The sequence below is a fragment of the Saccopteryx bilineata genome, chromosome 2 (assembly GCF_036850765.1).
Source record: "Saccopteryx bilineata isolate mSacBil1 chromosome 2, mSacBil1_pri_phased_curated, whole genome shotgun sequence".
Lineage (NCBI taxonomy): Eukaryota > Metazoa > Chordata > Mammalia > Chiroptera > Emballonuridae > Saccopteryx > Saccopteryx bilineata.
In genome coordinates this window covers 220,676,115-220,796,187 of record NC_089491.1, presented here as the reverse complement: position 1 = coordinate 220,796,187, position 120,073 = coordinate 220,676,115, and the positions used below count along the sequence as shown (strand labels likewise).

The window sequence follows — 120,073 nt, the reverse complement described above, 5'->3', positions numbered from 1 at the left end:
AGAGTGCCATGGGGGGTACCCACCAGATTGGAGTGTGATCTGAGGAGCCCCTGGCCTCAGAACCCCAGGGCTGTGGGGGCTCCTGGTGGCTTCCAGGAAGTACTGCAGAGGTGACAGGTGGGCGCTGTCTTGGGTTTACCCTACACCTGTGTTCCACGGGCACTCTAGCCAGTTGGGCCACTGCTCAGCTAAGGCGTGTGCCCACTGAGAGGACCGCCCTGGGGAGGACTCACAGTGCCTTGATTGAGCTCCTGTTCCCAAAGTGCTGCTTCATAAGTTTGTCCCCCCTGCAGCGGGAGCCCCAGTGCCATGTGGGTCCCCTTTCAGTCTAGCTGGGTGGGACAGGAAGAAGGAAGCATGGCAGCAAAGTCTCCTGAAGTTCACAGTTCCCTTTTTCCAAGCAACTCCCAGTCTGTCAGCTACAGTTCCTTTGGTCATAAAGTAAGGGAGGGAACACCACACCCGTGCTAATAGAAATTCCTGGGGATAGGAGCAGTCCTATTCAATGTAGCTCCTAAATCGGAGCCCTTCCCACTGCATCAGCACCACAGTGTGTCACCGTCCCCCTCAGAGTCTGAACTAGAACCATGTTTTGTCCCTGCCATGGTGACAGCCTCACAGCACCGGCGGCTGCTGGCCCTCCCGTCAGGACAGGTTCTTGCGGGGCACAGTGGGAAACCTGAGAAATGGAGCCTGGCCACCACCAGCGTTCCCCAGGAAAGCCTGTGTGCAGGAGTTGGCACTGGTTTATTTCCTGTGAATTCTTTTAAAAATGCTTTATTGAGAAATGGTTCATATACCATATAGTTCACCCATTTAAAGTGGACAGGTCAGTGCTTTTTAGTGTGTTCAGAGTTGTGTGAGTATCACCACAGTCAATTTTAGAACATTTTCACCCCCAAAATTTTCTTTAGCTATCACCTTAGCAGTCCTTGGCGACCACTAGTCTTTCTGTCTCTGCAGATTCCCTGACTTGGACTTTAACGTAATTGGGGTCATGCAGTGTGAGGTCTGTGTCTGCCTCTTCCAGTGTGCAGGTTTTCAGCGTTCATCTGCCTTGCTGCACATGTCAGAACCATGCTCCTTTTATGGCTGGATGACATTCCATTGTGGCAGTGGACCATGTGTTTATTCATTTGTCCTCAGGGACTGTCCCTCAGCCTTTCCCCACCCTAGTTACTGGGAGTAATGCTGCCACGAACGTTCACACACAGGTTTCTGCATGGACTTGCTTTGTGTCCGGCCACATCTCTAGGAGTGGAGCTGCTGGTTCAGGAGGTGGGAGGTAACCATTTGAAGAACTGCCACATTGTCACAGTGGCCACACCACTTTACGTTCCTACTGTAGGGAATGGGGGCCCCTTTATGGGGTGAACTGCTCATGGGCACAGTTTCAGGAGCGTTTGATGATGCCTCTTAACCTGTAAGTCTGTGGCGTGGCTACCACAATGGTACAGCTGACCAGAGGACTTGGTGGCCCAGCAGAGCCCTCTGCTTACCTACAGGGATTCCGCCTGGCCCTGCACAGAAGTGCACACTGGGAGGCCTGCTCCTGGCTTATCCCATCAGTGCCTCGCCTGGTCCCTCTCGGCCCCAGGAGATGATTCTTCTCAGAATACTTGGCTTGACCAAATGTGTAATCTTGGGCCAGCAACAACCACACTAAGCCTTCACTTACCCATTAGTAAAATGGGAACAATGGGTTTTTGATGAGGGTTGTGCTGTTTTTCCAAAACAATCTCAAACTTCCAGAAAAGTTGCAAGGACAGTTTCCCTCAAACTGAGAGTGTGTTGCCTTGACGCCCATTGTTTTATCTATATTATGTCTTGTGGTTTCTTTTTCATTTCTTTTTCTTTTTTACTTATTAAATTTTAGAGAGAGAGAAACATTGACTTGTCCTCTCATATGCATTCATTGGTTGACGCTTGTATGAGTTCTGACCGGGGATCAAACTTGCAACCTCAGCATGTCGAGACAATGCTCCAACCGAGCTACCTAACCGGGGCCTGTGCTTTTTCTTATTTTATCTAGTAGGTTATGATATATTACTGTCGCTTGGAGTGGGGCTCAGCTGTCAGGTGGCCCATTTCCATGTGGCTGGCTTGGAGGACTTGGCTTCTCACCGCCAGCCTGGCTGGTCCACAGGTGAGGCCCACATGAAGGGCTTTCCTTCTGAGGGTTCTCCCTTCCTGAGAGTTCTCAGAGTCTCAAGGTCCCCCTCCCCAGCTGTTCAGGCCCAGGAGATTGCCTCTGGCCCCTCTCTCCAGGGGTCACCAAGGGAGTATGGACCAGATTCAGGTAGCTTGTTCCTCCCTCCAACTCCCTCACTTCCCATCGCTTGGAAGATGAGACCCCAGCAGGACACTACACTCTTGTTCTCAGGCCAGGTCGGCCCAGGTCCAGCCGTCTGGGGCGCTCAGCCACTACCCCACCCGTGGCTCCATGCTGTTCAGGGCACCCCCTCCGTTGCAGTGCTAGGGTCTCACGCAGACAAGCCTTGTCCCCATGTTGGCTTGACCCACACAGAGTGCCGCGATCCCCATTGGCACACCTTTCATATGTCCCAGGACTCTGAGCTGCAGAACTTCAAATGTTGACCGTTGTTTGTGGAGTCTGACTAACCCCCAGGCCTTTGGGTGCCCCATGCCCCAGGCAGCCCAGCTCTTTGCCTCTTTGCCTCTTTGCCTCTTTGCCCCTCCCTGCAGTCACCCCTCTCCCTCTTTTTTTTTTTTTTTTTTTTTGTATTTTTCTGAAGCTGGAAACGGGGAGAGACAGTCAGACAGACTGCCGCATGCACCTGACCGGGATCCACCCGGCACGCCCACCAGGGGCGACGCTCTGCCCACCAGGGGGCAATGCTCTGCCCCTCCGGGGTGTCGCTCTGCTGCGACCAGAACCACTCTAGCGCCTGGGGCAGAGGCGAAGGAGCCATCCCCAGCGCCCGGGCCATCTTTGCTCCAATGGAGCCTTAGCTGCGGGAGGGGAAGAGAGACAGAGAGGAAGGAGGGGGTGGGGGTGGAGAAGCAAATGGGCGCTTCTCCTGTGTGCCCTGGCCGGGAATCGAACCTGGGTCCCCCGCATGCCAGGCCGACGCTCTACCGCTGAGCCAACCGGCCAGGGCCACCCCTCTCCCTCTTGTTCCTTCCCCATCTCTCCTTTCCATCATAAGTATTTATTCTCTCTGTGCTGCATAACCAATGGTTGAATGCTTATGGTCAGGTGTCAAAGTGTTGGGGTTCAACCCAGAAGGCCTGCGCTCGGGGTCTCTCACAGGCTGAAATCCAGGTGTTGACCCAGCTGCTGTCACATGTGAGTTCGGGTCCCTCTTACACCTCATCAGTTATTTGCAGAATTTTATTCTTTGCAGCTATAGGTCTAAAGTTCCCATTTTCTTGCTGGCTGTCACCCAGGGTCACTCTGTGCTCCCCTGGCCGCCCACAGTTCCCAGCCTTGGAGAAGTCTGTGAGCTCCAGCTCATCTGCAGCTCGCCTGGTTAGAGCCGGCCCACCCAATGGGGGATCACCTGGGTTGCATTGGGATGGGCATCCTGGGGCCCCTGAGAGTTCTGCTCCCACAGTCCCTACATCCTGGTCCTCTCTCTCCTGAGTGTTATTCCTCAGTGCTTGACCCAGAGCAGAAGAGGCAGGGGCCCTTTCCTCCTCTTCCCCTGGATACCTCACTGGCATGGAAGGTTTGCCAGAGTAAAAGGAGTGGAAAACACTGGAATGCTTGGGGGTAGGGGTTGGCATTAGGGTCAGCGAAATCGGAGAGTGGCCCCAAGCTCCCTGGATGCCCACACTGGTCCGCCTTGCCCAGCCCAGCCATGCTGCCAGCTTCCTTGGCCAGGGGCCAGGGAGCGGGGGCCAGGGCAGCAAGGTGGGGGTAGGGAGGGATATTAAGGTCACCCCACCTTAACCCACAGCCTTGAAGCCACCATCTCAGAGTCAGCACTTTTGCGCTTACCAGCACCCTAAAACCCCCCAGGTATGCCCTGTCTGTCCTATCTGCTATCCCCCGAGCTCGGGGGGCAGGCCGAACAAGCATTGGGCATCCAGACCTGGCTGGCCTGGCAGGGAGCAGGCGGAGCTCATGAGTGTAGGACAAATGGTGCTGGCACCTGTTTGCCACCTGACTGGGTTGTGGCCGTGCAGCCCTGACTCCTGGGTGTGAGTACCCGTCACCAGGATGAAAGCATGTGACCGAGCTGCTCAAGGCTGGCCCTGTCCTTTCCCTAGAGAGTGCTAGGTGGGCTCCCACTCTGGCCATTTCCATCACTAACCTTGACCTGAGTGTCCTGGGGTGGATCCTGCCTCCAGGCTGGAGGGCCAGGCCACTCACAGGAGCTGGGTTTATGTTCCCCGCCTCTGTGCCAGCACCATCAGTCCTCACCTGCCCCTCCCCCATGGCCCCGGGACCCTAGCCTATTGGTGGTCCCCAGTACCCACTGTACCCCATTGCTTTGATGCACTGAGCTGCCTGGGTCTTGTACTCATGCGTTTCTCTCCCTGGGTGGGAGGGTGGGTGGACTTCCAGGTAAGTGTCCATCTTGGCAGCCCTTGCACTCTGAAAATAATGTCCCTCTGTCTGCTAAGGCTTGCACACCCCACGGCTGTCTCATGGTGTTTGTGGATAGCAGGGCATCCCATGCACTGGCCAAGCTCCCTTCCCCTCTACTCTCAGCTTTGTGGTTTCCAAGCTGAGAACTTTCTCACAGCCTCTTCCCTGTGTGCCAGTCAGATGCTGCTTCATGCCCTGGCCAGTGGTACAGTGGATAGAGTGTCACCCTGGAGTGCTGAGGTCACTGGTTCAAGCCTGGGGTTACTGGCTCTACCTTGAGGGCCCTTCCTTGACCCCCCAAGTCACCTGTTCAAGCCCGATCAGGGCTTGACCCCGAGGACGCCAGCACAATCACGAGGGTGCTGGCTCGACCCCTGTGATTGCTAGTTCAAGCCTCTTTTAGCCACAGTCAAATGTACCGGACGCTTGAAAATTCTAACAAAATGAAAGGCATTTTGTGAAATTCACGTGTCCCCAAACCACAACATGCCTTGTGTAATCCATAATGTATTTTAACCTTTGCCAAGTTCATTGTTTTATTTTAAAACACCGACAAGTATTTGTGTGCCTGGAGCTGAAGGAAGTTGAGTCTCCCCACATTCCAGAGGCCCCCACAGCCCTGCACCCCAGAGCAAAGAGCATGATGTGGAATGGCCCATATATTAGTTCATGTCTAAGCCAGGACAGGAAGGACAAGACAGGGACAGGCATGCCACCACCACTCAGCCTGCTCTGCACCTGCCCACCCCATGCTCTGTTCCCACCGTTTTTGTCACACTGCGCCTGTCACAATGGTAGTGTGGGGGTCATGTTCACTATGGGAACTCTTACCTCAAATGTAGTGTTAGCGTCCATCACTCCTCACTGCGTGGGCTGTGATTGGCACTTAGTAGGAGTGAATAGGGAAGCACCACAATGACACGAGTGATGTATTCATCTGTGTGTCTCATGACGACACTGGAGATGCCCACCATTCCGGCCTAGGTCATTCTAAACCAAGGACAAGGTCACCCATTGACCTACCTCCTTTGCTGTCCGGATGTCCTCAGACTTTCCCTGCTAGAGGGTAGCCAAGAGTTGATGAGTTTCTCTTTACAGAAAACAAATGGAGGGTGGGAGCCAAGTGACACCTTTGTGTCACCCCTACCTAATGAATGAGGAGGTCTTGAGGATGAAACAGGTGCTGGCATCACATAAGGAGAAACCAGCGGATAGAGTGCCCCCTGGTGGAGGAGCCTGCACTGCCTCTGAGGACGCTGGGGGCAGGGAGAGGAAGCTGAGGGCGCCTGTGTTGGGTTACACCGGTAGTGTTAATGCCAGCCTACAGAAATGCAGGGGTCAGAGGAACATGTTAAATGACACAGAGGGTCTGCAGACCGTGTCCTTCAGTCCAGGGGAGATTCCACAGGACAAACAGCCTGGTTCTGCAACAGAAACTTGTAAGAACCGAGAAACCAGGGGGTCTCAGTCCATGAAGGTGTTTGTTATTCAAGTGAAGAAAACGGAAAAAATGAAAGTGTTGTCTCGGGTGTGATGATATTGAGGAGTTACTGCTGACTTGGGGGTATGAGGAGGCTGTTGTTTATAAAAGGGAAACCAGAGACCCAATTCTGAGCTGGACAGGTTGCTCTCAAGGACATCACTGGCCCTGAGAGTGAAATCTAGATGGTCACAGCACATCAGTGCCCCCTGCCTAAATGAGAGGCTGGTGTGGAGAGTTAAGACTCCTTGTTTGAAGGATACACATGAAGTATTCAAGGGCGGGGACCTTTTAGGTTGGCAATGGTGGTTGGGGTTTATTATATGGTTCTTTCTCCTTTAATTTATGTTTGAGATAAAACATACTTTCCTATAAAAAGTAAAAGAAAAATGTTTGGGAAATATTCACAATTTTCATTTTATTGTCACCTTATAAGGGGCTTTAGAAATCAGATGATTTAAAAGCCAAGTATTTATATGAGAACAAAATTAAATTATGGTGTAAAATTTAAACAGTTTTGCTCTAAACTATCTTGTTCTGGTTTATACAAACAGGAAGTCTAAATCTAGATGCAGCCTACATGTCTTCTATCAGCCGTCCTCTACTTTACTTATGAATGTACCATCCACACACCTGGGGCTCCTCCAGAGAGAGGAGGCTGAGGGGGTGCCTCTGGGGACAAGGGACCTTTGAGAAGGGGCCTGTGGGCTTGTACCCTGACAGGCAGCCTACTCCTTCCAGACCTGACCCGGAGATAAATAGAAACATTTTTAGTGTTTAATATTTTCAACTCCCTCTTTCTGCCTCCTCCTCTGTCACTGCCGGCATCTCCACTCTCTGGATCAGCACCAGTCATGGCCTCGAGGGCCACCATTCACCCCGACCCTTTTGGTGCATGCCCTTACTCTGAGTGACATCCCATGTGGGTAGCCAGGGCACCCGGGTGCTGAGGAACTCGCCAGGCTCTGGGCATACAGACCAGCATTTCTTCCCCCTCTCTTCCCCTGCCTGGGTGCCTCCCGTGTCCCTCAGCTCTGCATCCACCAGGCTAGGGTCTAGGCAGGACCCCCAAGCTAACTCGCTAGCCATTTGCTGATGGCTTCTATTCTTGGGTTAGCCTCCCCACCCCTCAGAGGCCCCAGTGGGCATCTGAGATTTTACCATGTTTTTCACTTCACTCATGCTGAGGCTTTGAGAGGACATCAGGAGGTGGACAAGGTATCAGAGACACTGGAGCCAAGTGGGGAAGTCCAGGATGCTGTCTAAACCTGTGTGTGAAGAGGCGGCCTTTCCTTCTCAGGTGACAGATGACTAGGACAGGAGTGACACACCTGCCTTTAGGGAAATGCAATTAGCAGTTTATTTCAAGGAAATATTTTTGGAAAGGGTCTCTTGCAACATAAAAGTACACTCATTGCTTAAGAAAAAAATAGGCAGTTTTACTGCTCCACCCGCCAGAGACTGAAGCCCCTTAGCCCATGTCTCAGGCCTGTCTTTGTTAGTGCTTTCTCGAAATTTAAAGGTTGTGCTGCAGTCATAATTTGTCTCTTAACCAGTCAACTATAAATAGGACAGGCAGAGTTAGAAGCAGCAAGGAAGGCAGAAAGGTGCTTGGAACAGCAGTTAACCCATAGAGTGACTGAGTTAGAGGTGACCGACCGACTGCGCTGCAGGAAAAGAAAGAGCAAGGCCACCTTGGTCCCTGCCACTCCAGCCCTTGCAAGAATCAGGCAGTACTGGCCTGGTGGCTGCGGTGGCCTACCCACTGTGGACAGTTCCATAGAGCTGCCTTTGCTCTCTAGATTGTCCCTGCCCTAGGGCCGGTGGGGGCACAATTGTGGGCCACCTGCCCTGCCCATGGCCCTGAAGAGCCAGGTGACCAAGCCCTGTACCAGACCACAGCCCACCCACCCAACAGCAGAGGGCTTTACAGGGACAGAGAACCCAGCAAAGGGACACCCCGGCTTGAACAAGGTGAGTGGCAAGAGCATCCTGGTGCACCCGGGGCCTCTTCAGCAGGGATACTGAGACAGAGGCTGACCACAGAGAGCCCTAACCCACCTGGGGAGCCCTGGACCTTCTTTCCTCCCCTGCTTTGAGAGTCAAACTGCCCACAGGCACGGCAGAGGTCAGGGGGAGGTGAGTGAGGGGAGTCAGCAAGGTTAGGGCCAGATTTCGTGTTTATTTAAATTTTTGATACTTAGTTTATTGTTGATTTTTTGGCATCAATTTTGATTTGCAAGGAAAAGTAAGCACCGATTCTTTTTTTTTTTTAATTTTTTCTGAAGCTGGAACGGGGAGGCAGTCAGACAGACTCCTGCATGCACCTGACCAGGATCCACCCAGCATGCCCACCAGGGGGGGTGATGCCCTGCCGCAGTCAGAGCCATTCTAGCGCCTGAGGCAGAGGCCATGGAGCCATCCTCAGCACCTGGGCCAACTTTGCTCCAATGGAGCCTTGGCTGCAGGAGGGGAAGAGAGAGACAGAGGAAGGAGAGGGGGAGGGGTGGAGAAGCAGATGGGTGCTTCTTCTGTGTGCCCCGGCCGGAAATCGAACCCGGGATTCCTGCACGCCAGGCCGACGCTTTACCACTGAGCCAACCGGCCAGGGCCAAGCACTGATTCTTTTTTTTTTTTTTTTTTTTTTTTTGCATTTTTCTGAAGCTGGAAACAGGGAGAGACAGTCAGACAGACTCCCGCATGCGCCCGACCGGGATCCACCCGGCACGCCCACCATGGGGGGCTGCTCTGTCCACCAGGGGACGATGCTCTGCCCATCCTGGGCATCGCCATGTTGCGACCAGAGCCACTCTAGCGCCTGAGGCAGAGGCCACAGAGCCATCCCCAGCGCCCGGGCCATCTTTGCTCCAATGGAGCCTTGGCTGCAGGAGGGGAAGAGAGAGACAGAGAGGAAAGCGCGGCGGAGGGGTGGAGAAGCAAATGGGCGCTTCTCCTGTGTGCCCTGGCCGGGAATCGAACCCGGGTCCTCCGCACGCTAGGCCGACGCTCTACCGCTGAGCCAACCGGCCAGGGCCCAAGCACTGATTCTTAATAGGAGCGACACAAGTGGTGTGGGAAGGAAAAGTACGTCCTGTTGCTGACTTTGGCTATGGACCTGTGTTCTGCTGCCCTCTTGTTGGGGAGGGGCTTCCCGGGGGCCTCTTTCTGTGGGACTCTGCCTACATCCTCTCTGCAAGAATGTGGCATCCACCAATGCAGACCATCAAGGTGACCGTGTGTCTTCTGATTTGCATGTCACTGTATGGACACAATGTCCCAAGCAAGACATCACAGTGCAGGTGAGATTCCAGAGTGTGGTGCCTCTGCACCTTGGGTTTAGCTGACGTGAGAGAGGGACAGAGCCAGAGACTCACTGGGGACCGCACAGCAGATGCAAGGCACAGAGAATTTCAGCCCCTGGGCTGGCCGACAAACAAACAAAAACACTGCAAAGCAAATTACACCCTCTGTTGTTTCCTGGTGGTTTACAGCTTAATCTGCTCATTTCTCCCCATTAATTTTTTCCTGTTTAGAAGTTGCTGGCACTGTGTAATTTTATCTGGTTGCAGTCACAAAGAAGAATTGAAGATTTGATTTTAGAACCATCAGTAGAACAAGAATTGCTGTCCTCTGGTGTGTCAGCTTCCTCTGCTTGAGGCTGAGCGCACATGGGCAAGAACCTTCCCTGCATTCACAGAGCCTGCCTTCCATTCCTCAAGAAGTCCTCTTAACACAATAAGGCTTCCCTTGCTTTCCATCTCAGGGGTGTGTGTGTGTGTGTGTGTGTGTGTGTGTGTGTGTGTGTGATGACAGGGAAGAGATTGGAAGGATGAGAACTATAGGTTTTAGTCCATTGCTTAGCTTTAGTATTTACCTGCTATTTAAACTTCAGCTTCCTAAACACTGTTTGGGAAGGCCACTTCACATCACAAAATGGGCTCTGGAACTCCAGCCATTATAACCACATCCCAGGCAGGAAAGAAAGAATAGGGGGAAGAGTGCATTTCTCAGGTCACGCAGTCCTCTTTAAGGGACTTTTTTGCACTCTCAGGTCATCATGTATGTGTCATTGGCAAATCCCATTATAAGGTGGGCTGTGCTCATGGCTGCATCACCAGCACTGAGATTGTTAGCAGGGAGGAGGGGAGAATGGATGTTGGACAGATAGCCCACCAAAGAAGGCTTCCCAGGTCAGTGTGATTCTCTTAGCCCCTATTTGTTTTGTTCATGGCACTAACCACAATTTGTAACTATGGCTTTTGTTTGTCTCTCCATAAGAATGCACACTCCATGAGGGTGGGGCTGGCTGATCATCCCCCCACTCACCCCACTCACCCACCCCCTGCCTATCCCAGCTGCAGCCCCTGTTGGCCCACAGAGGAATGCAGTGCATTTGCTGGGTGGTGGGCCTGCCATGTGAGGCCAGGGAGACCTGCAGCAGCAACTCAGGGTCCTCCCTCCCTAGTGTGGTCCTCGTTTCCAACTGGAGTCATATCTCTGTGGCCATTGTATCAGGGGGAAGGAGCACAGGACTCAACGGAACCCTCTGACCAAATACTTTGGCTACAATTTGTATTTAGCCCAAGTTGTCAGAGCTGTTAAGGAGGAGGATGCTGGAATAAAGTGGGAATTCATCAGCCCTGATCAGTTTAGGCCAGACCAGTGTTTCCCAACCTTTTTTGTGCCATGCCCCACCTTAACCTTTCTAAAATTTTTATGTCCCCCCCTATGTAACATACATAACTTTTAACATTAAAAAATTGATTTGTTCACTTAATAAACATAAATGATAGGTTCTAGGAAGAAATCACTATGAAATTGTTAACAAAACACAGTAAGTAAAATTTCAAAACATATAATGAAAAACAAATTTAAATTCCAAATAATTTTCATACAGATTTTTCTATATTAATTTATTATTTTAATTTAGTGTGATCCTTGCGCTTGATGCTTGCTGCACAGAGATTTTATATTAGGTTCCAATTTGGTTAGCTTTAGTCTCAAGTCTCCACGTTGTGTTATATCCAGCCGATTTCTCTTTTTTACCAGTAAATCATTTACAGCACTAAATCCACATTCAGCTAAAAATGAAGATGGAAACGGTAGCAATAGTTTTCTTGCACATTTGGTTGAATTTGGGTATTTGATTTCTGTTTCCTCACAAAGCCATGCTATCGCTCCTTTGATATTAAATAAAGCTTTAACTGACTCATCATTTTGCAATTCTGCAAGTTCTTCTTGATACTGCATATTTGATATATCAGACAAATCCACTAACATTGGCTGCATCATCCATGTTGGGAAATCAATTTGTTTTAAATCAGAAAATCTTTCTTTTAAATCAGCTGATAGAATATTCAAATGATTGACAATAACAAGTAAAGTGGTATCAGTTACTTCACATTTTTGGAGCCAATGAAACTGTTTAAAGTTTTTGTTGTTAATATGTTTCTGACATAACTCAATATTGGCAATGAAACCAAATATCTTTGCTTTTGCATCGACAAGAGTTTTTATTTGTTCCTTGAAGTTGCTTATTTAATATATTTAGTTTTTCAAAGATATCGGCTAAATAACTCACAAATGCTTTACCATCTATTGTTAACAGATACTTCATTTCAGGTTTGTCGCTTAAAAAATCACTAAGAGTATCAAATAGTTCCATAAATCTTTTCAAACAGTTTCCTTTAGATAGCCATCTTACTTCAGTATGAAGTAAAAGTCTCACATGGTCTTCATTTTGTTCTTCACAAAATAGCTTGAAAAGACGCTCACGTTTGGCACTAGCTTTAATAGCATTAACACACTTTATTACTGTATGTAATACTTCATTCAGAACAGGCGAGATGTTTTTAGCTACCAAGTTTTCCCTATGAATAACAATGCACAAGAATCATTTCTGGATTCGCATCTTTCATCAATTTTAAGCAGCCATTTTTCTTGCCCATCATATTGGGAGCACCATCTGCAGCACAAGATGTTATATTTTTCATTGGTATATCATTGACATCTAAGTAGTTTTTTAGCTTATTATATATATATTTGGAGGTAGTGGTGCTTTCTAATCTTTTACAGAACAACATTTCTTTTTTTTTTTTTTTTTTTTTTTCATTTTTCTGAAGCTGGAAACAGGGAGAGACAGTCAGACAGACTCCCGCATGCGCCTGACCGGGATCCACCCGGCACGCCCACCAGGGGGCGACGCTCTGCCCACCAGGGGGCGATGCTCTGCCCATCCTGGGCGTCGCCATGTTGCGACCCTCCTGGGTGTCGCCATATTGCGACCAGAGCCACTCTAGCGCCTGGGGCAGAGGCCACAGAGCCAGCGCCCAGGCCATCTTTGCTCCAATGGAGCCTTGGCTGCGGGAGGGGAAGAGAGAGACAGAGAGGAAGGCGCGGCGGAGGGGTGGAGAAGCAAATGGGCGCTTCTTCTATGTGCCCTGGCCGGGAATCGAACCCGGGTCCTCCGCACGCTAGGCCGACGCTCTACCGCTGAGCCAACCGGCCAGGGCCTACAGAACAACATTTCTTCAGCAAAATGTCCTTTATCAATATATCTTATGTAAGTTATCAATACTGCCTCACTGTCTCTCAAAGTTGATTCATCCATTTGCAAGGAGAATTTTCTTGTTTTCAGCTTTTCAATAAGTTGTTTTTCAATATCCTCACTCATTTCATCTATTCTTCTGCTAACAGTATTGTCACTGAGTGGCATAGCTTTTACATCTTTGTCATCTTTTTCAAGAACCATTTTAAGAAATGCTGATATTGATGGTTTTATTAAATTCTCTCCTATAGTGTGATTTTCTCCAGTTTTAGCGATGAATAAAGAAATTTGATAACTAGCCTCAAGAACACGATTATTAGTTGAAGTATGAGCAGTAAATAGAGACTTTAATGTTCTTTTTTCAAAATTTTTCTTTAAAGTTTTAAAGTAACTCAAATCTGAATTAATATGAGCACTATGTTTCGCCTTCAAATGCACCTCAAGATGACCTCGTTTCATTGATTCGTTGGTCAAGCATTGCTGGCATAAAAGACAAAAAGGAATCCGCTCATCGTGAACAGCGGGCATGAACCCAAATTTTAAATATTCCTCCGAATATTGACGAGTTTTTTTCTTGCTTGCACCACTCATTTTACTATGGGCTATAAGAAATAAAAATAAGATCAATTAAAAACTAATATTAAAATATGTGTTAAAATATATTCAATGTGACAGAGTAAACGTATACTAAAAATTCATATTTATTTAAATGTATATAACACATTTACTACACTACCACTGCAAATCAAAAGGTATCTATAGCCCTGGCCGGTTGGCTCAGCGGTAGAGCGTCGGCCTAGCGTGCGGAGGACCCGGGTTCGATTCCCGGCCAGGGCACACAGGAGAAGCGCCCATTTGCTTCTCCACCCCTCCGCCACGCTTTCCTCTCTGTCTCTCTCTTCCCCTCCCACAGCCAAGGCTCCATTGGAGCAAAGATGGCCCGGGCGCTGGGGATGGCTCTGTGGCCTCTGCCTCAGGCGCTAGAGTGGCTCTGGTCGCAACATGGCGACGCCCAGGATGGGCAGAGCATCGCCCCCTGGTGGGCAGAGCGTCGCCCCTGGTGGGCGTGCCGGGTGGATCCCGGTCGAGCGCACGCGGGAATCTGTCTGACTGTCTCTCCCTGTTTCCAGCTTCAGAAAAATGAAAGAAAAAAAAAAAAAAAAAGTATCTATATTTTTTCCACTTTACAAAATTTTCTGGAAAGTTATGCTTCTAAAATTAAAATTGTCGTGCATGCACTATTATAGCCCCAATAATATTTATAAAATATTAGTGCTTTCTAGCCCTGATGCAATAAGTACTTAATAGTTTAATATTGATAAAAATAAAATCAAATACCAATTATATCTATACTATATATATATGTATATTTATTAAATCGACGAGCTTTTACAACAGTTTTGACTGACACTTATTTCAAATTATCACCAACTGAATGATGTGAAACACTACAGAAGTTGCGATGGGCCAATTAGGTGAGAATAACTGTGTTGTTTAGCGAGTTTTTAAAACGTTCGGGGTTTAGCCCTGGCCGGTTGGCTCAGCGGTAGAGCGTCGGCCTGGCGTGCGGGGGAACCGGGTTCGATTCCTGGCCAGGGCACATAGGAGAAGCGCCCATTTGCTTCTCTGTCCCCCACCCCCCTCCTTCCTCTCTGTCTCTCTCTTCCCCTCCCGCAGCCAAGGCTCCATTGGAGCAAAGATGGCCGGGGCGCTGGGGATGGCTCCTTGGCCTCTGCCCCAGGCGCTAGAGTGGCTCTAGTCACGGCAGAGCGACGCCCCGGAGGGGCAGAGCATCGCCCCCTGGTGGGCAGAGCGTCGCCCCTGGTAGGTGTGCCGGGTGGATCCCGGTCGGGCGCATGCGGGAGTCTGTCTGACTGTCTCTCCCCGTTTCCAGCTTCAGAAAAATACAAAAAAAAACAAAAAAAAAAACGTTCGGGGTTCCCCGTGGCAGACGGCACGCTCCGTGGTGAACCCAGGATGAAGTTTACTTGACGCCAATCACCCAGTTGATATTTTGGTCTCGTCAAACAAAATTATACTTAATAATTATTTATCGCAATTATTTAAGAATTGCATTTTTTATTAAATTTGGCACCGATATCTAGCATTGCATTTAAATGGCCCGGGCGAAAGAGTTAAAGTCGTGTCGAGTCCATTTTCAAACTGCCCCCCTTAACTATCGAATTGCCCCCCTGTGGGGCGTGGGCCCCACGTTGAGAAACACCGGGCCAGACCCTTCTGGGGTGCTGGGGGAGGGGTGCCTGGCCCCGGCATGAGCAGTCTGGAAATAAGCCATTTGTGGCTATGGCTTTGATTTGTTCTTAGTCCAGAAATTTTATTTCAAATAATATCAATGGAAGGCATGAGCATTTTTCATTTTTAGTTTCTATTATTAAATTAACCCATGTTTATTGGAAAAAAAAACAAACACCTATTCTGAAGAGTAACCATTGCTTTTTTTTTTTTTTTTTTAAACAGAGACAGAGTCAGAGAGAGAGACAGACAGACAGACAGACAGGAATGGATAGAGATGAGAAGCATCAATCATCAGTCTTTCGTTGTGGCACCTTAGTTGTTCATTGATTGCTTTCTCATATGTGCCTTGACCAGGGGGCTACAGCAGACCAAGTAACCCCTTGCTCAAGCCAGTGACCTTGGGTCCAAGCTGGTGAGCTTTGCTCAAACCAGATGAACCCGTGCTCAAGCTGATGACCTTAAGATCTCGAACCTGGGTCCTATGCATCCCAGTCTGACACTCTATCCACTGCGCCACCGCCTGGTCAGGCACCACTGCTTTTTTTTTTTTTTTTAAAGGTGACCAACTTTTATTTATTTATTTATTTTTATTCATTTTAGAGAGGAGAGAGAAAGGGAGAGAGAGAGACAGAGAGGGAGAGAGAGAGGAGAGACAGAGAGAGAAGGTGGGGAGGAGCTGGAAGTATCAATTCCCATATGTGCCTTGACCAGGTAAGCCCAGGGTTTTGAACCGGTGACCTCAGCATTTCCAGGTCGACGCTTTATCCACTGCGCCACCACAGGTCAGGCAACCACTGCTTTTTTAAATAGGCTTTTATGTTTTTGCTTTAATCACCCATTTTCCCACTGTTGTCTGAGCGTTGAGCTGGCTTGGTGCTGGCTGCGGGGAATGTAGACCCATCTGACAGGGCCAGTGGCTGCTGGAGGGGGTGCTGTGGGACAAGAGGAGAATGGGGGAGGGGCTCAGGGAACACCCAGCTGGACAGGGCAGGCAAAGCCTGCAGGGTGACAGGAATTAGGGGAACCTGGCATCCTCAGCAGACAATACAGGAGTGTCCCCATTTTCCCAGCATGGGCTCCTGGTAATAGCAAGGGCCCCAGTGGATGGGGACCCCAGTTCCACCTGTGCTGAGTTGCTGTGGCCCCAGGCTTCTGGCCATTAGAAAACCCCTAGTCCCCACTGGGCAGGCATCTTTGAGGAGTTCTAGGGATGAGAACTCTGCAGTCAGATACAAGGAAAACACCATCATTGGCAGAAGGGTAGTTTCCATCACGAGAAGACAGGCTTCTAGAACCTCACATTTATATTCTCGGAAGAGAAGTGAAGACAGATTTCATGGATGCAGAAGTCCATGCCTAACTCATGGCCCCCAGTCTGCCTTCAATACTCAGGGGCTTACTGGCTTCAGATTAGATGGATAGGAGGTTGCCCACTGAGCAGTAGCATCACCATGCTGTTGTGCATGGGCCTAAGAACAGGTTTTCCAGAAACAGTCTCCCCACTTTCAGGCTCTACCTACTGGCACCCCCATTCCTTGGCAAGTCTGGCTTTAGGTTAGTTTGGGTGGAACAAGCTTTTTTTTAAAAAAAATAAAAAAATTATTTGATTTTAGGGAGAGAGGAAGGGAAAGAGGCAGACAGAAACATCATCTGCTCCTGTATGTGCTCTGACCGAGGATTGAACCCACAACCTTTGTGCATCTGGATGAAGTTCTAACTGACCAAGCTATCTGTCCAGGGAAGAACAAGCTCTTTTGTTATCTGGAAAGCAGGCACCAAGAAAAGACTTGCTCTTCTATTAAAAGGAGGTTAACCAATGTTAGGTATCAGGCACACATATCATTTAAATACTTGCTTTTTTTTTATTTTTATTTTTTTTTATTATTTATTTATTCATTTTAGAGAGGAGAAGGAGAGACAGAGAGAGAGAGAGAAGAGACAGAGAGAGAGAAGGGGGGGAGGAGCTGGAAGCATCAACTCCCATAAGTGCCTTGACCAGGCAAGCCCAGGGTTTCGAACCGGCGACCTCAGCATTTCCAGGTCGACACTTTATCCACTGCGCCACCACAGGTCAGGCAATACTTGCTTTTTTGTATTAACTCCATGCCTTGGAAATCTTTTGAAATGTCAAATAACAAATAATGTTTGAAGTGATGCCAACAGACTTAATCCAGAGTCAGCCCCCCCTGCTGACCCCACCTCTGTCAACACATCTGATGGTCTCTGGGGAGTGATGTATCTGGCTGGCGTTTCTGTTTTGCCAGTAGCCCTGTGTACATTCCTTGGCGTTTTGTTCTCTGAGGAGCAGAATTGTGTCTGAATCCCATAGCTCTCCTTGAATCTAAAAGAAATGTTTAGTCAAAACAAACTGCAGAAACAAGGTGATACAGGTAAATTCATGGTGGATCTCAAAGGGTCTCTCTGGCTCCTAAGGAATGCCCATCCCCATCCAGCCTTGTGCTGTTCCTGCGTGGAATCCTGTGTCACAGGGCGAGGCTGGCTGGTGGTCTCTGCTCTCATGGTAATAGCAAGGGCCCCAGTGGATGGGGCCCCTTTGTCTGAGGATGACTCAGAACGCCCAAACTCAGGGGATTTGAAGCCACTCCGGGGTTGTGGGGCATCAGCACACACAGTGTCCAGAGAGTTGACACTCAGGCAGGGACCTGGAGGCTGGAGGCAGAGACTTGAGAGGGGTGGATGGCCTCCGAGAATGTTGGTCACAGGTGACGGAGATGTCCAGTCCCAGGGCCATGGGACGGGGACAGGAAGATCTCTCACCCCAGTAGGGATGGTGCCAGCACTTGGTACTGGTAGCAGGAGAGGGCAGCTGGGACAGAGAAGAGGGTGGAGCCAGATGTGGAACCCTCGTTTTCAGGGAAGCTCAGTAAAAAGGATCTGTACTGAGTCCACTGGCCTGCATGAGTTCTCACTCAGTGTGTGCTGGTAGGCTGGACTCACCAGCCCCTCCCCCACTGAGCATTGCTTCAGCCCCTTGGCCAAGAATCTAGACCAGAGGAGCTGATGAGTAACCCTGGCTGTCAGGCTCATAGCCCTGGGATTCTGTGTCCCTTGTGTGTTTGTGGACGCCTACGAGCAGAGGTTGCACCTGGATAACAAAGCTCAGATCATGCCATGCCCACAATTTGTCAGGTATTGAGTTATGTCCCCAAAAGTGAAGTCCTAACCTTAGAACCTGTCGCTGTGACCTTATGTGGAAGGAGGGTCGTGGCAGTTGTAATTAGCTAAGGTGAGGTCAGGCCAGAAGCAGTGTGAGGCGTGATCCAATGACTGCTGTCCTTGTGTGGAAGCTGAGTGATTACAGACCCAGGGAGAAGCCACGTGACGACGGAGGCAAGATGGGATGATACAGCCACAGCCAGGAATGTCTGGAGCCACCAGAAGCTTGCAGAGGCAGGAAGGCACCACCCCAGGGAGCATGGTGCTGCTACACTCCTATCCCAGTTTCTATTCTCAGGAAACTGCTCTCAGACTCTGGCCTCAGATCTGTGAGGAGACAGAGTTCGGTTGTTCTCAGCTGCCCCAGGACACTCACTCCTTTGTAATTTATCTCACAGAATTGACTTCCCTGGCATACCCCAACCTCGTCCCCATCCCCTAAATATTCCTGCAAAGGGAGAAGCACAGAATAAGCTTATCCCGTATACCTGTCCTTTTACCTCCAGGCCACCAGAATCCAAACAGAGCAAACTAGAAGCAGCTAAGAAAATAGGAAGCCAGTGGTGTAGATGCAAACACGTTTCCCAAAGACCCTGCCCTTTGGATGCCTGCCGGCTTGATTTGGCAACAGGGTTTCTGGGAGACCTCCAGGTTGGTGACTCCACTGGGCCTCAGGGGCAGCACTGGACTGCATAGACTCTGCTCTGCGCCTGTCCCCGCATCTCCTCGAAGCCCCGAGCTCCCACTTCTCTACTCTAGTGGAAGAGGGAGATTGGCTCTCTCCTTGTCTGAGGCTTCACCCCATTCTACACCAGTGGCCATCTTTCCTTCTGGGTCTCTTGGCACCGCCTTCTAAGCCAAGCCACTGACCCTGTACCCTGGGGCTTCTCAGGCTGGGTCCTGGCCCCCTAAGCACAAAAATGGGGCCTTGCTGGGTCACATGTGTCCTGTCAGGAATTGTCCTCAGCCTTGAGGTTGACATGCTGCTGGGCCCAAGTTACCGCAAGGATGGCTGGGGGCTGCAGAGATGGGGCAGGGCCCTCAAGGTCTCCCAAGTTGGTACCCAGACCCCAGTTCTCAGGGTGAGCCTGGAGGGGGTTCTGGGGGGAAAAGAAGCCTGCCAGGCAAGGGGGAGAGACGAAAGAGTTTACTTGGAGCAGAGATGAGGGGTCCCTACCGGGAACAGGGCCCTAGCTGAGGGCAGCACCCTTGATGGGAGGATCTTGAGTTAGCCCCTTTCCCCTGTGAGCCTGTGGATGTCAGCCTCTTCCTTCCTGATAAAGACCCCCAGGCAGAACACACAGCTCAACCCCCCAGGGGCCTGAGGTGGGACCAGAGGCCCCAACTCTAGCATGGCCCCAGGACATCTGAGCAGCTCTGACCTCCAAAGGGTGTCAGGAACAGCCACCTGGAGAACATGACCTTACTCATCTTCAGAAACCAGGCCTTCCAACTCTTTATGTCCATAGGTGCCATGAATACACATGCACTGGGGCAAGGGCCTCGGCACTTTATGAAAAGTTTAACGTGGAACCTGGATGCAGAACAACCATAGAAATACACACAAGTTACTTCCATGCCAGTTCCTTCTCAGACTTTAAAATGGCTCTGGTTACTTTAAAAGTAACGATGTTCATGAGAGCAAATATTAAACAGGCATGACCTGTGGTGGCGCAGTGGATTAAGTGTCGACCTGGAAATGCTGAGGTCGCCAGTTCGAAACCCTGGGCTTTCCTGGTCAAGGCACATATGGGAGTTGATGCTTCCAGCCCCTCCCCCCTGTCTCTGTCTCCTCTCTCTCTCTGTCTCTCTCTCTCTCTCCTCTCTAAAATGAATAATAATAAAAAAAAAGCTTCACAGATATCAGTCATCTTATTTAGCTAAAGGCAGTTTGTATTTTGTGTAGCAAGTTCTGTAAAATGAATGCTGTTTCTTATTGAGTTCCACAATAAAATGAGATGTGCTCTCTCACAGAGACACATACTCATAGTGGGTTACGTGAAGCTTTGGAGCAAGAACCCAGTGCAGGTAACTGCGGAGTCAGGCAACAGCCCTGAGAGTTAGGTGGGTGTGCTGTTACCTGCTCCCAGGATAGCCAGGTGGTGATGAAGGACAGGTCACTCCCAGGCCATGTGCCTGTGCAGAGCCGAGGGCTTCATGTTCACCCAGGTCCTGGCCCAGGAGACGGGGTCCTTTCTCAGCAGGCAGTGTGCTCCTCCTGCTCGGCTAGTGGTCAGAAAACCTAAAAAACACCTGTGTCCACAACTGTAGATCAGAAATCCCGGACAGCTCACCCATAAAGTAAGGGGTCCATGTGCTGTCTCTGTCTAGACCAGGGGTAGTCAACCTTTTTATACCTACCGCCCACTTTTGTGTCTCTGTTAGTAGTAAAATTTTCTAACCACCTACCGGTTCCACAGTAATGGTGATTTATAAAGTAGGGAAGTAACTTTACTTTATAAAATTTATAAAGCAGAGTTACAGCAAGTTAAAGCATATAATAATAATTGTTTACCAAGTACTTTATGTTGGATTTTTGCTAAGTTTGGCAGAATAAATCTTTATAAAACAACTTACTATAATAAAATCTATCTTTTTATTTATACTTTGGTTGCTCCGCTACTGCCCACCATGAAAGCTGGAACACCCACTAGTGGGTGGTAGGGACCAGGTACCCCTGGTCTAGACATTAGTCTAAAAGATGGGTTTTACTGGGTATTTTGGACTGAATTGTGTCCTCTGGCAATTCATACACTAAAGTAGGGGTCCCCAAACTACGGCCGCGGGCCGCATGCGGCCCCCTGAGGCCATTTATCCAGCCCCGCCGCACTTCCGGAAGGCGTTGCTCACGTACAGTACTACTTGTGGTGACACGGGACGCACACGTCATGGTTCTGAAAGCGCATCATATGATGCACATCTGGTCTGCAGCTGTGGCACCCCACATCACCGGAAGCAGTGTGAAATAACAGAAGTAGGAAGAAAGGCAAAGCACTATAACCATCACTACACAGTACAATGGCCCCCTTACTCCCCCAAATGTACAACAACATAATGGCCCCTATAACCTCCCTTTGCCCAAAAGTCTCCTCCCACATTACTACACATCATGTTTCCTCTATTATAAGGCCCTGTCTTATATTAATTTTACCCCCAAAAGACGGGGGCTGTCTTATTTTTAGGAGGTATCTTATAATAGGGGAAACATGCAGCAGTGGGCTTCCCACAGAAGAGGCCCACCACTGCTGCTGCAGATGTCCAGGACGCTGTATACACAGTGTCACAGGCTGGTCACCGCCATCCCTGAGTACAGCACTGGAGGCGGTGCTGGGCAAGGTGGCATGTTTTCAAGTTGCCAAGCGAATAGCGTGCACTGGCAGACCATTAGTGGAGGGAGAATCTGTTAAAGAGTGCCTTCTTTCTGTTGCCAAAGAGATGTGTCCAGAAAAGGCAGACTTATTTAGTACAGTTAGTCTTTCAGGATCTACAATTACACGAAGGATTGAAGAAATAGGAGACAATTTGCATCAGCATTTGCAAAACTCCACAAGAAAACTCCTATTTTTCCTTGGCACTCAATGAGAGCAATGATGTTCGTGATTCTGCACAACTTCTAATTTTTATTCGTGGGACGAATGACAATTTCGAAGTCACAGAAGAGCTTGCTGCACTGCAACGCATCAAAGGAACAACTACAGGTTTCCCAAACTGTGAAGGATTTGGAGCTGGACTGGGCTAAACTATCCAGTGTGACAACTGATGGTGCTCCTAGCATGGTGGGGTCTAAGAAAGGAGTAATTGCTCGCATTAACCAAGAGATGGACAAACGTAACCATTCTCATCCAATGGCTATACACTGCGTCATCCACCAACAAGCACTATGTAGTAAATCACTGAAGTGGGACTCTGTTATGAACATTGTGGTATCTTGTGTTAACTTCATTAGAGCTAATGCACTAAACAGACAATTTCAGGAATTTCTGTCTGAGCTAAATGTTGCCTATGAAGATGTTCTGTACTACACCGAAGTCCGTTGGCTGAGTCGAGGGAGAGTTTTGAGACATTTCTATGATTTACTTCCACAGACTACAGCTTTTATGCTTTCAAAAAAACAAAAAAGTACCAGAGCTCAATGATGCAGAATGGAAATGGCACCTCGCCTTTCTGACAGAAGTAACAGAGCTACTCAACAGTTTCAATGAGCAACTTCAAGGAAAAGGGAAGCTCATCTGTGATATGCAATCACACATGAAAGCATTTGAAGTGAAGGAGGAAAATTTCTGCCATCTCCCCTTAACTCAAAATCTGTTAGCAGAAAAACCCTTGATTGCATTCCCAAAAGAAACACGTGTGGATTTACTGGAAAGGTTGCAAAAGGAGTTCCAATTCAGATTTAAAGAGCTTCATCTCCATTAACAGGACATACAACTTTTCCGTAACCCATTTTCTATTGACATTGAAAATGTGGATACAATTTACCAAATGGAACTGGCTGAACTGCAGAATTCTGACTCTCTGAAAGATGCATTCAAGTCAAGCAGCTTGCCTAATTTCTATGCATCTCTCCCCTCTGAGACATATCCTACTCACAGGAACCATGCACTTAAAATGGCAACCATCTTTGGCAGCACTTATGTCTGTGAACAGACTTTTTCCAGAATGAAACATCTGAAATCTCCAACCAGATCTAGACTAACTGATGTGCACTTGTATCACTTGTTACGGCTAGCAGTGACAAATATGGAACCGAACATTGACCATCTCATTAGCCAAAAGCAGGCCCATAGTTCCCATTGAAATACTGGTCAGTTTGTTGATTTAAATTTACTTGTTCTTTATTTTAAATATTGTATTTGTTCCCGTTTTGTTTTTTTTTTACTTTAAAGTAAGATATGTGCAGTGTGCATAGGGATGTGTTCATAGTTTTTTTATAGCCTGGCCCTCCAGCGGTCTGAGTAACAGTGAACTGGCCCCTGTGTAAAAAGTTTGGGGACCTATGCACTAAAGCCTAGCATCCCAGCACCATATAATGTGACCTTATTTGGAAGTAGGGTGGTTACAGATATAATTAGTTAACAAGTGGTCTTATTTGGAGTAGGGTGGCCCCTAATCCAATATGACTGCGTCCTTTGGCCTGACCAGGCGGTGGCGCAGTGGATAGAGCGTCGAACTGGGATGAGGAGGACCCAGGTTCAAGACCCTGAGGTCGCCAGCTTGAGCATGGGCTCATCTGGTTTGAGCAAAGCTCACTAGCTTGGACCCAAGGTCACTGGCTTGAGCAAGGGGTTACTCAGTCTGCTGTAGCCCCATGGTCAAGGCACGTATGAGAAAGCAATGAACAACCAAGGTGTCGCAACGAAAAACTGATGATTGATGCTTCTCATCTCTCTGTTCCTGTCTGTCTGTCCCTGTCTACCCCTCTCTCTGACTCTCTCTGTCTCTTAAAAAAAAAAATCAGTCTTAAAAAATAAAATAAAAAGGGGACCTTTGGACACACAGATACAGATAAGGACATATGGGGATGGAGGCAGAGATTGGGGTGATGCTTCTACAAACTAAGAAACCCCCAGAATTGCTGGCAACCTCCACAAGGTGGGAGAGAGGCCCAGAATAGATCCTTCCCTAGCACCTCCTGGGGAAACTGGACCTACGCCTGATCTCAGACTTCTATCTTCCAGAACTGGGACAGAATGAATGAAATGTTGCTGTCTCTGCCTCCCAGCCTATAGCACTTGCTATGGCAGCCACAGGACACACCCCAGGGTGTGGCTGGAAGCTCAGGGTCAAAACAGGGTATAAAGAGGCCCTGGCTGGTTGGCTCAGTGGTAGAGCGTCGGCCTGGCGTGCAGAAGTCCCAGATTCGATTCCCGGCCAGGGCACACAGGAGAGGCGCCCATCTGCTTCTCCACCCCCTCCCCCTCTCCTTCTTATCTGTCTCTTTCTTCCCCTCCCGCAGCCAGGGCTCCATTGGAGCAGAGTTGGCCCAGGTGCTAAGGATGGCTCTGTGGCCTCTGCCTCAGGAGCTAGAATAGCTCTGGTTGCAACAGAGCGATGCCCCAAGATGGGCAGAGCATCGCCCCCTGGTGGGCATGCTGGGTGGATCCCGGTCAGGCGCATGCGGGAGTCTGTCTGACTGCCTCCCCGTTTCTAAATTCAGAAAAATATAAATAAATAAATAAATAAATAAAACGATTTAAAGAAACCATCGTGTTTGGTATAGGAAGAGAAAAGGATAGAAATTTCTGTTTCCTTTCCTTTAATAACCCTGCAACCACAATTGCTGAATTTACAATCTTTTTTTTTTATAATGAATTTATTTTTATTTTTTTAAGATAAAGCCTGGAATTCAAGCGCAGGTCAGAACCCTCTGGAGGGAGGAGTTATCAGAACAGACCGCTGGGTTTCCTGGAGTTTTTGATTCCACAGGTTTGGGAGAGGTCAGACTTTGCTTCCCTTTTTTTTTTTTTTAAGATTTTATTTATTGATTTTTAGAGAGTGGAGAGAGAGAGTGAAAGAGAGAGAGAAGGGAGGGGGAGCAGGAAGCATCAACTCATAGTAGTTGCTTCTTGTATGTGACTTGACCAGGCAAGCCTGGGGTTTCAAACTGGCGACCTCAGCATTCCCTGTTGATGCTTTATCCACTGCGCCACCACAGGTCAGGCAGAACTTTGTTTCCTAATGCCCAGGTCTTGCTGTTGAGTTGGTCTGGGGTCCAATCTTTTAGAATGACTGCTTTATAAAGTTGAACAGGTAAATCCATAAGCAATTAAAATAATAAACATTACCCCTGACATTCCATAATGAATGGGGGGAAGAAGAGCTGCTAGTGAGGGGCACTGACCCCACCCCATGCATTGGCCACACAACTTACTTTATCTCTTTTGGTCCTCACAACACCCCTAAGTGGTAGGTAATTTTATTATTCCCATTTGAAATGAGAAAACCTAAGCACAGAGAGTTTAAGAAACCTGCCTAAAGTCACAGCTGTAAAAGTTCCAAAGCCAGGATTCAAACCTGAGAGACCGGCGCAGACAGGGTGGAATCAGGTGGTCAAAGTTCTCAGGAGCATAGTTAAGGGGGGCACACATTAATTCTTGCTGAAGCCAGGAGAGAGGAGAGGACTGAGGGCTCCTGCTGCTGGGAGGAGCCCAGAGGAGCCCTGTGTGAGTTCATGAAACCTGCAGTCAGTCAGGAGACCAAAGCCAGCTCACCACCCGGCCAATGTCTGCAGTCTTCTTGTTCCAGACTCCAACACAAGCTCAGACCAGTATAATAGTGTTGATTATCTTAGTAGATAGAGCATAATTATTTATAATTAGCATTTCAATTTCTGTGAGGAGATTGCTTCTAAATTGCTTGAAAATAATCCTTGAGTATTTTGAACATCCTCTTGGCAATTTTATTTGCTCTGTGATTTGCAGTAAGCTGTAGCACCATACCAAATAGTGTACCGAGGTAGCTCAGCCCCATGCCTGGATGAATGAGGACGGAGTCCCAAAGCCCCCTGCCCTCATTATCAGTATTGGCTGGGATGTTGAACAGAGGAGAAGGGAGTTTTCATCAGGAAGAGCATTTTGGGGCACTGGCTGGTTGGCTCAGTGGTAGAACATTTGAAAAACAATTTGTGCAAAGAAAAAAGTTAAAGTTTTTCTTGCTCACGCACATGCATGTGTGAGGTATGGGTGGGTGTGGGAAGGAGGGAGACTTTCTTTTGAGAGGCTACACTGACTGCCAGTGTCCCGCCCTCCTGTGGACAAGGGTCTGCCTGGGGCAGCCATGCCCACCTTTACAAGGAGCCTTGAGCACTTGAGTCATTCAGAGACCCAAGGCCTTCAGGTCAGAGAAACATGTGGGTGCAGCCCTGGGAGGGCCTGATCAAAAGCATTTCTAAATAAAAGGGCGGGTAAGGCCTCTTTTGCAGTCCCCTGTGTCCCTGTGTTCGGTGGGGGCCTCCAGGGAGTCCATACTGAGTGGAGTTAGGGTACAAGTGGCTTCGGGTGACACTGTAACACATGTAAAGGATAAAGGGGACAGGGCTGGGTAGGTGAAGCTTCAGACCTCAATGCAGCTGGTAGAGGTTCAGAGCAAAGGTGGCCTGTTAGGGGTGTCTAGCCCCAGTACCTCACCTGCTCAGACTTTGTGGGGTTGCCTGGGGAGGGGCCTTTGGTCTGCACCCCACAGCCCTCTTCTGGCCTCCCTATCCCTGCCCCTCAGTCTACCCTCTGGCCCAGCTGCCCTTGCTCTCTGGTATCCCTAACTCTTCAGTGGGACTCACTTAACAGGATGCTGATGTTGGTACACAGCTAACAGCTCAGTGGCTATTTTTGACCTATGCTCAGGTCACAGGTCCTCAGTCCCCACAATATGACAACTGCATATGGCAGTTACTATTTGCAGAGTGGGGCACAGGAGCTGAATAATGCACCTGCCTTCACAGTCAGTGCAAGGGGAGCAGGGTTCAAACCAGGGTTCTACCCCTGCATATGTGGCTTTCCCATGTACTGGATATCTGCCCTACATCTGTACTCTGTGGAACACTGGCTTCTCTTGCTCTTGTGACCTTGACTTTGACCTCCAGCTGATCAGTCAGGTTTCTCTCCAGTCCATCTTCCGCATGACATTCTTGTATTCTCCAGCTTATGAGGTTTCTCAACAACCACCTTGAGGGTGGTTCCCAGTGCATCCTGGGGCCTCCAGTCTCCACTGCAAAAATCCCTTGTATGATTTTTGCCCTTGCAGAAAGAAGCCCATGTTTAAAATAATTTGTCTTCTGAAAAAATTGAAAACATTGCATTTACCATTATTTTCATATTATGTGTTAACCAAAAGCATATAACACCTATCCATTTGAAATTAATGTTAATGTGCTAGGTTTCTAAATCTCCAACAAGCTATTATCTTTAGTTGTGGTATACTTTTACACCTTGGGTATATGTAAAGTTTGTATTAGACTGTTAGAAATGCCTGAAGTATCCCCAGGGGTGTGCTCTCTTGGGGATCAGGGAAGTCCTGAGTGGGAAACTCCTTGTTTTATAGAAAAGGAAACCAATACTCAAAGGGGTAATGACCTTGTCCAAGGTCACAAGCTGGCTCATGGCTGGCTTTGAGTTCCCAGGGTAGTGGCAATGGCCTGATATGTGTCCAGCTACTCTGGGCAACCTTCCCTGGGGTAGTCTACCAGCCAGTTGTCCTCCCCAGGACCCACCTGACTCCATACCTTTGTCCATGTACCTGAATGTACCTTGATGAGAAAGTTCTCCAATGAGAATCTCAGAACTGGAAGAGCCACTGTGGACTTGGAGATGAGCAGCTGCCTGCCATTTGACCTTGGGATTACCTCTGGGGCTCTGGTTTACTTATCTGTGAAATGGGATCCCAGCAAGTTCATTCTAAGAATTAGAAGTCATGAACCAGGCATCCCTCCCCAGGGTCCAGCTCATACTCACATTAAATGCCATTTGTCTTCTCATTCACAGCAGAAATTCCCTCATTCTATATTTTATATTTATATTTATATTTATATTTAATTATTCAGTGAGACGAGGGGAGGCAAAGAGAGTGGGGAGGCAAAGAGACAGATTCCCACATGTGCCTGGACCAGTATCCACCAGGCAAGCCCACTAGGGGGCGATGCTCTGCCTGTCTGGCACCGGAGGGGGAAGCTATGGAGCCATCCTCAGCACCTGGGCCCAACTTGCTCTAATCAAGCCATGCTGCAGGAGGGAAGAGAGAGAGAGAGAGAGAGAGAGAGAGAGAGAGAGAGAGAAGCAAGAAGGAGAAGGGTAGAGAAGCAGATGGGTGCTTCACTTGTGTGCCCTGACCAGGAATCAAACCCAGGACTTCCACATGCGGGGCTGATGCTCTACCACTGAGCCCACTGGCCAGTACTCCCTTACTCTATAAATCTGTGCCACACAACACTCTAGGCAAGAACTTCTTTTCCCCGTTTTAACTCAGACAGCTGGGTTTCTCTCCTAACAAGGAAACATCAATCACAACTGGGGTCAGGCCTGTGGCTGAGTCAGGGGGCTTTGCTGCCAGCTGTATTCTGGTGGGAAAGATATGCAGCTTTGCCATGCCTCAGTTTCCACAAACGTAAAATGGATGCCTATGGTCTCTACCCACGGCCTTGTTTTCGTTAAGTAGGTGCAATACATGTATATAGTAGGCTCTGAACAGACCTGAATGATGACCACATTCCTCATCAATCTGAGCACCACAGGGCCCAGCCAGCAGCTAAGGGTTAGCTGGCAAACTTCCAAGTTCCATTTAAGTGTTCACTCTGTTCCTGTGTTCAGACAAGTTTTTCCAGAGGCGAATTCCTGCTCAGCCCAGGTATGAGTGATTGTAGATTCTAACTGAATGGAGATTAGCTTGTACCGATGACACTGTGCTGTTGAGACCTATGCAGTGTTTTTTGCTGATATCAAAGCTCAAAGTAACTGGTAAGAGGCCATCAAATATTTAAACAATGAGGTACATTTTAATTAGTTTCTAACAAGGAATTATAAAAATGTGTGCAGTTGGTAAAGTTGAACATCAACACCTAGCACACAATAAAGGTTTCCTTACCCCTGCCGGGGCAGTGACACAATGTGGTACAGACAGGGTTTATCCTTCCAGAAGTTTCTGGACATGTAAATGCATATATTGCTTTTTCATACAGAAGAGGGATAATTGTGCACCCGCTGCTCTGCAACCTCGCTTTATTTTTTTTATTTTTCCGAAGTTAGAAGCTGGAAGGCAGTCAGACTCTCGAATGCCCGGGACCGGGATCCACCCCTCATGCTCACCAGGGGGCGATGCTCTGCCCATCTGGGGCATTGCTCCTTTGCAGCCAGAGCCATTCTCGTGCCTGAGGCAGAGGCCATGGAGCTGTCCTTAGGCCCCCAAGCCAACTTTGCTCCAATGAAGCCTTGGCTGCAAGAGGGGAAGAGAGAGAAAGAGAGAAAGGAGAGGGGGAAGGGTAGAGAAGCAGATGGGCACTTTGCCTGTGTGCCCTGACTGGAAATTGAACCCTGGACTTCCACACGTTGGGCTGACGCTCTACCGCTGAGCCAACCAGCCAGGGCTTCCTCTCTTTATTTTTAACTAAAATCTTGGAGATTATGTAATATCAGCTTAGATAGGATTAGCACATTACATTTTTCTTGTGTTTTAAATTAAAAATATTATTAAATGGATATTCTGGAGTGTGCTTAACCAGGTGCCTGTTGGTTGTTTATAGGTTGTATATAATTCTACACTGTAAGTCAGAACTTTCATATATAGATATCTGCAGATACTGGTGGCATTTATCTGCAGGATGGATGACTGGAAGTAGCTGTGCAGGGTCCAAGGTTTTACAAACATTTAATTTCCACAAACATCACCAAACCATAACTTTTTTTTTTTTCAGGGAAAAGGGAATTGTGAGTACAGCAGGTGCATGTGTGTTTATTTCAGTCTAGATGTTTTCTGAAATGATTGGAGGAGGCTTAGAATCAGGCACAGCCAGCAATAACAACACCTGGTATTTAAACAGCATTTAAATGAAACTTGTTCAGGCTCTGGAGGAACAGGTGGACCTGTGGACCCGAGGACCTGAGCAGGTGTCAGGTCACACCCAGGCATCAAGTAGAGAAAGCAGAGTGGAGGTAACTCTGCAATCGCCATCCGTTTACAAGGCAGCTCCAAGACAATCCTGCTAGCGGCTCCCTCGGCCGGCTGGGCCACAGGGCAGGTGCCCTGCTGGCCATGCAGGGGGCCCTGACCTCCCTTTGCCAAGAGAGAGGACAGGGGTCAGTGGCCACAGGCAAGGGGCGGGGCTAGCGAGGCCACTTCAGGGCGATTGCCGCCCCCTTTCCTTCCCCCGTGGGGAAACTTCCTCCAGAGTCAAAAACCAATACGTTTCAAGCCAGTACCAATTACCAGAAAGAGCACAGCACATGGGTCTGAAACGCGATCCTCTAGCGGAGCCGGGGCTCCCAGGACGCTCCCCACCGTGAAGCCACCTCCGCAGTGAATCTCGGACTACGACCTGGATTTGGGAGGCGGGTAGCTCATGCCTGGAAACACCCCCAGTGCCCTCAGCGGGTTCTCCCGGGGAGATGGGGGTACTAGGGCCCATGGCGCTGTCTCCCTGGCTGCGTTTGGCCAAACCCCTTACACCAGGTTGTGTCCCTGGCCCTCAGTCCACGCTGTGCCCCTGCTCGCTCGCTTTCCTGTACCCCTAATCCGGCCCCTCCACGGACCTCGCTGGTCTCACACCCCACGTGCCCCTCCTGCCGGGTCCCGCAGGTCCTCCTGCCAGCGCGTCCGTTATAGGACCCGGCCTGGTCTCTTCCCTGCCGGCGCCAGCCACCACCCCTTCACCCCGTCTCCCCTCCGTCCATGTTTCTCCCGTCCCTCCTGCGTGCTCCACAGCACTCCACGACTCCCTGTCCCCCTCGGGCTCTCCTATCCGTCCCGCATGTTCCCCTGTACCCCTCGTGTCCCCCTGCTTCCCAGCGTGTTCTCCTGTCACCCCCGCGTGTCTCCAGCACCGCCCCCCCCCCCCCCACGACGCCGCGTGTCCCCCGCCCCGCGCGCCGGCGGAACTGTGGGATCTGCGCGCACAGGAAGTGGCGGGGCGGCGCGGCCGAGGGCGGAGGGCGGAGGGCGGCGGGCCGGGCGGGGGGATGGGGGCCGGGGGCGGCGGACGCCGCACTCGCTGAGGCCCGACGCAGGGCCGGGCGCCCAGGGCCGGAGCGCAGGCCGGAGCGGCCCGGAGGCAACGCCGGGGCCACGCGCGCAACGAGCAGGTGAGCGGCGCGGCCACCGCGGAGATCGGGGCCCCCATTCACCGGCCCGAGGTCGGCCTCTAGCCCCGCCGCTTGTGGTCTCCCCTCCCGCCCCGGGCTGCGCCCGGCGGGGTTGGGGCTTGCGGGAAGACGGGGCTGGGCGGTCCGGGGCCCGGGTTACCCCCCTCTTCCCTGCTCCGGCCTCTCCGGGGCCTTGTCCACCCGAGGGCCCAGGCGATTTCCCCACTTGCCGCCGCCGTCCGCTGCAGCCGGTGCGCTGGGGCCAAGGAGGGGACACTTCAGGAGGGCCTGGCGGCTGGTCGGAGGGCGCTCCACACACCCCCTCCCTCATCCCACACTTTGCGGGGGACCCCTACGCTCCATTGCGGACGCGACGCGCCCACATTCAGTGTCCCGGGCGCTGGTGACCCGGCACCCGTCCCCCACCCCCACCCCCCCTTTAGCCAGCACGCGGCCCGGGTTTGGTTTCACTCTTTGCGGAATGGACCCGGGCTAGGGCTGCAGGTGGACTGCAAGGGAAGGGTGCGCTGAGTTTTCAGTTTTGACTGGCGTTTGGACCAAAGGCTGACTGTGAATTTCCACGATTCCAGTCAGGTGATGGGTCTATAATCCAAGAGCTCTGGAAAGGAAGCCACCTCTACCCCAGGGCCACCTAGAGGACCTGGGAGCCTTTGATCGCCAGATCCTCAGGACAGAAGGATTATTAGCAGTTGAAGCTACCTTGAAAGATTGTGCAGTTTTTCTTTTTAACTTTGAGAGAAGTTCGGTGAAACAGGAAAAATACTGTTATAAATGGCTTCCCAGACCTTTTCTCTTTAAGCTAATGTTAAGTCTTGTCTAAGAAAATATTTAAGCAGCTGGGTTCCTTTTCATAGGAAATATGATCTTATGAGAAGGAAAAATGAGGGCTGCTGACCTTGAGACAGGTGGGAATGAGAAGTGACTACTTATATTAAAAGTGAAAATCATCCCGGAGAGCCCAGACCCGTGACTGGTGTGCAGGGCCTTTGTTACATCTAACCCAGAGGTCCCCTACATGTTAAATTATAGCTCTACAGGCTGATTTTATGCCTTTAGGGGTTGCTAATCAACGTGTTCTCCATTTAAAAGCTTCATAAGTGATCTCAGTCAGATTCCCAACATTTTCTTTTTTGTATTTTTTGAAGTTGGAAACGGGGAGGCAGACTCCCGCATCCGCCCGACTGGGATCCACCCGGCATGCCCACCAGGGGGCGATGCTCTGCCCATCTGGGGCGTTGCTCTGTTGCAACCAGAGCCATTCTAGCGCCTGAGGCAGAGGCCATGGAGCCATCCTCAGTGCTCTGGCCAACTTCGCTCCGATGGAGCGCTGGCTGCAGGAAGAGAAGAGAGAGACAGAGAGGAAGGAGAGGGGGAGGGGTGGAGAAGCAGATGGGCGCCTCTCCTGTGGGCCCGGCTGGGAAACGAACCCGGGACTCCTGCATGCCAGGCTGATGCTGCACCACTGAGCCAACTGGCTAGAGCCCCCAACATTTTCTAATTTGATCACTTCCTTTCTGTTTTGCCCCTCCTTTTTCCCCTCTTAAAGTTTCATAGTTAGCCTGCTACAATTCACTTCTGTGTCCATTTCTTGGTGACTCTTGAAAGTCGTCTGGATTACATTATTTAAAAGAGAAGCTACATATGATTGATATTCAGCATGCACAGGGCCTCTTCTTGGCCTTGGAAGGTGTAGGTGCTCTAATGTTTTGAACTGAACTTCATGTGCGTGGCCTGAACCTCTGTTCATTCCACCTGCAGGGGCCCTTCCTGGGCATCTCTTCCAAGTAATCTGCTTCTTAGCAGTAGCCTGAAGAGTTTGTGAGAACAGGGCTAAAGTCAGCATTGTGAATAGTGAAGGAAGACTCAGGAGGGGTCCTTGGATTGCAAGGTCCAGATTCTAGAAGCCACATAGTGGTGGGGGCGGGTGCCACTGCCCACTGGCTGTCCTCTTCTGCAGGGACAACCTTGGGTCTGTACACATATTAGTGTTCCAAGGCAGTGGAGGTAAATTGGAAGATGTTTTATTTTGGAAGTTAGAAGAAGAGCATCTACCAAAGTCACCATTTTCACTCCTACTTCCCCCATTAACTAGCGGTAGGTCCTGATATACTGGGTTAGCCCTTGACATGTGCTATCTCCAATCAGACTTTCACCTTGTAATGAGTGGTCTGTAAAAACAATGAGGTTCACTTACCTGCTGAAGGTCCGGTCATAGATCAGCATGGCCAGAATTTAAACTAAGCTTCATGGACTCTCATCTTCTCAGACCCATAAGTCTGCTAAAAGTCTGTAAACTTTTATCTCTGGTTAAATCAGAGGTAGGAGAGAAATGTTGAAATCCTTACAGAGATGATGTAAAACTGATACTGTATTTGAGAAGAGCCAAATTTACTGAGGATTTGGAGGAGGGCAGGTCTGGTTAACTTGTCCAGTTACATTTGACCCTGAAATGCACACCTTCCATTGACTTTCAGCTTAACACAGGAGACCTGAGAGGAGACTGACCCCTCACTGTTTCAGCAGGTAGCTCCCTTGTCACGGTCAGAATGCACCTGTGGCAAAAGTGATGGCTTCCACTCCAATCCTTGTCTTTGCTCTCTGGCCTTGTCAAAAACTCTGATAGTTTACTGTTAAAAGTTGTTGCTGATTGATGGTGAGAGATCAAAGCACTGAGTGGATCAGTTACATTTATCTGTTTCTTTTTGAATGATTTTTTAAACTGAGATCTTTATTACTTAGCCTTCTCATTAAGAACATTTACATTACAGTGAGGTTGACTGAATTTTGTAAAACAGTAGCTAAGATATTTATGGGTTTTACTTTGGTAAACCATTCTTTGGCCAACCAAAGAATGCTTGAAGTTTTAAATGAGTTGTTTCCAATTGTAAGGGGAGTTGACTATGACTCAATCTGTTGTTCCTAAAACCACTTCATGATAATTTAAAAATTAATCCTAAATTACTGATTTTAAAATGTTGCAGTTTAAGCAAACACATTAGTGGTTCATCCTCTGACAGTCTTTGTCTAGTTATTTAGAGAATTTGCCATGTTTGGTTATCTTTATCAAGCAATGTTCTAGAGACCAAAACACTGATAACCTTGGGGACCATCTGTGTATGTTTGGAGGTGGGAGCAGAGTGGAGGGGAAAGTTGGCAAAGTTCTCACCGAAGGGCTGAAGTCTCTGACTTTCTCTGGGTGCTGTGGTCACACTGGCCATGTCTTTTATCCAGTAGCCAGAAAGATTGCAGCTACACATTAGATGCTAGTGTCACCAAATTGAAAGAAACACGTGTCCTTGAACATGTGTGAGGCAGCATTCTTCCTGGCCCAATATTTTGTATTACACAGGACTAAAGCTGAAGCTGGGTGCTAGAGGCCTGTCCCCAGGTGACTCAAAAGGCCATGCATCATTCATGTGAGCACCTGCATTCCTTTCTCAAAGTGGTGGGGAATGAAATCAGTCAGAAAGAGCAGTAGTGATGGGTTCTACAATCCCACAAGCAGTAGTAAAAGCTGCTGCCAGGGAAGACCTTGCCCAGGTCTGTTCCTCACAATGACCTGCTCCCTAATGGTTATAAACCAGGCAGGGGCTGGGTTCTGGAGCGCCATGGTGGCGGTTTTCTCTCTTTATCACGTTATTTGCTGACCTGAAAACTTTATAAGTACTGTATATGCTGATGTTAAATGTGTCCTTTTTTGCATAATTGAGGCTTTGTGCATTGTTTTCATAACAACAGCTACAATTCTTGCGCCTCTGTCAGGAGGTTTATGTGCTTATTTTGTTGCTTAACTCTCAAAACAACCCTGTAAGGATGGTGGTGTTGCTCCATCACACAGATGGAGAAACTGAGGTGGGCAAGCTTGGCCAGGGTTGCTCAGTAAGCAGGTGGTGAATCTAGATTGCAAACAAAGGTCTGATTAACTCCATATCACCTTGATGCTCAGGAAACCTACACTTGAAAAACCTACACTTTAGAGACAGAGACTGAGTGATTGGCTTCACAGAAGTACTCATTTACAAACTGCTCACTTGTAGAAGGCTGCGCATGGAGACAAGGGTCAGAAATCCCCATCTGAGGTGATAGAAACAGACATGTGCCAGCTAGGATGTTGCATCAGGAAGAACAGAAATTCAGTTTATGCAAATTCACTGTGCTCAGCTTTTCACTAGCCACAAAGTAGGACTAAAATGAAGAGCTGTCCATTGACCCTCCACTGAAAGAATGTGCTGATGATTGTGTGAAACTCCATAGTTTGATTTCCACCCTACACTGTTGTCCTAGTCTCATTGGAGTGATTGATTGAATGAATGAAGGAATGTACCTTTTATTAGGAAAATACACATAATCCTTATGTTTAGAGGAAGGTCACTCAATCGGTAGACATCGCAAAATATGGTTCAGTAGCACGCATTTTTGCCAAATAAGACAGAAGTCAAATTGTTAAGTGAAGGCTGCCTCAGTTTGGGTTATTTGGGAGGCTGATGCCAAGGTGAGAAGGGCTAGGAGGTTTATTGGGGGACTGCTGTGGAGGCTGAAGGGAGGGGGCAGGACGAGGCAGGAGAGCCCTTGGACCACCATGCTGCTGTGCTGCCAGTGAGAGGGAACCAGTAAGGGTGGAGGACTGAGGAAGCCCCTCCACCCAGGTCTTTAGGCCAGGACACCGCCCACTGCAGGAGCCCTGCATCCTGCAGGCCCAGCCCTTCATGAGTGACTCTGCTGAGCTGCTGCCCCACTGGAGTGTGGTCTCTCAGTGTCCCCCGTGGAGAGGGCTCTCCTCCCACTGGGTGGCTGGTCCTCTCACTGGGGTCTGAGTGACAAAGCTCCATGGCTTCCTCAGAGACAAGGTTTAGTGACTTGGCAATCCACAAAAATGGAAGGGCACAGTAGAAATAATTCCAGCTTTTGACAATCGCATGGCACGGGCAGAATTTGGATTAGTTTTAGAAAAAGCCTGTGGTTATGGCAGGTCGCCTTAAGCTGTCACTCAGGCCTCTCTGCTGTAATGTCCGCAAGGTCCAGTGTGCCACTGAAAGAAGCAGGTGCTTCCAGATGGCTGACAGAGATCAGCACATGCGTGTCAGCATGTAAAGGTTACCCTCAGTTTTCTAAACCAAGGTGCATGCTCCTGTAAGCGAAGTTCTAGAACATTTGTCAGCAAATGTGCTGGTAGCCTGCAGGGCAGTTCGAGTTCCAGCCTAACAGCATCTTCCTGGTGTCCTACCTGCTTTGTGCCTTCACCTCTTTCCTTTACATTGTAGAGAGTTATTGGGTAGAAACGTTTCCTTTTCTGTGAACAAAGAAAGTTGTAATATGTGAAAGCTGTAAACACCGATTCTGATGGGCTGGCAGTGATGGCTGTGAGGACATAAGTGATGATGGAGTGCCTTTCTTGGGCATACTCACCTGACCCCAGCACTGACCCTACCCAATATGGTCAGGTTGGCACAGGGACCAGAATTAATTGTTAGTTTGTTGCGACAAGCCAGAAATCTGGATTTTTATATGCAATTATTTTTATTATATGTTAATTATCTTTCACAGCCCATGCAAGCAAATCAGAAATGTTCCTGCCTGCCTGAATTTGTCCTGTAGGCCTCTATTTTTACAACCTCTGGTTCTAAAATATTTGTTTAATTTTTGAAATACAGTAACTGAACTAATTAACTGAGGACAAAATGGGCACTTCCCAAATGCATGTAAAAGGAGCAGGAAATGAATAACAGAAACCTAAGCCTTTATCTATGGATGAAAACCAAAGAATTGTCTACCCCTCACACCCCCACACACGGCTTCTGGAAACAGGACAGGGTTCTTAGATGGTGGTGGAGGAAGGAGAATATGCCAAGAGAATGTCAGTGGAAAACAAGGGGCTGCCATGTATCCGGGAGCACACAGGAGGTGCTCCTGAGATCCGTGTACAGATGTTTACAAAATGTGTCTGCTCATTCACCAGAAGGCACTCCTGCTAGTGATCTGTTTTGGTCCACGTCTCCTGGTGCACATGTAGTGTCATGTGTGGAGTCATCTTACCGGCTCTGAGTAGAACACCAGGAGGTAGGCACGAACACGCCAGGATTTACATGGTGGTACTGGGCTGTTTCCCAGACTGCATGGTCTGTAAGATGGACCCACATTAAAAAATTATCTAACTTCTTGTTGGCGTTGTACAGAAAGGCAGCTGATTCTCATGATCAGTTTTATAGCCAGTCACGTTACCAATCTCTATTTCTTATCCATTTGTAGATTTTGGAGGATTTTCATTGTAGGCATCCATGTTGTCTGGGAATGGTGGTGGTTTTGTTTCATACTCATGCTCTTAATATCTTGACTTTCCATTTTACTGCCTGGTCCTTCAGGATGGCATTGAATGGAGGGATGATATGGCGTTCTTGACTTGTTCCCAATTTTAAGGAAACGATGCTTGCTGTGCTGGTACAAACACAGGCTGTTCGGTTCTGAATCATTCCATTGCTCCTCCTGGGATTAGAGGCAAACAGATGGAAAGAAAAATGAAGAGATTGAAGACTTACCTCCATTGGTCGCCAGGGTTATACAAAAATATAGCCACAGGGAGATGCTGACCTGCCCACCAGGGTGGCTAAAATGTTAGATGGCCTTCTAAAATGTTAGAAGTACAGGACTGTACTTCAGAGGCTGTGTGGCTAGGTCTGCAGAGGGGGCCACTTCTGGTGCAGGCATGACCCAGGTGAGCCACAGCAGCTCTTTATAGTGGGTCAATCCTGATAAAGAAAAATGTGGCATATGCCAGCAATGGAATATTATTTCAAATAAAATTCACATGATGGGAAAGAGATGAAGTAGCCACAACCACAGGCAGAAATGTGTGGGTCTTATAGGTGTGCTGAGCAAAGGGTGTGAGGCATAGAGGCGCGTGGTGCCTGATCCAGGGATACAAAGCCCGAAAGCGGGCAGAACCAGGTCGGCTGCCCGGAGTCAGGGGGTGGTCATGGGGGACACTGGGGATGGGATGGAAGCACACAGGCCCTTCTGGGGCATTGGGAATGCTTTCTGTCTTGATCCAGAAGTTGGTTACTTGGGTGTATTTGGTTTGTGAAAGTTTAAGCCATGCACTTAGGAAGTGTGCACTTTTCCGTGTGTATATTATACTTAAAAGTTTTGAAAAAAAGAGTTAAAGAGACAGTGATTGACACAGCAGACTGGCAGGAATCCAACATTTGTGTCATCAGTGAACCAAATATGCACAATTAGGAAACCCGAACAGTGTGGCCGACCATGACTCAGTCCAAAGCTTCGGGAAGCTCTCCTCAGGTGGAAGAGCTGACTGGCTGCTGACGGACCCAAAGCCACCTGAACATTGACCCAGGTAGAGAGACCCCGCCTAGCCAATGTGGCGCCCCAGAGGTGGTTACCTATCAGGGAAAGAAAAGCAGCTGGCCTGTGACTTTTCCATAGCATGTAGGATACCTGTCACACCCTAAAGGGTCTCAGAAAAGAAAGTAGGGGCCCATCAGAGTTCAGGGAATGTTTGTAAGAGTCCTTCTAGGGACCGTCGAAGGCATGTGTGCCAGCTGACTGCTAGACAACAGTGAGCCCAGCAATGTGCTGGCAGTGACTGGAAGCAGGGCCTCGCTGCTGAGCACAGGTGCCAGGAAGGTGGCAAATGGCCATGAAGGTGGCAAGTGCTGTCCAAAGTATACAACTGACATGAGAGTGGAGGGGACAGGAGGTGGGGAGTAGAAGGGACCTGGCTGTGTGGCTGGGAATGGAGGCAGACAGGCCACATGGTGGCAGTTAGGTGTCAGGGCTTACCAGTGAACTAACTCTTAACAGACAGTTGGCCACATTAGGGGTACAAGGGGATGGGACCTGCCATTTCTCAAAACAAGCGGTCTGACATCCCTGAGTGGGACACGCTCTGCTCAGAAGGCTCTGAAGGGAGTGAAGGGTGCAGCTATCGAGTGGGGTGGGGACTCGTGGTAACGGAGGGACCAAGATGTCTGTCCTTTAACCCGGCAGCCATACTCCTGGGAGTCACGCCACAGGTGTGAGACAGACAGTCCAGACTGGGTGATGAATTTTAACACTAGCGACAAAGCCAGGTTCTGTCTCTGAGGGGTGGCTGGATAAACCAGGAGATACCCACAGACCTGGACGCGATGCCCCTGAAGAACGGGGCATTCCTCCTTTTTCCTGCAGAAGCTGCCCAGGAGCAGAGTTAGCAGGACTTAGAGCAACGTTTATGGAGTGGGGGATGGGAGGGGCAGGAACACCTTCTCAAATTCCTTGTATTGGAATGATGGATGATGTACTGGGATGAGGCCTAAGAAATAAGAGGCTATTTCTCGTAAGGTGTGAATGGTTCAGCTGGGAGGGATTAAAATGTATTAATATAGCCACTTGGATTTATTTTTTAATTTTTTAATTTTTTAATTTACAGAGACAGAGTCAGAGAGAGGGATAGATAGGGACAGACAGACAGGAATGGAGAGAGATGAAAAGCATCAATCATTAGTGTTTTTTTGTTGTTGTTGCGATACCTTAGTTCATTGATTGCTTTCTCATAAGTGCCTTGACCGTGGGGCTACAGCAGACCAAGTAACCCCTTGCTCAAGCCAGCGACCTTGGGTCCAAGCTGGTGAGCTTTGCTCAAACCAGATGAACCCGCGCTTAAGCTGGCGACCTCGGGGTCTCAAACCTAGGTCCTCCACATCCCAGTTCGACGCTCTATCCACCGCACCACTGCCTGGTCAGGCGCCACTTGGATTTTATTTTGTTACCCACTTATAACAATGAAATTACAAAAAAAAGAGAGAGAAAATGCTTGTTTTTCTGTAGATGCCCCTTTCAGGTTAAGAAACTTCTCTTGTTTATAAGAATATTTTACTGAAAATGTTGTTTTATCAAAGACTTTTTCTGCATATGTTGATCTGATCACATAGGATTTTCTCCTTTTATCTTTTAACTTGGTACAGTCAGTACCCGAGTAGATTTCCTTGGTTTTCTGGAAACATCCCATCTTGGGCATGATATATTACTTTTTATTACGTTGCTGTATTCAGTTTGTTGATATTTTGTTTAGAATTTTTTTGTTGTTGTTTAGAATTTTTTGCAGCTAGGTTCAGAAGTGAGTTTGGCTTGTAATTGTCCTTTGTTATATTGTCCTCATCAGGGGTTGGGATCTGGATTATGCTGGTCTCATAATCTGAGTTGGGTTGTGTTGCCTCTTTTCTGTTGTGTAAAAGAGTGTATGTGAGACTGAGGTTATATGTTTTCTATGTAGTTTCTTAGCCTGAGCCCAGCTTTCATGTAGATCGGTTTTTAAGTCCTTGCTCAGTTCCTTCACTGGTTGCAGATCCGTTCAGGTTTTCCAATTCTTTTTGAATACGATTTGGCAAGTTATTTTTCTAGGGAGGGATCTGTATTAGTTCCCTGTTGCTGTGTAACAAATGATACCAACATTTACTGGCTTTAAAAACAAAACCATCAAAAACAAACAAAAAACAAAACAAAACCATCATCTCACCATTTCTGTGGTCTAGAAATCTGGGCACAGTTTAGCTGGGTTCTCAGGCTTGAGGCTTCTCACAGGCTACCATGGAAGTGTTGCCAGGCTGTGGTCTTAACTGAAGGCTCCATGGGGAAGGGTCCTTTTCCAGGTTTACACATGGGCTGTTGTAAGAATTCTGAGGGCCTCCCCAGTGTGTCAACTTGCTCATCAGAGCGTGCAAGCATGGAAGGAGACAGAGAGAGGGAGGGAGTGAGAGAGGGAGAGAGGGAGGGAGAGAAGGAAAAGAGGGGAGAGAGAGACAGAGACAGAGAGTCTGAGTTGCTGTCTTTGAAAACCTCATTTCAGAGGTGACCTATATTACCCATGCTGTCACTAGGTCTGGCCCACCTTCAAGGGGAGGGGATTGCATGAGGTGTGAACCATGGTGGCCATCTCAGAGCTGCCTGCCACATTATCCATTTCATTCAACTTGTTGGTTCCTTTTGGCAAAGGTCATTTTATTTTCTTAATTTTTAAATCTCTACCATGTCTAACGTTAAGTTCCCCTTTTCATTCCTAAAATTGCTTTTGACTCTCTTTTTTTTCTTGTCATCTCAGCAGAGATTTATCCATTTTCTTACTGTTTGCAGAGCCAACTTCTAGTTTTGTGGATGGTCTTTATCCTCTGTTTCCTGTATCATTAATTTCTGCTTTCACTGCCGTTCCTGCTTTCCATGCTCCTTGAGTTTATCTTGCTGTTCTCTTTATAGCTTATTGAATTGAAAGCTTAACTTTTAAAAAAGTGTTTTCTAAGCACAGTTTCTTAATTTTCAGGCTTTATCCCTATCATAAGCATTTAAGGCTGTAACTGTCGACCTTGGTTCTACAGTACAGTAGGTAGCCTGTATATATTGGTATATAGCATTTTCATTGCTCGGTTCTCAGCATTTAAAATTTTCTGATATTCTTCTGTGACTCATGAGTGATAATAGAAGATATTTTTTTCTTCTAAATGTATGAGGATTTTAGGCCCTGGCCAGTTGGCTCAGTGGTAGAGTGTCGGCCTGGCGTGTAGAAGTCCCGGGTTCGATTCCCGGCCAGGGCACACAGGAGAAGTGCCCATCTGCTTCTCCACCCCTCCCCCTCTCTTTCCTCTCTCTCTCTTCCCCTCCCGCAGCCGAGGCTCCATTGGAGCAAAGATGGCCCGGGCGCTGGGGATGGCTCCTTGGCCTCTGCCCCAGGCGCTAGAGTAGCTCTGGTTGCAACAGAGCGAAGCCCCAGATGGGCAGAGCATCGCCCCCTGGTGGGCATGCCGGGTGGATCCCGGTCGGGCGCATGCGGGAGTCTGTCTGACTGTCTCTCCCCGTTTCCAGCTTCAGAAAAATACAAATAAAAAAAAAAAGCTTTAAATGTATGGGGATTTTAGGTTAATTTTTTTAACTTCAGCAGCCTTGTGGGCATAGGACATGATCTGTATGTCACTGATGTTTTTGAGACTTGAATTATGTCACACCACTGTCTCCTAGTTTCTGTGGCTGTCAGCCCTTCCTGTGTCAGTAGTATATTTTCTCTCTGGCTGCTTTTCTAGACTCTTTTACCCCGGTGTTCTTTAGTTTTACAGTGCCATCTCTAGAGTGGATTTCTTTTGTTTATCTTCTTTGAATCCCATGTGCTTCCTGAAGATAAAGTTTTGTGTCTTTTAGCAATTCTGGAAAACTTTCAGCCCCTATTTTGTTGGCTTTTACTGCTACCTTATGTTTGTCTCACACCACCCTCCAAGCTTCTTTTTGTTTTTTTGTATTTTTCCAAAGCTTGAAGCAGGGAGGCAGTCAGACAGACTCCCGCATGCACCCGACCAGGATCCACCCGGCACGCCCACCAGGGGGCGATGCTCTGCCCATCTGGGTCTTTGCTTCCTTAGGTTCGGAGCTGTACTAGTGCCTGAGGTGGAGGCCATGGAGCTGTCCTCAGCACCCGGGGCCAACTTGGCTCCAATGGAGCGTTGGCTGTGGGAGGGGAAGAGAGAGACAGAGAGGAAGGAGAGGGGGAGGGGTGGAGAAGCAGATGGGCGCTTTTCCTGTGTGCTCTGGCCTGGAATTGAACCCTGGACTTCTGCACACCAGGCTGATGCTCTACTGCTGAGCCAACCGGCCAGGGCCTCTCCAAACCTCTTAAACTCTTGTTCATGCCAGTTAGTCACTTTTTGCTGCATTCTCAGTAATTTCTTTGGCTTTCTATTCCAGTTTTCCAGCCTTATCTTCGTCTCTATCTAATCTGTTATTTAACTTATTCAACTTTTCATTTCAGTGGTTATGTTTTTTATTCTTAGCAGTCCTCTTTGGTTCTTTCCAAATCTACCTCTTCTTTTGCTTCGTGTTCTTTGCATATCTTTGCACTTTCTTTTATTTCTAAATATACTTATTTTATATACTGCAATTAATGAGACCAAAATAATAATACCAAATGTAATACCAAAGTCTGAATTTTTTGAGGGTTGAATTTCACTGCTTATTCTGTTGCCTGTCACTCCCTAAAGCTAGTTTCTCATGTACTTTGTAATTTTGGATCATGGACTTATATTCAAGTAAGTTTTTTTGTGTATATTTCCACAAGGCTCACAGAGGAAAGTCTCCGTGGAGAGACTGTGTTCTGCATAGATCCCAGGGTGGGATTGAGCTGGGACTATTTTAGGTTAATTTTATGGACTCACAAAGGGGACTTCTACAGATGCAATGGACAGAGAAGGGAAATGACCCCAAAATAAAATTCCAAGACTGAAACAATTGCTAATGGTTGGGTGAATTTATACAAATCCTGATGAATAAAGCAATAATGAAAGTTGAAGGAATGTCGTAGATTTAGGGCTAAATGACTAAGTGACTGAGCTAACTTGGGGGAAATATCCTGGCCTAAAACTGCCTTGTGGAAGACACAAATGTGATACCTGAGGTTTCCAAGTGAGGAAGACCCTTGCACCCCCAGCACGTGAGTACCAGCTGCTTTAATCACTTTGGGACATGATTGCAAGGTGTGTCTCAGATTTTGTCTTCAGTGAACTTAGCTTTCTGTTGACTTGTCTCTCGTCCATACAACAGATGATTTCTGCTATCCTAGAATAGGCAGACTAAGTCTCTATTTAAACACTTTTCTTCACATAACTTTTTTTTTGTAGCTGAAAAACTACCTTATGTATGCAGTATGTGGTATATAGCGGTAATAAAGAGCATGGTTTTTAAAAGATGATTAATAGTACTAAGTTGAAGACCATGATTTTTGAGGGAAAATGATTATTACATCTTAGTATGTCAAATTTTAAAATTAGAAAGTAAATGTGAAAGAAATGATGACTAGGCACCTTGGGGCTCTGTGCATCTGAGGTTTTCTTGCTGGTGGCCTCCTGCAAGGAGTGACACCAACCCTCCATTTCTTCTTGGTTCTGATTTCTAAACCCTGGGCCCACATTCCACTGTGTCATCTCATATCAGGCACCCCAGTCTCAGCAGGCTCTTTCCTGCCCTTAACACTGGTGTCCATAAGCTTCCTCTCATGTTCCTGTCTCTTGCAGTGAAGTTGCCATCCATTGGCATCTAAGCGAGAACCCTGGGACCCACCTGGGACCCCCTTTCTCTGTGTCCCCCATACCCATCCCCCACCAGCCACTGGTGAACCTCACCAATCTTATCTCCCTTGTCATGTACTCATAGTTCCCCCCTACCTCTGCCCCCAGACAGTTCACACTTGGTGACTCCAGTGCCCCCTGAAGGCCTCTGTGCCCATTTCACTCCCATCAAATTTATCCCCTATGGTGAATCTGAAGTTGTATTTCAACAGCCCTAATTTGGTTCCCGCTTGCCCTGCTCTAATCCCCTGTGGTGATGCCCTTCTCTTCCTCACGCTCCGTGCTCCCCACCATAGCTGGCCTTAGGGCTCTTCCTGAGCCATACCTGCCTTGGACCTTTGCATGCCTTTCTCCAGAACACTCTTCCCCCTTTGCCGGGTGAATCCCCACTCATCCTCTAACTAGGCTGTCACTTTGCTGGAATTTTCCTATCCACACATGCATACATGCTTTTAACACAGAGATGGACTCCTTTTATTTAAATTTTTTACTTTTTATTCATTTTGGAAAGAGGGGAGGAGAGAGAAGGAGAGGAGCAGGAAGCATCAACTCCCATATGTGCCTTGACTGGGCAAGCCCAGGGCTTTGAACCAGTGACCTCAGCTTTCCACATTGAAGCTTTTATCCACTGTGCCACCACAGGTCAGGCTGGACTCACTTCTTGCATCTTTCTTCATTTCATGTTGCATGGTTGACCTCTGCCCCTGTCCTTGTCCCCGGGTGAAGACCATGAGGGTTGCACTTGACTATGTGTGACGGTAGGTGTATGCAGCTAGCCCTGATGATGGATGCTGACGCTTTCTCTATCTCTGTTATCATATGATGGCCGTCCTTGTGTGCTGAAGCTCTGGTTAACCTCTTGAGGACAATTCTGTGGGTGGATTGCTGAGTGCATGGTCTGCATGTTTGGAAGACTAGAGCCACATTGCCAATTTACCTCTGAAAGGATTGGGCTGTTTCTGCTCACCCCAGTAACCTTGGAAAGAATGACACTCTTCTAGGTGCTTAATAGTGTTTCCATTTATTTTTACATTTTGAAATCCAATATGTCATGTTGCTATGTCTGTGAAATATGACAGTGGCATAATTAATTCTGTTAAGGTCAGCAGTGAAAATAGATGGCAGGTGACAGCCTCCATGCTTTGTTCCACTTTGACATGCAATAATGTCCAGCCCTACAGAGACTGAGCCACACGTCGAGTCTCTGATTGCTGTTCACCAGAGGCGTGCTGGGAAGGACAGGAACAATTATACACTTTCCCAGACTGAGTCCCTAATCCTCCTGAATACAGAACTGCCTGCCTTTACAAAGAACCAGAAAGACCCCAGTGTCCTTGACTGCATGATGAAAAACTTGTACCTCAACTGTGATGGGCAGCTAGATTTATAAGAATTTCCTTTTTCTTTTCTCTCTTTCTCTCTCTCTCTCTCTCTCTCTCTCTCTCTTTTTAGCAAGAGAGAGGCAGGAAGGGGGGGCGAGGAGAGGGAGTGAGAAGCATCCACTCATAGTTGCTTCACTTTAGTTGTTCACTGATTGCTTTTTGTATGAGCCCTGATGAGGATTGGGGGGATTCAAGTGAAGCCAATAACCCTTTGCTCAAGCCAGCTACCTTTGGGTTCAAGGCAGCAACCTTGAGATCATATCAGTGATCTAGTGCTCAAGCTGGCAATCCTGCTCTCAAGTTGGTGAGCCCGCATTCAAGTCAGCGATCTCGGGGTTTCAAACTGGAAACCTCAGAGTTCCAGGTCAATGCTGTATCCACTGTGCCACCACTGGTCAGGCAACAATTTCTTAATGTTATTGGTAGCATGGTGTTAGCTTGCCATGAGTCCTTTAGCCATTTTCAGAATTGTATCTAAGGAGCCCTGGGGATTGGCCTCTAGACCCACCCCCTTTCCTTCTAGCTTCCCAGTCATCATTATCTCCTCACCAACCACATATGCCCTGAGCCCAGAGTACCCATCTCTCCAAGCAGGCCCAACCTGCTGGTAGGAATAAAACATATTTTTAAAACACACACAGAAAAATAAAGAAAATAGATATCAGGTGACTGGTCTTTCCTATGCAGAGGTGTTGGGGTGTACCGTAGGCTCAAGACTGAGAGCTGGGTGACAGCAGCTCCGGTAGATAACTTCCCTTTGGTCATAGCCTGTGCCCCTCTTCTCAACTTCCCCCAGAGCCTGTGAGAACTGGAAAAGTCACATATGAAGGCACTTTGTAAAGAGGTATCCACACATGATGCACCTGATGAGTGCTGGAGAAGTGACTTCCTGTATGTATAGTGAGTCCTGGCTGGTCTGCCCTGGGGACAATAGCACTTAGAAAAAAGTGGCTCAGCTGACAAAGTGCCACAGTGAAAAGGGAGCAAGAACAGAAACAAGGGCGAGTTCTGCACAAGTTCCTCTTGAAACTGGCCACGAACCCTTGGATACCTGAGAAGGGTCCCACATGCCTCTCATGCTGGTGCTGGCTCTCCTGCCCTCCCCTTGGGTGCAGATGAAGAAGACTGTGGTTTCTGTCCATCTCTGTTACTATTTTTCCTGGAAGAAGCTTGGTAGCATTACAGTGAAGCATCTTGCTGTGTCCAGTGAGGTTCTGGAACACAGAAGAGGCTGGTGTATTGGCATTAGCTGTGCCACCTGCCCAAACCTGAGTGAATGTCTGCTTGTCATCACCATACAGCGCTGCGTTTCTGTGCCAACTTTGGATTTTCCTTGTTGCTGAATCATTTCATGGCTCAGCAAATCTGAGAGTAGCATCTCTTCCTTCCCTTAGAGCTGCCAGAGTAGTGGCAGCTACTGGCTGCTAACTTTACTTTGTGGTCCTTGGGTGGCTGATTGGAGGGAACAGGTATGGCTCCTTGTCCTTCTGGTCTCATGTCCTTGGGCTACTCTGGGTGTGAAGTCTGTGTCCGGGAATCCCTGAAAGAAAGCTAGCTACCTTAAGGACTGTAGGTGACTGCTGGTTCAGGCTTCTGATGAGGTGGGCCTGTCTTGCTTTATTGTCTGGGAGGCTAATGGGCTCAAGGGGATAATCTCCCTTCTCAGACATTTTGTTTATTGCCATCTGTGTCTTTGTGGGAGGGGGTCACATGTATGTCTGTGGCCTTTTAAAAATAAGTTTTAAAATTTGTCGATTATATTTTGGGCAGGACAATCTTATTTTATAACAATGATTTTGCCAATTACTCTTTTTATTCCCATTCACATACATCCAACAAATACTGATACAAACACACAGGGGGAGAGAGGCACTCAGTGCTCCCCCCCCAGCACAACATGAAGTCAGTGGCCACAGTCCTCTGAGCATTTCAGATGAACTTTGTTTAACATGGTGTTTAATTTACACACATGACAAGTAGTATATTAACTGTGTACAGCAAGAAAGATTTGTTACCAAGCCAGTGGTTTGATGACAGAGGTGATCCTTCCTAATATTGTTACTCTGTGGTGGGGGAGAAGTGCCTGGTGGTGGGAGGAAAGAGACAGGGAGAGAGAGAAACACACAGAGAGACAGAAAGCAGGACTGATAGACTATAAATAAGAGAGAGGCTTCTTATAAATAACTTTTTTTGGGAAAAAAATTGAAAAGGAAGTGATGGTAATTATTAATTGTTTATACTTGGTCACTTACAGGTTCATTTGTACTTATTTCCGGAAAGGGTTCAGTGTCTTCTTCTCCTTTCAAAGTTTACTGAAGAAATAGAAAATTGGAAGTATTTAAAGATTTTGTCACTTTATTGTTTTGTGATTATGTTTCCAGGAATGGGTTAGCTTCTTTTTTTTAAAATGAAGAAATCTGAAAACAGATTTCTTAAATTCTGAACCCCTGTACCTACCATCCAAAAGCAGAATTAATCTAAAGTTCTTATTCCAACTCAGATACATCTGACAAACACTGATACAAGCACATCGGTGGAGAGGCACCCAGCCCGCCCTCGAGCACAGGACGAAGGAGACAGGAGGAAAAGAACCCTCTGAAAGGCATGTTGTGTCTGAGCTTCACTGTCCCATCCACACCTATGAGCTGTGGCGGCTGCTTTGGGTTAAGAGCTGCTGTCATTGTGACATGCACACAATGCCAAAGAGTGTGAAGACGAGTGTGAGACATTTTTCTTAGCGTGCTTTTATACTAGTCACATGTTGACATGATAGTATTTTGGATATATTGGGTTAAATAAAATGTCCTACTAAATTATGTTTGCCTATTCCTTTTTCACGTGGCTGCCAGAAAATTTTTTTTTTTTTAAAGGTTTTTTTTTTTTTTTTTTTTTTTTACAGAGACAGAGAGTCAGAGAGAGGGATAGACAGGGACAGAGAGAGATAAGAAGCATCAATCATCAGTTTTTTGTTGTGCGTTGCGACACCTTAGTTGTTCATTGATTGCTTTCTCATATGTGCCTTGACCGTTGGCCTTCAGCAGACCAAGTAACCCCTTGCTGGAGCCAGCGAGCTTGGGTCCAAGCTGGTGAGCTTTTGCTCAAACCAGATGAGCCCGTGCTCAAGCTGGTGACCTTGGGGTCTCGAACCTGGGTCCTTCCACATCCCAGTCCGACACTCTATCCACTGTGCCACCGCCTGGTCAGGTGCTGCCAGAAAATTTAAAGTCACAGATATGCTTGCATTTGTAGCCCATGTCCTGCTCCCCGCCCCTAAGCAACCCTAAGCAGCCTCGTCAGGGAGGTGCTCTGTGACGTTGGGCATGTCCCCTCCTTCTTACCACTTTTATCCAACATTATACTAGAAAAGTAAGATGAGAAAAATAAAACATGCACAATGGAAGAGAAGTGAAATTGTCTTTATTCACAGATGTGAAAAATCCCAAGAAATCTACAATAAGCTGTTAGAACTAGTAGGTGAGTTTAGTGAGTTTACAGGATGCAGGTCAATATAACACAATCAATCTTATTTCTATATACTAGCACCAGACAATTAAAAGTTGTAATGAAACACCATTTACAGTAGCATAGAAAATATGAAATTCTGGCCCTAGCCAGTTGGTTCAGTGGTAGAGCATCAGCCCAGCTTGTGGATGTCCTGGGTTCGATTCCTGGTCAAGGTACACAGGAGAAGCGACCATCTCCTCCTTCCCCCTTCTCTTTCTCTCTCTTCCTCTCCCACAGCCATGGCTTGATTGGTTTGAGTGCATTGGCCTTGGGTGCTGACAATGGCTCTGTAGAGCCTCCACCTCAGGTACTAAAAATAGCTCAGTTGTCAGCATCAGCCCAAGATGGGCAGAGCATTGGCCCCAGATAGGGGTTACCAGGTGGATTCCAGTCAGGGTGCATGCGGGAGTCTGTTTATGTCCCCTCCTCTCACTTGGAAAAAGAAGAAAAATAAATAAATAAAAAGAAAATATAAAATTGTTAGGGAAAAATATAACAAAAAATGTGCCAAGAGAAATAAAAGAAGACCGATATAAATGGGGAGCTATGCTATCTATGTTAATGAACCATAAGACCCAATGTTACTAATGTATTGTAATATGCCAATTCTACCAAAACTGACATGTAGATTCAGTGCAATCACAATCATCATTCTGGCAAGGTTTTCGCTTTGTTTTTTAGAAATTTATAGGCTACTTCTTTTTTTTATTCAGTGAGAGGAGAGGAAGCAGAGACAGACCCCTGCATGTGCCCCTACTGATCTGGCAAGCCCACTATGGGGTGATACTTTGCCACTCTGGGGTGTTGCTCTGTTGCTAAGCAACCAAGCTCTTATTAGTGCCTGAGGCAGAGGCCATGGAGCCATCCACAGCACTGGGGTCAACTCACTCCAATTGAGCCATGGCTGTAGGAGGAGAAAAAAAGGAGAGAGAGAGAAAGAGGGAAAGAGAGAGAAATAGATAAGCAGGAGTGAAGTGGTAGGAGTGGAGAAGCAGATGGTTGCTTCTCCTGTGTGCTCTGACGGGGAATCGAATCTGGGATGTCCACATGCCGGCCAATGTTCTACCACTGAGCCAACCAGCCAGAGCCAACAGGCTTATTCTATAATTTATTTGGAAATCCAAAGACCTAGACTAGCCAAAATTATTTTGAAGACACAAAACCTGGGTTTAAAACTCTCTCTATTGCTTCAGTAATCTAGACATTGTGGAAAGGTATGCATGAAGATCAATGGGATGGAGTGATTCCAGAAACAAACTCACACACATTTATAGTCAGTTTCCAACAAAAGTGCCAACGTAATTCAATGAGGAAGTAATAGTGTTGTAAAGTACCGTACCCCAGATGCTGAAAAGTACCCATACCTCACTTCTGTGGGTTTACATAGAGACACCAAGTCCAGATGAATTTTGAAGGGTTTTATTAAAGGAGGAAATTTATTAAATATGCCGGCCACATATGGCTGACACGGGACGTTTGCAGACCCAAATCAAGTGTGCCAAATACATCTCGGGGGCTGGTTATATACCCTTGATCACACGTGGGCTGGAGAGAGCATGACATCATGGCACAAGCTTACAACATTTTTTTAGGGGATACACAAAAACATTAACACTTTCAAGGTAACACAATCAAAGATATTTACAATCTTTCAGGGTTCATCTTCTCTCCTTTCCCTAGAGCAGGGGTCCCCAAACTACGGCCCCGCGCGGGCCACATGCGGCCCCCTGAGGCCATTTATCCGGCCCCTGCCGCACTTCCGGAAGGGGCACCTCTTTCATTGGTGGTCAGTGAGAGGAGCACTTTGACCATCTCATTAGCCAAAAGCAGGCCCATAGTTCCCATTGAAATACTGGTCAGTTTATTGACTTAAATTTACTTGTTCTTTATTTTAAATATTGTATTTGTTCCCGTTTTGTTTTTTTACTTTAAAATAAGATATGTGCAGTGTGCATAGGGATTTGTTCATAGTTGTTGTTTTTTATAGTCCGGCCCTCCAACGATCTGAGGGACAGTGAACTGGCCCCCTGTGTAAAAAGTTTGGGGACCCCTGCCCTAGAGGTATGTAACTCTCAGGATTCCAGGAAGGGGGAGGAACCACAATCAATGTAGTGTGGTATGTAAATTCTGTCTCCCATTGAAAGAGAAAAAATTTCTCAGTTAACCTTTATTTTAGATTTAAAACTAAATGACCTATTGTCCTTGCAAGCCAGAAACTTCTTCATTCTTCCCCTCCCCTCCCCAAAGGAAGGGCGGAGCAGGAAAGCCTGATCTTTCCTCCTAGAATATCAATATTAATTTTGCAACTTTTTGGTACCTTACTACAAATAGCATTTTCAACAGGTGATGCCAGGATCGTTGGACACCCATATGCAAAAAAACAACAAACTTTTGTCCTACTTCTTCCCATTGTAAAAAAAAATTAACTCAGAATGGGTCAGAAACCTAAATTTGAAAGCTAAAACTATAAGACCTATAAAAGAAAAATGTGGCCTGTGCGTACAGTGGAATATTATCCAGCCTTAAAAACAAATATGCTCACAGCATGGATTGACTTGGAGGACATGAGCCAGTCACAAAAGGTCAGATACTGTGTGATTGCACTTATATGAGGTGCTCAGAGGAGTCACATTCAGAGACAGAAAGTAGATGGTGGTGCCAGGGAGGGGGAGGGGCAGGGGAAGGAGGAGTCTCTGTTTAATGGGGACAGGGTTTCAGTTGGGGAAGGTGAGAGGTTTTGAGATGAATAGTGGTGGTGGCTACACAACAATGTAAATGTTGATGCCACTGAGCTGTGCACTTGAAAATGGTTAAAATGGTGAATTTTATGTATATTTTACCATAATTTAAAACAAACAAAAACAAAGACTAAAATTGGCCAGTGGAGGGGGAGTGGTGGTTAGCTTTCTTGATCACAGCCTAAGGCTGTGTTGGAGGGAGGGCTGGCTTTCCTGGAGGGGAGCCCAGTGTGCAGCGTTTCCTGGGGTTTGGAAGGGAGCTGAGAGTGCAAATGAGGCCTGGCAGAGCTGCTGTGCTGGGAAGGGCAGAGCATCTCATCCAGAGGGCCAGAGGCCTGAGGGCTGTTTTTGCTCCACATGGTGCACCACAGGAAGAGTCTACCTTCTGCTGCTCCTTAGAGCCTGCAGGGAGGTTGAAGTTGCTTTGCGGTCCATCCTGGGGTGTGTTCATTTGTAAGCCATCTGTGGGGCCTCCTTATCAGGCAGTGGGAAGTAACAGCTCAGAAGGCCCCCACCCCAATAGGCCACGTCCCTGGCGTTTGCTGCAGGTAGTGGAATATTCAGTTCACGGGGAAAGAAAGTTCATTCATAATGGTCAGTTTCCTTGCTGTGCAGGAGTTTTCCTACACAAGTACATGTGTTTGTGCCTTTCACTTCCAGGCTTCCAAGGTGGAAACCTCTAAGGACAATTGCTTCCACTGGCTGTGCAGACCCTGAGCCTCGGTAAGTTAGGAGGAGGCCCCCTGAGCTTGAGCTCGCGGTGATCATTTGCATGTGAGCATGTGCGTGTGCATGTGTGTGTCTGTTTCTGTTCCTTGGAGCAGCCCTGGAATGGGTCCTGCTCTCATGATCTGGGCCCAGCTCTTGCTGGCAGACGCAGAAGTCCATCTGCCTTGAGATCCAGGCTTGCAGAGCCAACTTCAGTGACATTGAAGGGACCTTGTGGGGCACAGTTGTGCCTTAGTGCATGTTGATTCTCTTAAAGGGGTTTTTTTTGCAGCTAAAGAATATTTATTCATCACTTCCCATTTGTTCAATATTCAAATGAAAATGTTCTGTTCTTTCCTGGACAGATGAACTGAGGGGCCAGGATAAACCTGCTGCTGGTCTCAGGGTGTCCGTGGGGACGAGGCAGTGGGTGTCACCCTGCAGAGCTGGACCTGGCTTTTGTTAGCAGACCCCAAAGTCCAAGAGTTTCTTTTTTTTTCCCCAAGAGTTTCTTTAAGACAAACATAGCTGTCCAGTTTGGATGTCCAGGGGTGATGTGTGACCCTGATGTCTGTGAGTGTGTTTGCCAGGAAGAGGGCCCAGTTAGCCACAGGATGGTCAGCTCCTGTAAGGCACTGCCCTGGGAGCCCAGTGATACCCAGTAGCTCTGGTGGAGAGTGCTGAATTGGGGGTGGGGGAACCTAGTTCATTGGACCTGAGGGCTCTCTCCTCAGGCCCATCCCACAGAGTGGCCTCCAGTTAGTTACCCGGGGCCCCTCTTCTGTATTCTGTGTCCCAGCCCTGGCAGTTCAAGACCTTCCTTTTAGGCTCCATGCTGAGCACCTCCCTCCTGTGCCCACACTCATTCTCGGGGTCTACTACTATTAGATGAGTGAGCGACAGGTTCCTTTATATTAATCACACCTCAACCAGATGGCCTCTTGCCGTTTAGTCTTTGGACCTAGAGTCATCTGTCTTTTAAAGTGCTTTCAGTGAAGAGTGGGTCCCAGCCACCATGTCTGGAAGTTTGCTTGTTTTAACTCATAATTTACTATAAGTTAAAATTCCTGCTCAGGAAGGTGATTTAAACCCCTGTGTAATAATTAAAACAATTATTATTTTAATAGCTACTATTAAATATAACACGATAGCTACTATTTGGTAAAAACAAATAACTTTTGGGATATGAGTGGGATTGATGGAACCCAATGCCAATCTCACACTTTTTATATGGTATAGTCATGACTTGTTTAACATAATGTTGTTTAAATATATGAACTGAGTACTGCAGTACTGCCTTCATTTTCAGATTAAAATTACTTTGTTTAATGTTGCTTTAGAATTAAATATTTTCTCATGAGTGCCAATTTGATGATTCCTAACGTTAATGTGCTACAAACGGTAGCTTTCAGTAGTACCCTGAGGGTCTCATCTCCAACATCTTCAATCAAAAGGTTATTTGCTTCCTTTGCTCATTATTGATTTTTTCTTTTTTGTGACAGAGACAGAGAAGGACAGATAGGGACAAACAGACAGGAAGGGAGAGATGAGAAGCATCAATCATCAGTTTTTCGTTGCGGCACCTTAGTTGTTCATTGATTGCTTTCTCATATGTGCCTTGATGGGGGGGGGGGGGCTAGAGCAGAGTGAGTGAACCCTTGCTCAAGCCGGCGACCCCGCGCTCAAGCTGGTGAGCCCGTGCTCAAGCCAGATGAGCCCGCGCTTAAGCCGGTGACCTCGGGGTTTCAAACCGGAGTCCTCTGCATCCCAGTATGACACTCTTATCTGCTATGCCACCACCTGATCAGGCTGCTCATTATTGATTTAATACACAGCTTTTGGTTTCAGCTGTTAAATTGTTGCAAGCTGTATTTGCTGGCAAAAGCAAATCAGTTACATTGTATCCAGGGTTGAGCTCTCAATGCATTCTTTTCCTATTTATTATCATCTGGTAATAGCTGGAGGATGTTTGGGGCTCAGAGAATTCTCTGCCTCACAACTGCCAGGGGTGCTGGAGCCCAGGGCACCACGCGGTGCTGGAGGAGTTGTGGATGGCATCGAGAGCCTTGTGATCCATGACATTCATTGCATTCTGCACAGTAGGCATATATCCTCCTCCATGGCTTGTTTCTATGGGAGAGTGGCCCAAGGTCTCTAGTCATCAGCCAGACCTCTCCCAGAAAGATAGAATATTGGGAGATTGGAGATGGAACTCAGTCTGGTCTCCCTGGTTATTGGGGATGGGGCCCTCACTGTTCTATAACAGCTGAGGGCTGGGAAGAAGGAGGGGAAGAAGAGGAATAGTGAGTTGGAGACATCGATCCCCTGATCAGATTTATAATCAAGGAGCAGTGAGGTGAACTCTTATCCACACAATGCACCACCTTCAGTAATATATACATAACTTACTCCTTCCCAGAGGCAGGAAAGAGAGCACAGCCGACCAGCATCTTCTGCCCCCAAGCTAGTAGTCATCAATACTGAAATCAAGTAAAACACTCATTTATGACTTGAGTTGGTGCCTCTTGAAAGAAGATGTCCAAATGTCTAATGGACATCTGGAAAGGTATGCAACTTAATTATCAGAGAAATAAAAATTACAAAACCACAGATGTGATGTCTGTGCAGCACTAGAATGGCTGAAATGAAAAGGACTGTGGGGAGCTCATACACTGTGGTGGCTGTAACTCGGTCCAATCGCTTTGGAAAACCCTGATTATTATGATGATGATGATGCACGTGGGCTCTGGGCTGAGCCCTTTTCAGAATCCCTCATCATTTAGTTCTCTTCCTATCCTTATGAAGCAAATCTTATCATTTGTGTTTTTCAGATGAGGACACAGGATCAGGATAAGCATTTTGCCTGTGCTTACACCCCAGGGGCCATACTGGGCTTCAAAGCCCCTCCCTTATGTCCTGAGGGTGGGTGGGGCCATCCTGTTCTTGCTGGATCCTGGTACCATGGTAGACACTGTGTTAGCTGTCATATGCCAGCCAGCCCAGCAGCAGGGAGCTGCTGCTGCCCACAGGCAGGAGGACCTCAGCCGGACAGTTTGTTGACTCACAAAGGCTCTGGGACCTGCGTGCTCCTGGGAGTCTGCTCAGCGCGGCATCTCAGGTTGCCAGCATATGTGGTCCCCATGCTCATGGCCCCTTGACAAATGGTGAGATAGTCATTGCTCCTGTGTCACTGTTACTGCAATGTCAGCTTGTCCTTGTTTCCCACTGATTTTTCTTATAAGTTTTAAGATGATTGAAGGTTTTCCTTAGTCTTTCTTAGGTACCAGTATTGGAAGGGGGCCTTTTCTCTGTGTTTATTTTATGGGCTCCTCTCTCCTCCCTTTGCCCAGTGTTCCAGAGCCTGGCTCCCAACCTTCCAGGCTGGCTGTGGTCCTTGTTCTTTGTCACAGGAAGGCACAGGAGTGGCGGAGACCCCTCACTCTCTGAGAGGTTAGTCAGCTGTCTTGCAGAATCTACCTGATGATAACTCTGTGGAGGGGACTGTGAGGGTGGAGAGAGACTTCCAGGGAGAACAGGACTAGGGACCTGTGGGAGACCCAGAACACCCTCTGAGGAAGGTGATGCTAGTATGTGACATTTTGGTTTTTCATTGATTAAGATGGGCAGCACCCCCTATTGCTGGGATCCCATTCTTTTGTGAATTCTAGAGTGAGGGGAAGCCTAAGGACCTAACGTAGACAGGGTCTGTGCTCCCAGCCTCTTTCTGCAGAAGACTGGTTTGGTCCATGGCAGCAACAGGCATATATGCCAGACGGAGGCCAGGCTGGTTCTGCACCCCTGCCACAGTGTGTGCTGTGAGCCCCAGGAGAGCGTAAGCCACATGGACTGCTCAACCCAACATGGCCTCAGCCCAAGACCTGACCTCCGGGAGGCGTTCTCCCAGCCAGGGCGTGGGCAGGTGGGCGGGGAGGCCAGTGCTTGTGCCCCTCTGTGTACCCAGGTCACTCTACTTGGCTATGTTTGGGAATGTCTCTTTGCTTTCCAAACGTGGGACAAAGGGCTTGGACTTTGGCAGGCCAACTTGTGTCTAGATAGTGCATATTTTCTGCAATATAACCTTTTTTCCTTATATAAAAAAACACACATCTTAACAGTGTTAAGATAACTGTTCGATAGCAAGCATGATAATTTCTTTCTGAGTGTTTAAATTTTAATTATAAAAGTGGTTTGTGCTTGTTAAAATTAAGTTGAGAACCAAATCTAATGAATAACCAACATTTCATTTTCTATTACATCCTAGATTTCACTCTTTTTCCTAGAGGGAGCTCCTGTAAATGGTTTATCCTTCCAGAACCTGTAAAAATACACATAAGGACAGACAGACATACACAGAACTCCTAAAAATATATTTACATCTGGGCAACTTGACGTAAAGTTGCTAGTATGTGACATTTTGGTTTTTCATTGATTAAGATGAAACAGGCATATATGCCTGTTGCTGCCATGGACCAAACCAGTCTTCTGCAGAAAGAGGCTGGGAGCACAGACCTTGTCTACGTTAGGTCCTTAGGCTTCCCCTCACTCTAGAATTCACAAAAGAATGGGATCCCAGCAATAGGGGGTACTGCCCATCTTATGGGAATTTGCATTTTCCCAATATATACCTAGTTGGCATTTTCACCCTGCTGGCTGGCTTTGGTCAAATTATTTCTCTGATATCTAGCCAAGTGGGTCTTGTTTTGTAATGTGTCTCCCTTTTTCAGTACATGATCTCTGCCAGTTTGAATTGATCAATATGGTCCACGTATTTGATTAGTGCTGCTAGTACTTGTGTTTGGGGGTTACCAATAAAACCTGTGCCCATTCAAAAACACACTTGCAGCACAAGTGGCCTCTGTCCTTTGCCTTTCTGGTTGTTGGGTTTTGTGTTTTAGTGTGAAGGCCCCACATCTGGGCAACTTGACGTAACTTGTCTGGAAGTCTTTTTGTAATAGCTCTACCTCATTTAAAAAAGCTTACCTTCCCATTTTATGTGTGTCCTAAAAAGTATGAGGGAAAGGCCCTGGCTGGTTGGCTCAGTGGTAGAGCATCGGCCTGGCGTGCAGGAGTCCTGGGTTCGATTCCTGGTCAGGGCACACAGGAGAAGTGCCAATCTGCTTCTCCACCCCTCCCCCTCTCCTTCCTCTCTGTCTCTCTCTTCCCCTCCCGCAGCTGAGGCTCCATTGGAGCAAAGTTGGCCCAGGCGCTGGGAATGGCTCCATGGCCTCTGCCTCAGGCGCTAGAATGGCTCTGGTTGCAACAGAGCAACGCCCCAGATGGGCAGAGCATCACCCTCTGGTGGGCGTGCCAGGTGGATCCTGGTCAGGCGCATGCGGGAGTCTGTCTGACTGCCTTCCCATTTCCAACTTCAGAAAAATACAAAAAAAAAAAAGTATGAGGGGATATACATGAACGAGGGACCACTTATATTATATATGATATATACTTTTTTTTTCTTACATAGGGGCAGAGAGAGAGTCAGAGAGAGGGATAGATAGGGACAGACGACAGGAATGGAGAGAGATGAGAAGCATCAATTATCAGTTTTTTGTTGCGACACCTTAGTTGGTCATTGATTGCTTTCTCAGATGTGCCTTGACTGCGGGCCTTCAGTAGACTGAGTAACCCCTTGCTCGAGCTAGCGACCTTGGGTCCAAGCTGTTGAGCTCGCGCTCAAGCTGATGACCTCGGGGTCTCAAACCTGGGTCCTCAGCATCCCAGTCCGACGCTCTATCCACTGCGCCACTGCCTGGTCAGGCCTGTATTATATATTCTTAAGAACTTTAGTTCTATCATAAATATTCCTGCTTTGTCTCATTTAAGGTCACTTGGTTTGATATTTTATTCTCTGACATCAAGAATTTGCATTTTCCCAATATATACCTAGTTGGCATTTTCACCCTGCTGGCTGGCTTTGGTCAAATTATTTCTCTGATATCTAGCCAAGTGGGTCTTGTTTTGTAATGTGTCTCCCTTTTTCAGTACATGATCTCTGCCAGTTTGAATTGATCAATATGGTCCACGTATTTGATTAGTGCTGCTAGTACTTGTGTTTGGGGGTTACCAATAAAACCTGTGCCCATTCAAAAACACACTTGCAGCACAAGTGGCCTCTGTCCTTTGCCTTTCTGGTTGTTGGGTTTTGTGTTTTAGTGTGATTGACCTAATAGCTGGGGAAGTGTGTGTTTTGTCCTGGTGGTTATCTGATCCAAACTTGATGTGAACATTGTTCTATCGGATCCTTCGTTCCCTCCTTTTGGATAATGCCTATTGTTTCTGTACTGACAATGAAATACTTGGTACCTCCCCATCCCAATGCGTTGCCTTCCTGAGCACCTGCTCTTGCACTTACATCCACCTGAGCGTTTCTTGCCCACCTTATCAGCTGCTCTGCTGTTAGTTTCCCACTGCTGCCTGGGAAGTGACAGTGGCTCCTACTCTCCCACTTCCCTCCCCGTGTCCTGGTCGGCTGTCAGAGCATGGAGCACTCAGCCCTGTCTGCACCAGCTTGTTTCTCCAGGTCAGGGGTCCCCAAACTATGGCCCGTGGGCCACATGTGGCCCCCTGAGGCCATTTATCCGGCCCCGCCGCACTTCCGGAAGGGGCACCTCTTTCATTGGTGGTCAGTGAGAGGAGCATAGTTTCCATTGAAATACAGGTCAGTTTGTTGATTTAAATTTACTTGTTCTTTATTTTAAATATTATATTTGTTCCCGTTTTGTTTTTTTACCTTAAAATAAGGTATGTGCAGTGTGCATAGGGATTTGTTCATAGTTTTTTTATAGTCTGGCCCTCCAACGGTCTGAGGGACAGTGAACTGGCCTCCTGTGTAAAAAGTTTGGAGACCCTTGCTCCAGGTGATCACATCACAGCACAGCACATCCCTAAGTCTTCTTGGGGGCTCAGGTGTGCTCCTGAGCTCAGCTGTGGGCAGAGGTTTGGACTGTTAGCAAATATAGCCACTTGTCGCTTGTGTCTCAGCCCTGTTCAAGACCTCTTGCCTTCAAGTCAATTTCACACTTCTATTATTGTCCAGCATTTGTTTTGTGGGTGTTTGAATGTAGTTCCCTCCGATTTAGTTTCCATCTTTCTGTGACATACCATTTTAATTTTGTCTCTTGTAAATCTAGCAGATGGCTGGATTTTTAATTGCTGTTTATATATACTTACTGTGGTTACTAACACATTTGGACATTCTACTTGATCAACATCATCACTGTTTACCATCCTTTTCCATTGTGTTCCTGTCTTCTCTTGAATTTATCCTGTTAAGTCTGTTACTCTGTTTCCACCTTTGGAATGGTATCCTTACACCACTGGGATGCAAGTTGACCGGGCTACAGCTTGTTACTGTCTCCACTTTCCAAATAGTGTAAAGGCCTTAGAACCAGAACTTTAGGTCCATGGTGTTTTCACACCTGCATTTCGTGGGCACACGCAGAACCACATGGCCTTTGCACCTCTGTGCTCTCACAGAATCCCTGCCCTGGACCTTGAGAGGGCTCTGGTGCCTGAAAAAGTGAAAATGGAGCAGACCACAGGGCAGGTGGGAACCAGACTATTTTGCTCTGTGTGGCTGCTCATCACTTTCACAACTCTGTCCTCCCAGGGCACACGGCCATGCCTCCTTAACGTTATTGCTTCTTGATCCCAAATACCATGCAGCCCTGATGCAGCATGCTCAGCAGCCACTTGTCAGGTCCATGCTGAAACCATCGTCACCCCACCAACACCCCTGAGCATGGGGACCCTTCCTGAGGCAGCTTCCTGGACCAGCTGGCAGGCATTCTGTGGACGCCCTCATCGTGTGTGTGTGTGTGTGTGTGTGTGTGTGTGTGTGTGTGTGTGTAGATAGAGAGAGTATGTGTGAGTGTCTCCTTGGATGAGGGTTGGACTTGGGGTAAGAGGACAGTGAGTTGCAAGTCTTGTCCCAGCTTAGGTGATGCTAGTAACTTAATGAGACGTTGGGCTTCTTTATATGAGTTATGAACAGCTCTGGGACCATTCAGTTATTGGGTGCTGTCAACCAGTTTTCAGTGAATAATAAAACTAGGTGTTGATGGCATCCTTTGTTAATTAGTCATTAGTTCCATGCTGCTGGTTTTCTGAGCTGACTTGTCCAGGATGAGTGTTCATAATTTTCTTGGTTGGATTTTGACCTCTGGAGTCTGGGGACCAGGTCGGGGTCACACTACACACGCACACTCATATACATACCACACACTACCCACACAGGATTTTATTTCTTTAAAGACATAGATCTGAAGCAATATGGCAAATGTTTCATCTCAGTGAAGGGTACTAGGCATCTGAGACACTGTTTTATGTGTTTGACTTTTTAAAATTAAAAATGCATATATAAGTGCTATGGTAGGGACATTGGAAAGTGTCTCCTTCCCCCCCAGGACAGAGCTTTTCTGCAATGAAGCTTCCCTGAATCAGGTGAGAGGACAGGTGTCAGCCATGAATCAAGTGAGGACAGTTGCCAACTGAGCCCTGTTTTCGGCAAACCTTGGGTGAGGTGGGTTCTCATGTGGCCAGCAGGCAGGGCGCTTGAGGGCAGAGACTAGCCCTCAGGTCTGTGGGTGCAGGAGCCTGTCCCTTGTCAGTATGACTTGGGCCCTGGGGTGCTCTGCACATGACTGGGCCAGCCCCTGGTTGGTGAGTACATTTTTTCCCACTGGGGCCTCTGCTTTTCTCCCCAGTGCTTGTAGGAGAGTGTGCTTCCAAGAAAACCAGCTGTGCACTTCTGGTACCTGTGCTGGCTTGCGGAGAAGAGAGGCAAGGAGAGCAGGGATGCACTCCAGAAGGCAGACTGGGGACCACTGGGATTGGGGTCTTGCTGGGTGCAGCCTCCATGGCTCTCCGTGGATAGAATTTGGACACAAGACATGTTCTTGTGTAGACCTCGTCTTTGTGCCACAAGGACAAGACATTGAGATTGAAAGGGAAATGTGACGGAAGCCAGGAACAGGTCAGGGTAGATTTCATTGATTCTCTACCATTTAATACTCCTCTGCTGGAAGAGTTCTGCATCTGTTAGGAGCAGGTTCAGCCCACAAGCGGTAACAAATCAGTGCAGGTCAGTTTTTCATCCATTAACACTAAGACAGCCCAGGGCCAGGCAGCAGCTCCACACAGCCTCAGGGACCCAGATTCCCTCTGTTGTCCTCAGACTGTAGCTCTGTCCTCCTGCTTCTGACATGCTGGTTTCATGAAGGCTGCCCCCACTTTCCTGTTTCATCTGTATTCCAGGCAGGAAGGAAAAAGGCACCACCGGGCTCTTTTCCTTTTAAAGAGCTCCACCCAAGTGGCTTTTACCTCCATCTCCCTGGCTGACACAGCTGTCCTGATGCAGAGGGCCTGGGACTTTACCCTGTGGCTGAGCCTGCATCTGCCTGACAGAATGTTCCTCCTGTGGGTACAGAAACAAGGGACAGTGGATTTTGGACTGGCAGCGTCCGAGAGGAAGACACTTTCCTCTGCCTTCAAGGTTTTTCCAGCTGGTCTGATAATCAAATAGACGTGAGACAAATTAGCAATAGAAAAATGACCAAATTTAATACATATGTCCACATGGAACCCCACATTACATGAGAAGCTCAGAGACAGAAAGGGATAATGAGGAATATGAGATATTCTGAGCTAAGACTGAGGGATGGCTCCTGGAGCTTCAGCAGGTCACTGCAGGATCCTCAGAGCAAATGTTCAGTAATTAGTATCTTGCCCTGCTCTATAGAGAAGTGAAAAAAGGTTATCTCTGATAATCTCTTATTATAGGCAAAGCCCCTAATTTACTTCTTTTAAGTTGGTGGTGGGGGGGGCAGAAGTTTCTCTTGAGCCCACAGGGTCCCGGTTGCCTCTAGCTCAGAACAATCCACATGCCACAGAGCATATCTTGGGGTGCTCATTCCAAACCTCTATAGCAGCCAGCTCATTCCTACTGCTTTGCAGGGCAGTCAGTATTCCAGAAACGGAGTATATCTTTGACCTCTGACCTGAATATGATGGTAGGCATTTCCCCCCTTTCTTGGCGCTTCCCTCTTCACTGCACTTGGCACACATTGGTTGTTCTACAACTGTTGACTGCATTTCTGTTCTTCAATGTGGCAGCTGGTCAGGTCCTAGCTTTCAGTCTCTGTGAAAATAAGGAAAAGGAGACATAGACAACCACTGCCTCAAGCAGAACTCCTCCCTAATCGCTCCCCTACCTGGCAGCTGGGCACTCTCCCCTGGACCTCGCAGAGGTTGCCCTAGGCCACGCTGCTGGCTGCTTCCACCTTCCTGGCAAGCAGAGATTTTAGGTCAGGGGTGAAAAAGACAACTGGTGAGCTCCCCCGCCCCCAAACACATAGACAAGTCCTGCCTCCCTAACTGGGAGAAGCAGAGGGCAGGGTAAGAGCCAGGCCACCTCCAGTGAGGGAGCTGTTCTGCAGGTCTGGCCCAGGAAGCTCACAGGTAAGGGCAGGGCTGCTCTGCTGCTGAACCCCCTGCCTTCCCCGACAGAAGGAGGCACTGCATAGGGAGTAGGAGAGAGAGTGGGAGTTTAGGGCCACGCATCGCAGACCCCACAGTCTCCACCTGAGTCTGCGCTCTCTGTGCTTCTGACTCTCCCTAAGCTCTGGCCGTAGAAGAGTGGATGGGGTGAGTCATTTATCCTGCCCCCCCCCACCTTTCCTTGTCCAGAGCAACATCTGTCTGTCTTTAACATGTGGAAGTCCCTGTGGCTGGTGTCTGTCCTTCCTTAACCCTGAACTAAACTGTCAATGTAAGAAACATCCAAATCTGTAGAGAAATTTTTGTAAGAGTTTGAGCCAAACGGATGACATAAGCCAGGGAGCGAGATCTCAAAGGCTCTGGAGAAGAACACCTTGCCACTTGTTCTATACTTTTGAAATCGAGAGAGCTTCCATGAGGGTGGGGGAGAGCAGCACAGAGATTGGAGCACAGGATAGTTACCAAGAGTATGTGCTCTCTTGAGGACTGATACTCTCCTCGAGGAGCGTTCCTTGGTCTTTCAAAGGCGTGTTAGCCTTGATGCAACAGAGCAATGTACCGAGCTCACAACCTTTCACTAAAGAGGTTACAGGCCTGGGCAGGACTTTATGATTGACTGAGAGATTGATGATCCTGAGAGATTACTCTCCACAGAACCCCTTCTTTTGCCCATAAAAGAAAAAGCAGGGACCTGGTGAGTAAGACGTCTTGTCTGTGTATCTTACAGCTATTTCCTGGGCCTTTCCCTCGACATTGCAGTCTATCAGGCTGTTTGAGCAGAGTGATTTCTGAGTCTGTAGTGTCTCTCCGGTCAGTGTGGTCAAAAGCTTTTGTCTGCCACAAATGTCACATGACTAACTGAAATGACAGGCAGATGGTCCAGTGTCAATGCTGCTGCCCAGAGAGGCCAAACTGTGAGCCGCTGATTGTTAAACACGTGTGAACTTACGCACTTGTAGATAGTGACCAGGTGACAAGGTGATGCAGAACATCTTGTTAACTCCTTTTTTAAAAAATATAGATTGCATGTTGGCATGATGATATTTTGGCTCTATTGAGTTAAATATAATACATGGTGAAAAATCAGTTTTACCCTTTCAGGTTTTTTTTGTTTTTGTTTTTGTTTTTTTAGGTGAGAGGAAGGGAGATAGTGAGGCAGACTCCTGCATGCATCCCAACTGGGATCCACTCAGCAACACCACCTGGGGCTGATGCTTGAGTACTGAGGTATTTTTAATGCTTGCGGCTGACACACTCAGACCAACCGAACTATCCTCAGTGCCTGGGGCCATGCTCAAACCAAACAAAACACTGGCTGCAGGAGGGGAAAGGAAGAGAATGGGGGGAAAGAGGGTGGGGAGAGAAGCAGATGATCACTTCTCCCATGTGCCCTGACCAGGAATGGAACCCAGGACATCCATACAACAGGCCGATGCTCTATCCACTGAGCCACTGGCCAGCTCCCCCCTTTCACTTTTTTAATGTGGCTACTAGAGCACTGAGCTTACATACTTTATTTCTGGTGGCCAGCCTGCTCCAGTGTCATTTACAAACTTTTGCCTGGGACAGATGCCTGCTTATGACGTGCCCTGGCTCTGCTTCCCAGTGGTTGTGAAATCTGGAGAATTTTTTTTTTTAATTTAATAGAGTGATATTGGTTAATAGGATTAGAATTCTTAAGTGACGTGTTCATCTAGAGCAGTGGTCCCCAACCCCCGGGCCACGGACCAGTATCAGTCCGTGGGCCATTTGGTACTGGTCTGCAGAGAAAGAATAAATAACTTACATTATTTCCGTTTTATTTATATTTAAGTCTGAACAATGTTTTATTTTTAAAAAATGACCAGATTCCCTCTGTTACATTCATCTAAGATTCACTCTTGATGCTTGTCTCGGTCACGTGATACATTTATCCGTCCCACCCTAAAGGCCGGTCTGTGAAAATATTTTCTGACATTACACCGGTCTGTGGCACAAAAAAGGTTGGGGACCACTGAGCTAGAGGGAAGGTGGCTGTTTTCCTGCCTTTGTTGGCTGAACAAGCTGCTTCTCTTGGGATTAAACACACAGTGGCAGGAGGAAGCGGTTCTGAATACATTCAGGTCTGTGTGGAGGGGTTGGAGGTACAATTTTGTTTGGGTGCCTGAGGGTGGGCTCTGGTGTTGGGCTCTGAGAACAGGCCTGTGCACAGAGACCACACATGCATGATAATAAACTTGAACTGGCAGGTTCCTAAGTGTGATGGGTTTTATGATACAAAATAAGCAGCTGACATTTAAGAGAGAGGAGTTCTCTGTGGTCTTGCTAGTGGTTTAAATTTCTGTCGGATTGGTGTGGGGGTTGTTGTGCAAGGTGAGACCTAGGTCCCTGCCCAGCAGTCCTGTATGATGTCAGAGTGGACTGGTAATGGCCAGGCCTGGAGTCCAGGGGGCTTGGCACAGGCCTCATCTCAGGCACAAGTGGCAAGAAATGGAAAGATTTCCTTGGGAATTAAGTTGTATGCCTGGCTCTCACCAGGTGGACCTGCTGGTGAGAGAATACTCCTCTGTGGTGGAGCCAGCAGTGTTGCTGGACCCTCCTGGTGTTAGGACAGTGAGAATTGGGATCAGGGGCAAAGACTCACTCTAGTAATGACTCAACATTTGATAGACATCCATCCATCTGTCCATTTCACAGTTAGATATTTGGTAACTGTTACTGCCAGGACCTATGGTAGGAACGGTGTGCAGAAAACCATAAAATGTAGGTCTGTCCTTGTCTGTCAAGGAGCCGGTGTGGTGATGCCTGAGTGTTCATGAAAGCACACTGTCCAGCCAGGGCATTTGAAAAGCCACAGCATGGGGGAATCTTAGAACCTATGTCCAGGCCCTGGCTGGTGGCTCAGTGGATAGAGTATTGTCCTGGCATATGGACATCCCAGATTTGATTCCCAGTCAGGGCACACAAGAGAAGCGACCCTCTGCTTCTCCCCCTCCCCTCTCCCCCTTCTCTTCCTCTTCCTCTCCTGTAGCCAGTGGCTTGATTGGTTTGATCATGGCCTGAGTGCTGAGGATAGCTCGGTTGGTCCTAGCGTGTCAGCCTCAGGTGCTAAAAATAGCTCGGTACTTGAGCATCGGCCCAAGATGGGGTTTCCGGGTAGATCCCGGTTGGGGCACATGCAGGAGTCTGCCTCGCTATCTCCCCTTCTCTCATCTAAAATAAAATAATAAAATAAAATAAAAAGAACCTGTGTCCAGTGGTCACAGGCAGCAGAGCCAGACATGGGGGATGGGAGTGCTGGAGCCAGCTCTGCTATGGTCAGCACATGCCTGCACTGGGACCCTGTTGGTAGAGGCAAGAGGTGGGAGCCTGGACAGTGTAGCCTCTGGCCACTGTGGCTGTTGTCACCATCATTGTTCACCTGCATTGACTGCTTTCTTTGTTCCAGCTTCTTAGAGAGCAGACAGAATCTGCAGCTACCTGGGACTCAGGAAAGAGTCCTAAACAAAACACCCCTTTATTTTTTCATTCTGACAGTTGTCCCTTCCCTCATGTGACTTGACAACCAGCTCCTTGTATTTACAAACATTTTCAGAGAACTGAACCTGATATAAATGGGATGACCACTTCTGCTTCCAATTTTGTACTATTTCCAGCCTCTGTATTATTTAATTCAGTTATGCAGCTGCAGAGACAGTGACTGTGTAGCGAGTCTGGGGCCAGGCACAGTGATTCTGAACTTGGCGCTGAGGTGAGCTGGAGTGTGATCTCATGGAGGCAGTGGGGTTATGCAGGTAACCCTGGGGGTCCCTGGGGGTCCAGGGAGCCATGTCAGGGAGTCTCCACTGTCCATAGAGAGTGCTTGGGACCTGTGGTGAAGATGGCTTGGTGAGTGCCCAAACACTCAACTAAGACAGATAATGTGGGGAAGACACACTTTCCCCCAAGGAAACCAAGCAACAGAGTGTCTGAGCTGAAAAACAAGGCAACTACCTCTTGGGCCAGAAATAGAACTGAAGTGCTGAGCAGTGGGGAGGGCCACGGCTGGGGCTGTGGAGGTGCCACTTGGCCCCACATGTGGAGACAGCAGGTCCCAGGTGTTCTGATAGAAGGGACACGCACGCCAGCTCATGCTGGAACCAGGAGCTGGCGTGGGGGCGTTCTGCCAAAGTGGGAGGGAAGGATGGAAATACAATGGCTGTTGGCCTGTGTCATGTCTGCAGTCTTCTGGGAAGCTGGGGGCGGAGAAGGTGACAAGCACATAGCCTCTTGATGTTGCAAAATGAGCTGGTCTCAGTCTGAGCTGCAGTATCCCCAACGTGGCAATCCAGCAAGACCCTAGGCACTGTCTTGTCCCTGGTCTGGACTGAAGGCCTCAGGTGGCCAAGTGGAGGTAGCAGCACATGACAAGAGAGAAAATTCAGCAAAACTGCACCAAACTGTCAATCAAGGTCAGGGTCACACGAAGACAACACACAAAGTCTGCGTCAGAATAGGGTTTTCTTCAGGTGAAACTTGTTTTGTGATGTCTTTTGGAAGGACGCTAGAAAGCAAACCTTGTTTAGAGTGCTCAGCGGGCCAAGTGGGCCTGAGTACCTGTGAAAGGAGACGGGACACTGAGGGTCAATAGCAATCGTGAGCTAGGGGCTACTAACAACACCCCTTCCCTGTCTGGTTTGGAACTAGAGGAGAAAGAAATGTCAGCTTTTCACCGATCTTTTGAAGAATGTGGCTTAAAAGTCCAGCAACATGGGCTTCCTGATCTAATCCCCAGAATTGGATGGGTGTGCCCACCAGGAACAGTGACTGCAGCCCACCCTGAGGGTGGGACCGCCCAGGGATCTTCTGGCAGGAGGGTCACAGGATGGGTGCTCTACAGGCTGGGAGGTCTGGAAAGGAGGGGCTGATAGACTACGCAGTGCTCCGTGGACAGTGGGTGAGCTGCAGCCCCTCAGAGATGACTGGAGGGCCAGGTGAAATCTCCTCCCAGTGGTCAGAAAATGCAAGTTCAACCACATGAGGTCATGACCTATGCCTCAGACCAGCAAACAGCATGGTCATGGGGCCTGAGTAGGAGCTGGAGGGCTTGGAGTCAAGCCCAGACATGTCTGTTGGGTGAAGTCAGCTGTACGCGGGCTGTTTGTGGTGGTTGGAGACTCGTCATTGACAACTTTTGAACACAGATGGGTGGGAAGGTGGGCAAGAGGAGCCAGCTCCATGGGGGTGTTTTCCACACAAAGAGCCCACAAGATGGCACAAGAGGGGGCTGCTGTGGTCAAGTGTCAGGTGAGACTGCCAGTGTTGCTGACATGTGACTCTCAAGTCTGTTTGTTCACAGCTGGTCAGATCAGGTCAACAAGATTTTTGGGGACAGTTTTTGTTGATCCAGGCACATGGTGTGCATAAGGATTAGGCTATGGGTGCTGCTGGGCTTGGCAGACCCCAGGGCTACCCAACCACTGCAGGTTGCCCCTCAGAATGCCTGGCAGCCCGCAGCTGGTGCCTGCTGTGCCTTGAGAATGGTACACTGTCTTCTTCCTAAAGTAGCCCATACTCTCTGCCCTTTCTCCAACCAGGAGAACAAACTGGCCCCTTCTCATTTTCCTCTCCACTTCCATTTCCTGTTCTAGTCCCCATGTCACTCAGTCTGCTGGCACCCACGTAGGTAAAAGCAGCAGGACTTTATGCAAAAAGCAGGTCTGCATTCTGCTCCCAGCCCCACCACTGGTCAGCTTGGGCTGCACTTTCTTCCCTTTCCAGAAAAATGGGAGGTGCACATGCCATGCCCGCTGGGAAGTGAGAGCCTTCTGGGTGGTGGGCAGCTTCTCCAGCACAGCGTTTTGTCTACAGCTCAGGGTCCTGAGCTGGGGCTGCTGGAGCAGGAAGGGCCATAGGTGCTCACTGCTCACAGGGTGACAGGGTACCAAATGGGAACCCCTGAGAGGCCCTGTCCTGCAGCCAGGACCTGGGGGAGCTCTTAGTCCCCTCCTCTCCACTGTCACAGCATTGTCTCTGCCGCCTCCATGGGGGAGGGGCCAGAAACCAGCACAGCTTGTCAGACTGGGAAACTCCCAGACTGGTGGTCTGCCCCTGGAGGCCTAAGGGGCTCTTCCATTTTCACGCTTTTTTGAAGATTAAAAAAAAAAAAAAATGTATTCCTTATTTTCCAAGAAAAAATCCATTAGCTTTCTTAACGTGGGTCTTCTGAGCACAGAACCTCAGCTGTCTGAGCTGCAGAAGTTAGCACGGGGTTCAGCTGCTCATGGATAGTAAGGCAGCCTGAGGAAAGCCCTCCCGTTGTTGGGCATTTGATGTGCTCATGAGGGACTCAGTGTAACCTTGTTGGCAGGTACGCCATGCAAACCACAACATGCTGGCACAAATTTACCTTTCAGGAAGTCTGTGGGCATAAGTTGGGGTTTGTACTAACTCTGTAATTAAAGATGTAACAAGGATTGTATATCACTTCCATGATTTAGGAGGCTTTTCTTCTCTTCCTTTTCTATTTTTTCTTGCTAGTTCTGTTTATTGCTTGGGAGGAAATTTGTCTAAGTAAAACTATTTTAAATTATATTACCTTTTTAAACTTTTTATTTTGAAGTCTAAAGAAATTTTTTATCAGTAAAACCAGCTGCAGGCTGTCTCCCAGGTGTGGAGGCTGACAAGGCAAAGGGCCAAGCTGGCAACCAGGCATCTGAAAAGCCTCTGTGCGTTGAGTCCTTTTGGTAAATTGCCATTTTGTAAATTTGCATTGCAGAAAACATTTCTATTAGAGAATTTTTCTACACACTGACTGAGGGAAGGTGGGGAGGCCTTGTTCTTCAGGTCGCACTTCAAAGCCCCTAGTTTCACACTGTTGTCCTCAAAAGCCAGGTGTGACACATGCTGGTGCACCCAGCTGGGAGCCGAGGGGGGAGGTTGGAAAGATCTGGGCTGAGCCCAACCCCAGCCGGTTTGACAACACCACAGGGCTCAGCTTTCAGTTCTTTAAGGTTGGAGGAGAGCGGGCTGAGTGGCGCTGGGAGCCGGCCCCAGGCTGGAGGTGGCAGTGTGGACCGAAGACTGAGGCCAGGGCAAGGAGCCTGACGACCTGGGAGAGCAGGGGGACGGCCATCCCTTGGCCCTCCAGGTAACGTCACTGTGGAACCTGCAAAGCTGTGGTTCCACTTGTTGACCACAGTTTATGTTTCTCTTTACTTTTCTGTCTCAGCCTTTAAAAAATTAGTTTGCTTCCTCTCAGGAAAAGATCAGTGTGTCAGTTGGCGAGGTTTAGGTCAGTAACATAACACTGGCCACCCAAGCGCTGGTCCCCACTGCACCGTGCCTCAGCGATGGAGGCTGAGCGCTGGCTGCCCAGGCATCACGGGCTGATCTCTTGGGACCTCACACACCATCCAAATTCTTGAGGCTAAAAAATGGGATGGGTGACCATGAGGCAGGTTTACCGATGGAAACCAGCCAGAAGCTTCTCCTGTTCCCAGAAAGAGCTTGCACTGCCTGGGCAGTAACTCACATGGTATCCTGCACATGCTCACGTCCCAAGGTGAAGGGTGGTGACCTCACTGTTACTCATGGAGCTGGTAGGAGACGAGCAGGCAGGCAGGACCTGGGGCCGTGTGCTGGGGCAGCATGGCAGGGCTGGGAGCCCGGAGGCTGCTCCACTGCTGTGCAGTCACCCGGCTCCCGACATGGAAACGAGGGGAGCCAACACTACATGAGCACAAAGCCCAGTGAGGCTAGCGCAGAAGTGGATTCCAGCCTGACTTAGGCAAGTGCCCAAATGGTGGGGCTGCCGCAGGCCACTCGCCACTAGATCCTCACTGAGGAGTCCGTGGGGATGACCCAGAGTTGCATTGTTGCACCACAGGCTGGGCACTTAATGATCTAAATGTTCTTTACAGGAGAATGGTAATGTGCTTTTTAATACATTCCTACAGTGAAATACTCTGCATACAGTTTTGCAAGAATGACAGGAAGCAGTGATGCTGACAATAACAGCACCGAGCCCTGGACCAGTTCCTGGTCTTGTGCTTTACACAACTCACTTCTTTAACCCTCGTAACTTGGAGATGTTGGAACCATATCCCCACTCTACAGAGGAGGACATAGAGACTCTTTTCTCCAGGTCACACAGCTCGGTGGCAGAGAGGTTAGGATTTGAACCCAGGTGGTATGCCCCTGTTCTTTACTACCACATGCAGAAAGGAGATGGGCTGTGTTGACCCAGAAGACTGTCAGAGTGTCTCGGTCTATTCAGGCTGTTATAACAGAATGCCATAGACTAGATGACTCAAAAACAAACAAACAAACAAACATTGGTTTCTCATAGTTCTTGAGGCTGAAAGTCCAAGATCATGGCACAGGTGTCTGGAGAGATCTGTTTCCTGGTTCAGATGGGGCCCTCTTGCTGTGTCTTCACAGAAAGGCATAGAAGGGCAAGGGAGCTCTCTGGGAGCTCTTTTATGAGGATACTAATCCATTCACAGGGGCTCCACCCTCATGACCTACTCACCTCCCAGAGGCCCCACCTCCAGTACCACCATTTGGAGCATGTGGTTTTGATATATAAATTTGGTAGTGGTTGTGGGGCACAAACACTCAGTCCATAGCACAGAGCATTGCATGAGAAAATCAAGTTATAGTCACACAATGTCACCACACGTGTCAGCATCTGAAACTCCCTGTATCAGGAACAGACACCAGACTCTGCCGCAGCCTGGGAGTGGGGATGGCGGAGGTTTCTCTTTTGACCATGTACTTCTGCATGGTTTGAAATTTTGACAGCGCCTGACCTGTGGTGGCGCAGTGGGATAAAGCGTCGACCTGGAAATGCTGAGGTCGCCGGTTCGAAACCCTGGGCTTGCCTGGTCAAGGCACATATGGGAGTTGATGCTTCCAGCTCCTCCCCCCCTTCTCTCTCTCTGTCTCTCCTCTCTCTCTCTCCCTCTCCTCTCTAAAAAAACAAAAAAAAAGAAATTTTGACAGCAAGAATGTATTTCTACTAACTCACAAAATCTCATTATTTACAAAACCTTTTTAAAAACACAGTGCTCAAAAGTTGGGTTGATTTTGCTAAAAACGTTTCATTTGGGTATTGAGCGGGCAGCTGGTCCACACCAGGCAATGAGTGACCGCAGAGTCTCAGCCCCCGTTTGGGACAGAGAGCCTCTGCGGTGTCCCCTCACCGCTCCCATCCAGTTAGACCTGATTTTAGAAGGTAGCAGAAGAAAGCTCCTTCTTTTTTTTTTTTTTTTTTTTTTTTTACAGAGACAGAGAGTCAGAGAGAGGGATAGATAGGGACAGACAGACAGGAACAGAGAGAGATGAGAAGCATCAATCATCAGTTTTTCGTTGCAACGCCTTAGTTGTTCATTGATTTCTCATATGTGCCCTGACTGCAGGCCTTCAGCAGACCGAGTAACCCCTTGCTCGAGCCAGCGACCTTGGGTCCAAGCTGGTGAGCTTTGCTCAGACCAGATGAGCCCGCGCTCAAGCTGGCAACCTCGGGGTCTTGAACCTGCGTCCTCCGCATCCCAGTCCGACGCTCCATCCACTGCACCACTGCCTGGTCAGGCGAAAGCTCCTTCTTTTTTTTTTTTTTAATTTATTCATTTTAGAAAGGAGAGGGAGAGACAGAGAGAGAGAGAGAGAGAGAGAGAGGAGAGACAGAGAGAGAGAAGGGGGGGAGGAGCAGGAAGCATCAACTCCCATATGTGCCTTGACCAGGCAAGCCCAGGGTTTCGAACCGGTGACCTCAGCATTTCCAGGTCGACACTTTATCCACTGTGCCACCACAGGTCTGGCGAAAGCTCCTTCTTTAATCTCCTGTCTCCCTCCAATGTTGTTCCTTCTCCTTTTGCAAAATGTAACAGGCTCCTCTCTAGCTGTGAGGTTAAACCTTCTGTCTCTCAGCAGAGATGAGTGAATGTCTGTTTCCAGGGCATTTTGGTTGGATTTTGCTCCTGGTCTGTTTGGGACCCAGTTCCTGTTTATGGAAGCTAGAATCCTGATTCTGCCACTTACTCACTCTGTGACTCTGGGCTAGTTGCTTAACCTCTCTGTGTTTCAGTTTCCTCATATGTAAAATGAACCTCATAATTGTACCCACCTCCTAAGGGTGTGGTGAGGAGTGAATGAGCTGACACACCAGAGCTGTCTAGATGCTCAGTGACGGTGGCCAGTGTGCATGTAGGGACACGGGTTACAGACAGCGTCACTCTGCACAGCACTTTGAACTCTAGCTACTGCTAGAATGTCCTGCCTGAAATTCTAGAACCTGGTCTCCCTCTCCCGGGAGCTGAGGCTGGCGGGGTCCTTCCAGGTGGCTACATGTTCGGCAGTTCAAGCCGCTCTCTGTGCACCAGGCAGCCGAGCCAGCTGGGCACGGCCTGCACTTGCAAAGCAACAGGACCACAGAATGGCCACTCAGCGGACCAGGGAGAACAAAGCCTTCTGCAGGTGAAGAAGAGAGGTTTGGGTGGCTTAGGTGGTGTAGACCCGGGCTCAGCACCTGCATAGTAATGGTTGTTCCTCACTGTCTTCTAAGCGCGTCCACATCACAAGACCTGCTCTATGGAAGAAAACGTAGCTGCACCAAACATACTGTTCTGCAGATGCAAACAGGAGCAAATGGAAATAATATCAGGCAGCATACGCGGCAAGCTAGGGACCCTCTGCCCAATCCAGCAGTACTGTCTCGTCCCCCTTGTCCTGACAGAGAAAGAGCCAGTGCCCAAAGGGTGCTAACACTTTTCTGCAGGCAGCCGCCTGTCCTCTGGCCTCAGTGGCCTCGAAGGTCCTTGTCTTTGCCAATTTGTGGCAGCCCGAAGCAAGTCGCCAGCCATATACTCATCGGAGAAATGAGGGGAGGGCTGGGCACATGGTGGGTAGAAAAGCCACGTGGGCTCTCAACTTCTGGGTCTCTCTCTTTCGTCCCTCCTTCCCTCCCTCCCCACGCAGGGTTCCCGCTCCTGGTCCTGCCCAGGGAGGTTGACTGGGTCCAGCACAGCTTCCTCCTCCTCTTTTTATAAGAGGCTACCCCCTAGGATGCAGGGTGCTCTACAGCTAAGAAGATACATTTTATTTCATATGATTAGCTAATTGCTCGCACTGCCATGTGGTCCACCCAGGATTTTATAGCTATTCCCCAGGTTGCTGTGTGTCTCTGTATATCACTTGAATAGATGTAGACTGTTAGGCCAGATAAACAGATGAGCTGTCACAGAGGCTGTTTCCGAATTCTGACTATTAGAAACATTGCGTGAGAAACTTTCATGCCTGCAGCACCATGGCGCTTATGGCTTCCTGTTTTATCTTCCTGCCCAGGAACAGGGAGCCCCAAGCTGCAGAGGGTCCCTTGCTTGCAGTGTCCATGTGCCAATCACTTAGCCTGGAGATGTAATAGACATTTTGATAGTGATTTTGGTTTAAATGGTTTGGAACAAAGCAAGCTGGTTCGTATGAATTTTAATTGATCAAACAGATTTTATATCTGAAACTATATTATGTTTAAAATTTGCTTTCTGGGTAGGAGTATTTTGGGGGGAGGGGTTGGGTTTCAAGCTGGTGGTGCTTACTGGGAGCTGTCAGAGTTGCTAGGAAGGGGGTGTACACACGTGTACCAGCTCCTGCCATGTCCGAGCTGCCTACTGATAGTTCACAATGAGCTCAAGTCTGCAGCGGGAGCTCCTCCTTGCCATACTGCAATTTTGCTTCTTTAGAGACTACCAGGTAGTACTTGCAGGTGCTTCAGTGCTCTGTGCACCTGTCTCCTCACCGTCATCTGCCATTGGACTGTGATTGCCTTCTGAAGACTGCCCACCTGTCCTGACATGCAATGTATTCACATTATCTGACCTTTCTGAGGGCCAGAGAACCCTCTCATGTGTCCTCCGGAAGCTTTGCAGGCTTAGAGTAGAGCCGTCACCTCTTAGGCCACCCTTAACAGGTGAGCCCTCCTAACCTTTGCAGCAGCATCACCCCAGGACACCTGTTGCCATTCACACCTGTGCCTGCTCATCCCAGCGGCCTATATAAACACCACAGAATAACTACAAGCCACATAGACAGAGTCTGGTACACAGTTCCTGACCACACTTCAAAGCACTTGAGAGTTGGCCACTGGTCTTCCTGGGCTCATCCCTTGGGCTGTTTACTTGTGTTTGGTTCGCATAGTAACCTGTGTTCTCCTAGTGTAGTTTGGAAGGACATTATATCAGCTAGTCCCTGCAAGCACCCGCTTTGCTCCTGGAGCTTCTGCTACCATGTCTCATTTGTGCAGTGGGTCAAAGCAAGGAGCCTTTCCACATGGGGCACTTTACTTTTGTTATTTACTTATTTGTTTGTGTTTTTAAAGCTGTGGAAGGGCAGATTGGGTGAGGAGTGGAATACAAAACTACCTGCCTGTAGGTGTGGAAAGTTGCCTCCTGTGGATGCCTCTGTTTTGTGTCCAAGGGGTCCCAGCCAAAGGGGATACAGCCCTCAGTTGTGTCCACCAAACAGCATGGACATGAGCAGGTGGAGAATGCGTCTCTAGGACATGCTCAGACTGCAGAGTGTCCCTCCTGCTTCTTCCTGGGACCAGAGGAGAGAGCTCAAGGGACTCATAACCTTTCCAAAGGCCACTGGGAAGCACCAAGAGCTCCTGTCCCAGCGGTCAGTGGAAACGACGCCCTGGGCATGAGAATAAGGTGTGAGGTGGGACGCTATCTGCAGCAAGGAGCCCAGTGAGACCTCAGGGGCCTGGGGGGGGGGGTTAAGTAAGTGCATTTCTGCAACTTTTCTCCTTCTTGATGGTCCTGCTATGTGTTGCTGGCATCCTGAGGTTCTCCCTGCTTCTAATGCTGAGCTCAGTCTGGATAAACAGGCTGGTAAGATGGTGTGTTCCCAGTGGGCAGATAGCATCTCATTAACCTAATAAATGTGGTAGGGCTGTGTGAGGGGGAGCTGGCACACATATGTTCAGCAAGTGCGGAAAGCCAGGGACATAAAGCAGAGTAATAACTTCCATAGCTTGTTTCCTTCTTGGAAGCCCAGTGCCTTGTCACTGCTGTTCTGTGGGATGAGGCAGAACCCATTTTCTTGAGGCCCAGGATGTCAGAAATAGACACCATGCCTTTGGGGAAACTGCGGGAAAGAAGGTGATTAACTGTGAGTTAATAAGTCTAAGGCATGGAGAAGTGGGGACAAACTCCAGGATGCCCTGGCCCCTGGGGACTGCTGGTGACAGATTAAGCTATGAGTCATTCTGCGGGGGAGGAGGGTCTTGGTTGAACTGGCTGCACTGGGGCCAGTGATACAGTCTGAGGCCAGCATCTGCCAAGCCTGGTTTCTAATCTTGGGTTGGCCAGTTATTTGGTGATCCTGTGCAGCATTTATCTGGAGTTGGTAGTGATACCAAGAGAGCAGGGCTGTTGTGATAATTAAATGAATAGCTTGTGTTTATTACCTGTCACTTAGCATGACCTTGGTATGGCCTACCTGACATCTCACCTGTGTGTCTGGCACAGCCTCCCTGATCTGTCACAGTGTGGCTTGGCATGGCTCATTTGTGTGGTTCTTAGTTTCCATGTTGACTCTGCCCTTGAAGACCTCAGTGTTAACAAGCCCTCGCAGTTAACTCAGAGAGGCAGTCAGCACCCGGTTCTGGGATGTTTCCAGATGAACTCCACCCTGGAAGGCCGGGACCTGGAGGTAAGGCTGGCAGAAAGGAGATCATAGCTTCTGTGTGAGGCCAGGGTTAGGCAGGGGAGCAGGGAGAGCTCTGACCTGCTCACAGCTAGACTGAAGGTGAGCAGAGAGAGCAGATCAGGGAAGGGAGATGGCCATCAGAAGGGGCAGAGGATCTGGCACTCAGGTCCGACAGCAGGTGTGGACAGGGCTGTCTCGTGTCCATACCTGCCCATCCCCTGGAGGCACATAGATGGGTTTGCATGTTTGTTCTGGAAGCTGGAGAGACACACAGCTTGTTGTGCAGCTCCGACAGGTACTGCCATGGGTCCCTGGTGGCCCTGCAGGCCCAGTGGGTGGCCCATAGGCACAGCTTTTTTCTCCCCAGCTCAAGCACCTCCTCCTGCCTGCCCTCTTGTGGTGTTGAGCTTCATGGCTGGCCCCTTGTTTTGAGGTGAGCTTGTGGCACTCCCACAAGCAGATACTGTAGAGGCTGCACCAGGCCGCCTTTGGACCCTGGCTGACTGTGGGGTCCTGCTCTGGACGAGGAGGTGTCCGGGGGATAACAAAGAGAGCTTCTTTTAGAAACTACATAATAATGCAACTGAGTATTTATCATTCATCTGTCCTCATGTCTGATGGTTGCAATAATTATACTAGTTAAGCAGGAATAATTAATTACACCTTGTGTTCTCTCTGTTGTGTAAGAAAGGGAATGTGGGAGTTTCATGTGAAACTTAATGAGTCTGAAGAAAAGCTTTAAGTTTCTAGAATATAACTTTAATGTTGCTGTTCTGAGGAAAGCACCAGGAGATTCTGTCAACTCACTCCTGCTATTCCCTTTTCATATTTAGTATACAAATAAATCAGTAATTATTAGGTCCATGGGAGTAATCTACATATATGATGTTCCTGTGACATTTTCTTGTGTAATACTTTCAAATTGGCTTTGTTCTCTTTAACCTTAAGTAAGAGACTGGAGAATGAAGAAACCAAACAGGAACCCGATGCAGGCGTGGTGTTACACATGTGGGTCCCTCCGAGGAGGATGAGACCGCCCCCTCAACCCTCCACCCATGGTGGGTCCTGAGCATGGGCCAGCCAGCTGGACACGTGCACTCACAACCCTATGGGGAGTCTCCATTTTTCAGCAAAAAAAACTATTGGATGGCGATTTTCACAAAATTCCTATGCCAACCTTTATTTCAAAATAAATAAAACCAAGATTCTAAACATAATAGATTTGGTGTGTTTTACACAAATAATGCAAAGAGCATAGTAAAAAGTGAGAACTATCTCAGCATTTCTTACTGTTAATAGAACCAAAAACAGGTTTGAGGTTTAGTTTCAGATCTGCTCCAGCCTAGAGAGAAATCTTTGGTGTTTCTTTCCACCTTTTCCAGTTGGTCCCCTCCATGGGCATGGTTTGGGAACCATGATGATGTCGTCACAAGAGCTGACCACTTTGGGCATTTACCACACCAGGCATTTTTTTCAGGTGCTTTCCCTGGACAAATCCCCTAACATCACTGCCACCCATTGACATGGGTAGAGTGATTATTCCCACTTTACAGTAACTGAGGCTCAGCTTGGAAGTGGGAGCGGGTGCTAGGATTTCGGTCCAGTCTGTACCCAAGGTGGTGCCGTGCGCCCTCTCTCCAGAGCGACCATAGTTGCCTCCTACAATGTCTCCAGGAGAGAAGGCACTTCTGTGGTATGCTGAGGTCCACAGTCCAAAGTGAGAGTGAGAGCCAGGGCCACTTTTGCTAGGGAACCCCCTTCCTTGGGCTCGCTGTGCACTCAGCATGGAAAACTGGGAAGGACAGGAAATGGAGCGACTCAGGTGTAGCCTGAGTGTTCCTCTGTCCTCTCACTCCCGCACACCAGGGAGCTCTGTGCACAGGCCCCCATCCCTGCTCCCCAGGGGCCTAGAGTCCAGTGAGAACAAAAGAGAAACCAGCATGGTAGCAGGTGCCATGAGGCTAGGTGGTGACGACAGGCCCAGAGGAGCCCCTACGGGTGCCATCTGGAGGCTGAGGACTCGGAGGAGTCTGTGGTTGTCTGGGATGTGCAGAAACCCCACAAGCTGCCCACCCACTCACCCACTGAGGGACTAGCCTGGCTCTCACCCTGCGGACTTGGCAGGAGGCTGGAAACCAGTTCAGGATGTGGTGAGTATCTCAAAAGCCAGCAGTTCAGAAGGTGACTTCTGGGGGTCTGGCAGTGGCATCTGGGGGCTGGGTCAAGACCTGATTTATATTCTAGACAAATCTCTCTGGCTGCATCATGGAGTGGAGGTGTTGGCAACTTGAAGTACCAACAAGACAGAAAGCCTTTCTGGAGGAGGGCAGGGCCACCCTGGTTCCCAGAAAGTCCTAACAAATACCTTTCTAAACAAGAACTGGCCTCAGGGCAAAGGTTGAGCCCAAGTGCTGCAACTCAAATCAAGTACACCTGCCACCCTTCATGGAGAGCTGAGAGAGAGAGACCGCTGTGGTCGGCGATGGGCTTTACAACCTCAAGGGCCAGTGTCCTCAAGGCTCGGATGCACCGAGGGGCCTCCAGGGACCTTTAGGCTGCATCTGCCAACTTAGGGTGGTGGCTATGCAGACATATTAATAGATCACCAAGCAGCTCTCTGAGAGAGGGGGTTTCTTTTCATTATTTATTGGAAAGGCAGAGTCCTGGAAGGCTGGCAGGGAGAATGGCTTGTTTCTCAGGCTCTCAGATGCTGAGGACCGTCCAAGTGTGCACAGCTATTTAGTAGCTGGTCCTCCCAGGTCAGCAGTTCTTCTGGTGCTTTGTGTTTAAGGAATTGGAAAGCCTTAGCCAGCAAGATGCTGCTCAGGTAAAAGCCCCTTCCTGGTGGACTAACTGGAGGCGTGATGACTTGCCTTACCCCCTGATGGCTTTTTGGGCCACAGGCCAGCATGTAAATCACAGACAGATGCCTCTAATAGGACCTTACAGTCACTGTCCAGAGCTCCAGGGTCAACGTCCAGGTCACACTGCAGACCCCTGTGGAGCACAGGGGCAGGGGCAGGGGCAGGCTTTCCCAGCGATGGGGCCCTCCCAGGAGTACAGGAATTGGAATAGGCCTTGGCCAGGCAGCACAGCAGCAGTGGGGCTGTCACCTGTTTGGAGATGGATCTTTTGTGTCCTGTGCCAGGGAGGATGCACAAAGCTATGACGTTTCTGTTACCCCAGGGTAGTATGATAACCCTGAAGGAAGCTGCATTGGCAGAGAACCCTTGAGGTGTTCTTGCAATAAAATCTCTCCCTTCCTGTTTCTCATGTGTCTGTTGGGGCCTTCTGTGCAGGGGGCAGATTTTGAGGTGTGACCTTACTGTCTCTGTATCACTTTATCTCAGGAGTCGGGAACCTTTTTGGCTGAGAGAGCCATGAACGCCACATATTTTAAAATGTAATTCCGTGAGAGCCATACAGTGACCCGTGTACCTTACGTGTTATCCAGTAAAAATTTGGTGTTGTCCTGGAGGACAGCTGTGATTGGCTCCAGCCACCTGCAACCATGAACATGAGCGGTAGGAAATGAATGGATTGTAATACATGAGAATGTTTTATATTTTTAACATTATTTTTTTTATTAAAGATTTGTCTGCGAGCCAGATGCAGCCATCAAAAGAGCCACATTTGGCTCGTGAGCCATAAGTTCCCGACCCTTGCTTTATCTCATCTCAGTTTCTTCATGCAGATTTGGAGTCTCAGACTGGGGGGACGTGTATGACAACAGACCCTCCCATGCCTGCTGTTCACTCATCATCTAGTCTATTTAGCAGTTTTCCAGGGAATAAGAGGTGTGACTCTTCCCAGAGTTCTCCATAGGGCAGTGCCCAGAGCAGTCATTCTACAACGGTCTGGAGTTGGGACTGGGTATTACATATGGCCTCCAGTGGGGAGCTCAGGAGCCCTGGTCTGGGTGGGTAACCAATGGCTTGGGGCATTACCCCAAAGAGAGGATGTCTGTCAATCGCTTGGAGACCTTTCAGGAATTTTTTCAGCCCGAGGCTGATCCTGGAGTCCACATCACTATATCACCTGATGTGTGCTCTAGGGTTGTTGTGCTCTCAGCTTTTCCATCGGCTTCAGGGCCCCAACTCCAGGGGCAGGTGCTTGGGTGGGGCCCACTGACCCGCATCCTGTGCAAGCCCCGTGATGCCACCTGTTTATAGCAGCTCCTGCCGAAAGCCGCTTATTGGATTAGCTAGTGCCAGCAGCCTCTGCAGCGGGCCCAGGAGAGGCCATGCTGACGTGCTGCTTCAGGGTCCTGTTTTCATTCGAGTTGGGCTCTGAGACTTGTAGGGTGCTACTGGGTCAGGAGGCAGCACCCCAGAAGTGTGTGTCCTTCTCTTCATGCTGAGCGGATACTCTTAGCAGCCAAGACACATCCATTGTGGGAAGTGTAGGCCTGGTTATAATCCCTCTCCTTATCCACCGGCCAAAGGTGACACCTGCTCACATCGTCAGTCTCCTTCTCACCAACTCTCAGAAGCACACGGCTCAAAGGCTGTGAAGATGCTGGCCAGCTACTCGACCTGCCTGTTCTCGGGGGTTTGTGCCGCCCTGGTGGCTGTGGCTTTGGCCTATTACTTGTACTGGTGAGCTTGGCTGGAGCCTGGGTCTGGGCCATCCTGGGGGAGGGGGTCCCAGTGCTGTGGTTTGTCCCCCTCTGTCACTGTAGGTCCACAAACTCTCTGTCCCTGGGATGGGGATTTCTTGGCAGATGGGGAAGCCAGTTACTTCCAGAGCTCAGCTTATGTGGTCTTTACCTCATAAGGGCCCTTGGGGCATTATCTTACCCTTTGATAAATGCTTTTTTGTTAGGAACATTCCTGAAGAAGGTTCAGTGGCTTTCTGCCCTGGTGCACACAGCACACAAGTAGGTGCTGGGTGAGTGTCGGAGGGAAAGCCTTGCACTGAGCACTCCCCACTCTTCTCACCTGTCAGCTCACATCTGCCCAGAGTGGGTCCAGCTGAAGGCTGTCAATGGATGACAATAGGCAGCTCCCATCAAATGGATGCTACCCTATTGTATCTATAGGTGATAAGATGGTTTATGGGAAGTCACTGGTGACCTTTATAGCAGTTGTGACCAGAGTGCGTACCCGCTATTGCTGTGAATGTGTGCAGGAAATTGGTGGAGTGTTGTGGGCCACACTGGCCTGGGGGTCCAGCGGCTCAGCTCCAGCAGGCTCTGGGCCCTCAGTTTCTGTCTGTAAAATGGGATGTTGGCTCTGTCTCTGGATGTGACAACCTCTATACAAGGGCAGATACTCATGGTACCACAGAGCTGGCACCCACCTGATGGTGGCCATTGTTGGGGTGGCCAGGGGGAAACCCCATACTCCAGGTCTAGGCTAACTTTCTTGGTGAAAGCTGGAGAATGGGGAGTTTGCTGTGAAGAGACAGCAGCTCTCCAGAGGTTCTCTTCCGGCTTATTTTGTTTCCCCTACGTACTTGGTCAGGGTGGGAATTCTACCCTCTGGGCTGGAGGCTTTCTCTTCTGTAGATCCTATTAATGCTTCTTCCATTTCTGGTGACGCAGAGGGTGCTGCAGGCAGCAAGGCCATTGGCTGGGGCAGCACTCGCTCACTGGCTCCAGGCCCCTGTGCCCCCCCCAGGCCTTGGCAGCCCTTTCTTGTCTCAGGGCCCTGTTCCTCCTGAACTCTGTAGTCATTTACTTCTTAGCACGAATTTATGCCCCAGAGATATTTACATAATCATAAATCTTACAATAAAATGATATACTATATGATAAAATGATACACTTATGATAAAATGATACACTAGATCAGCGGTTCTCAACCTTTGTATAATATACTATACAAAGAATTTCACAGAAACAAAGGACAAGCAGGGAAATGTGAGATTTAGGAAAGGAATTAGTCTAGGTGAGGGGAGAACATGGACGTTATTAAAGGGGTCTGAACCTCTTTGAGTGTAAGGTGGGGGGCAGTTGTTATTAAGGAGGTCCTCAGGCCCCAATAGGAGGAGCAGCCCTTTATTGTAAACTTCAGGGCACTTTTGAGAGAGAAGGATCATTGGCATAGGTGTGCGACACCAGCACCCACAAATAGACTCTTGCACAGTGCTGTCCTCGGGCACCTGGGGCCGGAGGCAGGTGTGTAAGCAGCAAGGGCTCATTCCAGGACATTCCCTGTTATCAGTGGCCAGTTGAGACAGGGAGAGGCAGAGCAGCTTATAGGTTCTCTGGGCTGCTGGCCTGCTGGTCCCAAAGGGGCATGGTAATACTGATCAAAGTCAGCTGGACCTACAAAGGGACTGATGTGCACCCAGCAACTTTGTAAAAGTGTAAGCATTTTAAGGAAAAGCTTGTGGACTCCATTGGGGTGCTTGGCTCCCACTAATGGGGACAGTGCAAAGAGAGTCCTCCGGGGGCAGCTTCCCCGGGTGGTTCCCGGATGACTGCAGCTGTGCCCCTGCCACTTGCTGACAGCACAGCACCCAGTGGCCTGCCCTGTCCGCATCTGTGCGGTGAGGACTCTGCATGAGGTTTCTTCTGCCTGTGTGAACCATCACTAGCAGGGGGCTGGGCATGGAGAGGGGCTCTCTGAGGGGAAGTCTGACGGAAGCTTCAGTGTCTCAGGAGGCACTGCACAGAGCCTCTGTCCAGCCAGTGAGGAGTGTGGGGGCTCAACCCCTCCCCTGGAGTCCTCTGCAGTTGCCACTTCTGGCCAGGGACAGAGCGATGCTTTTTTTTCACTAAGCCTTGCTTCAGATTTGTTGTAAGATTCCAGGACCACTTACGACATGTAAGAAAATGTTGGTTCAAGCCCCCAGCCATGCATCCAGCATCTCTTGCAGGTCACATTTTATTTGGCAATGTCACCAGTCACTGCTTTCAGAGGTGGCTCTGTAACAAGACTTATTATGGGATGTACACTGGGCTGTGCTATAAAAGCATGATTCCTTAAGTTGTTGAGTAACAGCAAGGTTAGTGTCACCTGCCAACCCACATGCTTCCTGGCCCTGTCACTCAGACCCCTGACCCCAGAGCCCTGTCACTCCCCCTATGGCTGCCTCATCCTGCTGCTGACAGGTGGCGAGGCACAGAGGACACCCTGAGTAGGAATGCATTATTATTATCTTGGCTCAGTCAGTAGACCTGTTACTGGTGTGTATGTCACAATTTAGAGAAATCAGTCTAACGGCAGTGAGGCAGTTATGTGGGAGAGAGGAAAGCCTAGCTTAGACAGAGTGATAATTTTGGATGCATTTTCCCCAGGGGGCTGGACAGAGTGCAGGGCGTTTCAGGCAACATGGCCACAGCGGTCCTCCTTGGTTACGACTTTCCAACAGCAGTGCCAACTGTAAGAGGGAGAATGTGGAGTTTCTATGCCAATTAGAAGGAATTAAAAATTAAAAGCAATTAAAAATTTTTAATGTTGCAAAGCTATTCCTAAATTGGTGACATTAAAAAAAGGTTTTTAGGCCCTGGCCGGTTGGCTCAGTGGTAGAGCGTCGGCCTGGCGTGCAGAAGTCCCGGGTTCGATTCCCGGCCAGGGCACACAGGAGAAGAGCCCATCTGCTTCTCCACCCCTCCCCCTCTCCTTCCTCTCTGTCTCTCTCTTCCCCTCCCGCAGCCGAGGCTCCATTAGAGCAAAGATGGCCCAGGCGCTGGGGATGGCTCCTTGGCCTCTGCCCCGGAGGGGCAGAGCATCGCCCCCTGGTGGGCAGAGCATCGCCCCTGGTGGGCGTGCCGGGTGGATCCCGGTCGGGCTCATGCGGGAGTCTGTCTGACTGTCTCTCCCCGTTTCCAGCTTCAGAAAAATCCAAAAAAAAAAAAAAAGGTTTTTAAAGACTTTATTTTTCTTTTAGAGAGGGGAGAGAGAGAGCGAGAGAAGGGGGAGGAGCAGAAAGCATCAACTTCCATATGTGCCTTGACCAGGCAAGCCCAGGTCTTCAAACCAGTGACCTCAGTGTTCCAGGTCAACACTCTATCCCCTGCATTGGTGGAATTTTTAAAAAAATATATTTTTCTTAAGTGAGAAGCAGAGAGGGAGAGAGAGAGAGACTCCCCCGCATGTGCCCAACTGGGATCCACCCAGCATGCCCACCAGGGGGCGATGCTCTGCCCATCTGGGCCGTTGCTCCTTTGCAACTGGAGCCATTCAAGTTCCTGAGGCAGAGGCCATAGAGCCATCCTCAGTGCCCGGGCCAACTTTGCTCCAGTGGAGCCTTGGCTGCGAGAGGGGAAGAAACAGAGAAGAAGGAGAGGGGCAGGGGTGGAGAAACAGATTGGGTGCTTCTCCTGTGTGCCTTGACCTGGAATCGAACTCGGGACATCCACATGCCACCCAACGCTCTACCACTGAGCCAACTAGCCAGGGCTGGTGGCATTTTTTTTAGGTGAAAGCTGTCTTGTGTTTTTGAAAGATTTATTTGCACAGCGAAAGTTGTGTGCTGGTCTCCCAAGAACTGATGGACTCTGGCAGTGCCTCTGTTGACCATCTAATTGAATGCACTTCTGGACTCAGCAAGTTCTTTTTTTTTCTTTTTTTTAAAAAAAAAAATTTTTTTTTTCTGAAGCTGGAAACCGGGAGAGACAGTCAGACAGACTCCCGCATGTGCCCGACCGGGATCCACCCGGCACGCCCACCGGGGCGACGCTCTGCCCACCAGGGGGCGATGCTCTGCCCCTCCGGGGCGTCGCTCTGCCGCGACCAGAGCCACTCCAGCGCCCGGGGCAGAGGCCAAGGAGCCATCCCCAGCGCCCGGGCCATCTTTGCTCCAATGGAGCCTTGGCTGCGGGAGGGGAAGAGAGAGACAGAGAGGAAGGAGGGGGGTGTGGAGAAGCAAATGGGTGCTTCTCCTATGTGCCCTGGCCGGGAATCGAACCCGGGTCCCCCGCACGCCAGACCGACGCTCCAGCGCTGAGCCAACCAGCCAGGGCCTGGACTCAGCAAGTTCTTAAGGTTTTAGTTTCATTTGATCTAAGAAATTCCTAAAATTGGTGGTACCGATAATCCACCTCATGGTTGTGTTCCGGTGCCTTTAAACATCTCCTCTTCTGCCTCCTTCCTCCCCCGCACCCCTGCAGGCAGGCCTTGAATGCTCTCCCAATAGGGGTGTCACTTCTCAGAACTTGTCACACTGCTCAGTGGCAGAATGCTTGCCTAATAGAAAGAGCCATTTTATCAGAAGATAAAGTTGTAGAGTAGCAGCAGTTGGTATCAGTTGCTGTCCTGCACGACAAACTATGCCAGAGTCGCTGGCATAGGACATGCATTGTTGTTGCCCACGGGCCTGTGGGCAGTCCTGCACATCTGAACTCAGAAACAGCTTGAAAGTGTTGTTGCTGGGATATTCCCATCTTTATCCACCATGAATGACTCTTTGGGGCTGGTTTTAATTCAAGGATGCCTTTTGTTTTTAATAACTTCTTAAAATAATTACATAAGTAATAATTTTTCCATGCCAAATGACTTATGTGAAAAACAGAACTAAGTATTGAAAAAGTCCATATTATTTTGTTAGCAGAGATTCGCCCATGGAGTTTTGGTTCCATCCTTCCCGGGTATTGTGTGCTTTATAACCAAGCATGGCCATCAGTGCGGTGTGTGCTGTGTTCGCTCATCTAGGCGGCTTGGTTCTGAGGGACAGACACACCTAGAGGCAGGTTTGATGGGTTCACCAGGCTTGAACCTGGTGTCTCCGTTTTTTTGGTAGCATCCATAACGACCAACTTAAGTGTTCATCTTCCTGCTTGTTTCCTAGTTTCTAAAGGATTGAGTCCTTAATGCTGAACCTCTGGGCTGAGGGACATGGCCTATAGAGGGTGGTGGAGCTTGTTGTGACCTCCTAAGGGCTGTTATTTCACCTTGTTTTTCACAGTTCTTGGCAAAAGTGAACGCGCCCTTTTTTTGTAGAACTAGATCTTAGGGAAGTAAGTTACTTGTGGGATTTAAGGACGCTTGAGACATCTTCAGAATCATGAAGGCATATACCAGTTGAGTTCACAGTGCAACTGGAAAATTCCAGAACCCATGAGTTTACGCAGTCTCTGTTAATCCAGTTTGACCAGGAGGGCCACATGGGTAGGTTGGTTTTTGAAGACAGAGACAATGAGGCTCAGGCTGGTTCTTAGCCCTTGGTAAGCAGAGTCTGTGTTGGGCAACATTGTGGCTGTTACAGAGAGACACGGACATCTGCTTCTCCAGGGTGACCTCGGCCAGTTCCTCTGCAGAAATAGAAAGGAATGCTGCAGTGAGGGGATGCCAGGTACCACATACCCTCCCTTGGTAAAACCAGCGGGGCCATATGTGGTCACCGCCGTAGCCGTGAGGATCTCACATTGTGAATTTGTTGGTATTTAATGAATATTAGTTGACTGAATCTGTTCACTGTTCATTCACCACAATTTCTCAAAAGTGCCAGGCGCCATCCCAGGTAGTGGGGACAAGGAAGCTGTCCAAGTTGTCTCTGAAGGGCAGGGTCACACTTTGCAGTTCTTCCTGGAGACATCCCCCCTTCCCTGGGGTGTTTGTCAGTTCTAGTGTGATACAAAGTACTTGCTTCCCAACTCAGAGTGCTCTGTGGTCACTTTCCAGTGAGGAGAGGGGAAATATAATGAATAGCTTCTCTCATTAGTCCTGCTGGACTGCTCTTGATGGCTCAGAATTGAGGAGAAGCCAGCCCAGGAGGGTGGATGCCCAGAGATGGTTAGGGACCTTCCTTTCCTACCCCTGAGGCCATGCGTGCAGTGGCCAGTCCCAATGTGGCTCCTGGAGTTTAAAGTCCTCTAGGGTGGCTTCCTGTCCCTGAGCCTAGCCCAGCACTCCCACTGCCTTCACTTTTTATCATCTGGTTGCCCCAACCCGGTGTGGTGGCATGGTTCACAGAGGAGCTGTTTGGAGAGTAAGAGTAGAACAAGGGCAGGGCTGTGGTCCCACTGTTAGAAGGCGCCGGTGTTTGTGGAGCAGCAGTAACAGTTCATTCACCACATTTAGTAAAGGTGAGGTTAGAGAACAGTTCTATTTAAGACCAAGTGTGAGAGGGCAACAAGAGCGAAGGTTTCTGTGTTGGTCGTGTTGTGTAACAGCTTTCCCAGTGTGATTGTTGTCCCCTGGAGATGGAGCACCTTGTGAACTGGCAGTGTTCACATGCCCCGGGAGGGGCTGGCCAGGCTGCTTGGAGAAGGGGCCCATGCAGAGCTTGAACCCCGTGCTTCCTGTCTTCCCCACGATCTAGCAGCCTTCCACTCTCATTCTGTTCTTCTGTTGACTTCAGTGCCAGGTCTGAAAGTAAGCTTGCAGCATGGAGATGCCCCAGGCACTAACCTTTCACCCACTTGGCAGATCCTGTTCCCAGTTGGCTCCTGTGGCCAGGTGCCCCTGGGACCTGCTCAGAAATGCAGGCTCAGGGAGGTCCCTTGCAGCTCTCCACGGATATTTTTACTGGATGTTTTTATGCTCCAGAGGTTTCTGCTGAGTGGGCCTGGGCTGTCCCTGCTCCCACTGGCTGAGTCCTGTGAGGACAGGAGGTAAGAGACTGTGGTCTGCCCACCCTGCAGGGTCATGGAGTAGGGGAAGAGCAAGATAAGAGCCAGCTTGGTTGCTATGGATTTTCTCTGACTTTAGGGAAAAGTTGGGGGCACAGCTACCTTTGGGAAAGCAGCTGTCTTTCCTAAGCAGGCTCGCTGAAAGGGTCGCAGATAGACCTATTCCTTCTGGGGCACCAGGGCACCTCTTTGATGCCTTCTCGTCTAGCATTTCAAGGTCTCCATAGGGAAACAGCTGGGGAATGGGCACCTCCACCACCATGGACCAGAGCAGCCTGTTAGGGATAAACTGGAGAACCAAAGGGGTCTGGTGTATTGTTTGGAGAATTGGGGAAAGTAGCAGAAGAAAGGGATGAATTCATGTCTATTTATAAGTCACGCCTTACCTTCAAAGCAGTGTGTGAGGGCTGCTCAGGATGAGCAGAGATGGGACTACCCCCATCTCACCTGACCCCGTTAGTTCCTAGTTTTCCTGGACAAACTGACCTCAGAGACAGAGCTGTCATCATGAGACCCGGCAAGAAGAGGAGCAGAGACCACTCCTGACCTCAGGCATGTGCTACCCCACCCAGCATCTCCGTGAGGTCCAGTCCCCTCCCTGGTATCAGAGCAAGAACAGGGGGCGGGGGCTCCTTGTTGCCTCTGTCTCATCAATGCTTACGACCTCAGTTTAAAGTAGACATTATAGGTTGTGCTGTATGTCTTTGAAGACACAACCCTAATGACAAAGTGGGAACAGATTAGCATAGCATAGAGCAGGTCCAGCCTTGGGTTTGGGGTTCAGGTGTGGTGTGCTGTGACCTTGATCTGTTCATGTCTAGCACCTCACACCCTGACCTTTTCCATTTTCTAGCATGGGGAGGGTATCGACAGGAAGTGAGGAAGAGGGCAGGGTCTTGCTCCCAGGTCCTGGGTCATGCCACAGTGCTGGTTGCTGGGTGGGTGGCACCATGTGCACTTGTTAACTGCCACCATGCCAAACAAAGTGGGTGCACTGTGTACACTGATGACAATCATTACTTCACTCTCTACTTAACATTGTATTTCTTGGATCTAATTAATGTTTTTGGATACTATACTTCAAAACATTTGTGTATCAGAAATGTTCTGAGTTTATATTCACACGAAGCTCAAATAAGAAAGACTGCTAAGTAACAGGTGACCCTCTTTCCATGCCTTGGGATAAGGTGGTCCTTTTCTAAATGAGTCTAGGTCAGGGGCTGTGGTGGGACCGTGAAGTGACAGGTGAGGGCTCTCCCACAGCAGCTGTGAGGGGGGGCTGAGGGTGTGTATTTGAAACCTAGTTAGTTTATTTCATTTTGAATCTCTAACTTTTTTTTTAAAGACTTTATTTATTCATTTTAGACAGGAGAGAGAGAGAGAGACAGAGACAGAGAGAGACAGGGAGAAGGGAGGAGCAGGAAGCATCAACTCCCATATGTGCCTTGACCAGGCAAGCCCAGGGTTTTGAACCGGCGACCTCAGCATTCCAGGTCAACGCTTTATCCACTGTGCCACCACAGGTCGAATCTCTAACTTTTAAAAAATATTTTTTAGATTTGTGAATGCTGTTACCTCTTTAATGACAAATTTGACAATACATTTTATCTTTGTAAGTGGCTTTATTCATTCTTTAAGGCTTGTGTTCTCATTATGGAAAAACACCCTTGAGTTTGTGCAGGAGAGGCTTTCCCAGGGCTCTCCCTGGAGGGAGGTCATAAAGGAAAAGGCTGCAGGAGGGTGAGAACTCCACCCACAGTGCTGGGACCTCACATTCTCCCAGCCCCGTGGCCTCCACCTGGTCTCAGCTGTTCCAGCCAAAATTCTCTTAGCAGCATCTCAATTGCCTCAGGTGCCTAAGGGCTCAGTCCCGCTTTTGCAGGCTCCCATCTTGTCCCCAATTTCCTGTTAGCTCTTTGTCCTGTGACCTCAGGTCTCTGATGGGACCAGGGAAAGCCATGAACTTGCAGTGGGTCTGGCTTTATTCTTGTTGTAAGGGTGGGAGTGACAGGCTGTCTGCATTACCAAGAGGAAACCAGGACTCCTATGTAACTTGTAAACTTGTGAAATATATTGTACACGCAGAGAAGTCTGTCAGCCACCAATTGATTGATAATCATAGAGCAAACTACCATCTATTTTTCAGAAAGTAAAATGTTATTATAGTGGGTAGTTTTTTAGGTCTAAGTCAACTTAGCTTTGTTTTGTGTGTATGTGCATGTGTGCATATGTGTGTGTATATGTACATATCTGAGTTCATGTGCGAGCATGTGTGCATGTATATGCAATGTGAGAGTGCATGTGCGAGTGTGTGTGTGTGTGTGCGTGCATGGACGTGGTCCCACAATCTGCCCCATTGGAAAGCACTCCTGCACTCTGGCACTGCCAGCCTCCTTGGGGGAACAGTGCCTGCAGTGTCCTGTAGGCCCAGAGACTTGTCACAGATCTATTGTGCAGTCATCAGGTTGCAGGAGCTTTTCACATCCCTCCCACCTCCTCCTCCCCCTCCCACACCGCAAACATCACCACTACTCAAGCTAGTAAAACCATCAGAATAACTTAGAAAAGACAATTCTGGGGCTTGGAGAGTTGGGGTAGGTATGGTATGAGGGGTCCCTAGAGGTGCTTTACCAGCTGCCTTCTCACCTGGTGGCACGTGGCTTCTATATCCCCAGGGTTCTGCCCCATGCCCCCACTGCCCACAGATTAGAGCAAGCCTTGCATCCTCCCACCAGGATTTCACAATTCTCACAGTAGAAACAGAGCCAAGAGCTAACTCTTAGGGAAATGACAGCACTTTACAGTCTTGTCATTGACCCTTGGCCCCAATTTTCCCTCAGAGAGCAGCTGGGGAGGGCCTCGCCTCCTTCTGGAGGTGGCCTGATGGGATTTGGTCTATGTGGCTTCTCCAGCACCCCATGCTCAGGATGGTGCTGGCTCTGCATGGCTCCCAGGCACCCAAAGTTGTGTGTTGGCCTTCTATTACATGGAATGGTGCCCACATGTCTCCAGGGAGAAGTATCAGCAATTTTTTCTTTTTTTTTCCCAGAGAGAGAGAGGGATAGACAGGGACAGACAGACAGGAACGGAGAGAGATGAGAAACATCAATCATTAGTTTTTCATTGCGTGTTGCAACACCTTAGTTTTTCATTGATTGCTTTCTCATATGTGCCTTGATCGCGGGCCTTCAGCAGACCTTGGGTTCAAGCTGGTGGGCTTTTTGCTCAAACCAGATGAGCCCACGCTCAATCTGGCGACCTCGGGGTCTTGAACCTGGGTCCTCTGCATCCCAGTCCAATGCTCTATCCACTGCGCCACCGCCTGGTCAGGCAGAAGTATCAGCAATTTTCTGCTTACTGGGGCCAAAGGCACTTTATCCTTCTAACCTTGGCCAGCTCCTGCCCAGCAGACTGGCCTGCCGCACATTTGACAGGACTTTGAGGTTCTCACATGAGCTAGTTGGGTCAAGTGCTATATGGGCTCTCTGGTAATATTGTTCTTTACAGGAAACTTTCACTGAGGCGGCTCCTAGTGACATGTGAGTGGTACGAGGTTAAGGAGTTATGCTGCTGTTTGTTACAAATGTACATGTAGTGACTATGAGAGTTATCCATTCAGCAGACTTTGTTATGAGTCACAAATATGAAGATAACAGTAACAGCCCTGGTGGTGCACACAGGGGATTTGGGCTGCAAGTAACAGCAATGGTGGTTTAAAGACTTTGACTTTTGTCTTCTCTGCTTGTTGAAGTGACAGCTACTGGCATGGTCTCAGCTCTCAGGAAAGCAGACAAACTTTCCTGGAAGCCCCCACAAACTTCTCCTTGATGTCCCATTGCCTGGAACTGGGCCACGTGTCTCTCTGAGTCAGTATCTTGTAGACAGAGTGGTATTCTCATTATGGCTGAGATCAGGGGCTAGGGCTTGCCTCCTGGGGTCCAAAGATGTGAATCCCTACACTTGCCAGACTATCTCCATAGGAGTGGGGTGGGAAGAACCAGCAGTGACTCGGATACAGAAGCAGGATTCTGTTAAGGAGGCCAGGAGGGGTGGCTTTGGTGTGACATTTAATTGTACTTTCATTATTCATTGGCAGAGAAAAAAATGTATAATGCTAAAAGGTTCCCATAGCCCAGTAATGGGTTTTGGGTTTTTTTTTGTATTTTTCTGAAGTGGAGGCAGTCAGTCAGAGTCAGAGGCATGACTTCCGCATGTGCCCAACCGGGATCCATCTGGCATGCCCACCAGGGGGCGATGCTCTGCCCATCTGGGTAGTTGCTCTGTCGCAACCAGAGCCATTCTAGCACCTGAGGCAGAGGCCATAGAGCCATCCTCAGCGCCTGAGCCAACTTTGCTCCAATGGAGCCTTGGCTGCGGGAGGGGAAGAGAGAGACAGAGAGGAAGGAGAGGGGGAGGGGTGGAGAAGCAGATGGGCACTTCTCCTGTGTGCCCTGGCCGGGAATCGAAACCGGGACTCCTGCATGCCAGGCTGACGCTCTACCGCTGAGCCAATTGGCCAGGGCTCCAGTAATGGTTTTAAGTTAATTTTATATTCTATTTATTGTAACAGTATCTAAATACAATAGAAATACAAATTTGTCCAAGTTGAAATACAGTAAACAGTGAATGTGTGTGTGTGGGGGGGACATGTTGTTCCTTTGCCTGTCGCTATGTGCAGTTCACACAGATTCCAAGCCTCCAACCAAACTGCAGGGCCACTCCTGCTGCAGGTGCCCAGGGACTCCACACGGACTCTCGTCCGCATATCTGTTCATATGCCAGGACCATACTCTAGTTATTGAGGCTTCATGGGATGTTGTGATCTTTTGTATGGTTCTTTTTCATGGTTTTCTTGACTTTTCTTTCCTGTTTGTTTTCCGATATGAACTGTAGGATCTGCATGACAAGTTCTAGGGGTGAAGAGCAGGGACTGTTAGTCTTTTAATTAGGGTTCAATTACATTTATTAACTAACTTAGAGAGTATAGTTTGTGTATTATTTGTGTATTACTACTAATAAGCCATCTCAAAATGTAGCAACTTAAAGCAACTGCTGTTTTATCGGCTTACAGTCCTGGCCTCAGCAGGGTGGTTCTTCTACTGGTCGCACTTGTAGTCCTTCACGTGGCTGTAGTCAGCTGGCAGCCTAGCTAGGGCTGTGGGTCCATTTCTGCTCCATGTGGGCCCATTGTTGGGCAGGTGAACCCGAGCTTCCTCACTTGGTGCCCAGGGGTATGGGGAAGCTTCAAGGCCTCTGAAGGGCCAAGCTCTGGAGTCTAGGATGTTATTGCCACTGTATTGCATTTATGGGATGAGCCCCGAAGCCAAGCCAGGGGCCGGAGCAACTCCATGCTTTGCCAAGGGCATTTGTAAGAAATGGGTGGGCAGTTGTTGCCACCTGTTTGCACAGTATTTTTCCATTTGCTTAGTTCTGCTTTTATATCTTTCAGGATGTTCTAAGGTTTCTTTGCACAGCTTTGTTTAGTTCTGAAGTTTGGGATTAAGTATTCTATCCTTTTATTACAAATGCACACACTGTCTCCTCCACTATGCCTTCTGTTTACATGTGTTCGTGTGGAGGTGTGCTCACAGGGCCACACTCTGGTGGCTGCCTGAACACGACAGGGCCATGTGTCCTCATCTTCCTGATCACTAAGTGCTTGAACTCTGAGCCTGCACTCCACCTGCTTTAGAGGAAATCCCTTGTCCTAACTTCCGGTTTCCCCCTTTCCTGCCTGCTGAAGAGGGACAGCGGAGACACCTAGGAAGCCATGCACTGAAGACAGGGGAGTCCCAGCAGCCTGGGCCCCAAGTGTCCACATGTGGCAGAGTTCCCAGGCTGGCGGGTGCTCCCGTCTTCAGTGCATGGTTTCCTAGATGGTTCCAGTGTCCCAAATGACCTTCTAGGCCCAGTGACCTGGAATTGTCAAGTCAAAAAGAAATAAGCTCTATTGTCTTAGTTCCTTCTAGTTCAGTTAGAACTAGTAACTGTACATTATTAGAATGTTGATTTCTGCATGTTCATTTCTGCATCATTGATTTCAATATTACTGTCGTTGTTTATTGTTTATAGTAGCATTTTGGTTACATTGAATTCTCCTGGGTCTAAGAATCCAAACTTGCTATCTGTACTTCGTGATGTTTTTATTTATCCTTTCTGTTTTTTAGACTACTTGCTGATCCCAAATGCTGGTAAGGGTGGACTGGCAGCAGATGGTTATTAGCAAAGAAATATGTCATATTTTTCAGCCTTATTGAAAGATAAAGTGGTCCCCATGAGTTTACCCAGGAACTGAAGCTAGGCCCTTTAAACCTCAAAAATATGATTGTATTCATCTAATCTAAAATTTTAGTTGGACTCTTAAAAAATACATGGAGACCTTAAATAACATGGTGAATGTTATACAGCCCTTCCTCTCATATTTCGGCAAGGTCAGGGTGGACCACAGTTGCTGTATTATGTTCTCATTCGTGATATCATCGAGGGGCCTTTGGGTTTGCAAACTTGCTTCCCAGCACTGGATACCCTCGGAGGTGGTGCTGTCTGAAGTTGCCAGCTTATCTCTGCCCCTTTGTGCCACTGTCAGCAGGATGCCTGCCTCCAGTGTCCACCTTCCCCTCTTTTATAAACTGGTGCTTTCTATAGGCTGCAGGCGGGGAGACCCCCAGTCACACACGTCCAAGCAAGAGTAAGGAAGAACCGAGCGAGGAGCTAGAGTCCTGTGAGTCAAGTGTTTACTTCCATAATACCTAGGCTGACTGTTTTGGAAGTTTTGAGGCTTTATTCCTGATTCTTGCCTTGTTCTGAAGAGTTAACGTTGATACTTAAATTATTTTAAGGTACTTTTAGAATATCTGAGATAATGTTATATCACTACTGCCCTTTGTTTCCAATAGTCAGTTCTGTATGTAGAGTTTCTCCTCTGGTGTATCCTGACTTGGAAAGAACAGAACTATCTACACACAAATGAAAAACCTAGGGCTCACTCCAGGCTCCCTCTGTTCAGCCAGCTAGCACGCACAGTCTTTCTGTCCTGCTGCCTCATAGAAGATCAGGTCTGCTCTGCACACTGCACATATAGGCACTCACATATGGGATGGATGGATGGTGGGTGAGTGAATGGATAGGTGGGTGGATGGATGGGTAGATGGCTAGTTGAATAGATTGGTGAATGGGTAGGTAGATAGGTGGTGGATGGATAGGTGCATGGATGGGTAGATGGGTGGGTGCTGGATAGGTGGGTGAATAGATGGGTGGATAGGTAGGTTGTTAAATAGGTGGGTAGATAAATGGGTGGTGGATAGATTGGTGGATGGGTAGGTGGTTAGATGTGCAGATGGATAGATGGGTGGATAAATAGATGGGTGGATGGGTAATTGTTAGATGGGTGGGTGGATGGGTGGTGGATGAATGGGTGGATGGATAGGTGGGTGGGTGAGTGGGTTGGATGGAAAAGTGGATGGATGGATAGGTGGGTGGGTGGGCACATGGGGGGTGGATGATTGGATGTATGAATGGGTTGAGGGATGGTAGATAGATAGGAAGATGGGGGATGGGTGGTAATAGAGGAAGGGAAGAAGGAAAGAGGGAAGGGGAAGGTAACAACCATTTCTTGGTTCTCCTTCATTTGGACTTTGAATTTGGATTATTGAAATCCACATGTAACTCAGAGTTCTTTTCATCCCATAATTCAGTCCTTCTATCTAGAACATCAAAAACAATGAGCTTTGCCTGACCAGGCAGTGATGCAGTGGATAGGGTGTCAGACTGGGATGCCGAGGACCCAGGTTCGAGACTCCGAGGTTGTCAGCTTGAGCGCGGGCTCATCTGGTTTGAGCAAAGCTCACCAGCTTGGACCCAAGGCCGCTGGCTCAAGCAAGGGGTTACTTGGTCTGCTGAAGGCCTGTGGTCAAGGCACATATGAGAGAGCAATCAATGAACAACTAAGGTTGCAATGCCCAACGAAAAACTAATGATTGATGCTTCTCATCTCTCTGTTCCTGTCTGTCTGTCCCTGTCTATCCCTCTCTCTGACTCTCTGTCTCTGTAAAAACAAACAAACAAACAAAACAATGAGCTTTGGTATATTTCAATGTCTTCTGCCTTCACCAACCACTGTCTGCTCAAGCTTAGACTTGCTCTTGGAAAGACCACTCAGACAGGACAAGATGAGGCTGTGGTGCTTTGAGCACAGCTCAGAAGGGGTAATTGGTCCCTGAGTGGTTATTTCCCTGGAGTTCAGGAACTAGAGCATCAGGCCATCTAAAGTGGTGGACCTTGACACTAGGCAACTCCTGCTCCAAGGCAGAGCAAGATGTATGGTGGGAGGGGGCAGCCTTGATATTGTAGGTGGTGGTGCAGCGTCAGGTCCCCTCTGCTCCCCCAGCAGTATGATTGAGACATCATCGGCAGAGGCATGAATGGCACCTAGATGGAAGGACTGACATTGACCTCATTTGTAAATGAGAGAGTTGTCCTCCACATGCAGAGAAAGCCATTAACTTCTCTGCAGAGAATGAAGACATGGAGACACATGGCCACCACTCTGGATAGTTTGGAGGGGAGTGAAATTTGTGACTTCCATTTCTGTTTCTGTGGGAAGGCTTTGTTGAAAAGATGGGGCCCTGGCCGGTTGGCTTAGTGGTAGAGTGTCGGCCTGGCGTGCAGGAGTCCTGGGTTTGATTCCCGGCCAGGGCACACAGGAGAAGCGCCCATCTGCTTCTCCATCCCTCCCCCTCTCCTTCCTCCCTGTCTCTCTCTTCCCCTCCCGAGCCAAGGCTCCATTGGAGCAAAGTTGGCCCAGGCGCTGAGGATGGCTCTGTGGCCTCTGCCTCAGGTGCTAGAATGACTCTGATTGCCACAGAGCGATGCCCCAGATGGGCAGAGCATCACCCCCTGGTGGGCATGCCGGGTGGATCTTGGTTGAGTGCATGTAGGAGTCTGTCTGACTGCCTCCCCGTTTCCAACTTCAGAAAAATACAAAAAAAAAAAAAAAAGAAAGAAAAAGAAAAGATGGGCTTTCCACAAAGATCCTCGGGGGAGATAGCTGAAGGTCAGGCCAGCGGTGTGGGCCCCATGGACATCTGGTGATGAACTTTGAGGCAGGGGACAGGTCCAGCTTGTGCATGGTGAAGCTGGCCAGCGTGCACGGGCGGGCTCTGGGCCACCTGGGCAGCAGGGCCAAGTTTATACAGCAGAACATGGGAAGAAACCTGCGCACTGTTGGAATTATGGAGTCTGGGGAAAGGCCTGAATGTTTGTAAGAAGCGTATTTATTTGCTGGGGCTGCTGTGACAGTACCACAAACTGGGGGACTTAAGCAACAGAAATTTGTCCCCTCACAGTCTGGAGACTAGAGTTTGATATCTAGGTGTCACAGGACTGGTTCCACCTGAGGCCTCTCTTCTTGGCCTGTAGACACTGTTTTCTCCCTTTGCCCTCACGTGGTCACCCTATGTGTGTGCCTGTGTCCCAGTCTCCTCTTCTCATCAGGACACCATCATATGGGATTAGGGCCCATACTGGTAACCTTATTTAACTTGGTTACCTTTGTAAAGACCATATTTCCACATACAGCACATTCTGAGGTCCTGGGGTTAGGACCCCAGTGTATTTCTTTAGGGGACACAGTTTACCCTTAATAGGTGCCAGAGTCAGGTGTGAGAGGGGCCTGGAGAGAGCTCTGCCAGTGGGCCAGGCCCCTCTCCTGATGGTGGTGAGCTAGGCCATGGTACTTTTGGCTCCCAGCTCTCCCCTTCAGTACCCAGCCTTGGGCAGGAGCAGTTGAGTGACAGAACCACAAGGGTCCCACTTCTCAGGGGCGCTTGAGCCAGAAGGAGTATCTGGTTCTGGTTCTCAGTCTTTCGTGTTGTCCCACTAGAACTTTCTCCAGCTTCTTGGCGCCATGCTCTATGGTGGTGGGGGTACTGGGGTTCCCTGTGAGGCTGAGTTGCTGCTCTGTGAGGCTTAACTGCTCTGGAACTATTTTTATCACAGCCTTGCCAAAATATCTGGTTCACTCTCTCTCTCAGCTGCCAGCAGCCTGTCCCCGAGGGCATGACACCACCCTATATCTCCGTTCAGGGAGGGTGAGCATGCAGCTTGTCCTCTGCCCTGAGAAGGTGGGGATTGAACAACTTGTACAGGGGACACAAAACCCAGAAGGCAGCCACCTCAGCCCCTGGACCAGTTGTGCTGATGTCAGGCTCCTGGAACAATCTAAACCTATTATCTGCTGAAGGGGCTTAGAAGCAGGCTCAGGTTTTCTCGCTGTCTCAGCGACAGCGTCTGAGCATAAATGAGAAGGCGCCATGGAAACCAACAGTCCTGCCTTCCAGGTCCTGACCTGGCTCCTATCTCCAGGTAAAAGAAGCAGCAGTGTCCCCTGAGACCCAGGCATAGGGGGCTTACCCACCCAGGTTAGGTTGTCTTATGTAATCAGGGTGCTGGGGAAGGTGAAGAGCTGGGTCTAGGCCTTTTCTCCAGGGAACCCTTGCCTTCATGCCTCAGATGCACAAATCAGGAGCAGCTTGTGGCCAAGGGCTCACTGTGGGCTCACCTATCTTGAGCTGCAGGCCCTAAAGCCTCTGGTCCTCAGTTTCCCCATATGTAACACAGGGAGGTTAGAGCCTGACAACCTACAATAGTAGAATTATGACATCATAATCATCAGGAAAATACAAATTAGTAGAACTATGTTATACCATCTTACACGAGATTAAACTAAAGTTAAGTGTGATCTATGGAGTCTCATCTGCTGTTGGTGGAAATTAATGTTGGTAAAGTCTCCTTGGAAACAGTTTAGCATCGTCTAGAAAAGTTCAGATGTGCACAGTGTGTCCCCCATGATTCCGGTCTGTGAACTGTTCTCGCATTGTTCACAGAGTGCCCCAGCAGCACTCTGTCACAGCAGAGATCAGAAACAGCCCACTGTCCTGGGAGACCTGGGATCCACTGTGGTACATTCCCATACTGGGTTCCTATACAGTAATAAATGAGCTGAAGTACACATGGCCACGTTGAGGGATTTTTAGAAACAACATTGAGGCCCTGGTGGGTTAGTTCAGTTGGTTAGAGCATTGTTTTTCAACTGCAGATCTGCGGACCAGTTTGCCAGAAATTTCATGCTGGTCTGCAAAAGATTTAACCACCCTGATGTTGTATGAAGATTATAGACCCAATAATCTTAGTCAAATTAGCTTATGCTCAGCATGATTTCTGTCTTAGCAGTCCCCAAAATAATTCTTCTATTTTCACCAGTCCCCAAGTATAAAAAGGTTGGAAACTAACTGGGTTAGAGCATTGTGCTGAAACGCCTGGGTGGCAAGTTCAATCCCGAGTCAGGGCACACATGGGAAACAACCAGTGAATGTAGAAGTGGAACAACAAATGAATATTTCCTTCTCTCCATCCCCCCTAAAATCAATCACTGTAAAATAAAAAATAAAGAAAAAGAACAGGATTGAATAAAAGGCAAATCACAGAAGATTAAAGTTAAAAAAAATAAGGTATGACAACATCTTGCCTAGGGTATAAAACTTTAAGGAATAATAGTGGTTTTCCCTTGGGGTGGTGAGAAGGGGGTAGAAGAAGGAAACTTGCATGACTGTTTCACTGGGCTTCATAGTTTGTGTTGAATGTATTCTTTTATTCTAGAACATGTTGCATTTTTTCTAAAAGCTCACACTAGCAGATGGGGACGGTTGCATCTGTGTTGCTGTATTTTTGAAGCATCGTATTCGTGTTGTTACATTAAAAATCATTTTAAGGGATACACAAGCTAGCACTCTTGGGGGCCTCTGAGTTGAACCCCTTCCTGACACTTCCCTGCTCTGCCAGCCTGCAGGCCTTGGTGGGGCAAGGGGGCTGGGTAGGGAATAGGGCGTCTTCATACTATCATCCTTCTCTCAGGAGGAGGCTGGGGGGCCTGCTGTTGTCAGAGGTCCAAGAAGTTGGCATGTTGTCCAGGTGGTCTGGCCAAGCAAGGCCAGGTGGTGGGCCCAAAGGCAGTGATGACCAAGCATGAGTCTGGCACTGGGTGCTCTTATGGTGTGGGCAGGCCTCTTAAACTGTAGCTGGCTGATGTTCCTTAGGACAGGGAGGAGCACTGAGGTCAAAGACCCCACCTTGGGCATTGACAACCCAGGCAAGTGGTCAACAGCAGGAACACATGTGGGAAGAGGGATGGCTGCCGCAAGAGCCCACAGCCAGGCTCACTCCCAGATTCCGGGGAACCCAGCAGACAGTGGGCAGCACCATCTCAGGTGGTTTATCTTTCTTCTCAGTTTGCCTGTTGCCACATGGCAGCGGTAGTCACATGTGGAAGAAGCTGTTACCAAGTCTGGTTTCCACTTGCTCCTGGTGGTGAATGTGGGTCACCCAGAAGGCTGGCAGCCATTACTAAGCTCCAGGCCAGCCCCACACCACACCCCCATCCCTAATCAAGGCTCCCACGTGGCCACAGGGGCTTGGGCCATGGAGGTCACTGAACCTGAGACCCCCCGCAATCCAGATGGGAGAGAGAAACTTGTACCAAGAGGGTGGCGTGGCTCTCTGCGGCTTCTGTGGATGGACTTTCTAGACCAGATTCAGGGGCCAGACCAGGCACTGACCTCTTCCCAACCCCAGATGGAAGTTACCTGGATTCCAGAGCAAAAGCCTGTTTGCACGCCGGTGGGGTGGCCTACACGAAAGGCTGCAGATACTGATACCAACCAGCAGGGGGATGGACGGAAGGGAAGATGGTGACTGTGGTTAGAGGCTGCACTGCCTGTGCCGCTGCAGCAGGGCTGAGCCTCGGCTTCATGTTGAGCCTACCAGGCAGATGCCGTGTGACTCGGTTTCCATGAAGCTGTAGAAAAGGAAGATCAATCTGGCATCAGAAAGCCGAGTGGTGCTGCCAGGGGCTGGGGTTGGGATGACTGGGAGGGATGATGACTTTATCTTGACTGCAGCAAAGGTTTGACAGGTGTCATCACACTGTGCACTCAGTGAGTGCATCTGAAGTGTACATGAATTGTACCTCGATGAAGCTGACTTTAACATCAGAGTCTGCAAATCTGTTGTTGGACTGGGATAGCTGATATGCCAGTCTTGGAGCTGGCTTTGGGGGACCCTGGTTATTCTGGCCCCCACAGTGGCAGCTGATATGTTTTTATTTGTTTGTTTGTTTGTTTGTTTTTAGCTGATATATTTTTATAGATATTTCATGTGCCTGAACCGGGATAGTGGGGTGGGGGTAAAGCCGGTCTCCTGGAGCTTTGGAGTACAGAACCTGCCAGGTACCAGGCTGTGTGCCAGATGATGGGCAGCAACGTCAGATTTGATCAGAGCTGTTATTGCTAGTGCCACCAAGAAGTTGGTTTGGGCCTGGAACTGGCTGCGTGTTTGAGACTCCGCTTTACAGAGGGCCTTGCCCCACGGAGGGTCCCACAGAAGGAACGTGGACTCAGGTCTCAGTGCCTGGGTTGGAATCTGGCCCTGCTGCTGCTCACTATGTGACCCTGAACACATCATTTGACCTGTCTGTGCTTCTGTTTGCTCACCTGTCAACTAGGGGCAATAGTGGTGTCAACTCACAGGCTGTGTGGAAGACCAGGCGCTAATGCATGGAAAGTGTTTGCAGTGGCCCCAGAGTGTAGTCACACATCCTAAGGAGTGTCCTTGATGTCCATTATGGTTTTTTCCTTGGCAATCAGAGTAGTGTATTAGTTACACTAATTGTTTGAGTAATGAATTTGTTTTTTGATGCTGTGTAGCATATGACCCCAATACAGTGGTGTAAGACAACACTGCACCTTCATGACCCTCAGTTTCTCGTGGTTATCAGTTCAGGCACAACCAGCTGCGTGGGTCAGGTGCTCACAGGCTGTGGGCATCTGAAGGCTTGACTAAGCCTGGAGGGTCAGCTTTCATGGTGGCCCCCTCCATGTTTGGGACCCCCTGCTCTACTGTCCTCCCATGGCAGCTGCTTCCCCTGACCCAGTCATGCAGGGACCCTTTTATGACTTGGCTTCGAAAATCACACGGCAATTTCTGGTATAGTTGGTTTGTTCTCTGGGCATAGGAATATCAAGTCGGGGCGGGGGGGGGGGGCGTGTGCTCAGCTCACAGAGTGCAGCAGAGCCGCCCTGGAGAGCCGAGGGAGCTTGTGCAGCTGTCTCCAGGGCGCACAGCCCCAGCCCAGAGGACCAGGTCTGCAGGGCTCACAGCAGGGTGGCCACAGTGCTGTCACATGCCAGCTCTGAACTGGTGGTTGGGGGAGGGGTTTGGATTACAGCTTCCCCGTGTTTCTCTCCTCACCGGGGAAATTGTCAGGCAGCTCCCAGAACAGGTACAAACATGAAATGTGAGCTCTGGCTTCACCTTTGGAACTAGGAAATGCATGTTAGAAAAGGGGAGAAAAACTAGTTAAGTTCTTGGGAGAGTTACTACTTTTGTGTTAGGAACCAAAACAAGCCTTTTAGCTTAAAAAAAAAAAAGTGCACACAACCTGGGAATTAAAAGGCAGTTACGGTTATGTGTTATAGAGATTTAATGTTCAATTTTAATCTTAAATAAAGTGCTAAAAAATTACTCATAATGTAACCTTTACCTAGAGATAATCACTATTAAATATTTGGGTACATTTCTTCTAGTCTTTTCTTCTTTCCTTATATGCATGAGTGTATGTGCGTGGTTCACATGTGTGTACATGGCATGGTGTGTGTGTAGTGTGAGCATGCATGGTGTGTGGATAAGTGACATGTGTCAGATCCCCAGGGGCCCTGTATTGTTCACCTGCAGAAGGGAAGCTCCTGAGTCTGCCGTGGGTGAGCTCCTCACCCTTGGGTGCTGCAGAGCTGGGGCTCAGGTATGGGGACCGAAGGTTTCTCTCCTGCCTGCAGCTCTGGTCCCTGAGTCCTGGCACACCTCCCGACTGCTGTCTCTGTCCTTCCAGGACAGCTGTTCTCAGTGAAGGACCTTGCACTCGCTACTGAGTAGCGACCATGGGCCTGCTCGCCTACCTGAAGACCCAGTTCATCGTGCACCTCCTCATCGGGTTTGTCTTTGTGGTGAGCGGGCTGGTCATCAACTTCATCCAGCTGTGCACACTTGTCCTCTGGCCCATGAATAAGCAGCTGTACCGCCGGCTGAACTGCCGCCTTGCCTACTCACTCTGGAGCCGTAAGTACTGCCGGCGCTGGAAGCTTATCTGGTGGAGGGCGCATTGGAGGGCCAGTGGGTTACTCCATGCAGGGGATGTGCAGAAAAGTGCTTAACCCCAAACTCGTCATTAGGGTGAGCCATGTGACATTCCAGCACCTGCCCATTGGGACCTGCAGAGGTGGCAGTTTTATGTGTTTAGCACAGTGCTGTGGGATTTGGAAACAATCATGAATCCCCCTTTAGCAGCCCTCCCAGCTGCCATCCATGGCCATTCCTATCTCACTGTCCCCGGTCATCCCATGCCAGAGTGTTGTGAAACACCCCTCTCTCAGGTGGCTGTCACTTCACTTGTCTCTCCCTGAAAGAAAAGGACCTTCATCTCTCTTAACCAAACAACTGTGTAGACATGTATGTCTGTTACCTTATGTGCTTCTGTCTTTGTGTTTGTGCATGTGAAACCAATCTTATCTGTCAATGGTGTTAATATCACATGCTTATTGATCAATAACATCTCATTAAATTTAACTTAAAAAATATATATATATCAATATATCATGTGCTGTCCTTCTAGTAGCCCTGTGAGGAAGCCACTAGTATCTTCTTTCTATAAATGGGGAAACAGTCTCTACGCACTGGGCTGGCCTGCCCCATCAGCATTCTCTGGCCTCCACCAGTGTCCCTGCAGAAAGGATATATTGGGGTCCAGCACAAAAAGACCAGGGCTGTGCTGTGGCGAGCCTGAGCCTCAGCGCTGTGCTTCTGGGTGTGCGAGGTCGCCCATCTCAGGATACCTGGCCGTGGTGGGGTGACACTGGCTGGCAGCGGCTCCGGCGCAGCTACTACCCCCTGCTATTCCATGGGTGAAATGTGTGATCGTTCACAAAGCCACAGCATGTATGGGAGTTATAACTGAACATGAGGAAAAGATAACCATCTAAAATGCTGGTTTTCCTGTTTCTTTGGCTACTTCCTAAAAGTTTCATGTGTCTTTTCCCTGACTTTTGCTTAGAGAAGGTAATTATAAATTAGGAACACTTATTTTATTAAATGTAAACCACCAAAAGTCATTTTTGGCAGAAAAGCCTGGTCTGGGTTAAATACTCGAAAAGCCCCTCCCACATCAGAGCTGGGTCCTGGCCTGTGCTTCCTGCCTGGAGGGGGGGCCTGGCCCAGAGCGCGGCAGGCACTTACTGACATCCCTCCCTGTGTGTCCACAGAGCTGGTCATGCTGCTGGAGTGGTGGTCCTGCACGGAGTGCACTCTCTTCACCGACCAGGACACAGTGGATCACTTAGGGAAAGAGCACGTGGTCATCATCCTCAATCACAACTTTGAGATAGACTTCCTCTGTGGGTGGACCATGTGTGAGCGGTTTGGTGTGCTGGGGGTGAGTGATGTGGGGGTCTTGGGAGGGTGTGGGGGTTAGCAACATGGGGGCCCCCGGGGAGGTGCTGGCATGGTTCTCTGGGGTCTGATTTTTTCCCCTCCTGGTCCCCTGAGCTAGATGTCCGGGTGCACGGCTGACCTACGGTGCTTCGGACGGCAGGCTATGCTCAGCTGTCCCAGGGCTCTCCTGAGGCTGTTCCTGCCTTTCTTCTCATAAGCATTACGTATTATCCTGTGAGTCCCCAGAGCTTCCTGGGCGATGTCAGCACCCCAGTGCAACGCAAGCATCCTGAGCCAAGCCAAGGGGTCCCACTAAAATGAGCACCCATGGATGGTGTCTCCACCCTCCTCAGGAAGGCCGGCCCTGTGGACTCTCCAGGCAGCTGCATCCTGGACACCCTTTCTCTGCCAGGCCCACGCCTTGGTTTCCTCATGTGTAGGAAGCCACATCAGCGCCCTCAGGCCACACTGATCCCAGCAGCATCACACTCAGTGTCAGTGTCTCCCAGCCAGTTGGTGTCAGGGTGCCGCTGTGGACAGTGCAGTCACCCCCCACCACACCAGTCCTGCTTTATTCCTCCCTGCTCCACTCCTCCCTCCAGAGCTCCAAAGTCCTGGCCAAGAGGGAGCTGCTGTTCGTGCCCCTTATTGGCTGGACGTGGTACTTCCTGGAGATTGTGTTCTGCAAGAGGAAGTGGGAGGAAGACCGGGACACCGTCATTGAAGGGCTGAGATGCTTGGCCGACTACCCCGAATATATGTGGGTGAGTCTGCACGCACATGTGCTCTGGCGCGGGTGGCTGTGCGGGCCGGGCTTCACCTCAGACACATAAACGTGACCTGAGTCACGAGTGGGGAGGCTAGGCCAGCAGGAGGCTCCGAGCACCTGGTTCACAGCAGGGCCTGGAGTGCACCTGCTTCCCACTGCCCCAGTTGCGAGCCAGAGCCAGAAGGGAGTGGGAGGAAGTGGGGGGCCTCCCTGTACAGTGGCCCTCCTCAGCAGAGTGGGGTTCCCTGGAGAGATGAGTGGTTGCCCAGCCGGTGCCAGGCTGAGGAGCCACCCCCACAGGGCGGTCCTCAGAGGGATGGTCTTCCTCAGAGGTGATTCCAGAGCGAACCCTAGTGACCACAGATCTGCGCGAGTTCATCTTTCATGAGAAGAGTCACAGGGCACCTGACACCTGCCTATAACAGCAGCTAGGGTCTGTGGGATTTGGGTGGGTTTTCAAGCCCCTCAGATGAATTTGTGGACACCCACCTGGAATCAACAGTGTCAGTTGGTTCAAATCTCCTGTTTCTCTTCCTGCTCCTTTATTCTGGTCTCTGACAGTCCTTAGAGAGCTGGCTTCTTACTTACTTAGCATTTCCACCTCATATATTTTACACTCCAGCCAGGAGGCTGCTGCCCAGGGAGCTCCACATTTCCTCCTTTCTGGAAAGTTCTCTATTGCATTCTTTGGGGATAAGTGCAATGCTGTTCACTGTTTGGTGAGGGAATTAGTGTGGCTGGAGAACAGATCACAGCCCTAAAATGAAATAATGTTTCGAAGGATGCCACATGCTTGGCACTAGAGTGGCACTGTCATTTCTACAAATTGAGCAGCAAGCATTTTTGTCACCAGTCAAGTTCTCCCATGAGTGGGACATGTCCGAGCCTGTGTTCCTGTGTTCGTGTCTTAGTTTCTCCTGTACTGTGAGGGCACACGCTTCACGGAGAAGAAGCACCGTGTCAGCATGGAGGTGGCCGCTTCCAAGGGGCTACCTGTCCTCAAGTACCACCTGCTGCCTCGTACCAAGGGCTTCACCACCGCAGTCCAGTGCCTGCGTGGTACAGGTAAGAGCCCCTGCTGCCGAGGTGGTGGGCACCACTGGTCCTCCGGGCTCTGGGTGAAGCAAAAAATGGTCCAAAACTAGATGAGTGAATTACATGTTAAAAACAGGACAGAAAAGGGAGAATTAAGTAAATGAAGTGAACATGTAAGATTCCTGTATCATTTTCGAGGTGATAAAATGCTAGTTAATGGAAAATAACTAAAATGATTAAAAAAATATGTAACTGAAAACCTTATAAAGGAAAAGATATACATATCTGGCTAACCCAAAAGGAGACAAGATGAAAGAAAGGGTCAGAGAACAGACAGGACAAATGGAAGGCAGCCAGAGAGCGGATTTAAACGCACATTTGTCAGTAAGTACAATAGGTGCAAATCAGTGAAACATGCAACTAAAAAGACAAGAATCGGCAAAGAAAAAATGACCCGTGTGAAAACCCTGCTGGGTCCTGCATGGGGTGAGGAACAAGGGGTGGTGGCCTGGCTCACTCCTGTACCCTGGCCTCACAGTTGCAGCCGTCTACGATGTCACACTGAATTTCCGGGGAAACAAGAACCCATCTTTGCTGGGGATCCTCTATGGGAAGAAGTACGAGGCAGACATGTGTGTGAGGTGAGCTCAGGGCCCCGTGGACACCCCATCCTGCCCAGTGTCCTCTCCTGGTGCTGTCCCAGCCCTGATATGTGGCCCCTCCACCTCCCGAGCTGCCCCCATGTGGAAGTGGCCAAAATTGTACCATCTAAGATGGGCAGACCCATGGCAGACAGACATGGGAACCAGTGGCCATCGCCCGAAGTGAATGAGTAGGTGTGGGGGTGAAGGATGAATGTTCTGAATGGTCCAGGGAAGCATGACTCCCTCCCGCTGATGGGAGCACAAAAGCTTTTTGAAAGAGGCTGAACTAAAACTTGCAAAGGGATTAGGATTTCCACAGGCAAGACAAAGACAGCTGTCCTAGCCCAAGGGAGGCTCCATGGTCCCCTTTTCATGGTGTGTGACAAGTTGGGTGTGAGGCTCAGAGACAGTCCCAGAGAGAATGGCTGGCCTCAGTCCCACATGGCCACCTGCTCCTGGCAACCCTGGGGCTGAGCCCTGCCGGTTCCACTTTGCTGGCCGCAAAGTCATGTGTTCAGGGTTGTCCTGCTGGAGAGACAGGGAACTGGTCTGTGAAGAACTGCTCAGCAGCCATAGGAACTCTGAGAACCCAAGAAGGGGAACTCAGTCCGAGGCAGGGCCCTGTGCAGCTCTTAAAACATCCTCAGGTTATCAGAAACGATGTCTATTAATTATGCAGTGAGCATGTAGTGAGTGCTTACTGTATGCAAAGCAAGAGGCAGGGATTGGCTGGGCAGGTAGAGGGACCCCAGAAAACCGAGTGTGTGACAGGCATTTGCTGGTACCTTGTTGGAGGGAAAGGGTGGCCCCTTCAGGTCTGAAGTCCTGCCCCAGGACCTAAATAAGTCCAGGGCTCCTCCCAGGCAGCTGTGCCCTAGGGCTCCTCTGGTGGAGCAAGACAAAGGGCAAATACAAAGGTGACCCTCATTTTGTCCCAATTTTGTGTTTTCCCTTAGGGGAAGTTGTCAGGCCAGAACTGAGAGGCCATCTACCACCCTCCCTCCCACCTCCTTGGGACACACATGGTTTGCTCCCCTGGCCTTGCTCACATCCTGCGGGGTCAGTAGTTTCCTGGGGCCCGCAGTCATGTGGCCTGGTGGACGCAGGGAGCTGACCTTTCTCCTTGGGGTAGAGCCCAGATCTGTTCAGAGGCTGGCAGTACAGGTTCTCCTACCAAAAATTCTGGCTTGAAGTAGCATTTTTGTGACTTCTGTTGGCACTGGCAGTTTCAGCCCCAGAATTTAAGGGATCTGTGTCTGAAAGAAAGAGTCAGAGGGAGAGTCTGTTTTAGGTTTCTTCCCGAGTGGTTTCCTGGTGCCAGTGAGAAGAGACAGGCATGAGGTCTCCAGGTGTTCACTGCAGAGCCTGAGGCTTGGTTCTGAGGTACAGGCAGGACCTCACAGAGACAGCGACCTTCATTTCTGTAGCACACGGTCATGGTCAGTGACCAGGAGAGTTACACCTGAGTGGTGGCTGGATCACTCCTGCCGCACTTTGACTCTCCAAGTTTCTCTGGCTTATAAAGAGAAGATAATCCACCTCAAAAACTCTTTTTCACTTAAGACAGTCTGGGGACCGCTCTACTACAAAAATGGTGTGTAGCTTTGATTCCAGCTCAAGACAGAACCCCAGCCGGGAATTAATGGGGCTGTCTCCTGTCTAGATCATCCTGGTGGAAGTTGCCAGTCTCCCACGTCAGTCAGATGTGCCCAGGGAGGCAGGCTCTTCCCTGGCCATGTATAAGTCACATAGAACTGCCCCTGCATTAGCACCCTTATCTGCCATCCGATCCCCAGCAACTTATATATTAGTGACCGTCCTGGTCAATGTGACTGGCAAAGGCTCGGACAGGCCCTCTCCATTGCAGTCTGGAGAGCTTGAGCCAGTCCATGTTTTTTTAAAAAATACTACTCAGTTCTGGCCACCCTATTGGAAATTTCCAGGAATAATTTTGTGAACATAAATAACAAGCTAAATGGGTTTTTCCTTATAAAGTCTACAGTGGACTGGCTCAAAGTAGCTACAGTCTCTTACTCTACCCTGGGACTGGGAGAACCCAGAGTCCCCACCCCTCCTTAGAACCCTGGGTGGTGGACTGACACAGTGTGGACCACAAGGGACTAGGTGATCTCTCAGGGCCTGGATGGTCCGGACAGCTGGAGTGGGAAAGCTGGGTCAGCCTTTCCCCCAGCTGTGGCCCCGGTGAGAACATATGGTGTGGTCCAGGACAGTGACAGCAGTGGTGTGGGCTTTGTGTCAAGCCCTTGCTGGTCTGTCATCCTCATATCCCTCTTGTCCTGGGTAGTAATCAGTGGGTCTTGGTCAGAGACCCTCAGGTGCCTGGGGTCAGAGCCGGCAGGTGGTGGAGGTGGAAAAGGCCGCTGGGTCCAGCTTGAGGTCAATGCCCATGGCCAGCCCCCAGCTGCCCTGCACCTCTGCATGGATACCAGCTCCAGCTGGGGAGCACTTGTGCTTTCGTCTCTTCATTTCTCCTTTTGTTGCAGAAAACATGGGTCTGTATTTCACCTAATCTTATATTAATAGATATAGTCTTAGACTTCTAAAAGCCTCAACTTACTGTGTTTTGTCACTTACCATTTGGATTTTGAGCAAAAGCAGAAGTCTAGTGAGTCTAAAACATACCCGTCATCCAAAAAGCCCAGGCTATCACAGCCCGGGAGGGCTTTGCCTCATTCTATGCCCCTGCTGGTGAACTGCCTGAGGGCCTGTAACTGGCCAAGACCAAAGGCTTTGGCCACGGTGGTCTGAGACTCTCCTGTGCTCATGCTGGCCATGTCCTTAAAGTGGCTTGAGTCAAGTCCAGGAGATAGATGCTCATGTATGTATTTATTTTTGTCTTGATTTAAATTCTTATTTTATGTATTTCTTAGTGCATCTAACAGACATACACAGAACCTGTATGTGGCATGTACACTATATTTAAAATCAGGGAGAACAGTTGAGTGAGTTTAAAACCTTTAGGGAGCCATCTCTTTGTAGATAAACCCCTTCTAAACTTCATTTCTTACTAAAATGGTACCTGTGGCAAATCCTTCAAGCACTAGTTCTTAAGGTGTTGTCCGGGGCCCTCCTGGAGGATCCCAATACCTGCTGGGGTCCATAAGGTTAAATTGTTTTTGTTTACTAGGGGGTTGTGTACCTTCAAGTCCTTTGAGCATGCAGTGGAGTCTCCCAGAGGCTCCGATGTCTGCTAGTGGTCTAATAGTGTGTGTGTCTATGAAGTCCCAGTTTTCATTTCAAATATGGCAAAGATCCTTAGGCATAACCCACATAAACTGAAACACTCAATTTTGGAGCAAAAGTTAGAGATATCTTAAGACATGGAGATCCAGCTGTGGACACTTCTCCTGGTTCTTCTCTTTTAACTGTGGGCCCCTCTGAGGTGGACAGCCAGGCCCATATGATGACAACCTCTGTCCCACTGATTAGTTATTATGGCTCGTGTGTGCGCTGGTGAATTGGAGGTATGACAGCTGCCATGGAAACTGGTTCTTGTTCTGCTATTCTTACCAGGTATATGCTTCTACTCATGGGGCTAGTAATCCAGCTGGTGATTAGGCTTATAAATAAGTTAGTGTCCTAGCCGGTCAGCTGTTCGTTAATTGAGATTAAAGTTCTAAATCTCTATTGCTTTTCATATTTGAGGCAAGTAGATTTCATTTGTGAAATACATAATCTACTTTGCCTTATGAAAGACTCTGAGTCATGATTATTTACAAAGAGTAAACTATAAAGAAAGACCCAAAACTCCCGCTTAAGCTAATAAATGATCACCCTTCACAGAGGAACTAGGGGCATGGTCTGCTCATTGTACTGCTCATGGGGGTCCCTTGTGAAATACTTCCCCTATCCCATGAACATAGACTCACCTTGGCCCTCTGTACATCACCAGCCTGGTGGTCCTGCAGAGCCTCAGGTCACATCTGGGGGAATGCCCAGTGAGAAGTTCCTTTGAAGTTTGTGTTTTTTGGAAATTGAGAGTGAGATTGCTTAGCAAAAGCAGGCCAGCAGGTTACCTCGATGCACAGGTTTCCCCCCATATTCTGTTTCCTCTCATCTCATTATTTACTTTGCTTTCAATCTTCTTCATAAAACAGGAGATTTCCTCTGGAAGCAATCCCGCTGGATGAAATGGAAGCAGCTCAATGGCTTCATAAGCTGTACCAGGAGAAGGTAACCGCATGCAGCTGTCCCCTGGGTCTCGGGGAGCTTCCAGAGGGGCAGCTCGCTGATGGGGCAGGCAGCTGGCCTGTTGACTTCCTCCGGCATTGGGACTGCTATGCAGTTCTCAAATATTTCTTGCTAATCCTTTTTCTTTAATTTTTCTTAACTTCTGAGAAATTAACAAACCAGAGAAAAGTATAAGGAAACAGTGCTTAGGTAACCATGGCAGATAACATTAATATTTGATCACGTTTGTTTCATTTCTTCATATAAAAAAGTTGTAGATATATAACAGTTGTACATATGTGTACATATATGGCTTACAAAAAGTAACACAATATATACTGCTCACAAAAATTAGGGGATATTTCAAAATGAATATGAAGCAATAAAATATCCCCTAATTTTGCCTGACCTGTGGTGGCGCAGTGGGATAAAGCGTCGACCTGGAAGTGCTGAGGTCGCCGGTTCGAAACCCTGGGCTTGCCTGGTCAAGGCACATAGGGGAGTTGATGCTTCCTGCTCCTCCCCCCCTTCTCTCTCTCTGTCTCTCCTCTCTCTCTCTCTCTGTCTCTCCCTCTCCTCTCTAAAATGAATAAATAAATAAATTTTAAAAAAAAAAGAATAGTCACGATGCAGTGGAAAAAAAAAAATATCCCCTAATTTTTATGAGCAGTAAAGATGATAAAAAAGATTCTTATAGTCACAGCCAGCCCCACCACCATTTCCCCATAGTCACCTCACCCCTGACTCTTAATTCTGGTTTATGTTATAGATACAAACATATAGGACACTAGATTTTTGTGGGGGTTTTTTTGCATTGAGGGAGGCTTAGACAATCAGAAAATCCTTTTAGTATATCACAAATATCCTTTTAAATGCATTGACAAGCTTGCAAGAAAATAAGGGAAAGCTCTAGGGATCAGAAAAAGGAGCCAGGACTGAGAACCTGTGGCAAGCCTGCAGGTCGACACTGCCATACCCTCCTCGTAGAGTTGCTGCTCCCCTTCTCCTGAGGACTTGGGTTTGAATGCCGACCTAGGAACCAAAGGCAAGGGTTTGAGCTCATTCAAGGCAGAGGTTAGAACCAGAAACCCTTCATGCAGCTGGAACCCTCTGAGAGTGGTCCCCTCAGAAAGGTGAGCCAAACACCTGCCAGGGAAGTGACTTTGCAGCTTTCCTCTTGGCCTCAAAAAGGTCCCCCGGGCAAGTCACAACCACAAGCCTGACTGCAAATGGGTTTGGCATTTGAATTTTACCAACAACATAGATCAAGGACAAAGACAAGCTACTAACATCAAATGTGGTCCCAGGCAAATATTTCTGGAGTTCCTGGGATAAGCATATGCAAAACTGGAAGACTATGACTCCAAACCTAAGCTTCCCAAGATTTCCTCATGGGAAATCTGTCAAGGCAAAACACACAGAAAGAAAAGGTGAAGCCTCAGCTAATGGAACTATCGGACAGAGAGTAAAATCAGTATTTTTGAAATGATTAAACACGGAAGAAGGAACTGAAAAGAACAAGACCTATAGAAAAATCTAGTCAGATTTGAGAAAAACCAAGTAGAATTTTAGGCATTAGAAATCTAGTCATTGCCCCTGGCCGGTTGGCTCAGTGGTAGAGCGTCGGCCTGGCGTGCGGGGGATCCGGGTTCGATTCCCAGCCAGGGCACACAGGAGAAGCGCCCATCTGCTTCTCCACCCCTCCCCCTCTCCTTCCTCTCTGTCTCTCTCTTCCCCTCCCGCAGCCGAGGCTCCATTGGAGCAAAGATGGCCCAGGCGCTGGGGATGGCTCCTTGGCCTCTGCCCCAGGCGCTAGAGTGGCTCTGGTCACAGCAGAGCGATGCCCCGGAGGGGCAGAGCATCGCCCCCTGGTGGGTATGCCGGGTGGATCCCGGTCGGGCGCATGCGGTAGTCTGTCTGACTGTCTCTCCCCGTTTCCAGCTTCAGAAAAATACAAAAATACAAAAAAAAAAAAAATTCACCTCTGCTTGGCAATGAAATTGCAAAACACCAAAGACAAAGAGAGATCTTAGAATCTCCAGAGAGAAAAGACACACTATCCAAAAGTGAATGACCATGAGGTTAACAGTGGATATATCTCTTACCATGTATCAGAATCTCTTCTAAAGTCTTACACGTCTTATCCTCTTAATAATCACACATATACATTCACATATACATGCATCATACAAGCATATACATGTATATACAAAAGAGAATAAACCCAGAGAGTAGAACAAAGAAAAAAATAAAAATAACACAGATTATTTAACAGAAAGCAAAGCTACAAAAGAAGCCACCTACACCAAAAGCTTTTCCTTTAAAACTATTATAAAATAGAAAGTCTTGGGCTTTCTAGTAAAAAAGAGTGATGGCATTAATAGGACTAAAAACGGCAACCCAACCAGAGTGGGGAGTGAAAATAATGTGAGAGCAGTGTGACTAGCTTTGAGCTCACACATTTGAAAGCTTAGATAAAACATGTAATTTCGGCCCTGGCCGGTTGGTTCAGTGGTAGAGCGTCGGCCTGGCGTGTAGAAGTCCCGGGTTCGATTCCTGGCCAGGGCACACAGGAGAAGTGCCCATCTGCTTCTCCACCCCTCCCCCTCTCCTTCCTCTCTGTCTCTCTCTTCCCCTCCCGCAGACAAGGCTCCATTGGAGCAAAGATGGCCCGGGCGCTGGGGATGCCTCCTTGGCCTCTGCCCCAGGCGCTAGAGTGGCTCTGGTCGCGACAGAGCAACGCCCCCTGGTGGGCAGCGCGTCGCCCCCTGGTGGGCGTGCCGGGTGGCTCCCCGTCGGGCGCATGTGGGAGTCTGTCGGACTGTCCCCGTTTCCAGCTTCAGAAAAATACAAAAAACAACAACAACAAAAAAAACCCCATGTAATTTCAAGGACAATATAACTCTCCAGAAGAAAACCTAAATGAAAAAGAAACTGAGCATGTGCATCAGGCAGGCACATAGACCTTTTATGCTTCAGGTGACAAAGGAGAATGTGTCTCTGAATCTCCTTCAGGTTTTGAAAGTTTGGAATTCTGTGTAAACAAAGTGACAGTTGTAATCAACAGTTATTTGTCCAGTAGGAAATGAGAAATAACCTAAAAGTACATTGTTAGAAAATAGATACATTGCATTATATATTCATTTGCTGTGATTCAATGAAATAAACTACATATTATCAATATATCTGAATCAGAGAGAATAGTGTGAGAAAAGCAGGTTGCAGTATGTGCAAAACATGCAAGCATACCACATGTTATTGTTAGGACACATGCATGTGGGAGTGTAAACCATGCATGAGAGTTTAAATCCCAAGTCAGGATTATGGTGACTTCTGCAGGTGAAGGGGCACAGGGCCTCCTCTCTTAGAAGGTTCCCTTCCTAAAATAATCTGATGCCAATGCAGCAAAGGACATGTTTTGACATAACTAATTTATTTGGGTATTTTTATATTATTGGCTATGTTTTTCTGTAACATTGAAATATATAACATAACATTTTCAATTATTTTGTGTGTCACTTATATTTTAACTCACACTAAGGACACCAAACTGTGATATTCTTCTATTTTTTTTCCTTTTTTTCAGTCACCATTATTTTTTATATCTGTCGGCAGTGACATAAATGAATTGAATTCACCCCTTTTAGATACTGCATGGTGTTTTGCCATCTGCTGATACTCCGTCCCTATCTGTGAATATTAGCTTGCGTCCCACTTTGCTGTTCCTAGTGGGATGAGTGCGTATGGGAACATTTCTATTAGAGATGTATTCCACTGGTGGTGGAAGGCTGTTTTCCTTTGTGAAATTTCTCTAAGTTGTGCTTCAAAGAGCCTGCCTGGCTTATGTCCCCCAGCTGAACATGAGATACCCTTTTTCTTCCTATTATGTGAGCAGTGGTTCTGGATTGCTTGCAGCCCCACTGCCCCCAGCCAGAAAAGATGCAAAGAGCCCACAGTCACCAGACTGGGCGCTTCCGAGAACCATGCCACTGTACATCTTTGGTTATTATTACCTATTAGCTCTAGTCATGATATAGAAACAGACCACGGTATTGCCAAAGGGCCTTACAGTTCATTTCATACACTCTCCCCATTTCTCAAGTGCAGAAACTAAGGTTCTGAGAAAGAAGGGACTACTGTGAGTGGCCAGGCTAAAGTCCCCACTTTACAGTTTGAGCCATGTTTCACTGCCAACACTCTCCCTTGTGTTAAGAAGACAGCATGTAAATACCACTCTCTTGTGGACTCTCACAGGATGCCTTGCAGGAGATGTATAACCAGAAGGGCGTGTTCCCAGGGGAGCAGTTCAAACCTGCCCGACGGCCATGGACGCTCCTGAATTTCCTCTTCTGGGCCACGGTTCTCCTGTCTCCTCTGTTCAGCTTTGTCCTGGGTGTCTTTGCAAGTGGATCTCCTCTACTAATCCTGACCTTCCTGGGCTTTGTCGGGGCAGGTAAGGAATGTGAATGATCACACAGCTCAAGGTTGGGGGTCTGCCGTGTGCCAGCTGAGGTGTCCAGGCCTCGAGACGATCACAGCGCCCTGGGAGGTGTCAAGGAGCCAGGATCCAAACAAAGCCTCATGGGCCTCAGAAAGTGGGCTCTCGCCACTCTTCTGCAGAAGCCATCTACTCCATAGGGAAAGGTTGACTGGGCATGCGCAGGGCAGAGGGAGGAGGGGAGTGGGCCTGCCTGCAATGCCTATGGGCCCCCCAATAATGATTTTCCCAGTTGATTCATCTAACCTCACCTTTCTCCTGTTTTAAAGCTTCCTTTGGAGTCCGCCGACTAATAGGAGTAACTGAAATAGAAAAAGGCTCCAGCTACGGAAACCAAGAATTTAAGAAAAAGGAATAATTAATGGCTGTGATTGAACACACATAACCTGGTGGTGGTATCTTATTAACTCAATTAAAAACAGAACAACACATACAGAGAGGAAAAAAAGACACTTAGAAACTATTTTTCTTATTAACTGGTGACTAATATTAACCAATAAACTTGAGCCAAGAGTAAAGAAATTGGAAGGCCTGCCAGATGGAGACAGCCGCAGCGCACTGCAGGGACCCCCATCACCATGGGGGACCGGGCACGGAGGGTGGCATCTGCCCTGGGGAGGTGGCTCCTGGGACACCAGGTCTCACCCAGTGTCATCTCTCAAGGACTCTGCCGGCTAGAGAGCCTCCGATGCTTTCTCTTCTTAAACCTAGGTCCCGTTTCTGTTTTTATCTGATTTCGGGAACTTGCCCGGGCCCCTCGCCTCTTCCACTGCACCTCCAAACAAACTTTCTTCACAACTCTTCCCTAGTCCTCCTGGAAATGGATGTCATGGGATCTCTGGCCCCCAAGGTGTCCAGCACCTTTACTTCCAGACAGTGTGTGTGGGGAGCCAGTGGGCATGAGGGTTACATGGAGAAAGTTCGCTGGGTGATAAGCACACACTGGATGTCAAATGGATTGGGCGCCCCACACTGGGCTGGTTGCAGGCAACTGCTCTGCCAGTTTCCTACCTAACCCTGGGGAAATCCATTTCCTACCTATACCTGAGAAATCCATGAAATGTAGAGCTCTTCTTGCACCCACAGCTCCTCTGTCCCTTTCTCCCTGCGGCCACCAGACTGTGCAGCCACGCTGGGGTGGTGCTCTCTCCCCCAGCACCCTGCAGCTGAGGGGGCAGGCAAAGCACAGAGGTGCTTGCTGAGTGTGCCAGAAGGTGACCTCTGCCCTGCAGCCCCGAGGACCTGTGAATGCTTCTTAAAAAGCAATGCCACTATCCAATCTGTCTTCTAAAAGTGGTTGGAGACTGTTAACACTGAGCTCATTGGCTTATAGAGATTGTATTTTTACAGTTGATTTGTTTATGGGTCTCAACTCCCTGATGAAAACTAGGGGAGGTGAGCCTTCCTCTCTTCTGTGCTACCCTTCCTGCCCCAAGCAGGCACAAGTGTCCCTGTGGAGGGCCAGCCTCTGACTGGGTGGGCAGCCTCTTGACCCATGGCACCCATAACCACAGGTGTCCAGTGGAGCGTCTCCAGAGGGTCTCAACCACCTGTGCTTGGCTTATGTTCTCTCAGCATCCTTTCCAGCATGGCCCAAGGGGAGGTGTTTGTTCCACAAACTGAGGGGTGTTGAGTGCACCCTTGGCCAGGCTGGAAGCTGCAGGGACAAGGGCCTCCCGTGTTCTGCCTCCCAAGGGGCTCAGCTCCGTCATTCCACTGCAAGACCTGCCTGCACCGGACTTTCTCCTTCAACTTTCAAGTTGGTTTTCTAAAGTCACATTCCCCTCGTCTTTTTTTTTTTTAGCAAGGGAAAGGAAAATAATGGGTGTTGTCTCTGATACACTGTAACCAGCATTCTGAGTAGAAGCAGGTTGAATTTTATAGAAAAACAAACAGAGCAAAGAAGTATGTAAAGAATTTAGAGGTATGAAAAAAATTTAGAAACTAATTGGAAAAATAATTATGTATTGGCCCTAAGAATGAGTTTTGGGAAGATTTATTGGGATAACATAAATTATTCTAACAGTGACACCCTGCTGAATTTTAGGTTTGGTGACCATGACGAAGGGGCAGACGCAGAGAAGTGCACCTCAGTTCTGTGAGGGTGAATGGATACAATTCCTTGTGAGGCTGAAGGGTTAAAACAAAATAGCTTAAAATGCTTTTTATTTCAGACTATGCATGCTTGCCTTGGTCCTAAAGCACACCCCTGCTCCTCCTCTGGGGCAAGTGGCCACTCTAGAGTTGATTTGTCTTCATGTGTGTTCATCTGTGTCATTTGCTGAGTCATTAATACTTAAAACATCCTCAAGGTACTACCAGACAGATCCATTACCCAGAAAATGCAAATTTAGATCTTTTGCCACTTAGTTAATAGTCCTGGTTTCTCAGACAAGTTCCTTCCCCTTGGAAGTAATACGTAATGTGTGATTCTATATCAAGTCAGTGAGGAGTGGTGCAGAATCCTCCATAAATGGAGACCGAGACCAGGGTATCAGTTTAAAATCTCAGTGATTCCTTCCAACTTTACACGGATCAGCTCGTGCATGAACACCCGAGCCTTTCGGCAGCAATAAAAACTATACTATGAACGTTCAGGCTATTTTTTTTTTTTTTTTTTTGAGAGGGTGGATTTTTTTTATTCACTTCAGAAAGAAAGAGGGAAGGGAGCTCTTTTAATTTTTTATATTAAATTAATAAATTGCAGAATAGTTCTTCATTCTTTGCCTTTACACCCACTGCTGAGCTCCATCTGTTGCTGACATTGTCACGTCCCATTCAGGCTGAGCGTCGGGACAGGCTGTGCTGGTTGCAAGTGCTGGTGTGACTAGGCATCCAGGGCGCCCTCTGCACTGGGTCTCAGCTCAGTCAAGGGCTGGGAGGTATCTGCTATCCCTGCTGAGGGCAGGCTCTGGTATTGGCCGTGTGCCTCCCAAGCCAGCCCCTGCTCCCGCTGGGGGGTCACTGTCCACATGTGTCTCAGCTCAGGCCAAGGTCCCACTGCCAGGCGCCAGGTTCTGAGTCCTTTGTCATCTTCCACCTATGTATCCTGGCCCTGCACCATGCGTGGAGTTTGGCTTGTGAGCCTTCCCCATGTTTCTAGCTGGGGTGAAGGCTGCAGTTCTTTGGTCCCCACCGTGATATATCCACGGTGACTCTAGCAGCTACCAGCATCTGGGGACTTTCTGGCTTCTCTCTTTGGGATCTCTGATAGCATTGAAGTAGCAACTGTGCCCACTGTTTTCAAGTGAGCAGATGCTGGGGAAAGGCTTGGCTGACCAGAGGGAAAGCAGGTCATAGCTTTGTAAATGCTCTCTTTACATACACCTTTTATGAATGCTCTTTTTCTCCAGACTGAGGCCCTGTGGAGAGTTTGAAATAGCTACCCACCAATGAGAGTTTTAACCCAGAGGAAGAAGTGGCACTGGTCGTCCAGTACACGGTGACAGCATATTAGAGGCAAGGCCCTATTTGAGGTGCTCTATAGTCCCCATCCTCAAGAAGCACAGGATCTGGTTGAAGCAATGAGCTCTGAATATAGAAACCTCTAAATAATAACAAAGCAACAATGTACACAGCACTTTCTTGTTAAAAAATGCAGGTGTGGTCACATCCATTCTGAATCTACCTTATCTGTTCCTGTCTCTGCCATGTGCACTGAGGCAGGAGAACCTTCCTTACACTAACTCAGTTACTGAGCGTGATGTAGGTCTGCAGAAAAGCAGTGGGTGCGGTCATGCCATTTGAGAGCTGTCTGTAGGCCGTCCACACCCATGTGACTACTGATAGTGTCAGATTTGGGATCAAGAATGAGTAACTCTCTGCATGTTGCTTTGTCTCTGCCCGAGACACCTATAGGATAAGCCAAATACAATCTTTTCAGCCTGGCTGATTTTCAGCTGAATTGTTCAACCCTGAGTATGAACTCATGCTGCGAATTTCTCACCAGTAGTGCATGCTTCCCCCAGCATGCAACACTTAGCGTTCAATGGTGTGATGTGGCTTCCAACCCTCCTGCCGTTTAACCAGGCTTAGGGTTGAAACAGTGGGCCTGCAGTGCCCCCCCCCCCCGCCTTCTCCTCAGAGACAGCACGTCCCTGGCCTATGTGCCTGCCCTTCTGTCTAGTGAGTTAGGTCCCAAAGCAAAGGCCAGTCACTCCAAGCGCCCAGGCCTGGGTGACCCCCCTCACACACACTCCTGGCCATACCACCCACTTGGATTGGGCCAGGCTCTGTCCCAAACCCTGCTTGGGGCTGCCAGGGTGCATGCGAACATTTGGGTTTCCCATTCTTGCATATCAGGGCTAGGACACAAAAATGGACAGTTTTGGGGTGAAAGATGTCACATTGTGTTCTGCTCGATTGAGTGGGTGGACACATGTGAATTCAGTTTTAGCACAAGCATTTGCCGCTAGCTAATTCAGTGAAAATGGTGGTGGCCTTTGCACAAACCACTCGGGAAATTAGAGAACA

At 48.7% G+C, this 120,073-nt stretch overlaps 1 protein-coding gene across 10 annotated transcripts; it reads left to right on the top strand.

Moving 5' to 3' along the window:
• The first annotated feature begins 30,030 nt into the window (after positions 1-30,030).
• On the top strand, positions 30,031-118,191 carry AGPAT3 (1-acylglycerol-3-phosphate O-acyltransferase 3). 10 transcript variants are annotated; one of them, XM_066259255.1, is made up of 10 exons: positions 30,031-30,050; positions 52,197-52,259; positions 102,869-103,095; positions 104,295-104,464; positions 105,066-105,227; positions 106,144-106,297; positions 106,806-106,908; positions 111,030-111,105; positions 115,357-115,555; positions 115,870-118,191. In XM_066259255.1, the coding sequence occupies exons 3-10, from the start codon at positions 102,918-102,920 to the stop codon at positions 115,956-115,958; spliced, it is 1,131 nt and encodes a 376-aa protein (XP_066115352.1). In that variant the 5' UTR covers positions 30,031-30,050; positions 52,197-52,259; positions 102,869-102,917; the 3' UTR covers positions 115,959-118,191. The 10 variants fall into 10 exon arrangements, with proteins under 10 accessions (XP_066115352.1, XP_066115351.1, XP_066115353.1 ...); XM_066259254.1 differs by lacking the exon at positions 30,031-30,050 and adding an exon at positions 30,667-30,800; XM_066259256.1 differs by lacking the exons at positions 30,031-30,050; positions 52,197-52,259 and adding an exon at positions 30,672-30,800.
• Positions 118,192-120,073: the final 1,882 nt, after the last annotated feature.

What these genes read in the sequence shown, in the direction of transcription:
- AGPAT3 (XM_066259255.1), top strand. Translation starts at nt 102,918, where the DNA reads ATGGGCCTGCTCGCCTACCTGAAGACCCAGTTCATCGTGCACCTCCTC. An exon ending in CCAGTGCCTGCGTGGTACAG is followed by an intron (nt 106,298 to 106,805) that starts GTAAGAGCCCCT and finishes CTGGCCTCACAG; the next exon opens with TTGCAGCCGTCTACGATGTC. An exon ending in CCTGGGCTTTGTCGGGGCAG is followed by an intron (nt 115,556 to 115,869) that starts GTAAGGAATGTG and finishes CCTGTTTTAAAG; the next exon opens with CTTCCTTTGGAGTCCGCCGA.